General features: G+C 47.6%; 1 protein-coding gene and 2 pseudogenes across 2 annotated transcripts; 2 read left to right on the top strand and 1 right to left on the bottom strand.

Annotated features, from left to right (window-relative positions):
- The first annotated feature begins 41,399 nt into the window (after positions 1–41,399).
- GREB1 (growth regulating estrogen receptor binding 1) lies at positions 41,400–142,280 on the top strand. Of its 2 annotated transcripts, XM_015111724.3 has the most exons (33): positions 41,400–41,885; positions 57,139–57,382; positions 63,064–63,183; positions 67,142–67,318; positions 77,004–77,186; positions 78,920–79,054; positions 81,281–81,409; positions 85,535–85,648; positions 86,138–86,281; positions 89,120–89,305; positions 93,116–93,466; positions 95,572–95,700; positions 96,429–96,557; positions 97,705–97,902; positions 98,620–98,800; positions 100,456–100,651; positions 102,058–102,194; positions 111,139–111,478; positions 113,407–113,522; positions 115,707–115,906; positions 117,255–117,344; positions 118,741–119,372; positions 121,365–121,467; positions 126,477–126,635; positions 128,285–128,427; positions 131,242–131,403; positions 133,197–133,401; positions 134,160–134,334; positions 135,370–135,588; positions 136,515–136,650; positions 138,820–139,020; positions 139,755–139,893; positions 141,377–142,280. In XM_015111724.3, exons 2-33 carry the CDS (start codon positions 57,226–57,228, stop codon positions 141,538–141,540), a joined length of 5,850 nt encoding a protein of 1,949 aa, XP_014967210.3. In that variant the 5' UTR covers positions 41,400–41,885; positions 57,139–57,225; the 3' UTR covers positions 141,541–142,280. The 2 variants fall into 2 exon arrangements, with proteins under 2 accessions (XP_014967210.3, XP_077816256.1); XM_077960130.1 differs by lacking the exons at positions 41,400–41,885; positions 57,139–57,382; positions 63,064–63,183; ... (4 more) ...; positions 85,535–85,648; positions 86,138–86,281 and having other exon boundaries at positions 89,056–89,305; positions 100,459–100,651.
- On the top strand, positions 61,792–61,966 carry LOC114672061 (U2 spliceosomal RNA; annotated as a pseudogene).
- Positions 62,261–62,379, bottom strand: LOC114671967 (5S ribosomal RNA; annotated as a pseudogene).
- Positions 142,281–142,897: the final 617 nt, after the last annotated feature.

The following is a 142,897-nucleotide window of genomic DNA, read 5'->3' as shown; positions in this document are numbered from 1 at the left end:
TTATTGAAAAGGCTATCTGTCCTACGATGGATTGCTTTTGCATTTATTTATTTTAAGATTTTAAGAATTCCTGCTTTTTATTATCAAGTCGAATATATAGGGACACAACAGTGCCTTAAGTTTGCATAATAAATTATGATGTTCACATAGCTAATTCTAGGCTTCAAGAGGACCACAAAGACTGCTCAGCTTCGGGACACTGTGAGTCAGAACTGGGGGGCAGTGAGGTGGGGACGTGGGTCAGGGGACAGCCAAGCTGACCGGGTGATGGGAGTCTGAGTTCCTATGTAGTTTTGCGGCTGGGCAGCTGGGCAGCCTGCCTGCCTGGGGAGAGGGTGGTGACACTTGGCATCCTGGGCTGATCTGGGGCATACTGACCCACGGGTGGAGCTGACCTTGTGGTAGGCATGGGCATGACTGGGCTGGGTGCCCACTTTGTCTCCTTTGTCAGTTGCAGACCTGCCGGAACTGCTGACTGATTTCAGTTGTCAGTCCCTGTGACATCTCTCCCAGCCCCAAATGTGGCGTACAGCCACTGGCTGCTTAAAAACCTGTGCAGAGAGCACGTGGAACTCAAGTGCTATTTTGGAAGCGTGGGCTTTCATTTTAAAAAATGGTTATGATTTTAAAATGTTTCACTACACAAACATGTTCATGGTGGGGGGAACATAAAAAGCACAGATAAGCAAAATGTATCTGCAATCCCCATAAACACAGAATTATTATTAATTGTGAAAGGCAGATTGTCTTTTTTGTATATTTCTTTCCAAAACTCCATTCTCACTCCAGTTGGGTCATGAAGACACAAAGCTGGTTTGGAAAAAAAGAAACGTCTTTTCAATGGCTGAATCTGGAGAGAATGTTTGACACTGCTGACCGTGCTGCAAATGAGGCCTTTGTGTGTGGGTGCAGGGGTCAGCCTGGGAAACAGCAACAGCAAGGGGTGGGCGCACACAGGCTGGCTGCAGCCAGTGCTATGAGAATGATCTTTTGTTTCCGCTGGTCGGCCGTCCAGGATGAAGGCTGAGAACATCAAAGACACGTCTAAACACTGTTATCTGGCCATGTCCTTTGCCCTGACTGTGTAAGGGGTCTCTCCATGGGGAATAGAGCCCTGAGCTTAGCTTCTACTGTGCTGTTAATTTCAGGCAAGAGCAGATCAATAATATTTGCATTAGCTACTTACATTGGTCTCTTTTGTTCTGAGGAAAATTTGTTGATTTATTTATCTGATTAAAGTAATTAAAAAGCACTTTCTTCACATGTCAAAAATTACATGTGTTAATTGCAGAAAACTTATAAAACATGGAAGAATACAAAACAAAAAACAAATTCCTCTACCTGGACATGACTGTTGTTAGCATTTTGGGAGATTCTTCATATCCTTTTAATGTAGATATGCACATTTTACAAAAAAAGGCTATCATATTGTACATGACAACTTTTCTGTGGGTCTGCTAGGAACCTGTATCCATGTCATTACTGTAAGCATTCTACTACTCAAATTTTAATATCTGCAGATATCAGATATCCTTTTACATCATTTCTTTATATTATAGAATTATTGCTTTAAAAAAATTGAAATGGTATTGTTGCCCTTTCTGATTAGTAAAGTATTCTTTTTTTTTTTTTTGAGGCAGAGTCTCGTTTTGTCACCCAGGCTGGAGTGCAGTGGTATCATTTCAGCTCACTGCAACCTCTGCCTCTCGGGTTCAAGCAATTCTCCTGCTTCAGCCTCCTGAGTAGCTGGGATTACAGGCATGCACCACCATGCCTGGCTAATTTTTTAAAAATTTTATTTATTTATTTGTCTGAGATGGAGTCTCACTCTGTTGCCCCGGCTGGAGTGCAGTGGCGTGATCTCGGCTCACTGCAACCTCCGCCTCCCGGGTTCAAGTGATTCTCCTGCCTCAGCCTCCTAAGTAGCTGGGGTTACAGGCATGTGCCACTACACCTGACTAATTTTTATATTTTTAGTAGAGACAGGGTTTCACTATGTTGGCCAGGCTATTGAACTCCTGACCTCAGGTGATCCGCCTGCCTTGGACTCCCAAAGTGCTGGGATTACCAACGTAAGCCACTGTGCCTGGCCATTTTTTTAATTTTAATTTTTAATAGAGACAGGGTTTCCCCATGTTGGCTAGGCTGGTCTCGAACTCCTGACCTCAAGCGATCCACCAGCCTCGGCATCCCAGCTGGGATTACAGGCACGAGCCACTGGACTGGCCTGATTAGTAAAGTATTCTTATTGCAGCAACAAAAATGTTGCGAGTAAAATTACCTACTTGATTTACAGGAAAGACTCAAATGTGTCCTTCAAGTAACGGACTCTTACTTATTAGGGAAGATGGTTTCAGCAGCTGGGAAAGTGGGAACCACAGAGCTTTACTCAGTTTTCATGAGCAAATAATGGGTACTTTACATATTGACAGCAGGGAATATTAAGATTCTCAGCCAACTACGGGACTTCTGTGAGAGCAAGTCAGAGTAAGAGCAATGGCAGAATAAACGAAACAGAAAGTGGAGAGAGTGACGGGCAAACTGCAGTTGGGTTGAAATGCTAGCATGAGATGTAAGAAAGGCTAGCAGTTCAGGAGACACCATTTCACTCCCCAGTTCAAACTATGACGTGACTTGAATGTGGTACAGAGCCAGGGTCCCATCTCAGGGTCTTAGATAAGGTAGTGACAAGCTCTGCCTTTCCTCCACTGCCCAGTCCCTTGAGGGCAGGAATCAGGGATCCATCATCTGGGCACCCATGGGACCTGAACTGAGTACTGCAGCTTCGGCCAGTGGACACATTCAGTTTTTTTCCTGAAGGGACACTATTTAATCAGCTGTGTTCCCTGCTGCCTTTGCATTTATCCCGTCATGTCATGGGTATTTTGAGTAAATCGAAGCAGTGGTGGTGGGGAGCTGAGAGGCAGAAGGGTGGGCCCGAGAGGGTAGGTGGGATTCTTGATCCTGAAATGTTTTAGACACATTTGCTGCTGATCTCCGAGTTACCGTGACCCGGCTCATTTAAGACAGAAGGTGCTGCCTTTTTTTTTTTTTTTTTTTTTTTGAGACAGAGTCTCGCTCTGTTGCCCAGGCTGGCTCACTGCAACCTCTGCCTCCCAGGCTCAAGCGATTGTCCTGCCTCAGCCTTCCAAGTAGCTGGGACTACAGGTGTGTGCCACCACGCCAGGCTAATTTTGGTATTTTTAATAGAGACTGGGTTTCAATTTGTTGGCCAGGCTAGTCTCGAACTCCTGACCTCAGGTGATATGCCTGCCTCGGCCTCCCAAAGTGCTGGTATTACAGACGTGAGCCACTGCGCCTGACCAAGGTGCCGTTTTTATATGCTGTTTTGTATTTTTTAGGAAGATAATTTCAAGATGTGTCCAACCTCAAACACACGTGAAGTGCCTACTTCCTGTGAGGTCCTTGCTGTGTTTTGTTAATTTTCAAGCATCATACTCAGAGTTCCCTTTTTATTTATGTTTGTGCTGAACTGATTTCTTACTTATTAGAGCCTGGATTTCCTCTTTTTTTTTGTGAGATGGAGTTTTGCTCTTGTCACCCAGGCTAGAGTGCAGTGGTATGATCTCAGCTCACTGCAGCCTCCACCTCCTGGGTTCAGGTGATTCTCTTGCCTCAGCTTCCTGAGTAGCTGGGATTACAGGTGTGCACTACCACGCCTGGCTAATTTTTGTATTATTAGTAGAGACGGGGTTTCACCATGTTGGCCAGGCTGGTCTCAAACTCTTGACCTCAGGTGATCTGCCTGCCTTGGCCTCCTAACATTCTGGGATTGCAGGCATGAGCCACCGCATCTGGCCCTCTTTTTTTTTTTTTTTTTTTTTTTTTTTTTTTTTTTTTTGAGACAGGGTCTCAGTCTGTTGCCTAGGCTGGAGTGCAGTGGTATGGTCACAGCTCCTTGCCTTGACTTCCCTGGCTTAAGCAATCCTCCCACCTCTGCCTCCTCAGTGGCTGTTACTACAGGCATGCACCACCACACCTGGCTAATTTTTGTTTTTTTTTGTTTTTTTCTGTTTTTTTTTTTTAGAAATGCGGTCTCGCCATGTTGCCCAGGCTGCTCTTGAACTCCTGGGCTCAAGTGATCTGCCTGCCTTGGCCTCCCAAAGTGCTGGGATTCCAGGCATGAGCCACTGTGTCTGGCCAGATTTCTTCTTCATTTTACAGAACTAGTGCAATTTGGGGCTTTCCTCAGATCACATATTTGCTCCTTTAATAGTTTATCTTTATTTGGATAAACTATTAAAGGAGCAAATAACTATTTACAAGACAGTTTAACTTGCAAGGAGCAAGATAAACTCTTACTTTATTATCTATTTTATATATAAATATGAAAATATTTATTGACCTCAAATATTGTACCAAGTACTTTATTATGTGTCTACATCTATTTTATGTGTTATTTTATCTGGAGCACTTCCTGTAGTGATGTCACAGGTGGAAGGATTACATAATTTAACTGTGTTAACAAGTCCAGGAGGTGAGTTTTGTTACTGTCTCATAGTTGAGGAATGGGGGCTTAGAAAGCCCCAGTGACAAGGCCACACAGAGAGGAAGGGGTGGACCTGAGATTCATATGAAGTCCATCCGACCTCTAGTCTGTGTTGTTGCTATGGGGCTGTCCAGCTTCATGGCTCATGTTGGAAAGGAGAAAGGGACGCTACTGCAGAGGTGCCTGGTAAGAGTGACTTTCAGAGGATGAGGAGACTAATGTTCTAGTCATGTGGAGCGTGCAGAAACCACTCTCGTCTTATTTCCCCATCTGGCTTGGCTGTTGTACATGGCCCCAGACAGTAAAAAGAAAGAAACGTTCCTGATGAGGGGAGGTCCCCTTTTCTCCTCCGTCATCCCAGAGGGACAATTCTCATGAGTGTGGTGTGGCTTGTTTCTGCCCAGATTTTCACACGTTTATTACATAAATCTGTATCTATTGCTTTGAGTGCTTACATTTTTGGGGGGTTTTAAATGGCATTGTTCATATTCACATTATTGATAGATGTAGTTCATTTTAGCTGATCTTTGGTATTTGGTAGTGTGAATATGTATCACTGTTTTCTTTTTATCCCTCTAATGGTAGACATTTTCATTGTTTTCTTTTTTATAATATCATGACAAATGTTGCTCTAATCATCCTTTTGTATCTCTTCACGTCTCAGTAGGGGAGTTTCTAGGAGCGGAATTGCTGGGTTACATGGTATGTGCACTTCCACTTTGAGTAGGCACCGCCAAATTGCTCGCTGGTGTGGCCAGACTAATACATGCCTGGCGGTGGCGGATAAGTGCTTCTTCCCTCACATTTTTGCCATCACTAAATATTGTTGGGCTTCTTAATTTTGGCCACTTTCCAAATGTGGAATGATGATTCGAGCTTTGATTGCTGGTGAGATTGCTCACGTCTGGTTATCTGAGGGTTAGCAGAGCAAGATAACCTTCCTGTTTATTGCCTATTACATATTCTGACTTTAACAAGTTTTCCACAATATTCAGCATTCCAGTAGTTTCCTCTTGTCCATGGGATATATGTTCCAAGATTCCTAGTGGATGCCTGAATCCATGGATAGTACTGCACTATATATATATATATATATATATATATATATATAGTGTTTCTTCCTATACATACACACCTAAGGTAAATTTTAAGTTATAGATTAGGCTCAGTAAAATATTAACAACTAATAATAAAATAGAACAATTATAGCAATATGCTGTAATAAAAGTTAAACGATTGTGGTTTCTCTCCTTCTGTCTCTTACTGTACTGTACTCCCCCTTCTTCTTGTGATCTGTTGACATGAGAACTGAGATGGGTCATAAGTGACTAGTGGTCATGGGTGGGTGGTATCCACAGTGTGGCCACTCTGGACAAAGGAGATTTACATCCTCAATGGGATGGAGCGGGAAGGTGGGAGATTTCATCATGCTACTAAGAATGACATGCAATTTAAAATTTATGACTTATTTTTGGAATTTTTCATTTAATATTTTCAGACCTTGGAAAACTGAAACTATGAAAAGTGAAACTGTGGATGGGGGTCTTTAAAGCAATTTTTTAAAGCAATTTTTAATAGAGATATAATTCACATAACATAAAACTCACTATATTGAAGTGATTTTTAGTAGATTTACAAAGTCATGCCACCACTTCCATGAACTCCAAAATACTTCCATTACCCAAAAATAAACCTTGTGTCTATGAGCAGGTAGTTTCCATTCCTTCCTTGCTTGGAAACCACGAATCTACTTTCTGTCTCTATGGATTTTGCTTATTTTGGACATTTCGTATATTTGTGTGTAGGTTCTTTCACCTGGTGTAATGTTTTCAAGTTTCATCCATGTTGTAGCATGTAATAGCACTTTATTCCTTTTACTGACTGAATAACATTCCATTGTATGGATAGATCACATTTTGTTTTTCCAAATATTGGTTGATAGACGTTTGGGTTATTTCTGCTTTTTGGCCATTATAAATAATGGGACATTACTTTTTGGTTTTCATTCCTACACTATTCATTGAGCCCTTTCTTGTGCCAGACACAACACACTTTGGGCCACCTTATTGGCTTTGAGCAAAAACTGCCTTGCAAGATAGGTGTGATCACATTCTTTTTATTTTATTTTGTTATTTTTTTTGAGACGGAGTCTTGCTCTGTTGCCAGGCTAGAGTGCAGTGATGCCATCTCAGCTCACTGCATCCTCCGTCTTCCAGGTTCAAGTGATTCTTCTGCCTCAGCCTCCTAAGTAGTTGGGACTACAGGAGCGTGCAACCACGCCCAGCTAATTTTTGTATTTTTAGTAGAGACAGGGTTTCACCATGTTGGCCAGGCTGGTCTTGAACTCCTGACCTCAAGTGATCCACCCGCCTCAGCCTCCCAAAGTGCTGGGATTCCAGGTGTGAGCCACCACACCCGGCGGGCGTCATCACATTCTACAGAGATGGGGACGACAGCGAGGGGAGTGTCAGTCAGTCTCCCAGCCTGCACTTGATCATGCTTCTCCCGTGCTTAAAGTCTCTCTTAATGGCTCTGTGTGCTCTTGCGGTGGAGAGCACATTTGATCATGGTGCCTGCCAGCTCCTTCCTGTCTCTCCAGCCACTCGTCCTTACACTGTCCCTGGCCACCCTGGACAGAGCTAGAGTTTTTCACACAAGCAGTTCTCTGAGAGTTTGTCCCACATCCTCAGGGATGTGAGGAATTCAATAATAACAAATCATTAAATTATAAAAACAATGAAAGTGTTCAGGCTGGGTGCAGTGACTCACGCCTGTAATCCCATGCTTTGGGAGGCCAAGGCAGGAGGATCACCTGAGGTCAGGAGTTTGAGACCAGGCTGGCCAACATAGGGATACCTGGTCTTTACAAAAAATAAAAATAAAAAATTAACCGGGCATGGTGATGTGCGCTTGTAGTCCCAGCTACTGGGGAGGCTAAGGTGGGAGGATTGCTTGAGCGCAGGAGAACGAGGGTACAGTGAGCTGTGATCACACCACTGTACTCCAGCCTGGGCAACAGAGTGAGACCCTGTCTTAGAAAAAAATAAAAGTGTTCCAACTAACTTGTAAGCAAACTTCGGAAGTAAAGCAGTAGTAAGGCATGCTGTAAATAAATATTAAATCAGGAAAAAGGATAATGTTTAACATCAGCAAACTCTCAGCGGTGATGCAGGGTGCAGAGAGGCAGAGCAATTTACTAATGGTTCTACAGTGAAGAAGCGACAGGGCTGGGGATCAAAGCCTGTTGTGTTTGTTTATTGCTACAACAAATATTTATTGAGCACCTTCAGTATGTCAGGCACCAGGAACAGACCTGTGAGCCCAGTGCACGTGGTCCCTGTGCTCACGGGGTCTAACATTCTCTGTGGCCTTGGAGTAATGTTTCTAGTCACAGCAAATCATCTCATGGTTGAGTATAGATGCTGGAATTTCCTGTCCTTGAGAAGCGTGGTTTGGTAATGTGTCAACAGGTAGTTGCCATGTAGCTGAGCCAGGGCCGAATGGTTTATCTGGGGACTGGGCTTGTGGTCATCGCCTGAGAGGAACCAGTGACACCTTTTCTTCAGGGAGGCCAATGGTGAGAGCGCCTGAGGCCCAGGAATCAGAGCTTCCCTTCCCGTGATCTCCTTGGCAGGCCTTAGCATATTCAGACCAGTGGGAATTTTGTTCATTAGGTGATGAGAAACCTAGGTGGCCATTCTCTGTGGCCAGGGGAAAAGAGTAGAGATTTAGTTGGTGTGTTTATTATTTTCTCTTAGACCATCTGCCTTTGAGATTGGTTAGGAATTGGAGGTGGATTTCCCCAAAGTATTTAGAAATGGTCATACAGTCCCGTCTTCCCTTCCTTCATGTCTTGAAAGTTCATTATGGTAAAATGTGAGATGTGTGCTGGGGATGAAATCATGGAAGTCTGGGGAGGCTCGGGAACTGGCGGAATGACCAGAGTCAGAGCAGCAGAGTAGCGTGGAACCCTGAGCTCTGCACTCTCCATCCTGGGGAGGAGCCATCCGCCAGCCCCTAATACTCCACACACACTGCAATGTGCAGTGACAGACTGCACTGTACTGTGGGTATCACACTTTGTTTTTCAGAACTTTCAGGATCAAGAATCCACTCAAGTTAAATACAACGTATGTTACATTCCTTTATATTTTGCATGAAGCAATGAAAGAATGTTGCTGATTTTGATACAAAAGTACACAGTAATAATAACTTATTATACAAAGAAATTTAAAAAGAAATAATCCTTCTCTTTATACCAGTTTTCTTGGTAGGTGATATCACAAGCATTGGTATTTTCTCATGATTAATTATAGTAACAACAACAGTAACAGGTGACTCATGCCTGTAATCCCAGCACTTTGGGAGGCTGAGGTGGGCGGATCACCTGATGTCAGGAGTTTGAGACCAGCCTGGCCAACATGGCGAAACCCCATCTCTACTAAAAATACAAAACTGAACTGGGTGTGCTGGCAGGTGCCTATAATCCCAGCTACTCTGGAGGCTGAGGCAGGAGAATTGCTTGAACCCGGGAGGCGGAGGTTATAGTGAGTCGAGATTGCACCACTGCCCTCCAGCCTGGGTGACAGAGCGAGACTCAAAAAAAAAAAAACAAAAAAAAAAACCCCGTAAACTGAAAAACGATAATGGCAACATAATAATAATAGCATCAAAAGTGGCCCTGTAGTGACTGCCTACTCTGGTGCAGGCACTAGATCAGGTAATTTATATTTGGTATCAAGAAACCAAGAGTGAACATGCATGCTGCATTCTGTGTTTTATTAGTTCAGAAACCTTGCCCAGCCCTTGCAGTTCTATCAAATGGGTATTATTTTGACTAATAAGGGAGTCTCCTGGCATGGATTTGCTGCCTGTCCAGGCACGGGCCTCCTGCTTCTCAGAGTCCTTCCTGCCCTTGGAGGCTCTGGGTGGAGCTGGTTGCCTGGTGTCCCCATCAGCTGTGTTCACACTTGAGTCTGTCCCTCTCTGGTCCCTACTCTACCCTGGAGTCCTGAGACCACAGGACTGAGGGGAGCTGTTGCTGCTGCCATCACACAGGCCTTGGAGTGGGTGAGAAGGTGGCTGCCTTTTCCTTTCCTGAATTATTTTTACTGAGGATTCTGGGCCTTTCTTTAATTCTCTCCATTAACTCATCTAAACACAGGCTGCATTGTTTACAGTAATACATTGAGGAAATTATCCCAGGAGGGAATTATAGGCCAAAAAACATAAAGCCATGTACTAGCTATATTGTTTTCAGAGACTTCTAGACAGCTTCTAGTGCATTTCTCCTATGGTAGAGGTCTGCTTTCTTCTTCTTCTTCTTCTTCTTCTTCTTCTTCTTCTTCTTCTTCTTCGTCTTCGTCTTCGTCTTCTTCTTCTTCTTCTTTTTCGCCTTCTTCTTCTTCTTCTTCTTCTTCTTCTTCTTCTTCTTCTTCTTCTTCTTCTTCTTCTTCTTCTTCTTCTTCTTCTTCTTCTTCGCCGTCGTCTTCTTCGCCGTCGTCTTCTTCTTCTTCTTCGTCTCCTTCTTCTTCTTCTTCTTCTTCTTTTTCTTCTTCTTCGTCTTCGTCTTCGTCTTCGTCTTCGTCTTCGTCTCTGTCTCCGTCTCCGTCTCCTCCTTCTCCTGCTTCTCCTTCTTCTTCTTCTTCTTCTTTCTTCTTTCTTCTAGAAACAGACAGACAGATAGACACTGAGCTCTTCCAGGCCCTTCAGCCTCTCCCGAGTGTGGCCCCAGTCCCATACCACAGGCTTGCGCCCCAGTCCAATTCTATCCCTAGATCTTCCTTCTCCAGGGGCTCATGGCAGTTTGAATTTCTATTTCCTCCAGGAAAACCCTCCACTTAATCCAGGGGTTGGCCTCACCAGGAAAAAGCTTCATTCTCATAAAGACTGCTGGGAGGAAGTGAGCCTGACACCCCATGCCTGCCCTCACCACTGGCCCTGCAGAAGCCGATGTGAAGAGTTCACACTGGCCAAAGCTGGGCAATTTGAGCACCAAAACAAAAAATTACTTCTGCAACCACCCTCACCATCCCGTGCATCTGGGACACATGAGGCTGGCGTTGGAATATTTCCCAGATCCTTCATTTTCCAACAAAGAACAGCGCCCTGCGTGAGTCTTCAGCAGAACGGGCTTTGCACATGCCTTGGCAGCCTCAGGCTGGGCTCCTTTCTGGCCTTTCCCCAGTGTGGCGAAGGTTTGTTTTGCGTACTTCCTGACATCTTTGCCTGGCCACTCCCCTTTTATGTGGCTTGCTGCTTGAACAAGAATGTACATAATCCTCCCAAGAACAAACAGTCATTTTCCAGGACAGTGTAGTCTACACTTGTATTTAGAATGAAACAAAATAAAACAAATATCCTTTTAAAGCCAACATAAACTTTAGAGATTTGGCTTGCACTGTGTTGAAGACTTTTCTTTCTAGATCCATAGTGTTTCAAATCAGTGTTTGCCAGAACCTCCACCATTGCCATTGCCTACCCAAAATGTCCACTGAGGCTGTCTTCCAAAACTGAAGACATCTCTGGCCTAAAGGTGAATCCAAATTTTTCTTTCTGTCATAATCCCCCTAAGTCCAAAGGTTGCAGGACCAGATTCACTTTTTTCTCCTTTTTAAGGCTTTTATCATGGAAAAATTTAAACACATACAAAAGAAAAGAGAATATTTTTATGAGCCCCCCATATATGCATTTTCCAGATTTAAAAAATTAGCAACATATGGGCGATTTTGTTTTATTACACTGCACATATTTTTTTTTTGTTAGATTATTTGAAGCAAATCCCAGGTATATCCTTTCATCCAAAAATGCTTTTATGTGTATCTCTAAAGGTATTCTCTTAAAAAAAAAAGTTACCACAATACCGTTATCACACCTAAAAAACATTAGCAGTAATGCCTTATTATATACCAAGTATCCAGTTAATGTGAGCTATGGTTTGAATGTTGGTGTCCTCCTAAAATTTGTATGTTGGAGCCTAATCCCCAGTGTGATAGTATTAAGAGGTGGGCCTTTAGGAGGGGGTTAGATCATGAAGGCTCTGTCCTCATGAATGGGATTGGCATCCTTAGAAAAGAGGTTCTGAGGGAGCTGACTTGCCCCGTCCACCACGTGAGTTCGCAGTGAGAAGGCACCATCTTTGAAGCAGAGACGGAGTCCTCACCAGACGCGAGTCTGCTGGTGCCATACCCTTGGACTTCCCAGCCTCCAGAACGTGAGAAATGAATTTCTGTTGTTCATGTATTAGTTGATCAAAGATATTTTGTGAGAGCAGCTCCAATGGGCTAAGACAATTCAATTTCCCCTTATTTCATTAACATGTTTTTGCAGTTGGTCTGTTTGTTAGAATCAGGATCCAATAACATGTCCATGCATTGCTTTTTATTGATATGCCTGTTAGGTTTCTTTTGGTTTATGACAGTTTTTTTCTTGCCATTTATTTGTTGAAAACACCCAGTCACTGGTCCCTTGGAATTCCCTACTTACTGGACTTTGCTGATTGCATCCCTCGGCTGTTGTTTAATGTGTATCTTTGTCCCTATATATTCAGTAAATCAGTAGTTTGATGTAGGGACTGGATCAGATTCAGATTTAATATCTGGTGAGAAGATGCCAGAGTGATGGTGTGTACCTCGTATTGCACCATGGCAGGATGCAATCCGCTTTTCTCCCCTGTGTAATGTTAGTAGTTTCAGTAACCGTCAGCCTGATCTATCCATCTTAAAATTCCCCCTTCAATCTTTCATCGTCGGATTTAGCCCCAATTGCCAGTCACTGCTAAGATCCGTGATTTCGTTAGGAGTTGTAAAACGATGATACCCTAATTTATAATTCCTTCTTCATATACTCGCTGGAATTCTATTATAAAGAAATTGTTCTCATCAATGGTTTGGTTACTTGAAAATACAGCTCACACAGGAAAGGCAGGAGGAAGGCTTGGTTCTTTTCCTTTATCCACCAGTTTTCAGGATATGAGTTCATTTCCTAGCATCCTCCAAAGCTGACCCAGTGTTAGTTTCTTTTTCTTTTTTCAATATTATTATGGACATACGGATTTTTTTTTTTTTTTTTGAGATGGAGTCTTACTCTTGTCACCCAGGCTGGAGTGCAGTGGTGCTATTGTGGCTCACTGCAACCTCTGCCTCCTGGGTTCAAGCAATTCTGCCTCAGCCTCCCGAGTAGTTGGGATCACAGGCACCTGTCATCATACCCAGCTATTTTTTGTATTTTTGGTAGAGACAGGGTTTTGCCATGTTGGGCAGGCTGGTCTCGAACTCCTGACCTCAGGTGATCTGCCCATCTCTGCCTCTGCCTCCCAGAGTGCTGGGATTACAGGCATGAGCCACCATGCCTGGCCGATTATGAACGTATGGATATTTAAAAACACAGTCAGTGTGCCTAATCTGGCAAAGTATTTATTTGTTTTGGTGCTCAAATTGCCCAGCTTTGGCCAGCGTGAACTCTTCACATTGGCCTCTGCAGGGCCAGTGGTGAGGGCAGGCATGGGGTGTCAGGCTCACTTCCTCCCAGTGGTCTTTACGAGAACAAAGCTTTTTCCTGGTGAATGGCCATGGGTAGCCAGGCTCGGATGAAAAGATCACACTGTCCATCATCCAGTGAAGCATTTTTCTAGGGGTCATAGTTTTTTGGGTGCTACACAATCACCCCCATTTTATGGCTGGAGAGCTGAGGCTCAGAGAAGTTACATTTTTTCCCCAGATTGCATAGCCAGCAAAGCAGAACTAGGAAGACAGTTTTTGGCTCTACATCCCTCAGAGTGAATGGGGAGTAAGAACAGAGCAGGGGATGACATTCTAGCGGGGGTAAACTTTGGGCACGGAGACAAGATGGGAGTGTGAGTTCAGGGAAAGGCTGGCTGGAGCCATAGCATATTAGGGATGGGTGGAGAAGGTAACAGGAACTCCATTTTGGAGAACTTGCATGTCTCCAGATGAGGAAGCAGCACGCCCTCTGAAGGTGACCCGGTGAGAGGAGGGCGTATGCACAGGAGAGCAGCATTCAGGTCTCACTGCTTCTCATCCTCATCCAGGAACCTGCCTACTGCTGAGACCCTGAGCTTAGGAGAATGGGGTTCCTCTATACTGCACAGTGGGCTTTCATATAGCCCAAAGCAAACACTCAGCATGTTTGCCATGTATTTTAGACACCTAGTCTCACTGTGAACTGGGGAGAACAGGGGTCCTGCCTCTAGAGTTGATGTGGGGATTCAGTGAGATGACATACCTCGGATGCCTGGCCCAGCGCTGGTCGGTGGAGGAGACCTTGATGGGTGTGACTGTTATTACTGCCCACCACCCCTTTCTCCCTGACTGTTACTTTGCTGTCTGTGTTCCTGAAAAAATCTTGGTCCAGTCTCCTTGCTTTCTGTTACTCAGCGATTTCTAGCCTGTAGCGAGTGGAATTCCCAGGGCACTGGCAGTGGAGTTATATTCAGGAACAGTGCTGGAAATACATTAAAATAATTCACATGAAATTCACATAACATAAAAGCCATTTTAAAGTGAACAATTTAGTGGTGTTTAGTACGTTCACAATGTTGTGCCACCATCACCTCCAGCAAAGCTGTCTTCAAATTCTTTTCTTTTCATTTAAAAAAGTTGACCACTATCTCATTGGGAGGAATTTGTGTCTTGGGAATCATCATTTAACTTAGTAAAACCCGAAGAGAGAGATTATAATTCTTACGGGGCTGAAGTAGAAAATTAAAATAAAAAAAAAGGAGCTAAGTACTTTCCTATTAAGTAAAAATTCACTTAACAAATATTTATTGAGTGCTTACTATGTGCTATGCCCTGGGTATTTAGTAATGAATGCAATGGGTGTGATTCCTGCAAGGATTTTCCTGGCAACATTGAAGCAAGGGGAAACGTGTGTGTTTCCTAAAGCTTTAGAAAAAATGACTAGTGTGTGTTTAGACCAAGGACTGTTGAAGATTACTCTGTTTTGGTGGAAGGTGCGGTGAGCTTGGCGTGGGTCCCTGGGTTGGGCTGTGTGCCCCACACCCTGCCAGCTAGTACAGGAGCTGGTTGCTCAAATCAAGCCTCACTTTCCCTGTGTGACGAAGGGGATAAGACCTCTTATCTCACACAGCTGTTGAAAGGCTCACTGTGCCCAACACATGGCATGTTTTCAGTGACCCTCGTGGGATCTGAAGAATCCTGAGAAAAGAATGAGACTTAGGAGGCATTTTACGCAGCTTAAGTAATTTCATGTTTTGCTTAGGCGAATATGGCTTAAGACTTATAGACAAAGATAATCAGGTCAAAATGACCTTCCTTCAGTTGCTGGGGCAGTGAGGGTGAAGGAACCTGTGGACTGAAGAGAAAGAGTTATGGATTCTTTCAACACACCGTCCGCCTGGGAATGGAGATTTTGATAAAGATGAAACTACTCTCTTCTGGAGCTGAAGTGCAAAGCTTAAGAAAAATGGACTTAATTGGGTCTGATTGTTTTCCTATTTGTATTCATAATGACGACTGTGTAAGCAGGCTGCCTATGGTTCTAGAATGCCCCGAGGATGAATCAAATCTGTCTGTCCTCTTTATTTTCCCACATAAGGACATTATTCAGCTGTCCCGGAGGTCTGTGAGGCACTCGCAGCTCATATCCCTGACAGAGGTGAGTGGGCGTCTCTCCTTTGTCCTTGTGTGGGAACAGTAAGGACCTGTATGTCACCCTCATGGATTTCAATCCCAGAATCAAAGGATGGGCATCTCAGGGAAGGAAGTTCAAAGCAGCTCAGGGTCATGGTAATTACTTTGTTCAAGAGCAACACTCAAGATCTTTGCCACAAATTAGATTCTCTTAGTCTAGCCCAGTATGGGGTTTATAGGGAACCACTTAGTCATCCTTCAAGGCCTGCTTCTTTCAGGAAGCCTTCCCTGATCTCCTTAGCTGGTAGAATTTTCTCCCTTTTCTGAAATTCTATAGTCCTGGCTTGGAGATTTATTTTGACTTGCCAGAAACTTAAATCAGCAGCAACACCCAATTTCCTGATCACTCTAGTTAATTGATGATTTTCAGTCTTGGTTTAAAAAAAAAAAAGAACAGTGACTTCCTTGTAATAACTCACATTTAGTCCCCAGGGTGTATGAAGTGCTCTTCCAGGCCTGGTCCTTCTTGGTACCGATATTGACATATTGGCTGGACATCCTGGCTTGGTAGGATGCACTCACACGGGCTGTAGTAATACTGGCATCACCAGCATAACTTGTGTTTCTTCAGCCAATAATTTCTGAGTAGTAATCTGTGGCAGGTACTGAGCTAGGCTTCGGGGTTATAGAGCTGCATAGGTCCTGGCCTCTGCCCTTAGGCGCTCACATCCTAATAGGAGAGGATGAAGATTAATCTCCTACTCACTCCAACAGCATAGGAGCTGGATCACTGCGGAGAGGGTGGGGATGGGTGGAGGGAAGAATATTTTTGATTGAGAGACTGGACCAGATGGGATAGAGTTGAATCTACATGACAAAAGGTAATGGAAAAGAAATGGTGTCTCCAAATCCCAGGAAGCAGGAAATAGGCGATTAATATTGAGGGCCAAATGTGTGTGTACCAGATATGGTGCTGGCTTATTTACATAGAGTTCTCATTCAGTCTTTTAAACAACACTACTCTGTATGTATTACCATGTTACCCACATAAATATGGAAAAAGCGAGAGTCAGAGAAAATCAGTTACGTTCCCAAGTTTGCTATTGCATTGATGAACTTGGGATTCACCAGTTGGAGACTCTGACTCTGAATCCTACACCATTCCCACTACACCCCTTTGCCAGCATCCACTACCATGCCACACCACGTTTCCACAATCAGATGTCAGCATTGTGTCCTCAGATGTATGTACTATGTAACTGCTGTCTTGGGGAGGGGCTTGACCCTCAGCAATGTTTGTCAAGCCGAAGGGGAGGGGTGTTGATTACAGAGGGCTCTTTAGAGGGAAAGAACTGGAATGAACTTTGGAGGTTTCAGTTGGGTCAAAGGAATGCCACTGCAGGTTTGGGAAGGCACATTCTGAACCAGGTGCCAAGAGATCCTTTGCTTCTTTTGGGGTTCAGTCTGCACAACCCCTCTGTGCTCAGTCCATTGCTCTCTCCTCCTTGTTATAGCATTTATCATGTATTAGCTTAGGAATATGGCATTCCCCCTACTAGGTTGTGAGTCCCTCTGCCATCTCTGTATGCCCAGTGCTTAGCGCTGTGCTTGGCACAGAGTGGACACTTAAAAACTATTAGTCGAATCCATCCATCCATGTATGTATCCATCTTCCCATCTCTTCCTCTACCATCCATCCATCCATCCATCCATCCATCCATCCATCCATCCATCTGTCCATCTGTCCATCCATCCGTCCATCCATCCATCCATCCATCTGTCCATCCATCCGTCCGTCTGTCCGTCCATCTGTCCATCCGTCCATCCATCCACCCACCCACCCACCCATCCATCCATCCATCCATCCATCCACTCATGTATCCATCTTCCCATCTCTTCCTCCACCATCCATCCATCCATCCATCCATCCAGGTATCCATTCTCCCATCCATCCATCCATCCATCCGTTCATGCACATACCCACTCACTCATTCAGTCTTTCAGTAGGTGTTCTCCAAACAGTACAACATACCAGGTATTATGGCCAGTGCAGAGGGAACAGAGATTGAATTGGATACAGATGATGCACTCAAAGAGCAGAGTCTAGGGGTAGTGAGAGGAAAATGTGCTAAGTAGGAAAGAATGAATGAATGAAGATGTCGTTATCTGCAAGCCTGAGACTCTCCAAGAAGAAATTAGGTTGTTATTGTTGTGTTTTTTAGAAGTCTTAAATAGTGTAGATGTGAGTGAGGCAACCTCCCACTCTGTCTTTTTCCATTGTGTTTCTGCCTCTCCGAGGTTTTCTCTGGCACCATCTGGCTGCTTCCTCTGCTGGAAGCCCTGTGAGATGTGAGGCTCTCCCTGGGAGCCCGAGTGCAGGGGGAGGGCAGGGGCACTGACCTGGTGGCTTCAAGGTGGCCACAACCCCGTCCCCTCCTGTGTCTCCCAGGAGGGATACTGCCTAAAAGGGCAGAGCAGATGTTCTCAGGCCAGAGTGATCCTTCATCAGTCCCTCCTCCGGGAACAGGAGGTGACAGCATATTTCTCTGAGAGCAAAGGCTAAAATCCTCTGGCATTCTTCTTAATTCAGCCTAGTAGGGTTTTGTGAAACACTTCAGACTCCTAGGGGCAGAGTAAATTCTTTCAACCACTCCAGGCTTTGTGCTTGGAGGACCGTGTGGAGCTCCTTAGGGAGGCAGATTTAGCCAGGCAAGGCAGCACTTCGGGCATGCTGCAGAAACACAACCAGAGAAAAGCTCATTAGAGCTCAGTGGTTTATTTTCAAACTGGCTTGGCAAATCGGAATCTGGGCATTGAAAGTGAAAATATGTAGATGGCCTCTGTGGCGGGACATGGTGGATGTCATGTGAACCATAGGAACAAGTGCTGTCTGTTTCACACCCAATCTTTAGACTTGGACATCACCCTGCTTGCTGGGGGTCCTCCTAGAGCACCACGTCCAAAATGAACCCAGCTTTTTCTCCTTAGTCCAGTTTCTCCTCAACTCTTTGATGCCATCTACCGAGACTTGGGAATCTTTCATTGCCCCCACAACCAGGTAATTACCTAGTGCTGTAGATTTTCCTGTGGGGGGTGGGTGTGTGTGTATGTGTGTGTGTGTGTGTGTGTGTGTGTTTGGGGACAATCTATTCTCTTCTATCTTGCCCTGATTGTTCTGGTGCCATCCTCAGCTGGAGTGTCATAACTGGCTTCTCCCAGGTCTCCATGCAGACCAGATTCCCACCAGTGCATCCTTGAATGTCTTCTAGAACATGTCTGGTCACATCACCCAGGGTCTTCAAACCCTGCAGTGTTTCCGTTTGGCCTCAGGAGCTAATAAGTGACTCTCCCCTTCCCTGTCCCAAGTCCCAGCTATAGTTGACGTAGGAGTCAGGCGGATGGAGATCAGAATCTCACCTTTCTTACTAAGGCTGTGGGCCCATGCGGTTGAGGCGTGAGGGCCAAATGCCCAAGCTCCCCGCCCCAACTCCTGACTCCCTCCCTTCAGGATGGACCTTGGGGCCGTCCATCTGAGGGAAAGATCCGCACTGAAGTTACCTAGGAAGCTGCCGCACACCAGCAAGGAAGAGAGACAAAGTCTCTGTGCTAATAGGCTCTCATTGGATTCATTCTACCTAGAGGAGGAAAGAGGAGCGGCTTCCATCTCCTGCTGAGACAGACCTTTCTCCTCCATGGGCAGTGGGGTGGCGAGGGCTGTGAGGCTGGGAGCATTGCTTTGGGGAAGCCCTTCTGGGAACAGAGCAGAGGATTAGGATCCAGTCCAAGCTCCTTAATATGGGACATGGATGATGTGACCACTGCTTGTTATTCCAGTGGCTCTCTCTGCTGCTGTTTCTGGAAGGTTCCCTGGTGTGAGCAGTGGCCCTAGGGTCACTTGGATGAGTGAGATTTTGGGTATAGGCTGGGGTCGTGTCCTGTGGACCCCTCCAGGGCCAGGCTGGCCCTCTTCCTTGCTGCCTCTGGCCTCCCTGCCCTTTGCCTTTTCAGCAGCACCATCCGTGTGCCTTGTCCGAGGCGGTATTGCGCAGTCGCTGCCTGAAGGTGCTGCTCCTGCCTTGTACCATTTGGCTACCTCTGCCCAAACCCAGGCGCCTGATTTTTGGACTGCCTTTTGTGACCACCTCCCTCCCAGCCAGCTCAGGTGCTTTTCCTTACAAAGAGAGAGGGGTCTGTGGCCGGACCACTCTGAATGTGTCTGGTCTCAGAAGCTAAGCAGGGTTGGCTTGATCAGTACTTGGATGGGAGACCGCCTGGGAGACCCGGTGCTGTAGACTTGAAAAAAAAAAAAAAGAGGAAGGGGCTTGGTCTGAAGGTGGATCGATGTTAGCTGTGGGAACAGGGTCTTGGCTATGAGGTGTGGGAGCCAGAGTGATTTTGTGCTAATGTAATTCTTGGTCGTTACATTTAACAACTAGTAGTGAAGCATCTTTAGCAGCAATTGAAAGATACTGGTAGCTTCACAATACCCAGAGAGTTTTCCAAGGAGTGGGTTAGCTTTTTGTTTCCTCTTGACTGTGGGCATTTTGCTAGAGAGGTAACTTAGTGCTATTTCTTAAAGAGCAAAGGAATAAAGGATGCAATAACTAACAAAGTGGAATATGCATGCTCATTTTTAGGCAATAGTTTTCTTTTATGGTCTGCAATGGAGTGGACAACCTGCTGAGAAAACTGAGGCCTCCTTCCAGTTGTCTGATGTCAAGGTCAGGAGGAGCATGGAGATCCATTTGGGTGGAATTTATGACTTTGCAATCATTGAAAGTTGAAGATGAACACATTAAAAAAATTAGTGTATAGGTGAAAGTAGTCATGCTCATTTAAAGGTATTTTGGGCTGTTTGGGTAAGGTGACTGTGTTTTCCTTTCTTTTCAGTAGGAAAAGGTTGCTATTCTTCTCTCTGGAGCTTGTCGTTGTATCTCAGACGCTGAGTTTTGAGCTCCAGAAACCTAGGGTCAGGGCGTCGAACGAGATGCGGCTTTATCTGTGCACAGGACTGCTGCTGCTGCAGTGGGCAGGGGGCGGGCAGGGGGCGGGGTGCGGGTGGGGGTGTGTGGCATGGCCCTAGTTAATGCAGACAGACCCATCCAGTCCTGGCCTCCAGATGCATTTGCAGCATGTCCTTTAATCAAGGCTCAAACCTGCTAAAATAATTTACATTAGATTCTGATGGTATTTTGGTGTCAATTTGAATAGAACTTGGGCAAGTTCTCCAGGTTTATTGAGCAGTAGATAGGGCAGTAAAATGAAATGAAAAAAAAAAAGTGCATATGCATAAAATATAAGCATGTGACGTTTTAAATGAAAAAATCATGCCGGGTGCGATGGCTCATGCCTGTAATCCCAGCACTTTGAGAGGCCGAGGCGGGTGGATCATGAGGTCAGGAGATTGAGACCATCTTGGCTAACACACGGTAAAACCCCATCTCTACTAAAAATACAAAAAATTAGCCGGGCATGGTGGCAGGTGCCTGTAGTCCCAGCTACTCGGGAAGCCGAGGCAGGAGAATGGTGTGAACCCAGGAGGCGGAGCTTGCAATGAGTGGAGATCACGCCACTGCACTCTAGCCTGGGTGACAGAGCGAGACTCCATCTCAAAAGTAAAACAAAACAAAATAAAATAAAATAAAATAAAAAAGAAGATAGAAAAGAAAAAATCCCCTTGAAAGTTTTATCTTTTTCCTTGACAGATATCTTCCAAAAATATCAGTTTGATAGAAAGATACCAATTACTTTCTCTTTTAATCAGACTAGTAGTTTAATACAATTTAGATAGACATAGTTACCTATATTGTTGTTAATAAGGGCTATCTGGATATTACTGCTTGTTGGATTATTAAAGGCTGGCATTTTGAACATAGGAAATTACCATCTTTGAGAGTCTTTATTAGGTCTCTGTAAAGTTAGTAAGTCACCCAGGTATTCTCTGATTGTCCTGTAATTTCCTGGTTTTAGCCTTTTCACATCTTATGATTGTTTTTTGTTGTTGTTGTTTGTTTGTTTGTTTTTGAGATGGAGTTTTGCTTTTGTTGCCCAGGCTGGAGTGCAAAGGCACAATCTCGGCTCACTGCAACCTCTGCCTCCCAGGTCCACGAGATTCTCCTCTCTCAGTCTGCTGAGTAGCTTGGATTACAGGCACCTGCCATTACACTTGGCTAATTTTTGTGTTTTTTAGTAGAGAGGGGGTTTCACCATGTTGCCAGACTGGTCTCGACCTCTTGACCTCAGGTGATCTACCTGCCTTGGCCTCCCAAAGTGCTGTGATTACAGGAGTGAACCTACTATGGCTGGCCTGATTACTTGTTTGATTATTTAGCCTCTCACCCTCAAGACTAAAGTGCTGTGAGAACATGAAGTGTACTTATCTTGTTCACCATTAAAAAATTAGATGAGGCCAGGCGCATTGGCTCACATCTGTAATCCCAGCACTTTGGGAGGCTGAATGGGGGTGGATTGCTTGAGCTCAGAAGTTCAGGAGTAGCTTGGGCAACATGGCAAAACCCCATCTGTATGGAAAATACAAAAATTAGCCAGACATGGTGCCTTGGGTTTGTGGTCCCAGCTACTCAAGAGGCTGAGATGGCAGGATCACTTGAGCCCAGGAGGTCGAGGCTGCAGTGAGCCATGATTATACCATGGCACCCCAACTTGGGAGACAGAGTGAGACCTGTTCCCCTGCCACCAAAAAAGTTAAATGATTAATTAAGTACTTACCATAATACCCAGCCTTGTTTTAAGCTCTTTTTATAGATTAAACTCATTTCATCTTTACAGCAACTCTTTGAGATAGAGTATTAGCTTCCTATTGCTGCTGTAACAAATTATCATAGATCTATTGGCTTAAAACAGCACACATTTATTATCTATCTTCCAGTTCTGGAAGCTAGAAGATGGGTTTTGGTGTCACTGGGCTAGATTCAAGTGTCAGCAAGGCGGCATTCCTTTCCTGTGGCTCCAGGAGGAATCTGTTTCCTTGCTTATTTGGGTTGTTGGCGTAATTCAGATCCCTGTAGGGAAGGACTGTCAGCTGTTGGCCATTCTAGCTTCTAGAGGCCACTCACGTTTCTTGGCTGGAGCTTCCTTTCTTTTTTCTTCAAAGCCAACAGGGTTGGTCAAGTGTCTCTCAGGCTTTGAATTCCTTCTCCGCCCTCCCTTTCCTCTTTCTTTTTCCTCCTCCTTCTTGTATTATCCCCGATTATAGATGGCAAAGTCTCTTTCTTTTTAAAGACTCATGTGATTAGATTGTACCCCCCAGATTGTCCAGCATTATCTCCACATCTCAAAGTCTGGAACCTGAATCACATCTGCAAAGTGCCATTTCCCACTTATATAAGGTCACATATTCACAGGTTCCGGGCCTTAGGGTGTGGCTGTGTTTGGGGAGCCAATATCCTGCTTGCCATAGGTAGGTACTACCATTCTCTTCCTCTTACAGATGAGGCAGCTGAGGTGCAGAGGGATTAAGTAATGTTTTCAAGGTCACACAGTTAGCAGGGGGCATCTGGGATCCCACTGTGGGCAGTGCTGGAATTCTTATGCCCTCTGCTGCATGGGCTCCATGGTCTGTCAGGACCTGAGCTAGGCATGTATAGGTGTCTCAGCACTCACCCAGCGAGGGATGAATTTATGCTGGTCTTTTCTCTTCTGCTTCTTTTTTTTGAGTCAGGGTCTCACTCTGTTGCCCAGGCTGGAGTGCTGTGGCACGACTACAGTTCACTGCAGGCTCGACCTCCCTGGGCTCAGGTGATGCCTCCCGCCTCAGCCTCCTGAGTAGCTGCGACCACGGGCATGTGCCACCACACCAAGCTAATTTTTGTATTTTTAGTAGAGATGGGGTGTCACCATGTTGCCTAGGCTGGTCTTGAACTCCTGGGCTCAAGCAATCGGCCTACCTTGGTCTTCTAAAGTGCCGAGAGTACAGGCATGAACCATTGTTCCCGGCCTAGTCTCTTTTCTTAGATCAGAAGTGATTGATATTCAAGGAGTTCAAAAACAGAACAGAGCAGAAGTGATTGATATTAACGACATTAAAAAATTGGCATATGTGAATTTCTAAAAATTTTAAAGGATAAAAAAATGTGTGTCCCACGTAGATGAATTGTTTTTTAACTTTGCAACTTCTCTTGATTTGGAAAGCTCCCTTGCTGTAAACTCACCTATTTCACTTCCACTCATCTTGTGCTCCTTAATCCCGTGAGAGTTCTCTCTCAAATATGAGGCTCAAAAAATCAGCTATCGAGTCTCTCCTTTGTCATCAAAGAACTCATTCCGATTCAAAATAAATTTTAACATGTAAATAAATCTAGTTGAATATCTTGCAAAATACTAATAACGTGAACCACTTCTTGTTTGCTACTTTACGCCATATTTAGAAATACTCTGAGCTAGTTTTCACCACACTGAAGTTATTGCCACAGAAGACTTTAGTGGGTGGCACTGATGCTCTTTATCTTTGTACGATGCACTCCATTGTACCAGGCCCTATTCCCACACGTGTCCTGCAGTGATCTGTGGTCTACACATTATGTCTCTGCTTTTCTCCCTCTGGTGTAGTTAATCTCGGCTCTTTAAACTCAAAATACAGAGTTGTCTGCAGGAAGTCTCTGCTTTGTGCCTGGGAGAGGAAGAGGAGCGCAGATCATCCCCCAGGGGCGTCTGTCTATCTGTCCGGCTTTGTCAGGCATTCTGCACAACTCCCAAGTTCCAGGGTTCTGCACATTTGCGCGTGTTATCTGCATTATAAGATTTTCAAGTGGTTTTTTTTGGGTCTTAACATTAATTCTAAGTATGAATGAGTCCCAGGAGAACAATTAAACCCATTTATGCCTAGTGTTCCATTATTGGAACACTAAGTATGTAGGAATTATTTACATCCTACTGCTCAAGGTCATCACCAAGGTCTGATTTTTCACACATCTGCAATTCAAAAAATTGTAACCTCCAGCATAAATGGGTTAAAGTAGAATCTTTTTGCAGCTAACGCTTTTTAGGCCTCTATATTTGAAAGAGGCTTGGGAAGTTGAACTCCGCTGGCTCTGTCACAGCTGTCGCCTGAATACTGGTTTTTGTGCTGGACCCTGCACATTGGTGCAGGACTCACTGCACGAACCTACAAATCATGGTCCCTGCCCTCCTGGGGCTTTTGGCTTTGAAGAGGACAGCCATTGAAGGTGTGGTTCTTACACCCGTGACAGGTGGGCTTCGACTCCTGTGTTAGGGAGTTCAAGTCCATAGGCACATCCCCTCTGCCTGATAAAACAGCACTTCTGATGGGGCGAAGAATGAAGCAAGCAGAGGGACCTGGGGAGGCTCCCGCTGGGGAGCTTCTTAGCTGTGCGGGCTCGGGGATAGCTGTGTCATGTGATGTGTGTTATATAGATCCCCTTTGCCTATGCAGGCTTGAAACGAAGGTTTTGTTGATTTCAGCACATCTCACCAGGATTCCCAAAGTGCCTGTCATCCATCCTGTGCACCTTGTTTGACATCTTCCAGTTAGAAAAAGATCTTCTTGCAGCACTATTCGCAATAGCAAAGATACGGAATCAACCTAGATGCTCATCAATGGTAGACTGGATAAAGACAGTGTGGTACAGATACACCATGGAATACTATGCAGCCATAAAAAAGAATGAGATCATGTCTTTTGCAGGAACATGGATAGACCTGGAGGCCATTATCCTTAGCAAACTAACACAGGAACAGAAAACCAAACACTGCAATGTTCTCACTTATAAATGGGAGCTAAATGATGAGAACCAGTGGACACACAGAGGGGAACAACAGACACTGGGGCCTACTTGAGGGTGGAGAGTGGGAGGAGGGGGAAGATCAGAAAAAATAGCTATTGGGTACTAGTCTTTGTACCTGCGTGATGAAACAATCTGCAGAAACCCCCGTGACATGAGTTTGTAACAAGCCTGCGCATGTGCCCTAAACCTAAAATAACAGTTAAAAAAATCGTGTTCAGTGGATTCTATGTTTTAATGTCACTTTTATTTTGGAAGCTAATTGCTGTTGGTCTTGGGACGCCACGGTAGATGGTCCACAAAACTCTGTCGATTGGTATGGCTTTCATAATGTGTGTCTTTCCTTGGATGTAGTAAATGGGCATCCTGGCCTTGGCACAGAGATCTGCAGAGCTCTTAACTGTCCTTGAGTTCTAAGCTATATTTCGGATAGATGTCTGGTGTGCCGAGCAGAAGTCTTAATGTTGTGATTCAAATGAAAACTAAAAAGACAGGAGGACGTGCAAACAACCCGGGTTTTCAGTCTTTCTCATCAGTCCCCTTCCTGTTTCCTTTTCCAGGTGACCACAGACAGGCCCTGGGAGGCTTTAGCTTCTTTGCCCCCGGCTCACTGTGTTCGCAGCCTATGCAGCTTATGATTTGGGGGTCTCCATCAGTTACCACCGTCTCTCCTCTCTAGATTGGCTCAAAGTGTCTGGCACAGTATGGAACTGCTTTCTGAGAGGATGGTACCCATGAATTCATACTGGGACAGATCTTTTCTCAGGCTCATTCAGGCTCAGCCCAAGGTCTCTTTATTCATAGGAAAGGGATCACAGTTTATCATGTCTGAAGAAATGCACACACGCGAGTACACACACACACACACAGAGTACACATTGTATTTAAATTTGCCAGTGCAAATTTGTACTCCTCATAATGAAATTATTAAAGACTTCAGTATAAAATTCATCTTTTTTCTCCCTCCCCTCAGTAGAAGGTGTTCGTTGCAGAAGACAAGTTGGACATTATTGATAAGGCTTGGTGAAGAGGAAAGAGCTTGTTCAACGGTCTGAAGGAGGTGGGCTGGGGCTCCTCATGGCCAGGCCCAGGAGACAGGTTGTAATGCTAAACAGGTTGCAGTGCAATCACTAATTGATGGCCATTAGATGGGGTGGCATGACAGAGGGAGGGGAAGTGTCCATGACTCTTGAGGACAGGGCCAAGAGTCATAGGACTGTTTGAGGGTGAAATGAAGTGGCATGTGAAATCCTGGCAAGAGTACCCTCTAAGGGAAATCTGTGTGCCATACTTAGTGGAAATAGCCACCTCTGCAGGATTGTAAAATAACACTTTGATATTTTTGTGTTTCCCTCGCAGTACCACGTCCTGTCTGAACATCCTCTTCTTCTCAAAAGGTCAGCATGACCTTATTGTCTGGGACATATTTGGCCTTGCTCTGTTTTGTTCTTTCGTTACTTTTCATACTGTGCTTTCCAAAACACATCAGTCATCTTCTCTTCACTGGTTGCATGGATGCTGCAGTGTTTGTGGCCTGTGGCAGACAACCCTGTCCATCCCCCCACTTCCTGGCTAGCAGAACCCTGATTTCGTTAGGGATAGCAGAGTACCTGGCTAAAAACTTGATTTCCTAGGGTCTTTTGGAGCTGAGGTGGTCAAAAAACTAAGTCCTGGCCAATGTTTTGTAAGCAGACATCTATGGGTGGGTCTTCTAGAAACACTGTCGTTTTTCTGGTAAAGCGGCCATGTTCTTTTCATCCCTCATGTTTCTCTCTTCTGGGTTGGAATGCGGACTACACTTGCTGCCTTCCAAAAGGCAGAAGGAGCTTTGATCTTGAAGTCATTGCAGACTTGCTGTTCCATGGGAAGAACAGACCTCTACTGGGTTAAGCCATTGTGGTTGGCTGTGTTAGGTACAGCCAAATATGATTATTGATATGTAAGGTGCTTCCCTGAACTCATACTGACTTGAGCCAATCAATTTAAACATGTTTAATGGAGCCTTTAAAATGGCATCTGGGTTGGGCACAGTGGCTCACGCCTATAATCTCAGCACTTCGGGAGGCCAAGGGAGGTGGATCACTTGAGGTCAGGAGTTCAAGACCAGCCTGGCCGACATGGTGAAACTCCATCTCTACTAAAAATATAAAAATTAGCCGGGTGTGTGCCTGTAGTCCCAGCTACTTGGGAGGCTGAGGCAGGAGGATCGCTTGAACCTAGGAAGTGGAGGTTGCTGTGACCTAAAATGGTACCACTGCACTCCAGCCTGGGTGACAGAGGAAGACTCCGTCTCAAAAAAAAAAAAAAAGAAAGCATTCAGGTCATATTCTCTTTCCTCTTTCCTTTTGCCTGTTTCCTTTTGGAATGACCTACTCTGTGGATTGACTTGGGCCTCAGTTGGCCAAGACATGGGAGGCTATTCTATTCTCACACAGAAACTCTGCCACTCTTGGTGATAGGGAAGCACCAACCCCACTGCAGGGTGTAAGACACCACTCTCTAGGCCAGGACTGCCCTACCAGAGACAGACCGGCCTGGCAGGATGGAGCATGAGGTGGGGGCTCCAGCAGTCAGAACTTCGTATGCCTGGTTCTGAACGACACACCTAGATTCTCCTGGCCCCGGCTCCATCCTGCTGCGAACTCACCTCCAGCCTGGACTCTCAGCATCATTGCTTTCCCCATGCCCTGCGGTGCCCTGATGGATCCTTTGTTGTAAAGCTTCGGGTTGCGCGGAGTCAAGTGCCTTCTGAGTTTAACTTTGCCCAGAGAGTAACTCTGCTGTCATCTGTGGGTGGTGCTTCTAAGGCATATTTCAGCTTGGCATAGAAGCATCAGACATTTGGGAGGGTTTTGTTGAAGGCTTTCTTTTATCACTGCCAACTTAACTTGTTCTAGGGCAAGAAAAATCCATAGAGGGCTTAAGTTCACATGGGTTAATTATGGATAGAGCCCTAGTTTTATGAATGGTCTTAAACATTGTCCTTCACTCTTCTGCACTCATCTTTGCCACATTTCTTTCTTTTTTACATGATACGGCACTTCATGAGACTCTGGCTCTAAGCTTTCTTCCTTTATATCACTAGTTCTCTTAGAGGAGAATAAGAGAGGAGCAGAACGTAGTAGAAAGATTATGAGCTTTGGATTTCAGTAAAGCTGTGTTAAAATCTCAGCTTAACTACTTACTAGCTGTGTGATCTTGGTTACTTAGTATCTATAAGCCTCAGTTTTCTCATTAGTAAAACAAGAATTTTAGTGAAGATTAAATAACATGTATTCGGTATTAATTGAGGTCTTATTCCTTATAGCTACTCATGCCTTTTTCCCTTGTCTTGTCTTGTTCTCTGGGGGCAAAAACTTTAAATCCTTTAATCCTTTTTTTTTTTTTTTTTTTTGGAGACAGAGTCTCACCCTGTTGCGCAGGCTGGAGTGCAGTGGTGCCATCTCGGCTCACTGCAACCTCTGCCTCCCAAGTTCAAGTGAATCTCCTGCCTCAGCCTCTCGAGTAGCTGGGATTATAGGTGCTGGCCACCACAAATGGCCAATTTTTGTATTTTTTTAGTAGAGATGAAGTTTCCCCATGTTGGCCAGGCTGGTTTCAAACTCCTGACTTTAAATGATCCACCCACTTCAGCCTCCCAAAGTGCTGGGATTACAGGCATGAGCCAACGCTCCCGGCTTCAATCCTTTTAACTGATTCTTTTGGTAATTATCTTGGTATTTCTAAATAACATATTTTTCTACTTCTTGATTTTTGAATTTTAGGTAATATTCTTAAACTTCCTAATATGGAAGATAAGGATGTTATTCTTTTTCACATTCTCCCCACGCAGACATCCACATCCTGCCCTCCATCTCTCCACTACAGTTATTTATGATTTTGATAGCCCAATTCAATGTATACATCACTATAGTCATGTAAACACTTTGACAGCGGAGCCATGTAGTGTACTGCTATTAGTTTTTTGTCCTGAATAGTTTTTTGCTTTCCCTGAAATTAGTCATTGCTTATTTTTTGAATGTACCTATTGCTATCATGTGCTCAAAAAAATGGGGAAGTGATAAGTGCTACTAGTCATATTATTAGAAAGAAAGAGGCATGTCACTTCTTCAAGGGAAAGGACATTTTCTCACGGCATTAAATTCTCAAAGTAACTTTGATTGTGGGACCTCATATAAACGATACAGTAGACTTAATTTGTTAGGAAATACCAAAGCCAATTCCATATGGCTGTTTTCTGTAATGGTTTCAAAAAATAACCAAGATAATAACATTTCAGTGTAACTTTGAAAAGATAACTTCATGAGGGACCGAGCTGCTCAGCCTAAAAATGCTTTGTGGGGAAGCCTGGTCCCAGAGTGGGACCTGGGCATCTGGTGGATCAGCTGGACAACCTGTCCCCTGGACAGTCTTTCCTGAAGGCCAGCTTCTCCAAATAGCAAGACTACACTCATTCATTCAGCCAGGAGCTATTCAGTGAGGCAGCCAGGCACTGCCTAGGCTCCAGAGTTTCTATAGTAAAACAGATGTGGTCTTAGCTGTCATGTAGTTCAGGGTCCTATGGGAAGACAGACACTGAAGCATGAAGAGTTGGTGTGATGGGTGCTCCAAAGGAAAAGTGCAGGAGGCCTGGGAGGGTGCCACACTTGACCCTAATCGCAAAAGCATTCTGACAAAGTCAGCCACATTTGTTGTTTTGCTGATACAGATCCTCAAACTGCTTTAAGACCTATCAATATCCCTAAGTCCCTTAATTTCCTTTCCCTTTAAATATTTTGAAGGCTTATCTTCTTTCTGCACTGACAATCAAATAACTGCAGAATAAACACACAGGATCTCAGAATCAGCCTTTCTCAGGTTGTAAAATCAAATTACACCAAACCCAAAACATTCTGAGGAAAACAGTACACCAGGGATTATGTCAGACCTTCCTGGTCCCAGCTGTTCACACCAGGAAAGGGCCCTGAATTCATAGACTTGTGACTGTGTCTGAGGGATAGATCACAAAAATCTCGGGGTCACTGGGGAAACAGAAGGGTGATGACTTTTCTGTCACTTTACTCCAAATCCACATTTATGTGAAAGCTCATCTGTGGCAGAAAGATCTTTCAAATCTCTCCATACAAGGCAAGAATTTATACAGTGCAGATACCCTACTTGAAAGTCGCAGAATTATTTACACCGATCAGATGTTCTTCTATTCCTTGTCTTTAAAATGATGTAACAGTTTCTTATTATAAGTCAGAGGGTTAGATTAGGTGAGAGTTTTGAGTCCCCTTTGAGTTGTAAAATCTATGGTTATAGAATTTTTTTTTTTTTTTGAGATTGATCTTGCTATGTTGCCCAGGCTGGAGTGCAGTAGCTATTCACAATCACAATTATAGTTCTCTGCAGCCTTGAACTCCCAGGCTTAAGCAATCCTCCTGTCTCAGCCTCCCGAGTAGAATATTTTATAAAGTCCTTTATCTAGTTATGCTTTGTCTGTAAGCATTGCCTGGTACCAAGTCTGTATTTCCTGGGCAAACTCCTTAATACCAATACTCTTGTGAAATAATGTATGTTTGTCAAATTTTACCTTTTTTTGCTACCTATAGCTATTTATTCTAAAAGAATAATGAGACAGTATTTTTTAGAAGTCATTCATTAATTAAGTTGAATAAAGAATGAGCCCTTGGTGGCCGGGCGCGGTGGCTCAAGCCTGTAATCCCAGCACTTTGGGAGGCCGAGGCGGGCGGATCACAAGGTCAGGAGATCGAGACCACTGTGAAACCCTGTCTCTACTAAAAATACAAAAAATTAGCCGGGCGCGGTGGCGGGCGCCTGTAGTCCCAGCTACTCAGGAGGCTGAGGCAGGAGAATGGCGGGAACCCGGGAGGCGGAGCTTGCAGTGAGCCGAGATCGCGCCACTGCACTCCAGCCTGGGCGACAGAGGGAGACTCCGCCTCAAAAAAAAAAAAAAAAAAAAAAAAAAAGAATGAGCCCTTGGCAATTTTTTCAACTGGCTTTGGCAGTTCTCTACATTACTAAAATGTGACTTTGCTTACTTGAAGTGCAGATTTGCATTGCAGCAGTTACTATCTTCAAAAAATATAAGACTTTATTTTCTCCTGGTTTATATATATTTTTTGCCCACATTGACTTTGAAAGTTCCTATTCACCAGGATTCAGAGAATCTGCCTCATTTGAAAATAATGGGAAGAATAATCTAAAGAATAGTTAAGGTAGTGAAACTGACAAATCTGTATTAAACCTGTAAAGATGGAAGAGTACTCCCACCCCCATGAGAGAAAAGAACCTGTAAAGCAGTAAAAAAGACACACTGGAACATACTGTAGGGCAGGGACGAAACCTAATTAAGAGCACAGATATGACTATCCACATAAGTTTCTTTTGGTTTGGTAAGATAAACTGAGGTGCTGGCTTAGGAATTGGAAAGAAACGAGAAACAGATAGTTAATACCCATATGACGAGATGCTTAACTTCACTAGTAACAAGGGAAGTGCAAATTAAAACTACAATGAGATACCCTTTTACACCCACCAGACTGCCAAAAATTCCCAAGTCTGACAGTGACAAGCATGGATGAGGTTGTGGAACAGCTGGAACACTTACTTACTTGATAATGGGGGTGTCAGTGGGTACCACCCTCTTACTCTAGGGGAACGATTGATGTAGCCCACAATGTGAGCCCCCTGGAGTTCCCTGGCAGTTTTGTGACTGTGTGTGTAACAGGAGACAAATGGTAATGTTGATTGATACCAGTTATATGTGTACCCTCCTGACACACAAACGCTAGAAATAACTCAAATAGACATAACGTGTAGGTTGGAAAGAGAAAGTGGTATATTTATATCATAAAATACTATACAGCTTTGAATGTGAATGGCTCACAGGTACAGGCAACACTGTAGACGAACTTCAGGAATGTTGTATGAGGCAGAAAAGCAAGTGTGAGAAAATTCATACAGCATGAGCCCATTCATACACAGTTGAGAAATGTAAAAACTAAACAAAACAAAACTAAATGTAAAATGAAACAATGTGTTTCTTAATTTAAAAGTTAAATGAAAATTAAGTTAAATTGGCTTGTCAGAAATGCTAAATTTCTAGGCTATAGCCCAGATGTATTGAAATAGAATCTGCATTTTAATAAGACCCCTAGGTGATTTTTTTTTTTTCTTCTGAGACAGTCTCACTGTGCTGTCTAGGCTGGATGGAGGGCAGGGGCACCATCTTGGCTCACCACAGTCTCGACCTACTGGGCTCAAACTATCCTCCCACCTCAGCCTCCCTAGTAGCTGGGACCACAGGTACGAGCCACCACACCCGGCTAATTTTTGTACTTTTTGTAGAGATGGGGTTTCACCATGTTACCCAGGCTGGTCTCCAACTCCTGGCGTCGAGTGATCCACCTCCTTTGGCCTCCCAAAGTATTGGGATTATAGGCGTGAGCCACTGCCCCTGGCCCTAGGTGATTCTTATGCACACTAAAGTTGATCTTTGCCAAACAGGAAAAAGAAAAAAAAAGTAAAATCTATGTTCAAATTTAGGTTAAAAGTTAAGTTACCAGGAGGCTGAGGCAGGGGAATCGCTGGAACCCGGGAGGCGGAGGTTGCAGTGAGCCGAGATTGTGCCACTGCTCTCCAGCCTGAGGGCAGAGCAAGACTCTGTCTCAAAAAAAAAAAAAAAAAAAAAAAATTAAGTTACAATTAAATCAATGATGTTGTTAAAATCATGACGAGCAAGGGAAATAAACATAAAATTCAGGATGTGAGTTATGGGGGGCAGGGATGGAGGACGAGAAGGGGGCCTCCAAGACGATGATGAGGTGCTTGTTCAGAACCTGCCCGTGGTGCATGGTTTTCATTATATGGTGAGTCTGTGCAACATACATACCAATATTCTTTTGTATCTACTTAAGTTTAATACACACAGTTTTTAAAAAGGGGTTAGAGTGAGGGTTGGGAAGGCTGCCTGGGGGAAATAGGATCTGAGGCTGGCCAGGAAGGGTGGGGAAGTTTGGTGTTTGTGGAGCGGAAGCCACCCCCGGCTCTCTCTGGCCAGAGAAGCCCTTTGTACAAGGCCGCCCATCCCAGTCCATAACTCCATTAGCCTCCCCCAGAACTAGCCTAGCGCCGGGGAGAAAGAGTTCCCTAGGTAGGCGGGCCTGTTCGGAGGGTGTGGGCAGGTGCCCTGGCTGCTTCCTGAGTGGCCTCAGGCCCTGTACTGGAGGTCAGCTCAGTCAGTGTCACCCAGGCCTGGGGATATTTGGTTCTATTTAGCTCCTAGGAGGTTCCCAGTTTACTGTGGGAGTGTAGTTGCCTGAAGCATACAAGCAGATGTTGAGCTAGAGCCTAGGCTGGCAAAGAGCTGGTTTAGTTCAGACCACTAGTGGTATAGAGGTTAAGTGACTTGCCCGCTGGAGATTGGCAGAGCCAGGTTGGTGCGACTCCAGCATTCGGGTCCTTTCATCTGCTCCACGTTGTGCAGCCTACAGAGGGACTCAAGCTTGTAGTCTTGGAATTTCATGATTATAATTTATCCCCAAAAAGCTGTTTATAACACATGCATGTGATCGTTTGTAAAAAATTTGGAAAATACAGACTATTAGAAACAAGAAAAACATTTGCCTATAATTATTGTTTTTATTTTATTTTTAAAGTTTAATTTAATTAACTTTTTTTTGAGATAGAGTTTTGCTCTGTCGTCCAGGCTGGATTGCAGTGGCACCATCTTGGCTCACTGCAACCTTGGCCTCTCGGGTTCAAGTGATTCTCCTGCCTCAGCCTCCCAAGTAGCTGAGATTATAGGCACCTGCCACGATGACCAGCTAATTTTTGTATTTTTAGTAGAGACAGGGTTTCACCCTGTTGGTCAGGCTGGTCTTGATCTCCTGACCTGAAGTGATCCACCCGCCTCGGCCTCCCAAAGTGCTGGGATTACTGTGTGAACCACCACACCTGTCCTAATTCTTGTTTTAAAATACCCACTGTTAACATTTTAGTGTATTTCCTCCCAGTCTTTTTTCTATGCATTTAAGAAAATTACAATTAGATTAGGTGTTAAGGATGTGAATGATTCCACTTTCTCTCTTTATATATACTTTTCTCTGCTTTCTACTATTATTTCATACTTTCTGTCATTTGAATATGCCATGTTGAATATGTTGAAATTATCTTTGCTGAGCAGTCAACATTAGCAAGAATAAAGTGGGAAATGTTCATTTATTCCTGAAGAGTTTAGCAAAGATCATATATTCGGGTGATTAATTCTCTCTTTTTACTGCTTGAAAATCAACCTGCGTATAGGAGCACTTAATCTGTAAACACTCTCATGGTACTTATTTCTGGTGGGTGCCGGGAAACAGATGGGAGAGACAACTTCCTAGGAGCTCTGGTCTTGGAGCGAGGGAGGTTCATGAAAATTATACCTGTGTTCAATTGTGGCCAATAAAATAAAGAAAATCAAGTGTGAATGGTTTCCTTGATCAGGGCTTGCTTCTGAAGGGCAGAGCTGATAACGTCCTCGCTTTGAGCAAAAGCCACAAAGTAGTTATCTTTCCTTACGCCTTTAGTTTTTGTTTAAAGGTTCATTACGAACTTTAGCAGTGAAAAAAAAAGTGTGGCAACTGGGTCATTCTGACCTAGAAGCAACCAAAATACTTCTGATTGCTGCAACAGACAATGATGAATCATACCTAAACAAGCTTGGTGCCTTTTCAGTTGTGAGTCGTAATCAGACTCATTGTTTTGTAGCCAGTGAAACATTTGCAGCAGCATGTTTGGGTCTGTGGGAGGAGGGAGGCTTGCAGATCTTCCCAGCAATGTGTGTGCTTGTCCACACTAGCGCAGTGGAAAGAGTGTTCATGTTATCCAGGTTTAAGCCCCGTTAGGGATATGGCTTGTTCATTGTCATCGTGATGATACCGGTCAAAGGTATCCTTTGTTGAGCACCTGCCATATGGCAGACGGTGTAAAAGGTGCTTTACGGTCCTGGTGTCATGGAAAGCCTTCCAACAACCTTATGATAGGGGTATTATTATCTTCATTTTGCCAAGAAAACTGAGGCTCTGGGAAGTTAAGTCATTCACGTAGCCAGTAGATACCAGGCACCCGTCAATGTTTGTTGAGTGAATGAATAAATGGAAGGAATGAATGGCAGCTCCAAACTAATGGGAGAGAAACGCAAGAAGAGAGACTGATCAACATGAGACAAAAAACTTGGTGCCACAAGTTAAGGGGTTTTACAGATCCCAATGATTCATTTCTGCAGTTTTTCAGCTTCACATTCAAATAGAGACGGGGACTGGGACGGGATTTCAATGTAGGCAAACGACACAAGACAGATGGAGGAATATGTTTATGATCAGCAAAGAGATCACTCATCTTGAAAAACAAAAAGATAAATGGGAAAACACTGAAGTGCCAGCCACTGTACTGAATACTCTACTACATTATCTCATTTAATCTCACAAAGCCAGCTTTGAAGTCAGCACTGTTATCTCTGTTTATGGCTGAGGAAACTGGAGCTCAGGGAGTGAGGGAGACTGTCCAAGGTCACACAGCTCCGGAGGGTGAGGGGGCGGGGACTGGACCCAGGCACACTCAGCTCCACAGCATCCCTGAGACTCTGTCAACAGAAGCCGGGAACAACAGTTTCATTATTTATGCTTGAATTTAATTTTGTATTTGATGGAGGGAAAAAATGGATGACACACAGATGTCTTTTCTACCAACGAAACCCAACAATTGGTCCTATCCCAGGAAGAGATTCTAGCTTAGTGCAGGGAGAAAACCAAGCAGGTGATGAACGTTTTGGGGCAGCCAGAGATAATGAACTAGGGGTGACTGGTGTGAAATTTAGTTGTGTGGACCATATTTTCTAAACCAGAATCTGCACACCATGCTCTCCCGCCATGTTCTCCTCTAGGGGAACTCCTGAAAATTTGTAGCTTGCAGGCAGAAATGTAAACACATAATCAATTCTACTATAACATGATACATGTGTTCCTAAAAATTATTGCACCATGCAAGATTGGGCAATAAAAACCACAGGATTTATGATGAATACAGGCTTAGGGGAACAGCTTTCAAAAACTTCATCAATGCCACATTTTTTAAAAAGATAAAAACCTAATAAAAAGGGCAGCACCGTTTTACACATGCTAAATGGTTAAGAGATCCATAAATACTTCAGTAGAGATGGGATTTTACCTCGAAGTCCAAAGGTAAATGAAATGAAGTTTTTTCAGTGGAAAGGTTGAAGCTCCTGAGGGCCTGCCAAATGGAGGAAGGACAGAGACCTGGAGTCCTATGGAAAGTTCTGACACCGTGTGTGGAAGGACATGGCTTTTAACACGTGTGGTGACTGGAGGTAGCTGGTAGGTGCTTGAGGCTGGTGTGTGTGTGCCTTTTGTATATTCTCAAGCAGCTCGGTTCAGTTGGGCACCATTTTTCTGAACTTATTTTTGTGTTTCTTGCGGAGGAAGTCACCAGGCACACACAAAACTCATAAGGTATTCAAATTGTTCTGTAATATATCAATCTGTCTGTACAAATCTGCAGTTTCAAAGCAAGTGTTGCAGCTGAACTGACTGTGTATGGGAACATCACTGCAACTCTTGCTGACCCTGGGTGCTTAAGTGGGGAGCATGCAGCTTTCATACCCTCAGCCTTTCTGCAAAGGTCTTCAGTTTACCCAGGGGTCCCTCAACAGTAAAGCCAGATCAGGAGGCTCACCCGTGATGGTTCCTCTTGTGTGATTTTTGAGTCGCTCCGTGATTGGGTTGGTTGGGAAATAGAGTGTGGCCTTCAATCTTCTTGAGGATAGTAATTAGAGGGGGGTGTGTGTTTCTTCTTCACATATCCCTGGTTTTTCTCTGATCGCTTTGGTGTCTTCTGTTTCTTCTCCTGGATGTTGTTTTCGTGTTTCCTTCCTTAAGTGCCATGTGACCCTTGGATTTTCCTGTGTGTTTAAGAATAGGGCGGAGAAGGTTGACTGCGAGTGTTGTGTCCACAGGTGGCGCTGGTGCCTGGCAGGTGTTGCTTTTGGGGTGCTCAGGACAGAATCAGCTGGCATTCTGGAGGCCTCTGAATGCCAGACGGTGTGTTAGTGGCTCTAGTTCTTGTTGGCTGATTCAATTTCTATCAGAAGAGCTTTCGGTACTTTTTGCCTGGGCTGAACACCTGGCTCCTGGGAGATCGGCATCTGGCCCTGGGGTGGGAGGTGGAGGGGCTACGTGCTCTGTAGACAGGATTTCACAGAAGACCCCTGGTCCCAGTGCTGCCGCACACTCCTCCCAACAGTTGTCTGGTATATCTGAGTCTCTGGATTTCCTCAGGGCCAGGTGGTTCCCCTGACCCTTCTCCTGTGTCAGCTCCACGTTCCCTCTCTAGTCTGACTTTTGGAAGTTTATGAAACCTGAACCTCTCGTTAGCTAATGGCCTCCTTTCCAATTTTTTTTTTTTGTCACTGTGGCTTAAAATACCTCACCCCACTTATTTATTTATTTATTTATTTTTAATTCAGTATCTTTTGAAGGTCATCTCAGGAAGGGTCAGGTACCATGTTGAATTACAAGTTAGTTCTCATACCATAATCTAAATTTCTGTTTCCATTAAACGGTATTTTTACAAGGAAAGGACTTTTCCTTTAAGAGTTTCCAGTGCCTAGCACACAGGATGACAACTAAACAATAATAATCAATAATAGAGAAATAAGGTATTTGTTGATTGAAATACGTTGAGTTCTTTGGTTACTTCTAGGTCTGATAGTCTAGGATTCGGTGATTCAAGGGGAGAGGCTGAGGAAAATCTCTAACTAGATGGGAAGGCTTGGGGTCCTTGTGTTTTCACGAGTATAGGAAAAGTTGCATTCGCCCCACTTACATGATTTGTTTTCTCTTCCCCACTTCCTGACTGTGCCCACTAAATCTCTGGTCTGTCTACATTTTGCCTGGATACGGATGTCGGAAGTGTTCATCTTCTTTCTTCTTGCTGCCCTGAATTCTTTTTTTTTCCTTTTTTTCCCTGTAAAATGCAAACACTACCTTGTAAATAGACTCTTATCAGATACCTTATGTTTCCTAGGCACTGTGATTGGCCAAGAGCGTACATCTCCATGTTCTCTGCTCTCCTGGGGATCCCAGGCAGCAGGGGAGAGAGGGAAGCACACAGATAATCATGGTCCTGGGAGGCCACCACAAGCCTGGAGCCTACACAGGAGTGGTGGGGACACAAAGAGAATAGCCAGTTCAGTTTCGGGAGGCCAGGACCACCACACAATAGAAGAGATGCTTGAACTGGGTCTTGAGGGATGAGTAGGAGTTCGTGTCATGAATGAGGAGTAAGGACTTTCAAGGCAGGAGGAACACAGCATGTGCAAAGAGTGGAGGCATGACAGGATGTAGCAGGATGAGGAGGTGCTGCTTGTGCCCCAGGCAGTCAGCAGCCAGGCAGCACCAGCAGCGCCAACCCCACATGGTTTGTCCCAGTAAAGCTTTGTGTTCTCTAGTGATCTGGAAACCTCTCAGGGAAACATTTAGTAAAAGCCAAGCCATATTTATTTATTAATGGTGGTTATATGGTTTCTAGAGCATTTTGTTGGATAGGTAGAGATTTTTCTGCTTTTTGAAAGTAATCACTTATAACCTTTGTGGCCAAAAAGAGAAAAATGCCCAAAAAATGCCTAACTGTGGCTATGATTGTCATGTTTAATGTGGAGAGGATTTGGCCAGGGGTAGAAGAGCATTATGTATAGAATAGAACAAAGAGATTTATGGCAAGAAGATGTATTGGCATTAAGCAAAGAATTGCAGATTTAAACTGAGAAGAGAGCCGCACAGCAGATGGAGTTAACACTGGAGGTGAGCTCTGGCCTCTTTAGATACTTCATTGCCGTTTTCACATCAAAAGCCTATTTTTGACAGTAATGGGAAAGCATAGTTGGTTCAAAGTCATTGCAGTTCAGACCTAATGAAAGCAAACTTTGCTAATTTTCTCCTCATAATAGTAAGTTACATCAAGTTTAAAAGTTAGCAGTTTACAGCACAGTTGAAAGAAGCATGTTTTTAAAAACCTTGAATTCTTTCACTTAGAGGCAAGCACCATAGATATTTTCTTTTCTTTGATTTTTCTTTGAGAAGGAGTTTCACTCTTGTCGCCCAGGCTGGAGTGCAATGGTGGGATTGTGGCTCACTGCAATCTCCTCCTCCTGGGTTCAAGAAATTCTCCTGTCTCAGCCTCCAGAGTAACTGAGATTACAGGCACCTGCCACCACTCCTGGCTAAGTTTTGCATTTTTTAGTAGCCATGGGGTTTCACCATGTTGGCCAGGCTGGGATTGAACTCCCGACCACAGGTGATTTGCCTGCCTTGGCTTCCCAAAGTCCTGGGATAACAGTCGTGAGCCACTGCGCCCAGCCGACATTTTCTTTCAGTCCCTTTTACACATTTAATTTATTTATTCACAGGTTGCAAGCTTAGTATTGATAAGAATTGTGACTATTATCTTGGCATGTTTAATATTATATATGTGCCAGGTACCATTCCAAGCACCCTATACATAGTAATTAATAAATCCACACAACTCTAAGAAGCAAGTACTTTTCTCCCATTTTTCTGGTTAGGGAAACTGAGGCACATAAAGGTTAAGTAACTTGCTCAAGGTCTAATGTCCAATAAGTGAAGATTCAAACCCAAACCTGGGTCCAGAGCCCATCATCTTAAACACTCTACTGCTTAAACTCTTTCTCCCCTTCTCTAAAAAGATAATAAATAATATACACGATTTTAACATATTGTATGTATTTTAATATATATGATATCATATATAAGAATTTAAAATTATCCATAGGATCTACCTATCTTTCTATACAGTACATGTATCTTGCTGAATGTTATATCCTAAGTACGTCTGCATCATTGACAAACTCTTCATGCACATAGCTTTTATGCATTTATTGCAGGCTGTGTTAAGCATGCATTTCTTGTTGGGTATTTTGTCAGTTTCCAGTTTCCCACTGTCACACATGGTGCCCCGAGCAGCAGAAGGCATGGGGCACTCTACGTACAGACCATGTACAGTGTGCCTCCCCGACGAGTAAAGCCCCAGCACTGGGGATACTTCAGAGCTGCAGATACTCGCTCGGGCAGAACCTCCAGCAGGTGCTGCCCCTGCCTGGTGATGCAGGTGCGGGGATGGGTGGGGTCTCCACCGCCCTTTTTCGGGAGGCATTGCCCAGCCTGGGAACGAACAAGCCCACCACACAGGTTCTACCCGTTAGTGCCTGGTGCTTTTGGGGAGTGAGCCCAGGAACAGCTGGGAAATCTCCTCGCTGACTGGGGCACCAAGAGGAGTAATCCGCCTCTTTAGCCTTTGTTACAAAAGATAAATGATCTTGAACCCCCTGGGTCACATTCAAGTCACTTCTGCAGGAAGTTAGTGATCCTAGCAAGAAGAGAAAAAGCAAAGTTAAAGGTATTTGCATAATTGGAGTGGGATCTCATGATTTATTTTCTTTCCTTTTTGAATTAGGATTTGATCAGGAGTCCTGGATTTGTAAGAGTCAATTGCAACAGGGATGTTAAAGAGAGCTCTGGAGAGGAGCTGGTGTTGCCTGCCTGCCTGCCTGCCTGCCTGCCTGCCTGCCTGCCTGCCTGCCTGCCTGCCTGCCTGCCTGCCTTCCTTCCTTCCTTCCTTCCTTCCTTCTTTCCTTCCTTCCTCCCTCCCTCCCTCCCCCCTCCTTCCCTTTCTCCCTCCGTCTCTCTCACTTTTCCTTCCTTCCTTCCTTCCTTGTTTCCTTCCTTCCTCCCTCCCTCCTCACCCTTCCTCCCTCCATCCCTCCCTTTTCCCCTTCCTCTCTTTTTTTTCCCCTCCCTTCCTCCCTTCCTCCCTTCCTCCCCTCCCCTCCCCTCCTCTCCTCTTCTCAAAGGGTCTCACTTTGTCATCCTTGCTGGAGTGCAGTGGTGTGATCACAGCTCACTGCAGCCTCTGCCTCCTGGGCTCAAACGATCCTCCCACCTCAACCTCCTAAGTAGCCAGTACTTCAGGTGTGCACCACCACACCCAGTTAATTGTTATTTTTTGTAGAGATGTGGTCTCATTATGTTGCCCAGGCTGGTTTCCCACTCCTGGGCTCAAGCAGTCCTCCCACCTCGGCCTCCCACAGTGCTGGGATTACAGGTATGAACCATTGTGCCCAGCCAATAGCTACTGTTTTCTTGAAGATTTCTATAGTGGTAGAAATGGTTTGAATGAGAGAAGTGTAAGAATGTGCATCCTGGGACTCTCCAGGGAGTTTTTGTTGCTGGGGTATTCCATGGTATTCACAGCAGAGGTATTTGAAGGGACACGTGCTTGCTTATGTGCCTTAGGTCCGTGCTACCTGTAATCCTTCGGAGGCAAGCCAGGCTGCCAGCTGACTGTCTTCCACCGCAAAGCCTGTGTTCTTCTCCTGACCCTTTGTTCTCTGCACAGCGTACTGTGGCTCCACTCCAAGTACACAAACTTCCATGTAGTTTAAAAAGAATCAGTTTAACTGCTGGTGGTGAGACAGATTGGTATGTACCTGTGTGGAGAGCACTGTGACCCAGCAAAACACTTCAGGGCTAAGAAGACACGAAACGGTGGCATTTGCCATCTGACCCGGCAGGCACTGGGCAGATGAAGCTCCAGTTGGAAGGGCTACTGCTGATTTTTTTTTTTTTTGGTGGTTGTTGTAGCTCTGGGAGCAGATACCAGCTCTGAAACCTTTTCCCTGGCTGGCTTGGCTGCCTCTCCCTGCCGAGCAGGGGCCAGGGAGTCGTGGTGTCAGGCAGACCCGAGCCTGGCTCTGCACAGCCGGGCATTACACGCCCCACGCATCCTCCTCCATCCCCAGGCGCAGATCAAAGGCACAGGCCGGGAGGCAGGAGCCCCTGCACACTTCCCACCTCTGCTGGGCTTAGCCTGCTCTTGGCTGGTTGGTCTGTGGAGTGCCTGAAATGACCAGCTTTTTGTAAGGTACGGTTTATTTGACTTCGCAAGCGAGCACCTGCTTTTGGGGGTTGGAGAGGTTTGTGTTGACTTGTTACGAAGACAGCTCTGGCCTGTGTTCAGCAGAATAATGGCAAAGCATTGGCCTCTAATAAGGTGCAGGGGAGCAGTAAACTGAGGCAAGTCCACTGAATGAATGGGTGTCCTTATTTTTACTGTTTGAAATGATATCCAAAGGGGTTGCAGATAATTAGTTTGTGTTCTTATGAATGAGATTCAAAACACTTCTTGGGCCCTGCCTGGTTGGTTCTAGAGAGAAGGTTTTCAGTGGTTTCTGCTTCCCTGGCTTTATTCTGAAGGTCCTTCTCTTCCATTCAGTTCTTACTGCAATTGGAGGGGACATAGCTGATGGCTTTGTAGTTCCATTTGAGAGCACTTAAAGATGTTCTCCAAAGAAACACTCTCTGACATTCTGTGCACAGATGTCAGAGCAGCTCAGGGCCGAGCTGTGGCTGTGGGTCAGGCAGTCTGAGTTGGAGAGACGAACAGGTTAGACACCAGTCGCCTCTCAGCCCAGCTTTTCTCCCTTCAATAACACCTGTGGAGTTTATGAGTTCCTCTAGGGAAAATCGGAGAAATCTACATGAGAATGTAGCCTTGTTTCCTGCTAGGAGGACCGGCAAAGACTTTATAGGAGACCATCCTGCGGTCTCAATGCGTTTATTGCCGTGTCATATATTGGGGGCTGACCATTACCACATTACTGGAGCACCCCATTCACCCCATCCCCATCCTTCCTTGGCTGTTGAAAATGAGACAGGCTGAGGGCGCAGTCCTGAGTGTTGCTTTTTTCTAGTCTTGTTTTCTCAAACTTTGGACACAGCAGAAGTCAGTCACCATGCTTGTGCATTGGCTGGGGAATTCTTCCAGTTGGAATGTGGTTGTAGGGAAGTTGGAAGAGGAGGGAGCCTGGGTCAGTGGTTTCTGGAATTTGGGGTGTTCTGGTAAGATTTGGGTGGGGTCATGTCCCTGTGGCTGGCCAGGGTAGTGGCCCTAAAGGGCCAGGTTGGCAGGGCTTCTAGGAGAAGGCCATCTCCCAGAAGGAGATGGAACCCCAGGTTGGAGGGTACATAGTGTATTTTGGATGTGATTCAGAATGGAGGCAGCGAGGCAGAAAGGGAAGGGAAAGGGAGGCCGGGCAGGAAGCCAGGGTTGGGGTTTCGCTCTTGTAGACTTGACTGCAGACCATGACCCTTCCTTCTCTGCCATGGATCCTTCTGGAGGAGAGGGAATCACACCGCTTGAGGCTTTGTGCACAGGCGGGCTCTGTGGGCATCTGTGAATGAGCGGACGGCAAGCGAGGGCAGGCCATGGGGATCGGAACACTTGGCATCCTGACCTTGCAGCTCTCTCTTCAGACCCCCATGCCTACTCTTCTCCATGACAGTGACACCACCACTGCCTCCGACTCTTTCTAAAGCCCGAAGTCAGCTAGGCTCCTCGTGCTGCTCACCCTGCACAGCTGCAGTCTTTAGTTCTCTTTGAGTCTTGGTCTATTGCAGTATCCTCCTAGACGCCTTCCTTAGGAAGCTGTAGGAATCTCTCAAACACAGCCTCATCAGCCCTGCTTAACTCCTTTGGTGACTTGACATGGTTAATTTCAAACCCTTAGCAGGGCTTAGGCTGAACGGGCCCCTCATTGCCCTCCTACCCCCTGTCCCTGCATACACCTCGTGCTGGAAGGACCTGTGTTGCCCAGGCACACAATAGGTGTCTCACCCTTAGGTCTAGCCGATGCCTTGTGTACCTTCGCCCCTTCTTTTCAGACAGCAAACCTGTACTCAACTTTGACGACTGAGCCTTCCATGAGGCCCACCAAGACTGACCTGATAGAATTTTCCATTCCCTTCTCTGTTTCCCTCCAGGCCTTCTTGCCTGCATCTCTTCTATTTTGCATTACACTGCTGACCTGCACTTCCTGTGTTTCTGTGAGGTTCTTCAGGGCAGGAACTGTATCTAGTTCAGTTTCACCCTTCGCTCTAAGTGGTAATGAAATATTTCTGCCAAGGATCCAATTTAGATTATGTAAGCATTTACCTTTGTTTGAGGCAAAATCATGATTCTGGAAGAGGAAGGTTCTTTGCTTCTCACAGGGCAGGCATAGAACAGGCCAGAAGCTGTCCATGTGTGGCTTGGGACAGACCTGGCTATCTGTACTTGAGCCCTGAGACCCTGAAGGCCCCCAGCTGCATCTGCTCTTGGAGCCTGGGGTGGGCCTGGGTGGTGATCGAGCAGGATCTGCAGCGTGGGATCATCGGCAGAGTCAACGCCATTCCCTTTCAGATCCACTCTCCTGTAAGAAACTGTTCTGGGCTCTGAGGGGAACAAGGGGAAGAGGGGTATTGGGTGAGCTTCCTTGCTGCATTTAGCAACTCAGTCCCTGGGGGAGGTGTAGACACTGATACACTCCCTGTGGCCTCAGGGAGAACAAACCCAGAGCCCAGTGAAGGTGCAGTATGAGCAAAGTGCTGGGGCAGGGGGAGGGCAGAAGAGGGAGCAGTTGATTTTGGCTTAAGTGTAAACTGAAGAGAGAACAGACACAGGGCGCGGCCGAGTAGCAGTGTGTTCGTGAAGAAGGAATCAAAGCGCACATCTTGTACTTTGATGCCCATAGGAAGGGCTCTCCTCTGGCCCCTCTGCCTTTGTTTGGAGCAGAAAACAACAAAGTGAGTTCAGGTAACACCTGGGGCAGTGGGAATTAGTTAATTAGTTTTCTGGAATTCTAACAGCGGTGGCATCCCAGGGGCCTAAGTTAAAGCCTCAGATGTGTTTATTTGGTACACCTGGGGCTTTAAAGGCTAATCCAAATGGTTTCAGAGAGGACCTCAGTCTGTTTCTTTCTCTCTGTAACCTTAAGCATGTGGTCTTCCTTTTCCTCTTCTACTCTCCTTTTTAGGGGTTGTTTTCTAGGGACCTGCAGTGTCCCGGGCACCATGGGAAGTAAAGAGGTGACTGGAATGGTCTCTGCTGTCAAAGCCCTTCAAGTTTAGTTGGGAAGCTAGCAGAAGGGGGGATAAGCGACTAAATGATATAATATCTAGTCAGAGAGGCACGTTTCAATAGGTGTACTCCTAAGGAAGCCAGAAGTTTAATTAATTCCATTGGAGAAACTGCTCTGTGAGAGTGAATAAAATTAAGATTAAGACTTAAAATTAAGTCTCTGGTTAACATCTAGAAATTAGAATTATGGGCAGTTAATTCCAATTTTAGAGAGGAAACTGGAACTTATTAACATCTAGTTTATGCCAACTCCCCTACATGTTAATTTTAGTCCTCACTACAGCTGTGTAAGGTGGTTCTTAGTATCTCCATTTTATAAAAGAGGAAATGGAGGTTCAGAGAGGTTAGGTAACTTGCCCATGGTCACACAGCTTGAAAGCAGCATAACCATGAATCAGGCCCCAGTGGTCTTATTGAAAAGTGCATGCTTTTACCACTATAGCAGACAGATTATGAACAGTTTGCAAAGCCTAAGTTTGAGAATAATTTTTGATGTTGGTGAAGTCCAATGATAATGAGAAGTTTATTATTTCCTAACTTGAAGGGACCTGTAAGGCCCTCTCTGTGATTCCTGCTGGTTTTGATCTAACTGGATGTTGCGACTGGGAACCCAAGAGCACTGTGTTCTCAGCACCTTGTGGGCCTCGGTGGCCATATATGTGTGCAGGGGGTTTGAACCCCTGATGTGTGCTGCTGGGTGGTGTGAAGAAATGGGTACTGATGCCTGTCTGTGAATGGACTGGAGAGTGGGGAGGAGTTGGGTCTGAGGAGTGGGCAGTACAGGGAAGCTGTGGCTTTATTTTTCTCAGCAAAATGACTAGTGTGCAGCACCCAGGAGCACCTAGAGCCAAGTATTATCTAAGGAAGTGAGTCCCAGCCCATTTTGGGACTCAGCGCTGTTGTTGACAGATGGAGGCTTCATTTAGACAGAGGTGCCTCATTGCATGATTGGTAAAAGGTGGAGTGAAGGGACCTCAGAGAGGAGTAGGGAAATCATTCGGACCCCGATTTTAGTTGGATGCTTAACCCTTCTAGTCTGAGAGCTATTTATTTATTTATTTATTTATTTATTTATTTATTTTTATTTATTTTGAGATGGAGTCTTGCTCAAGTTGCCCAGGCTGGAGTGCGGTGGCGTGATCTCCGCTCACTGTAAGCTCTGCCTCCCGGGTTCACGCCATTCTCTTGCCTCAGTCTCCCAAGTAGCTGGGACTACAGGTGCCCACCACCATGCCCGGCTAATTTTTGGTATTTTTAGTAGAGTCGGGGTTTCACTGTGCTAGCCAGGATGGTCTTGATCTCTTGACCTCGTGATCTGCCTGCCTCGGCCTCCCAAAGTGCTGGGATTACAGGCGTGAGCCACCGCGCCCGGCCGAGCCTTTTAAAAGAAATCCATTTTTCACCTGTAGGCAAACCTTTGGATGTTCTATTCTAAGGAGGGAAGAGGAGGGGAGGGGTCACTTAAGGAGGGGCCAGGGCAAGAATGTTTTCCTTGGAATGGGCTGGAATCAGAAGGCTGCTGCTCTCATCCCCAGGGAAGGGCCCATGGGGCTGAGGGTGCAGGTGGAGGAGCGAACACTGGCCGCCCGTCTGTCCCGCGCCTGTCTGCCTGCTCACCTCCACGCAGGGGACGGGTCTGCAGGCCACATTCTTAGAATGCTCTTGGTTTTTTGTTTGTTTGTTTTTTAATTGAGACAAAGTCTCACTCTGTCGCCCAGGCTGGAGTGCAGTGGCGCATTCTTAGCTCACTGCAACCTCCGCCTCCTGGGGTCAAGCGATTCTTGTGCCTCAGCCTCCCGAGTAGTGAGGATTACAGGCGCCTGCTACCACGCCCGGCTAACTTGTAGTTTTAGTAGAGACAGGGTTTCACCATGTTGGCCAGGCTGGTTTCGAACTTCTGACCTCAGGTGATCCACTCGCCTCGGCCTCCCAAAGTGCTGGGATTACAGGTGGGAGCCACCGTGCCCGGCCTGCTCTCGGGTTTCTTTGTCTGGCTAGAAATGTTTCTTTTTAGATGAGGCTACAAAATGTGCCCCAGGCTGGAGGGCAATGGCACGATCTCAGCTCACTGCAACCTTCGCCTCCCAGGTTCAAACGATTCTCCTGCCTCAGCCTCTGAGTAGCTGGGATTACAGGCGCCCGCCACCTCGCCTGGCTAAGTTTTGTACTTTTAGCAGAGATAGGGTTGCATCATGTTGGCCAGGCTGGTCTCGAATCTCCTGACTAAGGTGATCCACCTGCTTCAGCCTCCCAATGTGCTGGGATTACAGGCATGAGCCACCACACCTGGCCAATCAGCAGCTTTCTATGGCAGCTCCCCTTTTGGCAAAGCACCATGATGAGAGAACCCAAGGCAATCCTTTTCCTAACCCAAAGTTTTGAGCATGGCTGGACAAGTGAACACCATTTTTAAAAAGCAACTTAAAAAAATGCATCCTTTTCTGAAAGAAAAGGGATTAATCTTTCCAATGAATCTTTGCTTTCAGTAAAGCATACTAAGGGCCATCATTGGACATTCTAAAATTGTTCCAAATGTGTGACCTTGGACAAGTCACCCGGCCTCAATTTCCTAATGTGTAAAATGAGAACCACGTTACCTGAGTTTTAGGACTGTGATGAAGTAAAGTTACAAATGGAAAGCAAGAAAAATCTCTGCACAAAGTAGTCCTGACAGCAGCTATTGATTGTTTAAAATGTTTGGGGTTTGTGTTGCTAAAGAAAATAACAAAGATGGCCAGGCGCAGTGGCTCACACCTGTAATCCCAGCACTTTTGGAGGCTGAGGCGGGTGGATCACCTGAGGTCGGGAGTTCAAGACCAGCCTGACCAACATGGAGAAACCCCGTCTCTACTGAAAATACAAAATTAGACGGGCATGGTGGCGCATGCCTGTAGTCCCAGCTACTCGGGAGGCTGAGGCAGGAGAATCGCTTGAACCTGGGAGGTGGAGGTTGTGGTGAGCCAAGATCGCGTCACTGCGCTCCGGCCTGGGTGACAGAGCGAGATCCCATGTCAAAAAAAAAAAAAAAAAAAAAAAGAAAGAAAGAAAAAGAAAAAAGAAAAGAACAAAGATGTGAAGACAAAGAATGCTTTTATATCCCATGCCCCCTCCCTTCATCTGCAAAACCAAGACAATAATACTTTTGTCATTGAGCTGTTGGAAGAAAATTTCCTGGCACATAGTATATAGGAAAGAAATACTGGTTTTCTTATTCTTCCATTCATACTCTCTTTCAGTAAATAAATACACACATATATATGTATATAACATATGTCCTTACTGATTTATAAGAACATGGACCACTTGTTTTTATATGCTTATATGTGGTTTATGTATGCATGAAAATATTATTTGCGTTGTAAAATATATACACACATAGTTGAATAGATAAATTAGCTATAAACTGAAGTTTTGATATTTTGTATGTGCTCACTTGGGATACATGTTGTAACATACAAGCTCTGTAATAGGGACCTTGCCAGCTTTCTCACGTGGTTCTGGGAGAATAGGTAGAACCTGCTCTCGAAAGAATTGCAGGACTTTCTTGGCTCCCAGCATGATGAAAACCCTGCCATGCTCAGGAGCGCGTGTCACTTTGTGTGTGAATGCGGGCTTAGTCTCTTTAGGCCGAGGCTCTAGTGCTGTCCTTTAGAACTTCAGAGGAATGCCTTAACTTTCGGTAAAATCAGGAAATGTCTTGTCACTACTAGAAAAGGCACCAGAAAGTAATGATAATACAGATTTATAACTCTGAAAATGAGGATGTCTGAGAATTTTACATTCTGCTAGTTTAAACTTTTTTTTTTTTTTTGAGATGGCATCTCACCCTGTTGCCCAGACTGGAATGCAATTTTGCAATCTCAGCTCACTGCAGTCTCCACCTCCTGGGCTCAAGTGATTCTCCTGCCTCAGCCTCCCGAATAGCTGAGATTACAGGTGTGCCACCACGCCCAGCTATGTTTTGTATTTTTAGTACAGATGGGGTTTCACCATGTTGGCCAGGGCGATGTCGAACTCCTGACCTCAAGTGATCTGCCTGCCTCGGCCTCCCAAAGGGCTGGGATTACAGGTGTGAGCCACCGTGTTCGGCTGTGCCAGTTTAAATTTCTTAACACTACTTTTCCTGGAAGAGATTCTTTGGAGATGGGCTTTTAATTCCAGACCAGGCACTAGCTGTGTGTCTTCAGACAGGTCCAACCTTTCCAAACCTTACTTTCTTAGTTTCTTCATATGGGATAAAAGTAGGGAGAGAAGTATCTAGAAGACAGGGTTGTTGGCAGGATGAAATTAGATAATTCTTTACAGGTGTCCTTCCTTTGCTGTCGGTCTGCAGTCTACCATGAGCTTCAGCTGTTCTTCTACTGAGCTTCCTTATAATGCCTGTCATTCCCTTCTTGCCGGCCTTTCATTTATTTTTAAAATGTAACCATCCTTTTTTCAAAAAATATAAATATGCACACAGTCTAAAAAGTTAAATTATAAGCTTTAAAATGAAAAATGAAAATGAAAAACCTATTTCTACCCCAATTCCTGCTTCCTAGAGACAACCATTTTTAAATCGACAACCCTGAGATTTTGCATTTCAGAAAATGTTTTGTTTTGAGATTTTGAGAAAATGTTTTGTTTTGAGATTTTCAGAAAATGTTTTGAGATTTTGCATTTCAGAAAATGGGTTCACTCTACTCTCGCTTTGATTATTATTTTGGTTGAGTATTCTAGGTAGGAAATAATTCTCCCTCAAAATTTTCCGGGCATTATTTCATTATTTCCTAGTGTCCAGTATTGCTTTTGAGAAACCCAAAGTCTTCCTGATTATTTTAAGCCCTTGAATGTGACCTGTTGTTTCTTCACCTCTTTATCTCCAGGGTTCTGAAATTTCATGGATGTGCCTCCATGTGTATCCTTTTCATTTGTTGTGCCGGGCTCTTGATGGGTCCTTTAAATCTGGAAATCTGTGGTTTTCAGCTCTGAAAAATATTCTTCGGGAATATCATTTTCTCCTTTTTCTTTTTTTATTCTTCTAGAACTCCTGGGCTTCATGGATTGATCTTCCAGTTGCCTTTTTTTCCCCCACGAACCCCCAAAGAGCTTATTTTCTAATAGAATAAAGATATTAAAAGGAAACATTAAAACCTTTTCTCTTTGTGGGTATTTGCTGTCTGATTAGTCCTTTCCTAGGTAATGTCTCAGTTGTCCCACTTTAAGACGAAAAAAAGAGAATGGTTAAATGTGTAAATAGGAGCCACATTAATGAAATGTTTCAGAGTAGCCTTCAGCATGGCCAAGAGTAGCTATTTTTCTCTCATTTTGGAAATAATATGGTAGGAAAATGACATTGAAAACTACTGAAAAAACTTTGGCTTCATACTGTAGTTGTCCTGTTATGCAATAACAAAATCATTTCAATTTTCTTCTCTTTTCCATTCTTTGTATCTTGATCTTCAACTTTGCCTTGTAGCCCTTCTACTAAAGTTTACATTTCTGTTATTGTTTAAACAGTTTTTAAGAATTCTGTCTCGTTTTCTCCACGTTTACGGTTCTTGTTTTGTGGATACATTCTCCCTCTGAAGATATGAACTGTGGCAGATGTGTTTCCTTTGTGGTTTTTGTTTGCTCTCTTTTGTCTCTTTGTTTCTTTTAGTGTCTTACATTTTATGTTTAAGGATTTTCTCAAAAGCCTTGTGATGCTGATGATCTTCGGATGTCTGCTTATTTTTAAGTCAGCATAGAAAGTTGCTGATTGGCTGGGTGTGGTGGCTCACGCCTGTAATCCCAGCACTTTGGGAGGCTGAGGCAGGTGGATCACCTGAGTCAGGAGATTCGAGACCAGCCTGGCCAACATGATGCAACCCCGTCTCTGCTAAAAGTACAAAAATTAGCCAGGCGAGGTGGCGGGCGCCTGTAATCCCAGCTACTCTGAGACTGAGGCAGGAGAATCGCTTGAACCTGGGAGGCGAAGGTTGCAGTGAGCTGAGATCGTGCTATTGCACTCCAGCCTGGGAAACAAGAGAGAAACTGTCTCAAAAATAAATAAATAAATAAATAAATAAATAAATAAATAAATAATAAAATAATAAAAGAAAGCTGCTGGTTGACTGCTGGACCTCACAGAAGGTGATTAGATATGGATCTGTTATACTGAGTACCCCCAATTTTCAATATCTGTCCGTCCTTAAGCATGACTGTACTTTAGGGGAGCCAATGGGAGAAAAGAAATGAGAGAAGGGACATTGCATCATTTGAGTCAATTTCCCTGTTTTCACCCCTGCATCTCATACCTGTGGCCAGCTATGTCCAAGAGTCAGATTCTCTTTGGTTTAATTTGTCCTGAGTAAACTCCCAGACTTCTGCAGAGAAGGGGATGGGGCAGCTCGGGAAGGGAGAGAGAGTCCTCCCATTCTTCAGCCCTACTTTTCACCTTGTTGCCTGGAATTCCTAAGCCTTCTCTGGGTTCTGTACATTTGAATTGGTTTGCTTCTCAGGATGCCTCACCAAATTCAGGACTGGGCTTTAGTTCTGACTCTTTCCAAGTCTAGCCCTACTTCTCCTCTGCTTTGAATATGCCAACTTTTGTTGGCATATCTTGTCTGCTGTGATTTTCTCTCCTGTCTCTTTGTCTTCGGGTGCTTATACCTGCACATTCCTTCATTGTCCTTTTAGTGAGGTTTTGAAGGGACTAGAGACAATGCATGTTCTCCATCTGTCCCATTTCACCAGAAGCCTCCTCTCCTTTCTTTGTCCCTGCCTTTAATAGTTGCTTATCTTCCTTGAAGCTTCTGCCCTGCACTTATTCTAGTTGAACTTCAACTCAACCTAAAAATTCTCATTCTACCCGAGTCCTCTAAAGGACACGGACTTACCAGTACCATGGGAGAAGAATAGCTCAGGTCAATGTCCCAGCCATCTAGAGCATGTTGAGATAGCTCACCGTTGCCACTTCAAACTGACCTGGGTCAGTTGGCTTCATCTGGTCAAGCCCGTGGGTGCTTCTGGGATCAGAAGGGCCAGTGGAAGTTAGGTCCTGGTGCTGGGATTCGAACTGACATAGAGCTGTATTTGAGGTTGATTTGGTGAAACACACCCACATCTGATCACCTCCCATGAAGCCCACCAGGCAACCAGTTGCATCTCCATGTACAGAATTTCCAAGCAACTTTTTGTGCCTCACTCTTATCAAAGGTCCTATTGAAAGAGTATCCGCCCGGCCTCCTGCCTGCATGTCTTCCCTCCAGTTTTATCCCAATCATTTCTGTCTGATTGACAGGCATTTTCTTTACTATCATCAGTCTCTAGCTCTGCGGCTCCAGGGAGTGACTGTCACCTATACAATGTCTGATTTTCACCCTTGGGTTTGTTTTTGTTATTCTATCACTATGTCATCTTGTAAACCATTTACTCTTAGGCAAATGAACTTCTTTCTTTTTCTAGAGTATGTCTGTTCCCTTGGAGTTTTCATGCCTTTGCACTCTCCTGTCCTTTCCGCAAATGCTGTTCTTAGTTTTTTTCCAAAAATATCCTATTCAACCCTCCTGGCCTGCTTCCGGTACCAGCCCCATTGACAACACAAGTTCTCACTGATTTCTCTCCACTTTTAAGTTGTAGTACTTATGGACAATAGTGCTTTTTTTTGGTCACTTGTCATTTATAATCTGAAGTTCTTTTCCTGTGAATGCCCAGATTTAACTAGAAATTAATGATCATGCACTGAATATACTGTGTCTCTCTTACTCTCCATAACGAACAATCAATTTTTCTAAGTGCCCATTTTACAGATGAGAACACCAAGGCCTGGTGATTAAATCACTTTGCGCCGGGTTGCACCTGCTCTTTACAGACCAGTACAGCCAGGCTTTTCTGCATTAAGGTGAAGGCTGTGGTTTGGCCATCATCACTGCCCTGATGGGCACTGCTTCAGATTCTGTAGTTGAAGGGCATCACACACCAGCCTTAAGAGAAACTGGTCCAGGCCTTGGAATGCAGGCGGTGGATGTGATGTGTTAGGGCATGGAAGAAATCCCACAGGCAGTTTGCAGACTTCAATAACTGCAGCAGGGGTCTAGCAAAGAGACCATGGACAGAGAGCCAGTGGTCAGGGCTGGGCCAGGGAAAGAAGGACCATCCCAAGGAAGCCTTTTGTAGGTGTTGTCTCCATGTGGCGTTTGGGAGGATTGAAGCTTTAGTGTTTGACCCTGAACTAGGCTCTTCTCTTTCTGGGTCTTTAGTTCTCCACTGGTCAAATGCAAGATTCCAGTGGGTCAAAGAGCTCCGGATGTGCCTCCATGACAGGCCTGGTCTGGCCCGAACCTTCCCCACCCGGCAGGTGTGGCTTTGCAGTCAGGGCCTGTCTGTAAGATAGGGCCCTGCCATGGTATCTAGAGAGTCCCCACACTGTTTGGTTGTGGCCACAATGGAATAACAAAAAGAACCACAAATTTTAATACTGTTGCAATGCCTCCTCATTCTTCTTTAGTGGTATGTACTTACTGTTCTGATGTCAAATGCATCATTAGATAGGGAGTGGTACTCATTTTTCCTTTCACTATTTATTTACAGACATTAAAACTTTGATGTTTGTTTAGGGCTATAAAATAAAGTTTTAATTTTGTGAGTGTGAAAACTTTACTGGGCGGGCGTGGTGTCTCATGCCTGTGGTCCCAGTACTTTGGGAGCTCTCTTGAGCCCAGGAGTTCGAGACCAGCCTGGGCAACATGGCAAAACCCCGTCTCTACAAAGAATGCGAAGATTAGCTGGGCGTGGTGGCATGTTCCTGTAGTGCCAGCCACTTGGGGAGGCTGAGGTGGGAGGATAAGAGGTTGCAGAACCGAGATCATGCCACTGCACTCACTCCAGCCTGGGCAACAAAGTGAGATCCTGTCTCAAAAAACAAACAAACAAAAACCCTACTTTTCTATGCCATGTTGTTTTTTGCTTCTCTCTTTCTCCATCTTTCTCTTCCCCATTCTATTTCTTTTCTTTCTTTTTTTTTCAGCAAGCGTTTCTGCAGGCTATGTATCTCTAGATTCAAATGTATCATTTATAAAATGGGCTTCATCATACCTCTTCCGTGGGCTACCATGTGTGTGAAGTAGGGAGCGTGCCCAGTGTCTCGCACACAGTGCCTGGACAATGGATATTACTTTGCCTTCTTTGTTTTTATTGCCCCGTCTACATCAGGCCTACATGTCCCTCCGCTGCTGGGGTCTCCTGGGTGCCAGTCAGCTGTGAGGTCAGCTGAACAGGACCTTGGGCAGGGAGGGTCTGGATGCCCCGATGTGTTCGTTCCGTCAGGGGACACGGTTCTGCAGGGGCTGCATATAAAATGAGTCCGACTTAAAACTTCTTCCTGTGTGCCTTAAGCTCTGTAGACAAAGATGCTATGGAAATAGAGGGCATTTGGGATGTTATTAGCTGGCGGCAGCTTTAAACATACCACCCTGAGTTGAGAATAATGCAGGTGTCCCCAAATGTGGCTGGCAACCCCTCAGTCACATATTAAAGTCTGCAACAGATCAAGAAAAAAGGCAGACGAGAGGACCCTGCAGCCTCTTCCGCTCTCTTGTTAGGTTACTCCGGCTGCTTTCAGGAGCACTTTCTTTTTGTTGGGGCTAATTCCTGAAGCAATCCTCCCACAGCTCATTTCCCCAGGCTATAAGCAGAGGCTGACCAAGGGGCCCTGCGGTCAGAACTTATTGCCACAAGCAGGAAGTGGTTAATGCCTTCCATTTACTTTTAGTTGGAAGAGGAAAGGCTGAATCTTCCTTACAATAGGGGCAGGAAATCAACGTGACTATACCAGTTATTATACCTTCCGGAGGGAAAGCAGAGCTCTTTCAGGGCACCAAGGATGACATCTTGAAGCTACTCTGCCACCAACAGAACAAGGACGAGGGGAATTTATTACACATGGCTTGAGTGAGAGTGAATGGGAGATCTCTGCTGGCTGGTGAAGCCAGTCACAACACGGGCGTGTGTGCAGTCATTGTAGATGAAGGCAGGAAACTGCCATTCTGTGGTCATTTCAGTGCAGGCATCTGGTGCCATTTTGTAAGTCAAATGCTACTTTAAAGATGAACAGGATAGTAGACAGGAGACATACAAGAATATAGAACAGTTTGAATAATCTGATCCATTTCCTTTCATCCCTTGTCGAGTTTACGAATGTCTTTTCTCATATCTGGAAAACTCCAGCAGGTATATGGCAACAAGAAACCCTTAATAAGTTTCAAAAGTAGAGTTTCTAAAGACCACAGTCTTTTTTTTTTTTTTTTTTTTTTGAGACGGAGTCTCGCTCTGTCGCCCAGGCTGGAGTGCAGTGGCGCAATCTCGGCTCACTGCAAGCTCCGCCTCCCGGGTTCACGCCATTCTCCTGCCTCAGCCTCCCGAGTAGCTGGGACTACAGGCGCCCGCCCCTGCGCCCGGCTAATTTTTTCTATTTTTAGTAGAGACGAGGTTTCACCATGGTCTCGATCTCCTGACCTTGTGATCCTCCCACCTCGGCCTCCCAAAGTGCTGGGATTACAGGCGTGAGCCACCACGCCCGGCCAAGACCACAGTCTTGATTATAATCTATTAAACACTGGAAGTAAATAATATGAAGCTGAACTCACCCCCCCCGTCGCCATCTTGACTGTTTAAAAATTAAACACACACTCCTGTATAATTAATGGATCAAAGAGGGAATCAGAGGGAAATGATAAACTGTTTAGAAAGAAAAGAAAAGGAGAACACTTCACACTAAACCTTGTACCATAGCAAAGGAGGTGCCCAGAGGATAACATGTAGCCTTAAATGTCTTCGTTGTTAATGAAGATGAAAAACAAAGATGACAATAAAGTAACTATTTTGAAAAGTTTGAAAAAAGTACAAGTTAAACCAAAAGGAAGTAGAACGGAAATATAACAAATAGCTAAATATAATGAAATAGAAAGTAAATGGAAAACGTTAAGGACATATACACATTTAAATGCCTGTTCTTGGGAAGGACTGAAAATAGAAATTTAACCATATGTATAATCAGGGAGAAATGTCGGAACAAATATCAGCATTTTCACTCAAGGGAAGCAACCATTAAAATTATTCTAAAACCATTTGCAAGAGGGTTGAGCAAAATGCTTATATCAAGGAAAAGAAAAAACCAATAAAAATGTGTATTATAGTATGATTATAATTATGTGAATACAATCTCCCGTCCCTTCCCACCTGCAAGTTGTGCAAAGATTTAAGTCTAAAACAATACATCAAAATACATGAGTGGGAATGAAGTATTGATTCATGCTAAACAGATGAATCTTGGAGACGTTGTGCTAACGTTAGATAGAAGCCAGTCACAAAAGACCTCGTACTGAATGATTGCATTTATACAAAGTGTCCAGAATGAGCAAATCTATAGAGACAGAAAATAAATTAATCATTGCCTCCAGCTGGAGAGGTTGGAGGGTTTCAGAATGATGGGTCTGGGGTTTCCTTTTGGGGTGATGAAAGCGTTCTAAAATTGATCTTATGATAGTTGCAAAACACTGTGAATATACGAAAAACCATTGAGTTGTCTACTTCAAGTGGTAAGGTATGTGAATTATATCTCAAGCTGCTGCAGAAAAAAAATCACAGTGATTCTCTGTGATTTTTGGGGGGATAGAAAATAAATCTCTTGGGGGATAGAAATGTCAGTGATTTTCCTCGTTTTCCCACTCCTCTGTGATTTCCAGGTTTTCCAGATTTAATTCTGTATTACTTGAATAATGGAAACATTTAGTAGATTAAAAAACATTTTAAAGGAATGAGAATAATCAGCCTTTTACCAGCAAAGACAATGATGGGAGACCTGCTAGCCTATCTTTCGGGAAGGTGGGGGGAGGCCGGCTCCTCTAATCCTCAAATCTGGGAATGGTTGTGGTGGATTGCTCAGTTGCCGTCACTTACAAGAGTGTCGGAGGGCCCATTCGTCTGCAGGTCATGGAAAATGAAACATCATTCATCTGGGAACTCTCAGGGGCAGGACCACATCTCTGGGAAAAGTGGGAGTCCTGTGAAATCTGGGGATGGCAAAGAGGCACCTCTAGTGAAATATTCTAAGAGGTGTCAGGCTCTGCTGAGTGCTAAATTAGAGAAAGCTGTTACTTATATAACTTCCTGTAATTGCCCGGCAGTAGCTGCAGCTGAGGACAGCCACCCTCTCTCGGTCTCTGCTGAGCGGAGGCTACATGGCCCTTCCTCCTTGCAGTTGTTTCACCTTCTACCTTGCGTGGAGTCAGACTTTTGCACCGAATCTGAGATGCCATTTTAAACAGAAGACTCCATTCTCTTGAAGATGGGAAATTCTTACGCTGGACAGCTGAAGACGACACGCTTTGAAGAGGTCTTGCACAATTCCATCGAGGCATCCCTGCGGTCCAACAACCTGGTGCCCAGGCCCATCTTTTCCCAGCTGTACCTGGAAGCTGAGCAGCAGCTTGCCGCTCTAGAAGGTAGGAGATGCACATTGCTTTTATTTGTGTATTTCTTTTATTGTGCACAGTTAGTGTTAGCACCAGAACTTGAAACTGTTTTCTTTATGTAGAAGACGTTGAATCTAGCAGAAAAGAATTATTAGAAAAAGAAAATTGTGTACAAGTTCTTACTTTGGCTAAAATGTAAATAAGTTTCAGCCATAAAGTTGCAAGAAATAAAATTTTCATTGAATCAGTAGGAGAAAGGAAGAGGACAACTTGTTCTCAATCGGTTGTTACTTACGCTCTTATTAGAAGGTTTGACATTTTCACTTGGAAAAGCAAGAAATTTTGACCTTCAGCAATATATTCCTTCTCTTTGTCCTGTGATTTGTGGCTATTATCTTTGCAAAGTAATAGTAGGTACGAGAACTCTTAGAAACTTTTAAAAACCAAAAGCAAACCCTTATAAATTTAATATATGCCAGGAATAAAGAACTAAATTCTCTTCAGGCATGGGGATGACTTTTTAGAGTTTATTTAATTATGCAGAGAACGAAATGATTGTTTTATAAGCCATGTGTTTTCGTGTCAGAAGTAACCCCTCAGCGATCCATAGTATGAGATCGCTCTGTTATGGAAGTTCTTTTTGTAAGTTGATGTCTTTGAAGTTACCCGCAGACTTCTCTTAGCTATTGAAGTGAAAAGGGGGCTATGCTTTAAAACAAAAATTAATTAACTAGAATTAAAGAAGAAAGCACTCAGTGAGCCAGGTCTTGTGCTGGGGTGGTCTTGCTGTGCGTACGTGTGTATGTGGAAGGGGATGGTTGGGTTGGAGAGAATTGCACCTAGAGAAAAACGAGGTGTGGAGGTCTTGTCTTCAAGGGGCCCCACACTGAGCTTGTGTGAGATCTGATAGTTCCTTATTCTAGCAGGGAGGCATTTTTGTGTCATTGTTTAAAACGTCCGTTACTAAATTCACCTTGCAAATGGCCCCTCTAAACCCCTGGAAGAACTGGATCTGGGTCTGAGAGAAACTAGACTGTGGTCAAAACCATGCATTAGGAAAACCAAGAATTCTCTGGCATTCACATCAAAAGCACCGATGCTTTCTGGCATGGGAGACGTGACTGATTTTATGGGGAGCTGAGGAATGGCTGGAGAGTATTTTATGGACTGTTTTTGGCCAGTTGAAAGACTTTGGTGGAATATGAATTACCTAGTCATCCTCTACCTCTATAGTATTGAAGAGCTTTGTGGCTAATGATGTGTTAGTAATAGTGATACTGATGGTAATGTTTATTTGAATGATACCTTAAAATCCACAAAGTGCTTTCACCTCACAAGCCGAAGTAATTGAATTCTGTGATTTGGGAGGATGGAAAGGTGGCTTGCTGGAAGCTTTGAGTGACTGAGCAGCAGTTGCACACGCAGCTTTGGCCAAGCTCTGAGCTAAAAAGGGGACAGACAAGGGGTTGAGTAGACTCAGGGCTGCCCACAGTGGGAGAGAGGAATAGAAAGCCCTTTGAGGATTCCAAATCAGCTTTCCCTCCTGTTGAAAGATCTTGATAGTTGCTTTCTGCCCACCTTTAACTGGGAGGCTGTGTCTGACATTCCGACAGCTCAGGGTGCCCTTATCTGCTGTTGGACATGTGGCACTGTGCAGGGACAGCACTGAGGCTTAAGCCTTCATTCCTCCGGTGCTGTGGTTGAAGGTTCCCTGCCAGCTGTCAGTCGGCTTGTCCAGCTCCACGTTGCTGTGAAAACTGGACCAAGCCCTGTGATTTTCCCATTTGTCCAACACACAGAAGAGAGAAGTCCTCCGAGAGTTTGGTTTTCTAGTGCGGGAAAACAAGGGGGCTGAGGGGGCTGGTGGGAAGGGACAGATTCCTTTTGCTTTGCTAAATGTCACCCTAAACCCAGCACTCAGCTAGAGCCCCTGCTTCCTGCATAGTCAAACCTGGCGCAGACAGGCTTATCCAGGCCACATCTCCTTGTGTCTGTTTGTCAGGGTTTCTTATCTCATTGCTGGCCTTCCTCAGGCAATGACATTAAAGATGGTTTTTATGACCGGGGTGCTGGTATGCTGAACACCCCTTGATCTGTTAACATTTTATGTATTTGTGAGGGGGATTTAGCAGGAGTCTTATTACTTTGCTCTTTGAATTTGGGCTCTTAACCTACCACCTCCTATAGGGGAAAAACCCTTTATACATTCTTGACTTTTTTTTAAAGGAGAGAGATCAACAAAACAGACACTGTCCAGCATTTTGGGATAGGTATTTATTCATTAAACAGGACATAGGTAAAATCCTGTAGTGCCACCCACTTAGAATGCCATAGCGTTTGTGCTCATGGAAAGAAAACACAATTGCATGTCAACACTGAAAGCAGTAGCCTTGTACGGAATGGAGGGAAGTGGTGCTCCAGGGCCCCTGGGTTCCTGTGTTTTGTTATTAGGATTCTAAGCTCCCAATCCAGTTGGTTTTGTCTAATGCCATTTTAGAGCTCTCGTCCTGCCAGGAGACCTGGGTAAACACGTCTGGTTTCATCTGCTCCCGGGCAGGAATGTCCCCTCGAGCTTGTTGCTAGTGGATCTTCCCATCACAGCCCCTGCAATATCTGACGTAGACCTTTGACCTTTAATCCTGCTTTCTTACTGACTGGATTTTGAGCTCTTTCTTTGACCTTTTGAGGCTTACGACCCTCTTCTTTCATGCCTTCTGAGAGTCTGAATTCCTGTTCTTAGCAGCTTAGCAGAATCACGTGCAGGCATTCCCGGGTGTGCCCTTTGCTGCAACGGTGCGGGCCTTGGGGGCTGCTGGTTTTAGTTTTCCTGGGATTGTGTCTCCCTTATTTCACTGATAGCTGGTGTGTGGCATCCCCTCTGAGCCTCTATGGTGCTGGCTTAGAGACCAGAGTCGATTTTGCAGACAGAGTCTTCTGTGTCCCCAACACGGAGACCTGTTCTGCATTGCTGGAGCCTGGGGTCTGGGCATGACTCTTTACACCTTCTGCTAAAACCACGCCTGCTATTTTTAATGCCAGGAAGAAAGCATCCGAAGCAGGCTCAAGAGTGTATCTCCTTCCCCACCCCACCTCTGGGTAATCTCCACACAGCCTTCCTACCACCTCTGTGTCCTCTAAGCCCAGGAAGACTGAGACATCAGGAATTATCGAGTCACTTCCTGCTGTGACCTTCCCAAAGTCATGGTTCCCACCTGCTGGAAACGTTCAGCTTCTTCTGTCTCTTGTCCCACAAGCCCGTTTGAAATGGTAGCCATTGTGAGGCTGTGTTTCCAGTACGCTCTACTGTTTAAACCACATCTGGAACATCCCGTGCAGCTCTGAGGGCCGTGTTTTTCCACGTAGACCATCACAACTCCAGGTGACCTTAAGGTTTGTCTGGATTAACCACCTCATTTTAAAGAGGCAGGATCAGATGCACAGAGAGGTTAAGTAACTTTCCTGCGTCCACATAGGCAGTGGCCCAGGCTAGTACAGAAACCTGAGTTCCCTGATTTCCAGTCCAGTCTCTTTCTGTTACACATGATTTCATCATTAACCCAGGTTGCTTAGCCCTCTGGATGGATGGATGGTGTTAGAGCCAAGTTAAGTGAGGGTTTGAGACATGACAGCAAATAAACCAATACTGGAGGAGAAGACAAAGAAATAAGAAGCGGGCCAGGTGCCACCACCTATAATCCCAGCATTTTGGGAGGCCGAGGCAGGTGGATCACCTGAGGTCAGGAGTTCGAGCCCAGCCTGACCAACATGGTGAAACCCATCGCTACTAAAAATACAAAAATTCTTTGGGCGTAGTGGTAGGTGCCTGTAATTCCAGCTACTTGGGAGGCTGAGGCAGGAGAATTGCTTGAACCCAGGAGGCGGAGATTACAGTGAGCTGAGATCGCACCATTTCACTCCAGCATGGGCGATAAGAACAAAAGTCCGTCTCAAAAAAAAAAAAGAAAGAAGAAGTGAAGAGTGCCTGTATCCTAGCCCAGTGTGTTAAGGATGTTCATAATGACCCTGTTCCCTGAAGAACTCTGTATGCTATTTATTAAATGATATTTAAAGATAGAGAAGTTGAGAAAGATTTTTACTCCGAATGTCTAACTTACAAGAAGTTGGTAGGACTAAACTTCAACAGCCTGAGATCCTGCCTTCTCCAGTAGTACTTAGTGAATAAGGTACGAATCTGTGTACCCAGAGCCACTGGGCTGCCCAACACAGTCATACTTAGCTTCCTTGTGGGGTGCCTGGAATACAGGGAAGAGCGAGGGCAGAGGCCCTGCCTGCTGGAGCTGAGGGTTCATTTCCCTGTAGTGACAGAGCGCAGGCTCGGGGAGTGGCGGGATTTCCATGGCCACCTCTAGGCTGTCCTGACCTGTTCAACAGTGACCATTCCTTCTGAAATATTATTTCCCTTAAAAAAAGCTTCCTACATCACTTCTCAGCCTTTTGGCTAAGATCAAGTGTAGTATCTGTTCTTATCAGTTTAAAAAAAGCTTCCTACATCCCTACCGTGCCTGACCCTGTTCTAGAATGGCTATTTGTATGTGTGTGTGTGTTTGTGTATCTAGTAATGTTTACATGCATTCTTCCCTTGGGGATATATATATATTTTTTTTTTAAGATGGAGTTTTTGGTCTTGTTGCCCAGTCTGGAGTGTAGTGGCGTCATCTCGGCTCACTGCAACCTCCGCCTCCCAGGTACAAGTGATTCTCCTGCCTCAGCCTCCTGAGTAGCTGGGATTACAGGCACGCACCACCACGCCCAACTAATTTTTTGTATTTTCAGTAGAGACAGGGTTTCATCATGTTGGCCAGGCTAGTTTCGAACTCCCGATCTCAGGTGATGCATCTGCCTCGGCCTCCCAAAGTGCTGGGATTACAGGCTTGAGCCACCGCGCCTGGCCTACAGCACCCGGTATTCCCAGGCAGTCTCTCATCCAAGTACTAACCAGGCCCGACCCTGCTTATCTTCTGAGATCAGACAAGCTCAGGTGCGTTCAGGGTGGTATGGCCATAGACAATGTGCAGTTTGACAGCTCTCTTGTATTGTGTGAAGCTGTTCATACTACCTATATTTTGTCTCCCAAATGAAGCAGTGCGGGTTAGGGGCGAGAGCATCAGCGTTGGCATCACACATGACTGGATATACGCAGGCCAGGCTGCTTAGCACATAGTGGAGTAGCCGTGGGCCAGTTGCTGGATCTCTCTGAGCCTCCGTTTCCTTTTTTGTAAAATGGTCTTCCTATGACACTATGGTACCCTCTACACAAATATCTTTGGAATGCTACTATGTCCAGGCATTGCGCTCAGTCCTTGTCAGCCAGTTCTTCACATATTAAACGTCTAGTGTATGTGCAGCTGTGGCAGATGGAAGAGAAGTGAACTTGAATTTGGAGTCGTGAGGTCCAGGTCTGTGTGCAGTGTGACCTTGGGCGAGTCATCCAACCGGAGCAAGCCTCAGCTTTTTCCTCTAGTAAAGAAGGTTGATAAAACCTGACTGACAGAGTGTTTGTAAGGACAAGTTAATTCCGAACTAGCTAGACTTGCTGAGTGCTTGTTAAGGATGGGTAGAACCCATTCTGGATTAGTCCTGTAGGTCCTGGGCTTGTTAAGCCTGAGAATCCAGGCAGAGGAAAGGCCCCGGGGGAAGCTCTGAGGCCGGACAGCAGCTGCCTTGCTCATCACTCTTCTTCCCCCATCTAGGTGGTAGCCGAGTGGACAATGAGGAAGAGGAAGAAGAGGGAGAAGGAGGGCTGGAAACAAACAGCCCCCCAAACCCTTTCCAGCTGCACCCTCCGCCTGAAGGATGCTGCACCACAGATGGTGAGCCTCTGCCAGCCCCTGGCCAGGCAGTGCCTGCTATGCTGCCTGGAGGCAGTGGCCAGGCCGGTAACTGAGCCTGTGACTGTGTGCTGTAGGGGTCCTCCTTGGTCTTCCTCTTTGCTTTCCCTGAGGTGTGAGCTGTGCCTGTGGGCCCCCAGCAGGTGCTGGCCCGGCCTGCCCTCCTGAAGCGGGAGCTCCAGAGACACCATGCTGGGATGCTAAGGCAGGCCTCTGTGCTGCTCTTTGGACAGCCTCAACTTGACCAGTGGTTTGGGAGCCAGACATTCATTTTTCTGTGTTGGTTGCTTGGAACCTAGAGTACATTCTCCCTACTCAGGCCTGTTTGCCCAGCATATTGAACTCAGAAGTGATTAGGAGGAATAATCAATCTTTCTCTTTCTCTCTCTCTCTCTCTCTCTTTTCTTTTCTTTCATCTTTGACAGAATCTTACTCTGTTGCCCAGGCTGGAATGCAGTGGTGCAATCTCAGATCACTGCAACCTCCACCTGCTGGCTTCAAGCAATTCTCCTGCTTCAGCCTCCCAAGTAGCTGGGATTATAGGCACATGCCACCACGCCTGGCTAATTTTTGTATTTTTAGTAGAGATGGGGTTTCACCATGTTGACCAGGCTAGTCTCAAACTCCTGACCTCAGGTGATCCAACTGCCTCAGCCTCCCAAAGTGCTGGGGTTACAGGCATGAGCCACCGTGCTTGGCTGGAATAATCTTTCATACCCATCAGTATGTCAGTGTTGAACAGGCGGATACACATAATCTCAGGGACCCTGTTCAGTCAGTAATGGTACAGTTTCACTGTTGAGGAACAGAGGCCTGGAGATGCTGGGCGGGTGGCACCTTAGCCCTGTGCTAAGAGCTTGTGCTGTGCACTCAGAGAGGCGTGGGGCAGACCCCTGACTCTGACACCCATGCACCACACAACCTCTTTGCTAATGAGTTCATCTGTCCTGACACCATGCCAGTCAAACGGGGAGGCCAGTTAGCGGTGAGAACATCACTTTGGGCATCAGACACAACTGAAACATGCAGGCCGTGCTGCTTAGCAGATAGTTGAGTAGCTGCGTTCCAATCACTGCATCTCTCTGAGCCTCCGCTTCCTTATTTGTAAAAGGGTTTACATAGGACACTGTGGTACCCCATACAAATATTTTTGGAATGCCTACAATGTCCAGGCATTGTGCTCAGTCCTTAGTTATTTAAGATAACTAACTGGTTATTATTAAATTAAGTAGTAATTGAAGTAATTATTGAACTCTTTGCTCTGGATATATGGAGATAAAGGGGATGAGAGATCCCTGTTTGATGGGAGCTATACAGGGAAGTGGACACTTTGCACGCAGTTGGGAGCAAGCAGGGGTGCATGGAGCAGAGGAGGGGCTCTAACGCAGGTAGAGAGTTTTGGGAAGGCTTTCTGGAGGAGGTGGCCCTTTGGGTTTTGGAGGATTAGTACGAGTCAGCCAGGAGACTGTGGAGGGCTTGGAGGAAGCTGGGAAGTTCCAGACAGAGGGAGCAGCATTTGCAAAGGCTTAGTCAGGTGAAATTACAGCTCATTTGGGGGAACTGCTAACAGATTTTTTACATAGGGGCCTGAGGTGTGGCAGAGCCAGGCTTGGAAGAGTGATGAGACTTGGTGTGAAGGCCCCGTGTGTTCTGCCTTGGGGTCTGGACTTGACCCTGAGCATGATGACTGGGAGGGGAGGGACTCGGCCCTTGCTGGGCTGCTCTTCCAGGCAAGGGGAAGGCAATATAGTGGCTCTTAGTGAGGTAGGTCTTCTAGTGTCTAAGTATTTAAAAGGCCACTGAATTAAATGGTAAGAGGTAAACCCTTCAGCCAGGCATGGTGGCGCAAGTAGTCAAGTCCCAGCTACAGGGAGGCTGAGGCAGGAGGATTGCTTGAGCCCAGACTTCGAGGCCAGCCTGGGCAACATAGCAAGACCCTATCTCTTAAAAAAAAAAAACAAAACATTAAGAGGTTAAACTCTCCAATGGTTATTATATTTTCACATAATTTCCAAATAAATACAGTAAACACTGTGACTACTCATGGCCTACATCCCTCCAGCTCTTCAGAAGTCATGGACCACACCAGGCTGGGAGGGACCTAGGTCAGAGAGTTAGGGGACCTCTGGGAATTGATGTTGACCTCAGAGAATTGACCTCCCTTCCCCAAGCCAATGCAAGGAACTGCCCTGTATTAGTCCATTTTCACACTGCGGATAAAGACATACCCAATATTGGGCAATTTTCAAAAGAAAGTGGTTTCTTAGACCTACCGTTCCACGTGGCTGGGGAGGCCTCACAATCATGGTGGAAGGTGAAAGGCACATCACATGGCAGCAGACAAGACAAGAGAGCTTGTGTGGGGAAACTCTTCACTATCACGAGAAAAGCGTGGGAAAGGCCCACCCCCATGATTCGATTACCTCCCACCGGATCCCTCCCACAATATGTGGGAATTGTGGGAGTTACAGTTTAAGATGAGATGGGGGTGGGGGCACAGCCAGACTATATCATGCTCCAAACCTAGGAGTCAGCTTGGCCTCCCTTCCTGGTCCACCTCTCTGTAGCTTGCAGCAAATCACCCAACCTCTCTGAGCCTCAGTTTCCCTATCTTCAAAATGGGAACAGCCACACTTTGCTGCAGGTGATGAGATGAGAGCTTTGCAGAGCCTGCCTCTCCAGTGCCTGGCATGTGGTGGTCCTGGCCCCACGCCTGCCAGCGTCTCCCCCACAGGTGTTGCTTTCTTCTGCCCCCGCCCAGCAGCACATGGGAAACCACGGAGCAAATGCTCAGTGAGTGGGGAAGCCCTGCACGCAGGAGCAAAGTCTTCATGATGTCCTGTAGCGCCCTGCTGGGAAGGCCTTGGCTCATCGGGGCTCCCAGAGAGGTCTCAGTCGGGAGTTAAAGCTACAGGGAGCACAGGAGATGGAGCTAGGTGTGCCCTTACCTGGGACAAGACCCTGGAAAAGGCTTATCCAAATTAATCTCAGCTGGCTCTCTCTTTTACCTTTTCCCCCAAATATTTGTAGAGATGTATTATTTGAATAGGAAATTTACAAACTCTAAAACGCAAAAGGTTCCGAAGGGCATGGAATGAGAATCTCTGTGCTCTCGGCCTGCTCTGTGTCTGTGTCCTGGCCACGAGTCCTCCCCACCGCCCCCTAGAGGAAACCAGCGCTATCAGATTCTCAGCCTTCGTTTTTCATGATGGCCTCTTTCTCAGCCCCAAAAAATGCAGCATGTAAGAAACATCAGAGGACCCTCAGTTTCTTAAGGATTTATCTTGTATGTGTTTCCATTTGCCATCATGTGTTTAAAATTTCTTCCTGTTGAGCTTCATTTGCACATTAATGTGCATTACATGGTGGCACCAATAGACAAATAATGTGTGACCTGTGTCGTGGATAACTATGATTTTATATATGTGTGTGTATATATATGTGTGTGTGTGTGTGTGTGTGTGTGTGTGTGTGTGTGTGTGTATAGAGAGAGAGAGAGATGGAGTCTCACTTTGTTGCTTAGGCTGGAGTGCAGGGGCACAATCTTGGCTCACTGCAACCTCCGCTTCCCCGGGTTCAAATGATTCTCCTGCCTCAGCCTCACGAGTAGCTGGGATTGCAGGTGTGTGCCACCACGCCTGGCTAATTTTTGTATTTTTAGTAGATGGGGTTTCACCACATTGGCCAGGCTGGTCTTGAACTCCTGACCTCAAGTGATCCTCCTGCCTTGGCTTCCCAAAGTGCTGGGATTACCGGTGTGAGCTACCATGTCCGGCCAACTAAGATTATAGTTTTCTCTCTCAGGATTAATTTTGAGGTCAAGCACACCCAGAGATAAGGGTTTCTCCTGAGCAGACCCAGAACGTTTCCTCCCTTTGCCCCTGTGACCCCGCTTCTGGGAAGCCCTGGGCAGTGTGTGAGCCCTGTCCACCCCTCCTAGGGTTCTGCCAGGCCGGGAAGGACCTGCGCCTCGTCTCCATTTCCAACGAGCCCATTGACGTCCCTGTGGGCTTTCTCCTCGTGGGGGCCAAGTCCCCCAGCCTACCGGACCATCTCCTGGTGTGCGCCGTTGACAAGAGGTTCTTGCCAGATGACAATGGCCACAATGCTCTTCTTGGTAAGTTCTGCTTTGTCCTCCTCTGTGGCTCTTTCTGCACTGGGGTAGAGCAAGGTCAAGGGAGGTCACAGCGGGGGGTGGTGGCAACAGAGGGACCATCTTTGGGACCCCAGGTGCAGCATGCAGCCCTGTTTATGTTTTTTGGTAGAAGAGTTCTTTGTGGAATGGAATGCAAATGAGATGCATTTACAGTATGACTGCATCCCTGCAGAAAGCTCACCATTTAGCATTCATTTTTCATACATTTATTCTTCAGACCTCCCTAAGTGCCCGCTTGTGTCAGGAATGGGTGACAAACCCTGTCCTAGACAGTCTCGGAAATAGCCTACAGAGGCAGAGGAGAATGAGGCTGAGTGTGTTGCTGCCTCCAGAATGTTCTGTCCTGAAGGACTGCCAGGCACCCTGTATCTGTTTTCCCCTTTGGTTTATCACTCATCTCTCAAGACATGGTCTGTTTGCTTGTTTGCTTGTTTGTTTGTTTATTTATTTTGAGATGGAATCTCTCTCTGTTGCCCAGGCTGGATTGCACTGGCACTATCTCAGTTCACTGCAACCCCCACCTCCTGGGTTCAAGCGATTCTCATGCCTCAGCCATCCAAATAGCTGGGATTAGAGGAGCACGCCACCACACCTGGCTAATTTTTGTATTTTTAGTAGAGATGGGGTTTCATCATGTTGTCCAGGCTGGTCTCGAACTCCTGGTCTCAAGTGATCTGCCCACCTTGGCCTCCCAAAGTGCTGGGATTACAAGCATGAGCCACCACGCCCAGCCAAGAGGTGGTCTTTATTATCCCAGTTTTATAGGTGGGCTTGTATCTGTTAACTTGCCCAAGGTCGCATGAGTAAAGGGGACAGAGCCAGGATTCAAACTCAAGTCCTCCTGGCTCCAGATTCTACCTGGTACCATCCCACAGTCAAGGTCAACATGGGGTCAAGATGGGGGAGCCGCCGCTTTCCCTTCCAGCCCTGGACACCACTAGCCTTTGATCTTTCCAACAACCGTTGGCCCACTAAGGCTCTGAGTGCAGAGCTGGGGCCAGGCCTTGCCAAGCCTGGCTGCCTTTGCTCATATGATGTAATTGAGTTCTTACTGTGTGCCAGGCCATCCCTCAGCAGGCTCCCCCATTGTGGAGTAAAATCTAGGGACACCAAGGTGTGGACTGAGAGCCCAGGGATCTGGGTTCCTGTCCTGCATCTGCCCACAGGTCCCTGTGTAGCCCCCTGGGCTTCTGTGTCCTCATCCATGAAGCAGGGAGGTGACTTCCACATGTGCCCTGGCCCTTTGGCTGTTCTCATCCTGTGACTGTGGCTCCAGCCCCCTCCATCTGGCCTGCCTCTTTGGAGGCAATCTGGGCGGGAGGCAGGATTGGTAATGATCCACTTCAGATGTAGCCTCAGGAACAGTCTTCATGCAGAGCAAGTTTGATTGTGAGAATTTATGGGAAAAACTTCTAGATTGAAAACCCCCACAATTTCTTACATATTTTCCATGGGTATAGACATTGAAGCCTACAGTTTTGCACTTGATACGGCCCCAAAAGCTGGGAGGATAAACTCACTCCATGGGTAGTTATTGAGCACACTTTACGTCTGAGGAGCTGTGCAAAGGATGAAAATGGAGAAGGGAGAAGAAATGAGATGGCTCCTACCACAAAGGCGCTGGGGACACACACGTGTGTGAACTCCGACACAAGGCAGGTGAATGTTCGCTGGAGGGACAACACCACTAGACAGTGACGAAGGGGAGAAAACATTTTGGCCAACTCTCTTGAGGCAGGCTCATGGACTCACTGTAACCAGTTCTCTAAAACAGAATCATCCCAGGAAACCCACTCTAGCAAAGAAGCTGATGGAATCATTCAATGACAGACTGAACGCTTACGACAGTCGCCCAGGATGAAAGTGAGTCCGGGAGGCCGTGCCTGGTGGCCGCCTCAGCGTTTGATCTGGCAGTGGCCGGGGATTCGTCTGGATTCCACCACTTTGTGACTGTAAAGGAATTGCCAGGGCAGTAAATCAAGGAGGCTCTGCCTCTTGGCCTGCAGAGGCGAGGATCTTTCAGTTCCTTCACCACCAGCCCAGTAACAGAGCCAGCTCATCGAGGAGAGGAAGTAGGAGCTTTGTTAATTGCTTGCCAAAAGCCATCTGAAATGGGTGACAAGGCCTGGTTGGTAATAACCATCACTTTCTTCTTTTAATAAAATAACTTTATGCTCTCAGCTTGCATACTTAACACTGTTTAGGTTTCCTGCAATTAAGTCTGATGGCTACACAGGACAAGGTGGCGCCCTCCAGCCCTGCAGCGGCAGAGCTCAGTGCTTTTTAGTGATCTATAAAATACAGGCTGGGGAATACCTTGGAGGAAGCAGCAGTATTAGGAGACTTGTTTTAGTGACTTTTAATCAACTCAGGTATTTTATCTGAAAAAGCTGAAAGATTAAAATCTAGGTGTTTGTTTCAGTTTATTGCCCGGTAATTTATCTAAATGAGTTGACAGCTCAGACATAACGAGGGAAAACATATCCCACTAGATTGTTTTTTTCTTAGATGGGAGTAAACGAGTCCTTTGTTCATTCAGCAGGCAAAGAATTCAGCATGCATTTACTGAGTATATAACCTGAAACGAAAGCCTGGACCTTCAGTTACGTCTGGAGGCAGGGTGGGGGGACGCAGGCACACCAAGAATCAGCCTAGAAATCCACAACAAACAACTCTGTCAATAAATCTTACAATACATCCTCGTGCGACATGGTCTACAGAGAGGGTAAGGTGCTCCGGGAATCGGAGGGGCCCAGTGAGGATGGGAATGGGAGGATGTGGTATCTGAGTTGGGCCCTGAAAAATGAGTAGAATTTTGCCAATTGGAGAATAAAAGCAACAGAAACCAAACACTAATAGCAGGTGGCACTTTTTGAGCATTTATCATGTGCCAGAAACTGCACGAAATAAGTTAAAATAGCCAATGTGGTGGGTCTGTTATTATCTAGAGTTATATACAGACATGAAAGCACAGAGAGGCTAACTGACTTGCTCAGGGCCACCCCGCTGTTTGAACCCCGACGGTCTGGCCCTGATGCCCAGGTCCTGGAGGATGAAGGGCGTCTCAGCAGAGGGAAGTCCCTGTGCATGACAGCATGGCACGCTGGAGAAGTGGCTGGCGTGCTCTGTGGCTGAGCAGAGGCTGGTAGAGAGCGTGGCAGGGTGGCGTGCTCTGTGGCTGGAGCGGAGGCTGGTAGAGAGCGTGGCAGGGCGGGGTGCCCAGCTGGGTTCTGCTCGGAAAAGGAGCTGTTTTCAAACTACAGAAGCACAGAGTCTCGTGGTATGAGGTGATCTAGCCTTCTTTCACGGTTACCAACACATGGCCAATCTTGTTTCATTGATAATATCCCCCTCTTCTCCCTTTCTGGGATGATTTTGAAACAAATCCCAGACATTGTATCATTTCATCTGTAAATTTCCACACGGCATTATCTCTAAAAGATATTGGGGCCAGGTGCGGTGGCTCACGCCTGTCGTCCCAGCACTTTGGGAGGCCGAGGGGGTGGATCACCTGAGGCCAGGAGTTTGAGACCAGCCTGGCCAACATGGTGAAACCCCGTCTCTACTAAAAATACAAAAATTAGTCGGGCGTGATGGCAGGCACCTGTAATCACAGCTACTCAGGAGGCTGAGACAGGAAAATCATTTGAACCTGGGAGGCGGAGGTTGCAGAGATCAAGCCATTGCACTCCAGTCTAGGCAACAAGAGTGAAACTCCATTTAAAAACAAAACAAAACAAAACAAAAAAACAGCTTTTCATTAGAAACCCAATACCATTATCATATCTAATAGATTTAACAGTTATTTAATATTATCAAATATTCAGTGTGTTCAAATTGTATCTTACAGGTTTTTTTTAAAGCAATTGGTGCATTTATATCAAGATCCAGACAGGGATCTTCTAAAGCATTTGGTTGCTGTGTCTCAAATTTTTCTTAATGTGTAGGTCCTTCCTCCCTCGTTTTACCCTTATAATTGATATTTTAAAGGATATTTAGAGTGTTAGATGTTAAATTTAGATGACTGTGTTTTAATTTGTGTTTTAAGAAGATCGCTTAGAAGACACACAACTGATTTTTATGCAAAGGGAGAAACTGAAGCAGAAGAACTAGTTATGAACTTACTGCAGGATTCTAGAGGAGTATGATGGCCTGAGAGTTTTATGTTTCAAACCTCACAACATCATACTATTTACCACCCCTGAGTGCTTCATCTTCCCTGGGAACACCTGGGACCCCTGCCCCACTTCCTGTCTCACCTGGAATCCTGGTACGGCTCCTTAGGCTTCCCCAACACAAGGGGGCCATTTTTACACTTGAGCTGGGATTTGGCCAAAATACCAAGGCAGGGCCTCTGGGCATATATATATAAAAAATACCTTGTTTTACTTTGCTCATGGGCTTTTCCTTTCTCTATCCAGGTGGGGATTTAAAATAATGTTTCCCAGATTCTGTGTTTTCTTTTTTCAATTAATGTGGCACAATGAGCCAAAGATGATCTTATTTTTGTCCCAAGTAACTGTTTATGTTCAGGCACGGGGAGGGTGGTCATTAGTTGCTAGGTGTAGTGTGTGCTCATCTGAGCTCGTGGGCTTTCAAGGCTCATTATTTGGAAGGAACAGAGAGTTGCTGTTCAGGCCCAATTTATTTATTTTTATTTATTTATTTATTTTTTTTTGAGACGGAGTCTCACGCTGTTGCCCAGGCTGGACTGCAGTGGCGCGATCTCGGCTCACTGCAAGCTCTGCCTCCTGGGTTCACGCCATTCTCCTGCCTCAGCCTCCTGAGTAGCTAGGACTACAGGCGCCCGCCACCGCGCCCGGCTAATTTTTTTGTATTTTTAGTAGAGACGGGGTTTCACTGTGGTCTCGATCTCCTGACCTTGTGATCCGCCCGCCTCGGCCTCCCAAAGTGCTGGGATTACAGGCTTGAGCCACCGCGCCCGGCTCAGGCCCAATTTAAATCCCACTTGCCAGGATGTCTTCCTGGAATTGCCTTCCTAAATTACTCCTGCTGTTTCCCCATTCTTCCCCATAGCACACTGTGCTGGAACAGCCAGTCCCATCTTGGCAGAGAAGTACTTCCTGCCTTGGGGCTACAGGTTTGCCATCTATAAAGGGGATAAAGATGTATGCGGTACCTGACTGCGGTTTTGAGGATAACTCAGCTCTTTATATGATGATCTTTATAAACTTGAAAATGCTGCCCGAATTTGAGGAACTGCTGTCATTGCTACCGGTCCTTCTGCCTCAATCGTGGGATTATTTAACTGTGTCTGTTCATTCTTCCTAACAGGGACCATTTCTTTTTTTAACCAAAAACATTACCCAATTATGAACCATGCATTTTTAATGTATGTCTTGCCCAGATCACCTGGTTCGTTTCCTATCAGATTTTCTTTCTAAACATATTTGTGCACAAAAGTATCCGTCAGATTTGCATTTTTTCATGGAGGGTTGATGACTAGGGCTAAGTGGCCCTCTGCACAGGGACAGTGGTCTAGAGTAAGGCCTTTCTGAGCATCCACTCTCCTGGGAAGGCGCTGGATGGAGGCATCAGGCGTGGGGGACATGTTTGTGGCTCCCAGCTCTGGTGCAGTGGCTATCAGCGAGATCTCCTTGGACTGTGGTTCTAGAAGAAAGGTCAGGTACAGGTGAACTTCTAGAGGCATCCCTGAGGTTTTGTGGGAGGACCCCTCTGCAGAGGGAGTGGCCCCAGCAGTAAATCTGGGCCATCTCCAGCCTGCTATGAGCCAAGTGCTCAGAGACCACTGGGTCTGAAGGAAGCCACCTACGGATGCTTCCAAGAAGAATCATGTCACTTGAGTCCTAGAAGGAGGCATAGGGCCCATTTAGTCATAGCCTTCCCTTTGATGGTTGGAACATGGAAATGCAGAGAAATGGAACTGCTTCCTCCACATCTCACACTGTTGGAGGGGTGGGGGCTATCTATTTGCTCCCCTAGGGCCGCATGTGAGTGTCATGACCCCTACTGTGCTCGCCTTCCTAGTCCGGGGTAGAGAAAGGAGGGCTGCTTGCAGAGTGCCCCTGACATGTTAGACATCTTGTAGGTACTTCACCCCCATAGTGCTCCTACAAGGTGGGTTTTTGGGAGGAGATGCGTTCCAATCCTAACTCCAGCACTTTCTACCCTGTAGCCGTGGCTGGGTCACCCTGTACCATGGCTGGGTCACCCTGTACCATGGCTGGGTCACCCTGTACCATGGATGGGTTTCTGTCTCTCCCTCTGCCTTGATGCTTTCATCTATGAACTGGGACACTGCTGCTGATTGCTTTGTCAGACTTCATGAGGTTTAAATGAGAACATTTATAACATGCTTGACACCGTGCCTGGCCCATGACAGGTGCACTATGAAGTCGCTATTGTCACCTTGTTGACAGATGAGGAAAGCAAAGCTCGGAGGTGTTAGTTACCTGTCTCACATCACCTAACTGTAGTTAGGATTTGAACCTAGGCCCCTCAGACATCCAGGCTTATACACACTCCCTTGCAAGGGTTGGGGGAATGGATGTAGCTGTCCTCTCAGCAGAAGGGGAGAGGCTTGCTCAGCGGCCAGCACACGTATCTGCCCAGGATGTGCTTGTTAAACAAATGCTACCTGTAGCTGCTAAACTAGACACACGGGAAAATCACAGGGTGTGGCTGTGCGTGGTGACAAGAATCGTGTTTATGATGGACTGTTTCCCATGGTGAGGACACTGAAGGAAGAATTTCGATTCTGGATATCCATACCCGGCAGGAATTTGAGATTTCAGGCAGGATCCCATGCTTTCTAAGCCTATCATATAAAAAAACTTTCTAGATTTCCAAGTCCTAAGGTAGATTTCTGAAGAGAACAGTTCATTATTTCCCTCTTTCTCCTGTGGTTTTGTTGGTTGGCCTCTGTGGCTCTCTCTCCAAGACACCTCACAGAAGAGCAGCTGGGTCTCCTGACCAGAAAGTTTTTGCCAAAGCAGAAAAGCAGTTTGCTCGCTGAGTCCCTAAATGTTTCCTGTACTAGCAAGACCCAGGGTGTCCACCCTCATTTCTGAATCACAAAGGGCTCCCTGTTGTCTATGCTTCCCATCCCATCGGAGGAGATGGAGACGGCCTCTGCAGCACAGCCATGGTCCCCAGCCCGTGTTTCTTACGGGACAGAGGCCTGTAACCTGCTTAGCTGTCTCTGGAGAGGGATGACAGCCTGGCCTTGGCAAGTTGCTCTTAGCGTCTTGCAGTTCTGTTTCCTGTTCATCCATCTTTTAAACAACAGGCTTAGAAGCCCTTCCAGGGAGCTCTGAAGGTTTCTTCGGGCCTTGTTCTTAGGCAGCAGTTGAGCTGGGTTTATCTCAAGCGTCCCTAAGTTGGAGGCCAATGAATAAAGACATGAGGTTATTCCTTCAGAGTGCTTACAGAAACCCTGACAGGCTGCTGTTCACAGTTACCCTGTTTCCTCTCTCTTTTCTTCCCTCTTGATATTAACTGGCTGCCTGCCATGTGTGGGGCATTAGTCAGTACCTGTACACTTGCACACACACAGCTCACACGTGCAGTCATGCTGCGAGCTTAGAGGAATAATGATGGGAGAAAGACACAAATTTCAATCACTGGGATGTTCAGAGGCCCCTGAGCTACAGGAAGAGCCTGGAGTCCGGAGGAAAGTGCCAGCCAGCCTTTGGGTCACAGAAGGCTCTTGGGAGTAGGCACTGGAGCAGGGTGTTGAGTGAGGGCTGGATGTATACAGGTGGGGCCCCGGAGGAGAGGATGAGCCTGTCGATGGAGGGCAGTGGGAGCGGGCTGGGTTGAGAGGCAGGGGAGTCCAGCTGGGAATTAGCATATCAGAGGAAGGACAGGAATAAAACTGGAGATGAAGGCCAGGGGGCATCAGGGCAGCCTTGGATGCCAGGCCTGTGGGCAAGAACGTCATCCTCAGGCTGGAGTTGGATGCCACACTTTCTGTACCTATGGATTTGAACAACGGGCCTCTCTGGTTCTCTGATTTCACAAAGAAGGACTTGCCCTCCAGGTTGACTGGCTCCTGTGGCACTTGTGGATTGAGATGAATGGCAAGAATGGCCCTGGTTCCCTGTGCGTGTTAGTTCCCTGCCTGTCCCATGGAAAGTGAGCACTTGGAGAGGACAGTGTTTCATGTCAGGACCTTACTGTTTGTGCTGGCACAGAGGGAATAGGACTGTGGAAGGTAAATTATCCTGTAACTGTCCTATGGTGAGGCCAAGAGATCTGTCCTTATTTCTAATGCCTTTTGAGGAAGACTAAATACACTCAAAATAGATCAGGGAGTCCAGTCAGCCTCTGTAATGTAGACGTCTTATTTATCTGTGGAGATGTTTTTAACCTTCACTAACTGGAGTTATTTTGAACACTAGCCAGAGACCTTAGGGAGACTTTTAGAGCAGAGTTACACACAGAGCCGGGTGGCCCTCACAGCCTCAGGCACAATGACCTTTGTAGACTTATCAAATGGAGAATATGACACATGAGTCTTAGCTTCAGGATCTCCTCAGCCGAAGGCCTTTGGACCTGTAGAAACCAGACATACCGGTGGGTGAAGCAAGGCCATCTTATGATCGTTTAAATAAGAGCAGTCATCCTGGGCAGAAGCCAAGTCTTCACATTTCTCATCTTAACCAGCACTCCCGCTGCCTATGGTTTGAATAGACTCTACAGTGTGTGAAGGTCTTTTCAGGCACATGTCTCTGGATTTTAATAGCTCCCAGGAGGTGTTTTTGTCATTGCCACCATGTAGGAGGCTTGGTTAGAGCCTCACAGCTGATGGGAGCCTCCGTCGCCTCCCAGAAAGTCAGTTGTAGGCCTGGTGCAGAGGCCAGCAGCAGCAAGATAGTCACATTCTAGCAGAGCGTCTCCGTCCACTGGCTGCTAAGCCACGGAATTCACTCGCCAGTGTGCCGGCCAGGCATTGCGGAGGTCTCCTGATTTCTTTTCAGAAACTCACGGGATCAAGTTGAGAGCAGGATGGAATTTTGGACTCTTAAGAGGTGTCCCAGTGTAGCCCATCTCATTAGTCACACTGCTTTGAGAGTGGAACTAACCCACCCCTCTGGAAATAAGAGCTCTCGTATCATTTCAGGTGCCCCGATCCGTGTACACGGTGGAATGGGATGGCTCTTGTCTTGCAAAGTTTGCTCTCTACATAGATGTTTAAGTAGCCCCCAAGCACGTTAAATCTTTCACATTTGCCTGGGCCCATCTCTATCGCTAAGTCTTCTTGGTCCTCTTTTACTTGAGTCGAGGCCGTCTTAACCTCTGGGCTAGTCTAAGAGGGTGGGGTGCTTGCCTTGTGGAGTTCTCTGGCTGGTGGTACAGGAAGTGGATCTTCAGAGTTTGGATGAACTCTGTCTTATTTGAAAAGGACCGGCCTGGCCAACGTGGTGAAAGCCCATCTCTACTAAAAACTGCAAAAACATTTAGCTAGGGATGGTGGCAGGCACCTATAATCCCAGCTATTTGGGAGGCTGAGGCAGGAGAATCACTTGAATCTTGGAGGTGGAGGGTGCAGTGAACCGAGATTGTGCCATTGCACTCCAGCCTAGATGACAAGAACGAGACTTCATCTAAAAAAAATAAAAATAAAAGAATAAAGATGTTTATGGTTTACTTTCTTCTCCAGGTTTCTCTGGGAATTGTGTTGGCTGTGGAAAGAAAGGCTTCTGTTACTTCACAGAATTCTCCAATCATATAAATCTGAAACTGACCACTCAACCCAAGAAGCAGAAACACTTGAAGTATTACCTGGTCCGTAACGCACAAGGGACTCTCACCAAAGGACCTTTAATCTGTTGGAAAGGCTCAGGTGGGCAGGTTGGCTGTGGAGGAGGTGGGAGTGCTGGACCCCCAAGTGGCCCGCAGTGGCTGTCGCTGTGATGCTGGGGAGAGGCCCCTGCATAGCAGCACACATCACAGGCAAAAGGTCAGGCCTATGAAATGGAAAATGCTCCGTTTCGTTACGGGCGTTAAGCTGGTTGACAGTGACAGTCTAATTGGATGGGATGTTTAAAAGTTGACAGAGGGCCAGTCGTGGTGGCTTATGCCTGTGATCCCAGCACTTTGGAAGGCTTAGGTGAGCAGATCACTTGAGGTCAGGAGTTCAAGACCAACCTGGCCAACATGGTGAGACCCCGTCTCTACTGAAAATACAAAAGTTAGCCGGGCATGGTGGCGCCCACCTGTAATCCCAGCTACTCGGGAGGCTGAGGAAGGAGAATCACCTGAACCCGGGAGGTGGAGGTCAAAGTGAGCTGAGATGGTGCCACTGCACTCCAGGGTGGGCAGCAGAGCACAACACCATCTCAAAAAAAAAAAGAAAGTTGACAGAGGGCCAGACTGTGCATTACCTCCTATGGCAAGTATTTGGGGTGCTGGTTCTCATCTTCCCAAATTGAGTAGTTCACCCAAGTGGTCCTCAACCATGGGTGACTTTCATCCCCTAGGGAACGTTTGGCCATAACTCGAGACAAGTTTGATTGTCATGACTGGATGGTGCCACCAGCATCTGGGGTAGGGACCAGGGTATGGCTGAACATTCTGCAGCGCACAGGGCGGCCCCCAGCACAAAGAAGCCCACTGCAAATGTCACCGGCACCAAGGCTGAGAACCTGACTTAAGACAGCTCGGCTTGAAAAATGCCCCACACAAGTCCCTGAACCCTGAACTATGGCCAGAAAGATCAGCTTCACGTTGCTGGTCTCGGAAGAAGTGATTGGGCTGCAGCTTTCAGAAACATTGGGAGCAGGCTGCCCTGCCACCCTCTTTGTCTCAGCTGTACCTTTCATGGCCACAGTCAGCTCTGTGGGGCGAGGGGGAGGCTGGATCCTCAGTGGCCTGCCGCCGGTGGAGGGCAAGAGTGGGGTGTGAGGTGTTCCTCCCTTGTCTGGGCTTGTTCCCATCTTGTCTTCTGGACTCTCCCAGTCAGGTGCTGGGAGTAGAGGGAAGAGGCCTTAGGCTGGCTGGCTCTGGGAACGCCTCCCTCACACCCCATTCTTCCTTCCGCTCTGCTTTTCTTGCTTTGTTCAGTAAATGCCTCCTGAGCCCCTATTACTTGCCAGTCATTTCTCAGGCCCTGAGGATGCAGTGGTTGTGCCCTGTATGGGGCCAGTTCACCATCTTTGATCACCTGCTGGGTCCAAGCACCTCAGAGGTTCTCCACCTCACTGGCCGCTGGGGATGGCCTTTCCCAGAGGAGGAAATAAGGGCGGAAGATGGTATCGTTTATCTTCAAGTAACACTCTCATCTATGGCTACGGGTAGCTGTAGGGTGACTTACTTGTATAATTCGTCCCTTTCTTCTAAATATTCACCATAGCTCCCACTCTTGACAACCAGAGCTGCCCCTTGGCATGGAGCCACAAGTAGGAGTCACACCCTCGCCCTGGCTTCGTGCTGAAACAAAGACCAGGATGTGGTGGCAGCTTGTGGGACTGTCTCCATAGCTCACTGTCCTGTAGGATACGTTCCACTGCAGGAACTCATTTCGTAACTGTTGGAGAAGAGCGAGTTGGTTTTCACACGTGCACCTTGCCCCCTTAGAGTTTAGAAGCCGGCAGATCCCCACCAGTACTTGTTCTGGTTCCTTCTTCCCGGCCCTGGAGAGCACGGCTGCCTTCCCCAGCGAGCCCATTCCCGGGACGAACCCCAGCATCCTGACGGGAGCTCAGCAGGCAGGTGAGGCGGCAGAGACACGCCAGGGCTGCTGAATCCACACCGCTGGCATGTCTCCGATGTGTCCGGTTGACTATGTAGCCAAGCATTCTTCAAAATAAATCAAGGGGCTGTTATCTTTAACACCTTTACTTTCATCTTGAATTTGTAATACTCTTCAACAAAGAATGCTAGCTGTTTCATTGGGAGGGCTTTTCTTTCTTCCTGTTTGATATGAAGTGGGATCCCCTGGTGGGGACATATGCAGGGTCCCTCTGTAGCACCGCCCCCCATACAACCCCCGCACGGCATAGAGCTCTCTATGTAAAGGTGCTGAGTCAGGGTTTGAATGAATTGCTAGAAGGGGCGGAAAAGACCAGATTGCTGCCATTCACTCCGTGCGCAGCACTCCCCAGCTCTGTGAGTGCCTTGAAGCCCAACAACCATGCTGTGAGCAGGCCTCGGTTCCTGCATGTTACTGATTGGGAAGGTGAGGCTCATGGAGGCTGGGTGCTTGCCTAGGACCTCGTGGGCAGGAGGAGGTGGAGGCAAGAGGTGACATTAGATGTGAACCCTGATTCACATGCTTGGCATTTCACCATGTTGCACAGACTTCCAAAGCATGGTGATTGTTATCACAGTAGACGCCAGCCTTCCCAAGGATGCAGGAAGGTCGCTACTTGTTTTCATGCCTCCTGCCCAGTGGGTCTGTAGAGGCACATTGGCCCTGGGAGGAAGCCAGTGCCCTTGTACCCACCTGGCCCATCCATCGCCTGGGCAGGGGACTGGAACATACTCTCCTCCAGAGCTCCTCGCTGCTTCCCCACGCCCAGGCCCCCAGTGCCTCTACCATCATGGCCTGGAGAGCCTACTGTTTCTGCTGTCGGGGTGCCTGGGTGTAAGCTCCAGTGCTGCCACCATTTAGTTGAGTGATTTGGGGCAACTCAAATCCTCTGAACCTCCATTTCCTCATCTGTAAAGTTGAGCAAATCTCTTCTGTCTAATTTGTAGGGCAATTGTAAGAATTAAATAAGATGATAGTATCAGCAAGTACTCAAAGCATGTTACATGCCAGGCACCGTTCCAGGCACTTTCTTCTGCTAACTCATGTCGTTCTCACTGTGGCTCTGAGTTGCTATAGTGACCACCCCTGTTTTCTGGATGAGAACACTGAGGCATAGGGAGGTTAAGTAAGTGTCCAGGGTTACACAGCTGGGAGGTGGTGGAACTGGGCTCAAACACATGTCATCTGGCTTCAGAGCCACCCCCTTAAACCCACAGGAAACATTCAGTGCTACTCCTGACCCAAGCTCTTTCCAGACCGTTCTGACTGACATGGACAACTTAAGCAGTTCTGTCAGCCCCAGGAGACCAGAAGCCATGATTGTCCCCAGAATTACCCTTAGACCTGGGGAGCCCTGGGCCCTGTGAACAGCCTGCACACAGGTAGCTGCAAACCCAACTGCTTTCCTGGACTTCAGATGTGTTAGTCCATTTTCATACTGCTGTGAAGACATACCCAATACTGGGTAATTTATATAGAAAGTGGTTTAATGGACTCACAGTTCCGCATGGCGAAAGTCAAAGGAGAAGCAAAGGCACATCTTACATGGCGGCAGTCAAGACAGCGTGTGCAGGGGAACTGCCCTTTATAAAACCATCAGATCTCGTGAGACTTCTTCACTATCATGAGAACAATATGGGGGAACCACCCCCATGATTCAGTTACCTCCCCCCAGGTCACTCCCACGACACATGGGGATTATGGGAGCTATAATTCAAAGTGGGATTTGGGTGAGGACACAGTCAAACCATATCAACCAGAGGTCTTGAGAGAGAAGGTAGAAGGAAGTGGAACAGTTTCAGGTGTGGTCCTGGAATTCAGGAAGTCCCCTGGTCCTTTCACTCAGGCTGTGTGTCCATTGGGGTGTGAGCAGGAGGGTGCATGTTCCTGGGTGTGCATGTATATAGGCATGTGTTTGTGCGTGTGTGTGTGTACATGTTTGTGCATGTGTATGTTGTGTGTAGGCAGAAGTGTGTGTGTGTGTGTGTGTGTGTGTGTGTGTATGCATGTGTCTGCATGTATCTTCTCAGTGTAGCAGAATCACTGTTGGGAATTCTGATTTTCTGATGAGACTTGCTGGGGAAAAGCTAGTTTGTGAAACTGCAAGGAAAGTGATTTCCTCCTTGCCTGGCTCCCAGGGCATTCTCGTGAACTGACCCTCCTCTTTGCCTTCTATCTGCTTTCAGGACCAGCTTCTGATCACTCCTCACTAAGCGCAACAGTGGGTCCGGCTGTTTTCAACGGCAAAGATTCCCCAAAGTGCCAACAGCTGGCAAAGAATAACCTGTTGGCCTTGCCGCGACCATCGGCTTTAGGTAGCGCTGCCTGTCCTGGCTGTCCTGGGGATCCTGCTCTTCTCTGGGCCAAGGCCAGAGGGGGCATGGGAGCTGCTGGGCTGGGGCCGCTGAGCCTCCTGGAGTCTGGTGTGGCTTCCATGAGTGTCAGGCCAGGACCACGGGTGCCTCCTGAGTCCATGGGTCTGGGTCCAGGCACTGGTGCTGTGTGAGTGACACTTGGGAGTTGTCGTGTGTGCCAAGGAGCAGTGAGACAGCTGTGGTGATGGCGAGTGACCTGTCCTGTGGGCTGCACAGCTGCAGGATGGTAGAATTTTGGAGCAACAGTGGGCAATGTGTTGTTGGGGAAGAACATGGGCTTCCAAATCAGATAAATATGAATTCAAAACCTACTGCTGTCTCTTGTTAGTCAGGGGACCTTGGCCAAGTCTCAATAAATGTTTCTTCACCTGGAGATAAGAATTCTGCTCCAAGGGTTGTTCAGAGGGATGAGGTGCTGTATGAAAGGTCAGAGCACATCTGGCAGCTCATTAATTGGTACCGGCTGTTCTCATCCAAATCAGCGTCATTGCTGAGGCTAGTCTTTTCAGGGAAGGCTTCCTTGAGGAGGTGGTAACTGAACTGCAACTTAGAAGTTGGGGAAGCATCATGTAGAGAGAGAAAGGGAGAAAGGAAGCAAAGAGGGATGAGGAGGTGAGGATATGGATGAGAGAGGTGAGTGAAGGGGCCGAGCAGACCTCCTGCCGGAGGAGGCTTTGAGGAAGCTGTCAACAGGTGGAGCAACCTGGGGACCTGCTTGAGGACTCCCAGTCCAGTGCTCTCCCCACCATGCTCATCTGGAGCCACTTCTCGTCTTTCTTTCTTTCCTCCATCATGCACTCGGCTAAACTGGATTTGAAGATCTAAGACATCAAACTGGAGGAACCCTTAGAAACCATCTAGGCCAACACTGTTTTACAGAGGAGGAGACAGAGGTCCAGAGAGGCAGGGGCAGGCCTCTAAGCTCCCACTCCACTGTGCTGGTAGAGGACCTCCCTGGTGAAAATATTGTGAATTGTCTAACTCTTGACTGAAGGGGCGAATGTAGTTTCTGAACAGAATCCGAGGCCTCCCGTTCCCAACCAGCGCCTCCATCCTGGAGTCTGAAACCCACAGCAGCCAAGTCCCAGGCAGTAGCGAGTCCCATCCTCCACAGCAGCCGAGCCCCAGGCAGCCTCCTGCTTTCATCCAGGGACTGCTGCTTCTCTGCCGAGTGCTGCATTTGGGGGCAGCCCTGTGGCTGCAGAGCTGGACACCTGGGGATGAGGATACTGGGGATGCCACGCTGCTACAGCCTCCCTTCTGGGCTGTCTGTGGACCCCCCAACCTCCACCCTGAACAGCAGGGAGATGAGGGCCTCCCTCAGCCCGGGACCCTGTGAAGGTGGCCCTGGGAAGCCTTCTGTGTGGGACTGACTGCATTTTCCTTGCCATGCTCCATGGAGGGGTGTGGGAGATGGAGCTCCTCCAAATTGCCTAGGGGAGCACTCAAGCCTTTCCAGAATCTGGCCCCAGCCCACCTGCTGAACCTCATTCCCTGCTATTTTGGCTGCCCTGGGCAGTTGAGCTCCCCCACCCCCGTGACCCCATCCTCCTGTCTGCATGCTCTGTGCCTGCATCCCGGCTCCGGGCTGCTCTCTCCACTCACCTATTACATCACCTTTGTGAGCTTAGTTCAGGGGGCACCTGCTCCATGCAGGAGGGCTCCCTGTGAGTGCACGGGGCTCCCAGCCGTCCCAGGCTTAGTCCCACAGCCACATGTGGCCATCGGGGCCTCGGCACTGTGCAGTTCCCAAGGGCAGCACCATGGTAACGTGCATCTTGGAGCCCCTGGTACCAGCTGCTGGGGAGCCCAGCCAGAGGGCATGACGCTGGCTGGGTTGAGTTGTGTTGAGCACAGCTGAAGTGTTGGAGTTCCTGGGCCTTCTCCTCTGCTCTGGGGAGAGAGCTCAAAATCAATTTTTAAGAAACTGCGTCTAATACCACAAGGAGTTGACTGAAGCCTTGAGTCCTGGCACTCACTGGTTCCCAACGGAGAAGTGCTGCCCCCTGGGGGGCGGGGGTAGGAAATGTTCTGGTAAAGGATGGATTTGTTGTCCCAGGCACAGGGTCTTACTGGCATTTGATGCTGGGACAGAGCGGGCAGCATGCAGAATGTCCTGCACCAAGCAGTCTACATAATGAATCATCTCCCAAAAATGCCAAATAATACCTCCCCAAGAGACATTTTGAGAAATAATTGATCCACATTGGTACCATGGGAGCAGCTCCTGGTGACATCATTTGGAAAGAGCTCATGGGCTTAGGGTCTACTTAGAGCTATTTATAGGGTTATCTTCCAAAAGTGAGAACACATCTGTGTCTCTTCCATCCTTACTGAGATCCACTTCCAAGCCAGTCCCCTTTGGTCGTTCAGTAGAGCTTTTAGAGCAGCTGGCTGCTTAGCCTCTGTGGGGGGTCTCCCATTGCAACTGGGGACAGATGTTTGCAGAGTCAAAGGCCTCATTCCTGCAAACAGGGAGGAGAAAACAGCAGCTGCGTCAGTGGTTGTTGGGAGGGCCAAAGGAGCCACGGGTTTGAAAGTTCTTTGTAAACAAAGTACTTTATGCTTTTAACTTTTTATTTACTTTTAGTCAGTCTAATGAGGTGATAATATTTTTTTGATTACCCTTGAGAGACTCTAAAGCAATGATTCTCACTTAAGTGTGCTTAAGAATTACCAGGCTGGCCGGGTGTGGTGGCTCACAGCTATAATCCCAGCACTTTGGGAGGCTGAGCGGGCAGATCACCTGAGGTCAGGAGTTTGAGACCAGCCTGACCAACATGGTGAACCACTGTCTCTACTAAAAATACAAAAATTGGCCGGGTATGGTGGTGCGCGCCTGTAATCCCAGCTACTTGGGAGGCTGAGGCAGGAGAATCGCTTGAACTCAGGAAGCAGAGGTTGCAGTGAGCTAAGATTGCACTACTGTACTCCAGCCTGGGCAACAAGAGTAAGACTCCGTCTCAAAAAAAAAAAAAAAAAAAAAAAAAAAGTCACCAGGCTGGCTTACAAAGGATGGTGTTTTCTTACCGTCATTTCCAGAGATGTGATTCCGGAGGTCAAGGCGGGGCCCAGGGACACAGGTTTAGTAGGCCCAGGTTTAAAAGGCCCATGTGGGTTCTGTGCAGTGCCTCGGGTGACACCTGGAGAACCATTGCTCTGATTGGTGGTTCTCCACCGGGCTGTGCATTATAATCAAGAAGAAGCGCTGAGATATTGGGATGCCTGAGTCCTGCTCCCATGCTGGGCTTCTGGTTTAACTGGGATAGGATTGCATCCAGACAGAGTTTTAAAAGTTTTCCTTTTGAGTTTAATGTACAGTTGAGGTTGAGACGTGAATCTCTACATGTAGGGGAAATTTTGTGTCTGGTTAGTCAAGAAACTATGGAAACCAGTTCTTGATATTTTGAAACATTCACGAAGTTAGCTTGAGTCATGAGCATGCTGTTGTCTAGAGTGGGCAGGGATGACTCATTGCAGTGGGTGTCAGCCTCTGTACTTGATTTTGTTGAGTCTGAAATTAGCTTTCCCGGCTGGGGCAGGGAGGGGAGCACAGGCGGATCAGTACTGCCCCCAAGCGGTGGAGCTGTGGTGGTGGATCAGATGCTGCTGCCCCCATCTGCAGAAACATATTTCTCTCTTCCAGCCCTTCAGATTGGAATATGTCCATAACAATAATGATGGTGGTGAAGATGATGATGACGTGGGTAATTCTGGCTACCTTATTGGGCCCAGGCTCCCTCACAAAGCACTCTACATACATTCTCTTTAGTCCTGATCAAACCACCTTTCAGAGTAGGGTTTAGTGTCCTATTTTAAAGATGAAGGAGCTCGGGCTCAGAGAGAGATCAGTTAGACACACACACAACTTTGGAATGAAACATTTACAAAAACTGACATTTCCTTATGCCTAGATATTTCACTAGCTCCTTAAAACCCGTGTGAAACTGTGATTAGAAAAACAAAAAACAAAACAAAACAGATCATTGTGCTCCACACCAAGGGAAAGTTTTATTGGAACCCTCTCCTGATGATAGCCTAATCCACACTCTGAATATTGTCTAGGTATCTTGTCAAACTCCGGGCCCCCCAAAAAACGCCACAAAGGATGGTCTCCAGAATCTCCATCAGCTCCAGACGGTGGCTACCCCCAAGGTGGTGGGAACAGAGCTAAGTATGGTAAGGGATGGCAGCCTTGCCCAGAATTCCAGACTTGGGTACTGGTGGTAGTGCTGCTGCCAGTTGTGTGTGTATGTGTGCGTGTGTGCGCGTGCATGTGTGTGAATGTGCGTGTGTACTGCTGAGGGAGTTCTAAGGAGGCAGAGTTTGGTGTAACAAAAGATTTCTTTCTCACATGTTAGAATTGCTTTGCAAGGTCTAGGATCCCTGTATGATAGTGAGTTCTCTGATCCTTGGGAAATTTTAAAAGGGGCTGTTTATGACTTGGCAGGGATATCAAAGAGGAGACCGAACCATTGGGGCAAGGATGGACGGAAGGAATTTAAAGGTGCCCTTGACCTTAGGAATCTGTGACTCTAAGACTTTGGTGCTCCTGTAATCAGGGACATTGATCAGGAGGTAGCAGCATTGCTGCTTGGCCTGATGTCAGGTGTGTGAGAAGTGGATGCCTTGTCTGATGTTTTTACTAATGTTCTTCCGTGTTCCTAGAGAGCGCAGGCGCGTCCTGCGTGCCCCAGGTTGGCTTGGTGGGACCAGCTTCAGTCACCTTCCCAGTGGTGGCCTCTGGAGAACCAGTGTCTGTTCCTGACAACTTGCTGAAAATATGCAAGGCCAAGCCAGTGATATTTAAAGGCAAGTACAGCAGTGCACCAAGTCGTGGGAATGGAAGAACCTGAAGGAAGGCACGAGAAACAGGCAAAAGCGAGACCTCATCGCGGTCTGACTCCAAGGGTATCCTCCCGAGACAAACCTAAAGTGCTTTCCAGAGCAAGGAAAGAACAAGGCAGAGCCAGTCACTAGTTCAGCCCCTGATCAGATGCCGAGAATGATGGAGCTTGTCACAGCTCTCCACAGTGGGTCTGGGTGAAGTGATTCCCTGCCATGAAGGGAATTGCCTGTTCCTCGTTCTTTCCTTCATCTGCTCAGCTTCATTGAGCGCCCGCCATGATCCCAGGCCCGGTGCTGAGTGCTGTGGATTAGGAAAAACAAATGACTCCCTGGCTGCAGGAGCCCTGCTCTGGTGGGTTGTTGCCTGTTGTCACCCACGCCACTAGTATTTTCTGACTATGGAATCTACTTTTGTTGGGCAAAGATAGCCATGGTCACCACTGTAGAAGCATCAAACAAAATTAGATCTGATCCGTTCTGTGCAGTGGGCTAACGTATGCTGCGTGGGGGTAGACTTTTGGCTCAACTGAAGAAATCCCTTTGACGAAGCTGGAGATGTTGCAATGGGAAACCATGGGGGGATTCAGCAGAGCTTGGCTGGTGATCGCAGGCACCAGAATGGCTGGCACATGGCAACACACACACACACACACACGTAGGCACGGCACACACACACCACACACACGCACTGTGCACGCAGGCCCCTCTTAAATACATTATTATTGCATTTGGTATCATGCTTGTAGATAGAGGAGGGAGGATTGTAGGAAAGTGGGAGAAGCACGCTGATAATTAAGAAATAAGAAAGAGCATATCTTTTTCCTAAAAAACAAAAACTGGACAGGGCATTCAGGAAGTAGCATGCAACTCTGAGTTTCGACCTTAGCATGACACAGGACCAATGACCGAGGCAGTTCCACTGGGCCCCACTGTCTACCTCAAATGAAGGCCAACATTCTTTCAGTCATGTTGCATGCATTTTTTTATGTGGCCATGATGTGTCTGTGGTAGGTCTCAAGAACACAGTGCTCAGGAAACAGAGCTAGGACAGGGTGCAAGGCTTGGAGGTGTAGGCAGGGCTTCACCTGCCTCTGCTTTGAGCCAGGAGCCTCAGAAAAGAAAGCCCAGCCAGTCTACGTCTCACACGAACAATCTCAGAATAGAGACTGTCCTCTTGGTTCTCAGGTGTGCTCTGTTCCCTCCACTGCCTCTGTTTCCACTGCAGCCCTCACTGTGAAGCCCTTGTCTCTGACTCCTGTCCCCACAGCCACATGTCCAAGCCCTCCTGAGGCCTTGGACTCAGCCCTGTGCCTTCTCTATGGAGTTGTCTTAGATTCCCTTTCCTCTGCCCCCCTTGTCACTTCTCTGTCCCTCTTTTATGACAAATGTCACATGCTTGCTTTTATAGTGACTCTTTACCTTGCCTCTTGCCAACTGCAATATTTGTAAGTGGTGCTACCCAAATGGTAGCCCCCGGTCCAGCAGAACCTGCATCGCCCCGGAGCTTATGAGAGGCGTGAATTCACGGACCCATCCTGGAATCAGAATCAGGCCCCAGTTCTGCATCAGAAGCTCTGGGTGGGCCAGCAGGTGTTTGGCAAGCCCTTGAGAAGCAATGTCTTTGAGAACACAACCTGTGCCCCAGGCACCAGCTTTAATCTCCAAGCCTGGCAGGACGTCTGCATATAGCACACAGCCAAAGTCAGAAAATACATTTTTGGTGACTAAATGGAGTACCCGGAGTGCAAGATACCCCCCACACACACAACCATATACACACACACACACACTCACGTGCAACCTCTGGGAGCTCAGCAGCCCCGAGAGGATTTGATAGCTTCACCTGATTTTACAAATGCAGAGACTGAGGCTTAGGGCAGTTCAGCTTCTTGCTTGACGTCATGTAGCTAAATAATAGTGGAAAGAGATTTGAACCTGGCCTGGGCGATTCCACCTCTGAGGGCTCTCTTCAGAATGAATCTTCTAATGGGCTGGGCATGGTGGCTCACGCCTGTAATCCCAGAACTTTGAGAGGCCAAGGCGGGTGGATCACTTTAGGTCAGAAGTTCAAGACCAGCCTGGGCAGCATGGTGAAACCTTGTCTCCACTGAAAATACAAAAATCGGCCAGGTGTGGTGATGCACACCTATAATCCCAGCTACTCGGCAGGTTGAGGTGGGAGGATCGCTTGAACTCAGGAGGAGGTGGAGGTTGCAGTGAGCTGAGATCGTGCCACTGCACTTCAGCCAGGGGACAGAGCAAGAAACTGTCTCAAAAAAAAAAAAAAACAAAAGACTGACTCAGTCTTCTGGTCTGTGTGGTGATGTATTATCCCAACTCACCTTGCCGGACAGCCCTGGGAGGGAGGATGCAGGGCACAATCCTCCCTGCTTGGAGTCAGGGAGGCAAGGCCTGGCAGGCAGCACCCAGTGAAGCTCTGGAAGGTGCTTTGCCCACAAGGTGTCCCGTCGGTGGTGCTGGAGGAGCGACAGGTGGTGGCTGCTTGGCTCTGGGCAAGTCCCTCCCTTCAGCTCCCTCACTTGTAAAAAATAAGAGGATTGGACGAAATGAACCAGTAAGTGGCACAGCCCCATTGGTTAGAAAAGGTGACTCCTCTCATCGTAGGCTCCAGAAGGGTGAGCAGGTGCACCCAATGAGCAAGGCTTCCCAGGACAGGGCACTCGAGGGACCTGGCGCAGTACACTTGTCTCCTTCAACTCCCTCACCCCCAGAGAACCCACATGTGTGGGGCCATAAGCTGTGCACAAGACCGGGTGCCAAGTCGCTGCTGTTCCTCTGCAGGCCACGGGAACTTCCCTTACCTGTGTGGGAACTTGAATGACGTCGTGGTCAGCCCCCTCCTGTACACGTGCTACCAGAATTCCCAGTCTGTCTCGCGGGCATACGAGCAGTATGGCGCCTCTGCCATCCAGCCCATCTCTGAGGAGATGCAGCTCCTGCTGACTGTGTACTACCTGGTCCAGCTGGGTGAGTCACCTCCACCTATTGGCCAGGTGGCAGGGAGGGGCCACAGCCCAAGCACAGACCTGGCCTCGGCCCTTGTGGGGGCTGACTTGGGGCTGCTGGAATTGAAATATGTGGGGAGAGCTTATGGCTCCACTGGGAGGACGTCATGAGGTCACTGTGGGCGTACCCACACTGAGGGGCCGAAAGTAGGTTGAAGTTAATGGAGACATTTCCAAAAGTATTTATCTGCCATTCTAGGCACAGGGATACAGCAGGGAATTGAGTAAAGACCCTGCCCTTGAGGCGATTCTAGTCTAGTGGGAGACAGAAGCAGTAAACCCGTGGAAAACAGGCAGGTAAAGGTGGGCGCATGCATTAGTGTGTGTCTGTGTGGGGCCAGTTTAGGGGCATGAAGAAAGGCCTCTGTGAGTAGAGACCTCGACCCTGAGAAGGAGTCAGCCTTGTGTTGATCTGAGGAATGAGGACAGGTGGGGCCCTGAGGAGAGAGGGAGGCCAGGTGAGACTGTGAGGTGGGGAGCAGTGAGTGTCCCAGGTTGCTGGAGAGGCCAGTGTAGCTGCAGCAGAGAGAGGGTGTGAGGGAGAGGTGTGGTCGCAGGGGGCAGGCTCCGGTCAAGAGTGTGATGCTATGGTAGACACATGGAGAAGCCACCGGAGTATTTTTAGGCAGGGGATGGAGGTGATCTGATTTTCACTTTAAAAACGCCACCTTGGTTGCTGTGTGGAGTCAGATGGTGCAGATGCAGTGGCGGAAATGGAGAAAGAGTCAGTTGTTGCCTATTAAAGGCACAGAGTGGCTTGGGCCACTGAGGGCAGCAGCAGTGAGCTGGAGGGGCTATTCTGAAGGTAAGTCCGGCTGGAAATCCCTTTGAAGGGGGTGGGAGCAGGTGGGGCCTGGGTTTCAGCCTGAGCAGCCAGGTGAATGGTAGCAATGAACTTGAGTTCTGTCTTGGCATGAGTTTGTACAAGATGCCCACGAGACAGCCAATCACCTGTGTTCATTTGCATGGGCAGGCCTTGAGCCCCAGGAGAGGTTGAAGCTCTAGGTATACATTTAAGACACATTGGCTTACAGATGATGTATATTAAAGCCGTGAGACCAGCTGCGAGTGGCTACGGGGAGAGGAAAGTGCCAAGGTTTGAGCCTGGGGACCTCCAATCTTCAGAGATCCAGAAGAGGTGACTGAGATAGAACGGGTGGGAAGGAAGGAAAGGACAGTGGAGAATCTGGGAAACCCAGCATTGCCCTCTTTCTCATAGTCCCCACCAGTCCGTCAGTAAGCACGGCTTCATCCTGAATCCAGCCTCGCTCACCCTCCCTGTGGCTGTGCCCTCACTGGGGCACTATTCTTGCCCTGTTCCCCACATCCCTGAGAACTGGGAATCCAATTGCATCTCTTCCCTGCTCAGAGCCCTGCCGCGGCTTCCCATCAGTCACTCACTCCACCCCTTCCCCGGGGCCCGGCCCGCTTCCTGGTCCCACCTGCTTGCTCTGTCCCAGCCCGCTGTACCCCACAGCAATCTTGGTCCCACCAAGGCATCCCACACTTGCTGTTCCTTCCCTGTGACATGCTCTTGCCAAAGACATTTGTGTGGCTTGCTCCCTCATGTCCTTCAGGTTTCAGGTCACCCATCATGTCCTCAGGAAGGCCTTCTTGTTACTGTGTGTAAGACAGATCCCGCCCTCCAGGCCCCTATCCTATGCCCTTTATCTTTAGGGTACCAGGAATTAGGGTCTGTGATTGTTCCCTTTAAGTGTGTCTCCCCCAGTTAGGGTGTAAGCTCCATGAGGCCAGGCATGGTCAGTGAGTCCTTTTCCCGATGCCCCACAGCATCCGCGGCTCAAGTCGACAGTCTGCCAACCTATATGGAGGGAATAGGCGAATGTTGGTAAGAAGCAGTGAAAAAAAGCATTCCCAAGGAGAGGGGCTGATCAACTGTGCCAGCATGGCTGGGAGTTGAGCAGAGGGAAGACTGGACTCTGACCATTGGGTTTGGCCATGGGAAGTGATTGGCAACCTTGATGATGATGTACGCAAAGATTGGGGATAAGTCACATTGGAGTGGATTAGAGAGATTGGAGGTGAGGAGACAGTATGGCATGTGTAGACAGCTCTGGGTAGGGTTTAGTTCTGGAAGAAGATGTGGACTCAAAGGAAAGTTTTTAAAGAGAGAGAGATAACAGCTAATCTAATTAAATTCTAATTTAATGAGCTAATTGAAGTAGTGAATTCTGATTAAATGTATCCAATCAAAGATGGAGATATAAGCCAATTTAATCATTCTGGCACGGCCCACAGAGCAGGTGGCATGAACCGCGTGTGATGCATCAGAAAACCATATGAGATAGCTCAGGGCCGCACAGCTGGTGCTGGGTAGAGCTGGACTGGAACCACCTTCTAAATGGAAGCCTGGTGCGCTTTCCTCCAGCTCATCAAGTGTGAAATCTGGACATATAAACCAGACAATTCATAAAAGAAAAAATACCAGAAAGAAACAAATATTGAAAAGTATTCAATCTCACTCATCATCAAAGACATGCGAATCACAAATCAAGTCATCTTTTTCTGAATTCATAACCCAAATGATGGCACCCAGTGGTGCTTAGGTGCAGTAAAACCAGTACTTGTCAAATGCACCGTTTGCGCGGTAAACGCATGCATTCAGGCCGTTTGGAAGCCAGCTGATGATATGTATTAGCTGGTTCTGTAAATCCACCTTTGAGACGTTAGGCAAAGGAAGTAATGTTCTATACGTCAAGATGTGCATTGCAGAGGTATTTATAAAGGTGAATATTTGGAATAAGAGAATCCATAATAGAGACCTTGCTGAGTAAACTTACGGTGGTGCTTACATATGATGGGACATTATGGACGCACTAACAGTGCTCTTTACGATGGCTGAAAATGGCACTGAAACTGATGATAGGGTCACGGTTATGGAAAGAATGCAAGACCCAAAGTTTATACGGACAATCATTACAGCTATTTGTAGGGACAATTTTAATATTAATTCCAGCAACACATGTTTTTATTCCCTGTCCTGGAGTAGGAGAAAGCCTATATTCCCAGGCTAAATGTTCTACACATTTACTACTGTATATGCACATAGGGACAGTGTAACCTGTCTATACCACTGTAGTTCCAGTCCTAACTTTCTGAATTCTTTTTAAAGACCTTCTCTAACAAGCTATGGGAATTTGGCTTCCTCCTGTTTTTTTTTTTTTTTTTTTTTTTTTTTTTTTTTTTTTGCAATGGCAGTGTTTTGGGTGATAATTTTGGGTTGATACTTATTCTTTTTACTGGGTTTTGTTGGCTTTTTGAAAAATTGTCTTTCCTTATAGTTGGTGAGTGGCTTGGTAGCAAAGTAAGATTTTTGCTTTTGAAAAGAGGACAGAAAAATTGAACTGCAGCTTGAGAACATATTCCTTTATCCTACTTTGTCATTGAAAATTAAGGAATCACTTTTAACTGTTTTACGTGTGTGTGGCCGAAGAGTGAGCAAGGACTATGTTTCTGGATTGTCAAAGAGAATGCTTAATCTTAAAAATAAAAATAAATGTACAAATAATCTTATAATTAAAAAAAAACTTTCATATGGAAAAAAAAAGATTAAAAATACACATAAATACCGTGGCTCTGTTAGGGCAGTGGTGAGATTGTGGCGGATTTTATGCCCTCCCCTCGTGCTCCAGCCGTCTGTGATACGATTTCACAGCAATATCTTAAATGGGTACTTCCACATCACTGCACCTGCGCGTCCCCGGATGTCGCTGGCATTTGTGGCAGGCCCTCCGCCCGCGTTGTGTTGCAGCCGCGGACCAGGTGCCCTTGATGGAGGACCTGGAGCAGATCTTCCTGCGCTCTTGGCGCGAGTCGCACCTGACCGAGATCCGGCAGTACCAGCAGGCGCCGCCGCAGCCCTTCCCACCCGCGCCCAGCGCCGCGGCACCCGTGACCTCCGCGCAGCTGCCCTGGCTGGCCAGCCTGGCCGCCAGCTCCTGCAACGACAGCGTGCACGTCATCGAGTGTGCCTACTCCCTGGCCGAGGGCCTCTCTGAGATGTTCCGGCTGCTGGTCGAGGGCAAGCTCGCCAAGACCAACTACGTGGTCATCATCTGCGCCTGCCGCAGCGCGGCCATCGACTCCTGCATCGCTGTCACTGGTGAGCGCTGGGCCCCCTGAACTGCGTTCCTGGTCCCCTCCTTTGGTGGTTCTCTCCCTTTCTGTCTAGGGTGGCCCGGGTTTGCAGAAGCAGTTAGCACCTGTGGTTCGTGCTCAGTAGCTGGCTTCAGAAGGCAGCCTTGACTAATGACTTAGTTACAATCTCATCCCTGCTCTGAGTGGCTGGTGAGGTTAGCCCTGGGGTCAGCTTGGGAGTGTGGAAGGACCCTGTTGAAAACCTGGCTCCACCACGTGGGTGGTCACTCACACCAGGAGCTCTGTGTTTCTTCACCCTTCTATTGGAGACAAAAAACAATGACCTTGTTGTGTTGTCTGTGTTCAGGAGCCAATTAATTTAATTTTTTGAGACAAGGTCTCACTCTGCTGCCCAGGCTGCAGTGCAGTGGCCTGATCTTGGCTCATTGCAATCTCTGTCTCTTGGGTTCAAGAGATTCTCTCACCTCAGCCTTCCAAGTAGCTGGGACCACGCCCAGCTAATTTGTATTTTTTGGTAGAGATAGGGTTTCACCATATTGCCCAGGCTGGACTCGAACTCCTGAGCTCGAGTGATCCACCTGCCTAGGCCTCCCAAAGTGCTGGGATTACAGGTGTGAGCCACTGTGCCTGGCCAATTGATGTAATTTTAAAAACACACATTGAGGCCCCACATGTACAGTCACTGTTCTAGGGGCTGGGGGCCCGCAGGGAGCAGAGCAGTATCTGCCTGCCCAGAGTGTTCTTTTGGGTGGGGGAGGCAGACACCAAACACGTGAGCTTTCTTGGCCTGCTTAAATCTTCACAAGTGTGCATTTTCGGCCGGAATTTTTTGTACTTTGTAAAGTTTACTTTAAGAGTGCAGAATGTAATGCACTTTTTTTTTTTGAGACAGGGTCTTGCTCTGTCACCTGGGCTGAAGTGCAGTGGCGAGATCTTGGCTTATTGCAGTATCAAGCTCCTGGGCTCAAGTGATTCTGTCACGTCCGCCTCCATCTGGGGTAGCTGGGACCACTGCAGGTGTGCACCACCACACCCGGCTCAGTTTTGTACTTTTGTAAACACGGGGTTTTGCCATGTTGCCCAGGCTGGTCTCAAACTCTTGGGCTCAAGCAATCCATCCACCTCAGCCTCCCAAAGTGCTGGGATTACAGGCGTGAGCCACTGTGCCTGGCGTTTAATGTACTTTTTAAGTATAGTGTCTGAGTTGTCTTTTAACATTTTTTTCTTTCTTTTTTTTCTTTTTTTGAGACGGAGTCTTGCTCTGTTGCCCAGGCTGGAGTGCAGTGACACGATCTCAGCTCACTGCAACCTCTGTCTCCCTAGTTCAAGTAATTCTTTTGCCTCAGCCTCCTGAGTAGCTGGGACTACAGACGTGCACCACCATGCCCAGCTAATTTTTGTATTTTTGGTAGAGATGGGCCGGCTAATTTTTGTATTGTTGGTAGAGATGGGTTTTCGCCATGTTGGCCAGGCTGGTCTCAAACTCCTGACCTCAGGTGATCCACCCACCTCGGCCTCCCGCACTGCTGAGATTACAGGCGTGAGCTACTGCACCCGACCAACGTTCTTTAATCTTTTTTTTTTGAGACGGAGTCTCGCTCTGCTGCCCGGGCTGGAGTACAGTGGCCGGATCTCAGCTCACTGCAAGTTCCGCCTCCCAGGTTTACGCCATTCTCCTGCCTCAGCCTCCCGAGTAGCTGGGACTACAGGCGCCCGCCACCTCACCCAGCTATTTTTTTGTATTTTTTAGTAGAGACGGGGTTTCACTGTGTTAGCCAGGATGGTCTCAATCTCCTGACCTCGTGATCCGCCCGTCTTGGCTGCGTTCTTTAATCTTAAACCCATTCTGTGTGTGTGTGTGTTTTTAAAAATAAATTATTTACCTTGCTGTGAGTAGGACATTCAGTAGTAGACCCTGAGCCTCTGCCATGTGCCAGGCACCGTTATCTTGCGTCGCCTGACAGCAGGCTTGGGAGATAGATCCTGCTGTTAGCCACAGGTTCCTGATGGGAAATGTCAGTCTAGAAGGGTTAAGGGACTAGTCCAGGGCCACACAGCCAGTAAGCAGGGAAGATACGATTGGTACAGTGAAAGTTGTTTGCTTTCCAGGAAAATACCAAGCCCGGATTCTTTCCGAGAGCCTTCTCACCCCAGCAGAGTACCAGAAGGAAGTCAATTACGAGCTGGTTACGGGAAAGGTGGACTCGCTGGGGGCCTTCTTTAGCACCCTCTGTCCAGGTAGGCTTGTCATGAGACAGGTGCATATGCGTACGTTCATAGGACAGAAATCAGTGCTGGGGGAGGTCATCTCTGCCCCACCCTGCCGGTGACTGGCAGGGCTGACCTCCACTGCAGAGTGCCCCTCATTCTGTGCACTTGCATTTCTGTCCCTTTCTTTTCTTGAGTGACAGCTGCGGGTTCTGGCTGGCCATCTCTTCCTGCTTGGGCTGTAGAGTTCTCCTGAGGGGTGGAGGGCACCTTGTGGGTTCTGTCTTTGTGCGGTACACAAGGCCCTTGCACCTGTTTCTCTCCACCTTTCCAGCGTTGGTGGCCTCTCTTCCCCGTCTTCCTTCTTGCTGGAGAGTTCTGTGTCCCGGTGTGCTCTGGGCTGTGAGCGTCCTTCTCCCTTGTTTGCCTAGCTACCCACCCCTCAAGACTCATCTCATGTACCCCTAGAAAGCTTCCCAGGCCCTTCGTTTTCCAGATGGGCTTGGGACCTTCCCCTTTGTCCTTTACCATGTTGTTCTTCCTTCTGCCCTAGCACTGGCTGTGTCTGTGTGGGGGGAGCTCACTCTGGCAGTGTGTCTTCATCCTGACTAGGCTAAGACCCCTTGACAGGATGGGCCACGTCCTCTTTACCTTCACGACTCCAGGCCTCAGGACAGTACCTGACACTAACTGCCCTGTAGATGTTTGCTGAATTTCACTGACATGGAAAACCCATTTGTTTATTCTGTCTTGGGCAGAGGGTGACATTGACATTTTGCTGGACAAATTTCACCAGGAAAATCAAGGCCATATTTCTTCCTCACTCACTGCCTCTTCTGTCACTAAAGCAGCATCCCTGGATGTCAGTGGGACACCGGTGTGCACAAGTGAGTGGTGAAAAGGAATCTCCCAGGGTGGAGGAGGTACAAAGTAGTGATGAGGGACAGGGGCAGTGCGCGCAGGTGTGTACAGTGAGAGGGGGTGGGGGTGCAGGTGTGTACAGTGAGAGGAGGTGGGAGCGCAGTTGTGCACAGTGAGGGAGTGGGCACACAGGTGTGTATGGTGGGGACGGGGGCACAGGTGTGTACAGTGAGAGGGGGTGGGGGCACAGGTGTGCACAGTGAGGGGGCAGGGGCACAGGTGTGTACAGTGAGAGGGGGTGGGGGCACAGGTATACACTGTGAGAGTGGGCAAGGGCACAGGTGTGCACAGTGAGGGGGCGAGGGCACAGGTGTGCACAGTGACACAGAGCAGTGGGCATAGCTGTGTGCAGTGAGAGGCGCCAGTGGGCACAGGTGTGCACCGTTAGAGAGGACAGTGGGCACAAGTGTGCTAAGTGGGTGCTGAGGGGATAGAGGGCTCATGTGTGCCCGGTGGACGATGAGAGGGCACTGGCGAGGGCCTGGATCTGGCCTGGGGGGGCAGAATTCAAGGGCTCAGATTGGAGGTAGCAATGTCAGGGGCACATCCACAAGACAGGACATCTTTTTAGAGTCACAGTAGACCTGCTGCCTCATTTAAAATTCAGTCTTTAATTATGACAATCTCATTTAATCTTGAATTGCACATCCATCACTGTTTCTGAGATGGCAGATTTCTCGATGCTCATTTCCTGCCTCCGAGTCTGTTGCTGATGTTTTCTATTCATACGGAGTTCCTAAATGACCATCGTTAGTTTTCTTTTCTGGAGAGCTTGCAGTCCTCTTCCAAAGTCCAGTCTCAGTGTCACCTCCCCTGGGATGGGCTCCTTGTCCCCTCTAAGCAGAAGAGGCCACTGCCTCCGCTGTGCTCCCCAAGTGCTTGGTTCTTGCTTTCATTATTAAGTGAAGGATGGTGCATAAAATGATCGCTACCCCCACACCCGCCACTGCTTAGCTGAGAGCAGGGACTTGATAAACGAGAGTTATTCCCCTTTCCCTCATCGCTTTGTGCATGGGGCTGTCTCCCCTGGACCAGTCACTGATTCTCTGGCCAAGGGCCTGGCAGTAGCCATGTGCCCTGGGGCTCACCTGGCATCCTGGGCTCTGGTTCCAGGTTACCATCTGGAGCCACACAGCATCCGGCCCTTCCAGCTGGCAGTGGCGCAGAAGCTCCTCTCCCATGTGTGTTCCATTGCGGATTCCAGCACCCAAAATCTGGACCTGGGATCCTTTGAGAAGGTGGACTTTCTCATTTGCATTCCGCCCTCAGAAGTGACCTACCAGCAGACTCTGTTCCATGTGTGGCATTCAGGTATGGGATGTTTCAGGGAGAAGTCACGTGGCCTGTGTGGAGAAGCTTTGATCTGCCGAAATCCGTGTTTGGGTGTTGACACTGTTCTTTGCTATAGAGTGGATAGGGCAAGGATCGTTGCCCTTGTTTTATAGGTTGTGAAACCTACGTTCAGAGACAGTGACTTGCCCAAGATTTTAGGATCTGCTGAAGGTAGAGCCGAAACTTGAACTTTTACCATGTCGCACTCAGGCTAGTGACCTAACCATGTGTTGCTATCTGATATCAGTTGCATCACTGATATCCTTGTACTTTCAAGGATATCGTATTTAACCACAGAGTACACAGATGTTCAGTGTCTTCACTGAAAAGACTTACTCTTTAGTGGTGTAATGTGTAGCCCTGTGGCGTTCAGACTGAGAGAGGGATTTTGCTGCCAGCAGGACCTTTCGGTTCCCTCTGTCTTACCACGCTTGGGATCAGCTGCTTCGTGAAGCCGGTGCCCCTAGGGAGGGCTGCTATACACATAGCCAAGGCTTGCCTGTGCCCCAGCTCCTGGGCAGGACAGTTACGCAGCTGTAACCTGTGTGGGAGCTTTTTCCCTCCCTTTCCCTACTCTCGCATCTCTGGGTCTAGCTCAGGACCTGCTGTATAGGAGTAGCTCATCAGGTGTCTGTTGAGTGAATGGAAACCAGGGGGCATGTTTGGAGTTATTGATGTATTTCCATTGTGTTGCAGGAGTTTTACTGGAGCTTGGTCTGGAGAAAGAGCACATGACGAAGCAGAGGGTGGAACAGTATGTCCTGAAGCTAGACGCGGAGGCACAGACAAAATTTAAGGCTTTTCTGCAAAACTCCTTCCAGAACCCGCACACACTTTTTGTCCTCATCCATGACCATGCGCACTGGGATCTTGTGAGGTTAGATTGACTTGATATATGACAGGTTGACATTTTCCTTCCTTGAAACGACATATGTGGATGTTCCTGGGGGCTGAGGGTACAAATCCTGAAAAGATGGATGATGTTTGGGCTTGGTGTTTGTAAGCAGGTGCCATGGATGCTTTCCACAATCTTGAGCTGGAAGTTATCTCAGGGATTCTCTAGTGCCACCTCTGAAATTTACCATAGTGGAATCTAATGGCTGGAGAAGGGAAGCGTGTGTCCCAGAGTCATAGGGCGGGGTGGAGTGGGAGGGTGTTAGTGGCAGAGCCGAGGCCCTCGAATCACAGCCTGATGCCTGATGTGTTTCTTTCATAGTCCACTCAGCCCCAAGGAGCCATGCTGGTGTGGGGTGCAGAGGGTCCTAGCAGGAGTTGCTTAGCCTCGCCCTTCCCTGAAAGAGGCTCTGTGGGCTCCAGTACCATGGGTCACCACTGATGCTTGCCCTTTTTTTTTTTTTTTTTTTTTTGAGATGGAGTCTCGCTCTGTAGCTGGGACTACAGGTGCATGTCACCACGCCTGGCTAATTTTGTTTTCATATTTTTAATAGAGACGGAGTTTTACCGTGTTAGCCAGGATGGTCTCGATCTCCTGACCTCGTGATCCACCTGACTCGGCCTCCCAAAGTGCTGGGATTACAGGTGTGAGCCACCGCACCCAGCTGATGCCTGCCATTCTTAAGGGGTGATTTTACTTACTATGTTAAAATGAACATAAACATGAATTTCAGATGGGCCAAGCCAAGCATCTGGCAGGATTTCTGGTGGTTTAGCAGGATTGGTCATCTCCGTGAGACTGGCCTAGGAGTTGTACGCTCAGACATTTCCTCTGATGTAGATGAGAAAGGAGGGGGCTCCTGGACCCGGTCATGGAGAAAACTTTTGATTGTCACAGATCCACAGATAGCTAGTTAGGGCTGGTGAGGACCTGAAGGATCACCTTGTAGTGGGTTTACAATCCAGAATTCATGTATGGGCTTGGGGGAGATTGGAACATTCCGAAATTATAGAAAGAGCTATATTGTGAATATTCATTTTGGGAGTAGGTTTCTCAAAGTGGCCTCCTGCCATCCAAAGGGTTAAGCACTGATTTTTTTTAATCCCCTAGACTTACAGGAGAGAATGCAAAGGCCTTTGTCCCACAGAGAAGTGCAGAGCTGGGCCTGTCTCCCAGACCCCTTGTCCAAAATGCTTCCCAATCCTCTCCTGCTGCCTTTTAAACTGACTCTAGAATCTACTCTTTTATATCTTTTCCGGATCGTTTCAAGGTCAGAAGGACTTTGTAAGGAGATAAGTACACAATCAGATGGGTCCAAAGAGGAACAAATGATTCATGGAACATTCTCGGGGACACATCACTGATCGGGATAGAAGGAGTGTGTGTCTTATAAGAAATCCTCCCTGACTACCGTCCCCCGCCAGACACGTTTTTCCTAAGTAATGAGTCTCGGGAGAGTCCCTGACAGCTACCTGCACTCCAGCCATTTTTTTCTCTATTCCTAGTCATGGGCAGAGCCATAATCTTCAATTGTTGGCAAAGTCGGGGGTTAGTTATACATTTATTCAGCTGCTTCACCCTTGCAAAATTAGAAAACAATATAGTAATTCAACTGATTGTGTCTTTTCCTCCCTCAGTAGCGCTGTTCATAACCTCTATTCTCAAAGTGACCCGTCGGTGGGATTGGTGGACCGATTGCTCAACTGCAGGGAGGTGAAGGAGGCCCCTAACATTGTGACACTTCACGTGACTTCCTTCCCGTATGCACTGCAGACACAGCACACCCTCATCAGCCCCTACAATGAGATCCACTGGCCCGCCTCCTGCAGTAATGTGAGTGCCACAGGGCTGCTGGGCCCTTGTGTAGCAATGACACTTGGGTTTGCAGAAATTACATTTAGTAAAAGCCTTGACCAATGTGGTCGAGGATAATGGGTTCCAGCTCCTTGGATCTTTGGTTTAACCCAGAGTTAGGTGTAAATCCTTCTTCGTCTTTTTGGAAACCTTCCTACATTATGCCAGTTGGCCTCCTCATCTCAGAAGATGTAATGCAGTTTGTGTGACATTTCCTCTGGTGACTGCAGCTTGCTGAGCAGCATTTGGAATGTTTGTTCTATGGCATTGAATGGAGATATCGAAGGTAGAGCCCTTGGGGATTGGGGACTTCGGGCTCCATACAGAGCGATGCTCATTGTCTCTAGAAGCCCTAGGAAGGTTCCTGTTGTCCTATCCCTGCATCCTTGAATAGTGAGATGCAGAATCTCCTTCCTCAAACTAAACACATATCCTCAAAACGTGGTGAGTTTTTAGCTTATCACCTGGCATTTTCTCATCAAAATAGAAGACTAAAGCAATTCTGGTAATTTGAGAATTCTGGGTGGTTTGTAGTTAGTTACACAGGAATAAATAAAGGTAAAAGATGAGACTTATTTGGAGTGCCTTGCAATCCTCTGAGGAACTTTAAAAAAAATACCTGGCTTTTGTCCTGTGCACCGAGAATCCGTGGTGGCAATAGCCATTGTTCGTAAGGCACTTCCCATGAGCCAGGGAGGCCCTGCCCAAAGTGCTTCCTGCTGTGAGCTCATGCAAGAGGCAGGTGCTAGGATGAGTTCTCATCTACAAATGGGGAACATGAGACAGAGTTGGGCCACTTGCCTCAGGCCAGGCAGCTAGAAAGTCATGGAGCTGGGATATGACCCAGGCCACTGGCTCCTTGGCTCAGCCCTTAACCACTGTGCTGTTTAGGGTGTTTAGGGGTAGAATTTTCATGCCTTTGTGCTTTCAACAGATTCCCCCAGCTTTGGAATTTTATGTCTGTGTGAGTGAAATTGGCTAGATAAATGTTTTCTTCATCTTCTGATTTTTAGTAGCAACTGAATGCAAGATAATTGATTTGCTTATTCCTAAAACTAGCTTAAGATTGTAGAAAGAAGCAAATTTAACAAAGACATTTATATGTTTAAATAAGATAAGGCTGGTTTTCTTCTTGGTGAAGACATTGGGACCGAATGAATGGAAAACTCCTGAGCGATGGGGACACACCATTTTTAAAGTATGGCAGGTTCTTTGCTCTGCTTCTGCAGGTGGGAGAAGTTTATAAAATGCCATTCAAGCCGCTGCACAGTAGGCACGATTTAGATGAAGTTGCCAACCCAGGTCGTCCGCAGGCCTGGCACGTGAACCTCTGGCCGTCCCCGCGAATACAATGTTGGAGTGACTGATGCTCTTCTTTGTTTTAGGGAGTGGACTTATATCATGAGAATAAGAAGTACTTCGGGCTTTCGGAGTTTATTGAATCCACCCTTTCAGGGCACAGCCTCCCCTTGCTCAGATACGACAGCTCCTTTGAAGCCATGGTCACTGCATTAGGAAAAAGGTACTTGTTTCTCTTCTCAGTTACTAGAAGTGCTCAGTAGCTTAAAGGGGAAGTCGAGGTGCGTTTAGCCAGCCAGGGAATTCCAGGGAGACCTTTCCTTCCTGGGTGACTCAGTTTCTCCATGAAATGTACCCTGGTTTTTTGCTTCTCCTGTGTTTGAATCCCTTTGGGTCAGTGATATCTTTGTCATGCTGTTGCTCTAGAAAATTTTAGAGAGGACAGTGAGCAGAAATATGCTGGAATGTGGAATGATGTTTTCGAACCAGTGGAGGGTAGGAAAATGGGAGGAAGATAACAAAGCTTTAAAAGAAACTGCATTGATGATCACAGTCTGCTTTGTTTTTATTTCCGATGCGTATCATTTATTGAATGTTTATTTTGTGTCGTTAACTCTTCCAGGGACTTTACTGTCATTATCTGATTTGATTCTCACTGCCTCTCTGAGCCAGTTGCTACTGTTATCCATACTTTGCAAATGAAGATGCTGAGGCTTGGAGAGGCCCCATAGCTTTCTCAGGCCACGTGTCTAGCAAGTGACAGAACTGGGTGAGAACCCAGAGTCACTCTGACTGCACAGCCAGCCCTGTTAACCCTGTTGCAACAGACCTCATTTTATAGATGAAACTGAGGCTCAGACAGGCTAAGTAATTGCCAGGTACTACATGGTTTATTCGTGGTAAAGCCAGGCCAAGTTTTATAGACGATCTAATGCAAAGGAAAATGCCACTGAACAAAATACCACTGATTGTCAGCATGAGCTGGTCTCTACCTGCTTTTCTTATTGAACCTCAATCTTCTCATTTGCAGACAAGGGATGAAATTAGACATATCCTTCTCAAGCTATGTTCCAAGGTATACTGCTTTGGCTGGATACTAATAGTTGCTAAGCGTAAAGGGGTTCCATGGTCAAACGTGTCTGAGAAACACTTAAGGAAAGGACTTCTTTTCCACGAGAGTTCTTGGAGCCTTCAGCACATCCATGCATGCTATAATTCTCCAGAAGGCTAGAGATGTGTCCAGTAGCTCATGGGACTAGAATTTCCCAGAACACTCTTGGAGAAACTAAATATCTTAGATACTATTCAGTTCTATGATACTGACAGAAATTAATCAGGTCAGTTCTCCAGCGCGTGGGTCGACAGCTGAGCTCTCATCAACTTGCTGCATGAAGTAGCCCTCCAAGATTTCAGAGGCAAGAAAACCGGCCTTTGCCCTTCCTCTGCTTCTCCTCAGGCGGTAAGCACACGTGATGTGCTTAGTATGTTGTAGACACTGGGCTCAGTGCTCTGTATTTATTACCTAAAATAATCCTTACAGTGACACAGTGAGATAGGAAATACTGTTATCCCCCTTTTTCAGATGAAGAAACTGAGACTTAGAGAAGTTAGGCCACTTGTCCAAAGTCACATGGGGGGTTTATAGTGAAACTGGACCCCGGCCCTGCTTCCTTGGCTCCAAACCCACGCAACCACCAAGCCATACTGACCAAAAGCTCACAGCTAGTAAAGGATAGGCTGTGACCACCATGCCAGTACATCTTGGTTTGCCCCTCTGTTAGTTTTAACCTTGGCAAATCATCTGACTTGTCTAAACTTCTGTACCCTCACCTGTAGAACAAACCCACCTTCCTAGCGGCTTCTTAGAATTTCCTGAGATAATGTACGTACGCACATTCAGTAACAGTTGCATGCTGTGCGTGCTGAGAGCTCAGGCTCCAAAATCATCCTTCCTGGGGTTGAATCCTGAATCTGCCATTAACCAGCTGTGAGACTTTGAGAGTTTCTCCATTTTCTTTGGAGATGATAACACCTACATCATAGAGATACTGTAAGGATTAAATGGATTCATACACGTAAAGCATTGGAAACAGGGCCTGACACACATTACATGCTCCTGTTGGCTGCGAGCACCACCACCTCCACCACTATCACCATCATCCTCCTGTCTTCTCCCTCCCCCTCTGCTAAACTAGAAGCATTGCAGAGATTCAATCTTATGTCTCACTGGGTGAGAAGAGACTATCAAACCCTGGAATGTTGAAGTATGGAGAATCATAGGAACTTCTAGGAATTATTTGGCCCAATCACCTCATTTTATCACTGTGGGAACTGAAGCCCGGAGTGGGACTGTGATTTGCCCGAGCTCATGCAGCCTGTTGGTGGCAACATGGACTGCAGACAGGTTCGACACCTTTCCACCATACCGTACTGCCTTTACTAGGAATCATTTGTCTGGAGAATGCCCTTGAAACTGGTAATTTGAACAGAAGGAGATAAAGGTTAGAACATGGGGTTACTGCCTCTTGCCACCGTATGTGTGGCCAGACTGTTAGTCCTCCATGTGTCATAAACGCCAGCATACGGCTGGGAAAACTGCTTATAGGACTGTCAGTTGGACACAAACCGACTATAACTTAAAACCAAAAGATCTAGACCTTTGACAACTCCTATTTTTGTTCTAATGTATTGTCTATGGAACCTCTTTCCTTCAGTGCCCACCATAGAGGCTTAAGGGTGGGCGTAGTTCTCTGCTGAGCCACAGCTAAGGTACATTTCTGTGCCTTAGCTGGGGTGCTGTCTGGAGCTGGGCACCAGAGCCTCCTAATGCTTATCTTTTTTTTTTTTTTTTTTTACACGGCAGCTTTAATGGGGAACAACTGACAGCCAGTAGACCGTACATCTTTTCTTTTCTTTTTCTTTTTCTTTTCTTTTTTGTTTTTCTTTGTTTTCGGGGGTACACAGTCTCACTCTGTCACCCAGGCTGGAGTGCAATGGTGTAATCTCAGCTCACTGCAACCTCTGCCTCCTGGGTTCAAGCAATTCTCCTGCCTCAGCCTCCCAAGTAGCTGGGATTACAGGCACCTGCCACCACACCTGGCTAATTTTTGTATTTTTAGTAGAGATGGATTTTCACCATGTTGGTCAGGCTGGTCTCAAACTCCTGACTTCATGATCCACCCACCTCAGCCTCACAAAGTGCTGGGATTACAGGCGTGAGCCACCACTCCCAGCCATGTATATTTAAAGTATTCAGTTTACATTTTGATCCATGTATAGACTGGTAAAATGGTCACCACAAGGTAATGAAAAAAAGTTTTCTCCTGCCCCTTTGTAATTCCTTCCTCCTGTCCTTTTCCCACTGTAGAAATGTAGTTTGCATTTTCTAGAGTTTTATATAAATGGAATTGTACAATATGTACTCTGTTTTTGGCCTGGCGTCTTTCACTCTGTATAATTATATTGAAATTCATCCATGTTCTTTTACGTATCAATAGGTTGTTCCTTTTCACTGCTGGTGTTCTAGAATAGAATACTATTGTATGGCCATACTAGTTTGTTTTTTTACTGGTTAAGAGGCATCTAGGTTGTTTTTCAGTTTTGGCTGTTACAGATAAAGGTGCTATGAATATTCATGTACGAAGCTTTGTATAGACATATTCTTTCACTTTCCCTGGGTAAACACCTAGTTGTGAAATGGCTGGGTTACTTGATAGGTGTATGTTTAACTTTTTAACAAGCTGCCAAATTGTTTTCCAAAGCATAGCTGTCCCTTGGTATACATCGAGGGTTAATTCCAGAACTGTCCCCACATACCAAAATCCATGCATACTCAAGTCCCATGGTCAGCCCTCTGGAACCCACACGTAAGCAAAAGTCAGCTTTCCATGTCCATGGTTTTCACATCTAGAAAATACTGTATTTTTGATTTGCATTTGGTTTAAAATCCATGTACAAGTGGACCCTTGCAGTTGTCAAACCCATGTTTTTCAAGGGTCAACTGTGGTTCATTTTACATTCCCATCAGAATTTCAGTTGCTTTACATCTTTGTCAGCACTTGGTATGGTCTGTATTTTAAATTTTATTCTTTCTAATAGGTATGAAGCTGTAGCTCGTAATTTTAATTTTAATTTCTCCAGTGACTAATGATGTTGAACATCTTTTCCTATGTTTATCTGCCATTTGTGTATCATCTTTGGTGAAGTGTCTGTTGATAAGTTGACTCCTTTATTATTTTCAGATGACCCAAAGAATATTATTTATAGCTCTATAATCTCTTCTGATATTAATATAATTATTCTAGTTTTCTTTTGACTGGTGTTACTATAGATTATAATTTTTTATCCTTTTACTTTGAGCATGTTTCTCTTTTTGTGCTTAAACTTGGTTTCTTGTAGGCAGCTTATAGTTCAGTCTTACTTTTTTATCACATGTGACAATCTCTGCCTTTTAATTGATTGCTATTTGATTTTAGTTTCATTATTATAATTATTATTATTTGAGACGGAGTCTCACTCTGTTGCCAGGCTGGAGTGCAGTGGCACGATCTTGGCTCACTGCAACCTCCACCTCTTAGATTCAAGCGATTCTCCTGCCTCAGCCTCCTGAGTAGCTGGGATTACAGGCACACACCATCGTGCCCATCTAATTTTTGTATTTTTAGTAGAGACAGGGTTTTAACATGTTGGCCAGGATGGTCTCGATCTCCTGATCTTGTGATCTGCCCGCCTTGGCCTCCCAAAGTGCTGGAATTACAGATGTGAGCCACCATGCCTGGCCTATTATTATTTTGTAAAGAAAGAATCTTTTAGGGCTGTTGCCCAGGCTGAAGTGTGGTGGCATGATCATAGCTCATTGTAACCTCAAACTCCTGGGCTCAAGCCATCCCCACATCTCAGCCTCCCAAATAGCTGGGACTACAGGTGCATGCCACCATGCCTGGCCAATTTTTGAAAATTTTTCTTGCTCCTCTTGCCAAGATCTTGAACTCCTTGCCTCAAGTGATTCTTCTGCCTTGGCCTCCCAAAGTGCTGGAATATTTTAGTTTCTATTGCTGTGTTTTCAAGTTTATGAGTCTTATTTTCTATGTTATCTAATCTGCTGCCAATTTCATCCAGTATGTGTGTGTGTGTGTATTTATCTTACAAAAGCACAGTTTTATAACAAGATTTCTAAGAGAAAAAAGACAATTTCAGGTGTCACATGCATTGATGTACATACACATTGATGATACATCGTTATTGTGTTTATTAATCAGAACTCTTTGTTGCACGTAACAGAAACTCAACTTGAACTCTTTTAAGAAAAAGAGAGGGATGTACTGACTCACAAAATAATAGGAAAGGTTGAACAAGTAAACCATAGAACAGCAGAGATACCTAACAACTTAAGTATTCAAACACTGCCAAGACTGTTGTTTTGTCTTTGGTATCTGTATGATGGTCATATTGTATCTCACTGCACAATGCCTTCCTCCGTGCACCGAAAACCATTACCACTGCTTGGTGCTGAGCCTCACGGTCTCCAGATTCCAGTGGGGAACTTATTCTTTGTTAGAGTTTGAAAAATTCCAAGAGAAGACTGGCTCAGCCTGAGTTGGGTTTCCATACCTGAACAAGTCTGTTGTGGCTGGCAGGGCAAGGTCACGTACAAAGATCATAGCTCCCATGAGAATTCAGGGTCTAGTTTATTTTCTATCTACAACATTGAAGATTTTATCTCTAGAATTTAATTTGTGATTTTTATATCTCTAGTAAACAAGTTCAGTCTTTCCTCTAGATTTTTAACCATACAGAATATAGTTACAATAATTGTTTTAATTTTGCTGTCTGTAAATTCTGTCATCTGTGTCATTCCTGGGTCAGTTTCTATTAATCAATTTGTTCCCCCCCCTTTATTATTGAAGGGGGCCAGCCCCTCCACACCTGTGAGTATTTCTCATCAGGTGGGATGAGAGACTGAGAAAAGAAATAAGACACAGAGACAAAGTATAGAGAAAGAACAGTGGGCCCAGGGAACCGGCACTCAGCATACGGAGGACCTGCACCAGCACCGGTCTCTGAGTTCCCTAAGTCTTTATTGATTACTATTTTCACTATCTCAGCAAGAGGAATGTGGTAGGAGAGCAGGTAGATAGTGGGGAGAAGGTCAGCAAGAAAACGTGAGCAAAGGAATCTGTGTCACAAATAAGTTCAAGGGAAGGTACTATACCTGGATGTGCACGCAGGCCAGATTTATGCTTCTCTCCACCCAAATATCTCCATGGAGTAAAGAGTAACCAAGCAGCATTGCTGCCAACACGCATCACCTCCCGCCACAGGGCGGTTTTTCTCCTATCTCAGAAATGAACAGATGTACAATCGGGTTTTATACCAAGACATTCAGTTCCAGGGGCAGGCAGGAGACAGAGGCCTTCCTCTTATCTCAACTGCAAGAGGCCTTCCTCTTTTACCAATCCTCCTCAGCACAGACCCTTCATGGGTGTGGGCCTGGGGGACGGTCAGGTCCTTCCCATCCCATGAGGCCATATTTCAGACTATCACACGGGGAGAAACCCTGGATAATACCCGGCTTTCCAGGGCAGAGGTCCCTGCGGCTTTCCACAGTGCATTGTGCCCCTGGTTTATTGAGACTGGAGAGGGGCAATGACTTTTACCAAGCATACTGCTTGTAAATATTTTGTTAGCAAGGCACATCCTGCACAGCCCTAGATCCCTTAAACCTTGATTCCATGCAACACATGTTTTTGTGAGCTCAAGGTTGGGGCAGAGTTACAGATTAACAGCATCTCAGGGCAAAGCAATTGTTCAGGATACAGGTCAAAATGGAGTTTCTTACGTCTTCCTTTTCTACATAGACACAATAATAGTCTGATCTCTCTTTCTTTTCCCTACAATTATGGATCATATTTGCCTTCTTATTTACATGTCTGGTAACTTTTGAGAGAATGCCAGATATTGTCAATTTTACCTTGTTGGGTGCTAGATATATTTGTATGTCTGTAAATACTGAGTTTTTTGAGGCGGGGAGATACAACTAAGTTACTTGGATACAGTTTAATCTTCCAGGTCCTGGTTTTAAACTTTGTCAGGCAGGACCAGAACAGTATTTAATGTAAGGCTAACTTTGCCAAAAGTTACTCTATAATGTTTCATGACTCAGAGGTGTTCCCTATTGGCTGTGGAAACAGGAACTATTCCCAGCCCTACATGAACTTGAGACATTGTTCCCTTTAATTCTTTTGCAACCAAAGGATTCTTGTTTTGGCCTTGGGTCGTTTCCTTACATATGTGCACTGCTCATGTCAGCTGAAGACTTTAGGGAGACCCTCTGCAGATCTCTCCTCTTTGGTACTTTGCCCTGTGATCTCTAGCTGCCTTGGTTTTCCTGGAATTCAATACCCTCCTCAACTCAGGGAGACCACCGAGCTTCGCTGGCTTCCCTTTCCCTGAATACATCCCAGAAACTGTAGGCAGAAGCTGGGGGGCTCACCTGATTTGTCTCACATCGTTAGGATCACTGTCTTTCACTGCCTGATGTTCCATGTATTGAAATGCAGTTGTTTCACTTATGTGTTCAGTTTTTCAGCTGTTTCAGATGGGAGGAGAAATCTGATCCCGTTGTTCCATCTTGTCAGAAGCGGAAGTCTCTGTCCTTTGAGCAGAGCCCATTTTTCCTACTGCACTTTCTTTCTTCCTGGGCAGCATTATTATTTATTTATTTTTATTTATTTATGTATATTTATTTATTTATTTATTTTGAGATGGAGTCTCGCTCTGTGGCCCAGGCCGGAGTGCAGTGGTGATCATGATCTTGGCTTGCTGCAACCTCCACCTCCCGAGTTCAAGCAATTCTCCTGCCTCAGCCTCCCAAGTAGCTGAGATTATAGGCGTGTGCCACCATGCCCGACTAATTTTTGTATTTTTAGTAGAGGCAGGGTTTTATCATGTTGGCCAGGGTGGCCTCAAACTCCTGACCTCAGGCAGTCTGTTTCCTGGGCATTATTTGACCGGTGCACCAGGGGTAGGTAGAGCAGTCTGTGGGCTGCTGAGTCCCCTTCATGCCAGAGTCTGTGGACCAGTTATGCCTTCCTGAGATGGCACTTGTAATGAGAAGCTTGCCAGGCCGGCTTCCAGCTTATGTGACCTGCATAGTGGATGAAGTGCTGAAGGAAGGATGAAGAAAAGGAGGAGGATGGTCAGGAAGCAGGAGCAGGGATGTCATCGCAATGTCAGAAATGCTATCAGGTGCTGTAGGAAGGCGAGCTGGCTGCCCTGATAGAACTCACAGGGTGGCATGGCCACGGTGTGGAACTCTTTTCTGTAGGTTGAGAAACTACCTTACCTTTGCTACAAAAACCCAGAGTTAGGGGGATCCATTCCAGCTCAATCAACCCAGAAGAACATTGTGCATAAAGTGGATACCACTTTATTTATTCCCGTTGAGAAACACCATCATCTACAGGGGCCTGGCCTTTTCCATTGGTGCCCTGGGGTCTGTTTGACTAATGGGTCAGAGCCACTCTAGGAGAGCAGGTGGTTGTGGGAGCAGCCACCACCTTTGTGTGGGGACACATATAGTAACCACAGTTTTAAAGCCAAAACTGGGATTCTTGATTTGGCTGGATAAGTTCTGATTTGTAATTCATCTGTCACATTAAAATATGTTTAGTTATATTTCTAATAATTCACTGTGATCGAAGTGAACACAGAGATGTGCCTTTAGAACTAGGGCCTCTGGTAGCTGCATTTCCATATTGATTGCTGGTGGTTCTCCTGTTTCTAGTAGGAACTTGGGGCAACTTAGCCACCTCCTCAGAGAACTGCACATTATGCTGATAGAGACAAAATAGGCATTTATACCATTTCTTCATCAGCTAATTCATCGGACAGATATTTATTGAGCAGCTACTAAGTGCCAAATGCTGAAAAACATAATAACAACAAACCTATGTTTTTGTTTCCCAGCTGGAAAAAAAAGGACTGTATAATTTGGTTTCTAAAGAAGGTTTCTCATTCAGGTTCCCACAACCACCTTCTAAAGGCAGCACAACTGTGTGTAATGCAGGAATTGCCTGTGCCGGAGTGACGGATGTCTTGGGTGACTTGGCAGCAGCAGGCCGGCGGGCGCAGCCGTCACAGGCATGGTCTCTCTGTGTTCCTTGCAGGTTCCCCCGCCTGCACAGCGCGGTGATCAGGACCTTTGTTCTCGTGCAGCACTACGCGGCCGCCCTGATGGCTGTGAGCGGCCTCCCGCAGATGAAGAACTACACGTCGGTGGAGACGCTGGAGATCACGCAGAACCTCCTCAACTCCCCGAAGCAGTGCCCCTGTGGCCACGGGCTCATGGTCCTGCTGCGGGTGCCCTGTTCGCCCCTGGCGGCCGTGGCCTATGAGCGGCTGGCCCACGTGCGGGCCCGGCTGGCGCTGGAGGAGCACTTCGAGATCATCCTGGGCAGTCCCAGCTCGGGCGTCACTGTGGGGAAGCACTTCGTAAAGCAGCTCAGGGTAGGTGCTGTGCGCGGGGAGGGGCGGAGGGAGGTGCTGTGCGCGGGGAGGGGCGGAGGGAGGTGCTGTGCGCGGGGAGGGGCGGAGGGAGGTGCTGTGCGCGGGGAGGGGCGGAGGGAGGTGCTGTGCGCGGGGAGGGGCGGAGGGAGGTGCTGTGCGCGGGGAGGGGCGGAGGGAGGTGCTGTGCGCGGGGAGGGGCGGAGGGAGGTGCTGTGCGCGGGGAGGGGCGGAGGGAGGTGCTGTGCGCGGGGAGGGGCGGAGGGAGGTGCTGTGCGCGGGGAGGGGCGGAGGGAGGTGCTGTGCGCGGGGAGGGGCGGAGGGAGGTGCTGTGCGCGGGGAGGGGCGGAGGGAGGTGCTGTGCGCGGGGAGGGGCGGAGGGAGGTGCTGTGCGCGGGGAGGGGCGGAGGGAGGTGCTGTGCGCGGGGAGGGGCGGAGGGAGGTGCTGTGCGCGGGGAGGGGCGGAGGGAGGTGCTGTGCGCGGGGGGTACCTGGGAGAGCTGAGGGGCCCACCAGAGGCAGGAAGTGGCACAAACCCCACAGCGTGGCCAGCGTGGCTTGCTTAGACCCAGCCACCCCCCAGCCTCCTCTCTGTGATTCCCCACCCCTGCCCTCCGCCCCAGCAGCACCCCCACACCCCTGCAGCATTGCCTTATGACTTTCGGCCTCTGCGCAGCAGCAGCCTGCTTTCTTTTTTCCTGGGGATCCATTTCCTCTCTTCTTTGTTTAGCTGATGCTTCTTTATTTTCTCCTTTGAGACAGGGTCTTACTCTGTGACCCAGGCTGGAGTGTGGTGGCGCGATCACAGCTCACTGCCGCCTTGAGCTCCTGGGCTCCAGGGATCCTCCTGCCTCAGGCTCCTGAGTAGCTGGAACCACTGGCGTGTGCCACCACACTTGGCTAATTTTTAAAATTTTTAGGAGAAACAAGGTCTCATTATGTTGCCCTGGCTGATCTCAAACTCCTGAGTTCAAGCGATCATCCTGCCTCAGCCTCCCAAAGTGCTGGGTTCCAGCTGTGAGCTGCCCTGCTTATTTTCTGCAGCACTTAGCTTGGCGTCTTTCCTCTTTCAGGAAGCCACCCTCTCCCTCCACCATGCCCAGGGCAGTGCCATGTTCCCTGCCTGTCATCCAGCCCCCCTCCCGGATGGTGGGGGGTGAGGGCCATCCCCACAGAACTCAGCCCCCCAAAGCCCAGCACAGCGCCTGACCCATAGTAGGTTCTCCCTTAACCCGCAGGTGACAGAAAGTGCAAAAGGGTTAGGGAAAGAACAAATGAGTGGAAAACAGGAATGAAAGGGAGGACACTGTCAGGAGAGAACACAGGCAAGACATGAACAGCTGGCTGGGCGCGGTGGCTCACGCCTGTAATCCCAACACTTGAGGAGGCCGAGGCGGGCGGATCGCCTGAGGTCAGGAGCTTGAGATAAGCGTGACCAACGTGGAGTAACCCTGTCTGTACTAAAAATACAACAATTAGCCAGATGGGGTGGCATGCACCTGTAGTCCCAGCTACTTGGGAGGCTGAGGCAGGAGAATAACGTGATCCCTGGAGGTGGAGGTTGCAGTGAGCTGAGATTGCACCACTGTACTCCAACCTGGGTGACTGAGCGAGACTCTGCCTCAAAAAACAAAAAACAAACAAACAAAAAAACGTAAGGAGCAGCTGACAACACAGACGTTCTTTCACACAGCTGGTCAGCTGACAGATGTCTTGGACACCCTCTGGCTGACTAGTCTACATGTTCTAGACGACTGAAAATTCCCATCTTTCATGGTGTGCTAATTTGCAGTCTAAAGAAATTTCCTTTTGGTTAGAAGATGTAGTTCAAGGAGTTTAAATTGGCGTGGCAGGCCATCAGGGGTTCCTCTGAGCTGGGCTGGTCGGGAAGGGAGGTGTCTGTGGCTTTATTTCTTTTTCGTTATCTGCAGATGTGGCAGAAAATCGAGGATGTGGAGTGGAGACCCCAGACTTACTTGGAGCTGGAGGGTCTGCCGTGCATCCTGATCTTCAGTGGGATGGACCCGCACGGGGAGTCCTTGCCGAGGTGAGTGGAGGGGTTATGCCCCTGGGGGTCTCTGAGGAGCTGGCTGCCTGGGCCCCCTCAGGGAGCATGTCAGGGGGCTGCCATGCCCTGACGGCAGGCAGCACCACTCGCATTCACAGGCACCGTGGGTAGGACCTTCATCGTGGCTTTCCCAGCAGGGGCCTGAGTGCGTCTAAGGCTGGTGCCCCTTTTCCTGATTGTCAGAAAGGCACTGTTTGGGCTCATGGTGATGGCTGTGGCCGGGCTCTGCGAGTGGAGGCCCTACAGCTGGAGTCAGGATTTAAAGCCTCCTGAGTTCAGTTTCTCCCCATGGGGCGCTCTGTGTGCGCTGGGGATGGCAGTTCTGCCTTGGACAGTAAGGCATCCGCTCCAGGACTTGCGGCCACAGTTCCTGTTGGTACCTAGGCCGCCGCAATGCCTGGGCCCTCCTGGCTTAGGAGGTGTTCTGGGAGTGGGGGCAACTGACGCTGCTTGGGAAGAGCTGATTCTTCCGGCACAGAGTGGACTGTCTCAGAAGGTGTGTCCCTCCGAAGCCATCACAGCCTGGAAAGTCTCAGCCACACATCCACTCGATGTCCCCTGGGGGAAGGTCTCTAGGCCACCACACAGACATGCAGACACTCGAGACTCAGGTCACTGGGCCTCCTGTAAGGCGGTTTCTTGGATTGGTAGTGACAGATTGGGTTTTAGAGACTTCATACCCATGGAGAAGAGCAGACGGCCGGCCACAGATAGTAAAAGCCGACATCAGTGGAGTTCCTGTATGTTCTGGGCACTGTCCTAGATTCTTCTTTTATGTTTTATTTCATTTTACTCTCACCTTAACCCTGGGGGAGAGGTGCTATTTCAGTAGTCCCATTTTACAGATGAAGAAACTGAGGCCTACTGAGATTAAGCCAGTCTGGCTGGCAGTGGGCCTGGCTTCTTCCCCCAGGACCACCCCACACTTTAGCAAACAGCCCTCTGCATGCTGCGTACTCATGGGCCAGGGGAAGGGGGGGGCTCCAGAACATTTGACCTTGGTTGTTGCTATTTCACATGGGTTAATTCTTTTCTTCTTCAACTCCTTAAGGACTGAGACAATGTCTTAATCTGTTTTAAATTTTAGCAAGCGTTTGCTGAGTACCAGACACCTTCTGTAACCTTCTTTATACCAGGCACCTTCTGGTACCTTCTTTGTACCAGGTGTCATGATAGACTTTTCATATAAAACTTACTCCTTGCTGCAGTAGTGTCACCATCCTGTTTTATGGTTGAGTCAATGAACGATCATTTGCCTGAGGTCACCTGAGCAGTAAGTTTCAGAGCCCCATTGGAACCCTCACGCACCCCTCTCTAAACCCTTTGCCTTGGTTGTGTTTCTGCTGCGCGAGTCTGAGCATGGGGTTGGCCTTTCCTCTCCTGCTCACAGCATTGCTTGTTGGTGTCCGACTTGATCGCCATCGTATTTCTAGCATCTAGTACCCTGGCATGTGTTCACTTGGATTGAATAATTGAATGCCCACTGATTACATTTAATCTTTGTCACAGTGGACTTAGATGCTTTTTATTTTTATTTTTATTTTTATTTTTTTGAGATGGAGTCTCACTCTGTTGCCCAGGCTGGAGTACAGTGGCGCAATCTCAACTCCGCTGCAGCCTCCACCTCCCGGGTTCAAGTGATTCTCCTGCCTCAGCCTCCCGAGTAGCTGGGATTACAGGCACCCGCCTCTACAACTGGCTAATTTTTCTATTTTTAGTAGAGATGGGGTTTTGCCATGTTGGTTAGGTGGTCTCGAACTTCTGACCTCCAGTGATCGGCCCGCCTTGGCCTCCCAAAGTGCTGGGATTACAGGCGTGAGCCACCGCGCCCAGCCAGATGGTTATTAATATTTATTCCCATCTTTCAGATGAAAAAATCAGAGCCTTATAGCAGAGCTCAGGTTCAAGCCCCTTTTTTATCTGGTCCAAAAGTTAATGCAGCACAGGGCTAAGTGCACAGTGGGTGTCCCCAAAGATTTACTATTATACTGAATTTGTTGCTGCAAGCTGCCAGTAACACTGTTGGCTTTTCCACTTGTACGAGTCCCTGGGTCCTCACCAGGAAGGTGGGGCATGGTCCTGATCAGTGCTGCCTATAGCAGTGGGAACAGCACCCCACTTGTGGAAGGCGCTAAACAGACACTCTCTTCTGTGTCTTGCTAGGTCTTTGAGGTACTGCGACCTGCGATTGATAAACTCGTCCTGCTTGGTGAGAACAGCCTTGGAGCAGGAGCTGGGCCTGGCTGCCTACTTTGTGAGCAACGAGGTTCCCTTGGAGAAGGGGGCTAGGAACGAGGCCTTGGAAAGTGATGCAGAGAAGCTGAGCAGCACAGACAACGAGGATGAGGAGCTGGGGACAGAAGGTGAGGGGTGGCTGCCCTCAGCCTAGGTGTCCATGTCTGCACGTCTTTCTTGGCTTCTGAGCTTTGAGGCTGCCTGTGCTTATGGAGACAGCCGTCTCCAGTTCAGCAGGTCCTGGGGCCTCTCTGCTGGACAGCAGCTCTGGATTTCCAGTGTTGTTTCCAACATTTCCAGTGTTGGAGGAAATGGCAGAGCTCTCCTTGAATTCAGATTTTGCTTGTTTTCTCCCCGTCTCTTTTGGTGGTGTGAGAAAATGGAAATCCCTATAGAGGTTCTTCCTAGTTCTAGAATTCTTAAAGAGTAGGAAGAAAAATTAAGATTATTTAGAGTTCAAGTTCAAAATTTCTTAGAGTTCCTCGTTCCACTCACTGGTGGGATTCTGACCCAGTGTGATTTGCTTGCTTATTTCCTCTGTGCATCAACCCAACAGCATGCTGTCCATTCTTAAGATTTATGAAAACAGGCTCATTTGCAGACTTTTCAAATCTGATGCCATCTTTTTCATAGGACACATAAATGATAACATCACAAGGCATTGACTGTAGTCAACAATGTGATGAGAAATATGTAGACAATCGTACAAAAACTAGAAAGCATTTATGGAGTGTGTAGAGGGGAAGGAGGTGGGTGTGGGCACTAGACTGGGTCTGTGGTCTCCCTCCTCTGTCTTGACTATGGGACCTCTGCTAGCCTCAGCTTGCTCGTCTGTAAAATGCAGATGGAAGGACCTGCCCGCCTATAGCCGTCTTTTCGAAGCACAGCAGAGACTCTGATTTAATTCTTTCACTTGTGGGTATCTGCTGCACATCTCCATGCTCCCTGGCGTCTCAGGACCCCCTTCTTTAGTTTCACCATCTGCTCCTCTCTACCCACAGCCCCCACTGCACTGCGCACTGGCCCGCATTAAACTTGCAGTGGCCGGGCTGTGCTCTGCCCTCCTGGCCTCTGCGCTGCACGGCTTCCCTTCCTGCTGCTTGGAGTTTTCCTTTCTCTGCTTTACCTGGAAATCCGTGTGGCCCTTCAGGACGAAGGCCAGCTGCCCCCTCTTCCAGGAGATGCCCTGCTTTTCCCGCAGGCTCCCCGACCCGTCTTTTTTATATCTCCTCCACCAGCTTGCAGCTGTGCCTCATGGGCAGGGGCCTTTGCTGCACCCAGAGTGCCTCCCTGCACCGCAGCCCACTCCTGTCTCCTCAGGGCCCTGTCCATGGTGGGGGCCTGGAAGATGGCAGTGAATGAGTGAATGGCTGAGGAGAGGTGATCATGGGAACACACTTTACACACTGCAAAGTGCTGGGCAAATGTCAGGGATGGTTATTTCGGTGCATTCTCAGCCTGTGTGTTTTGAAACAGGCTCCACCTTGGAGAAGAGAAGCCCCATGAAAAGGGAGAGGTCCCACTCCCACGACTCAGCATCCTCGTCCCTCTCCTCCAAGGCGTCCGGTGAGTCTTCCCACGCGGGAAGGACCAGATCAGCGAACTGGTTTTTGAGGTTTCAGAGAATGAAAAGGAACATATATAGGGCTATTTGCTGATCCTTTATTTTCCATCAGAACTGGAAAGATAAGGAAATCTTTGAAGCACTGGACTCTAGAGAGTAAATGTTCTGGTGAACTTGGGATTGGAGAACTTGAAGACTGAGCAAGACTGTAGGGTTCCGCTGCCCCTGTCCTCAGGTGAAGACCATGGATGCTGCCCCTCACTGTGGCTGGGGCCTCAGGCTGAGTCTGGCCATGTTAGGGGCGGGTCCCCGGATGTTCTCCCTGCTGCTGTTAGCTTGGGAAAACCCCGTGCCCTGTGGAGAGAGCAGCTGAGCACAAGGAGAGAAATAGACACGGAGACTTCACTGGGGGAAGAGCAACAAAAGGCAATACAAGCTCATGAGCCCTCCATGTAGCCAGAGCCACAGGAAGTGGGCAGTGCCAATCACAGGCTTTACACGGTCTCTGCCCTAAGGGGTCCGTCTGTCTCCGAGAGCAGTCAGGACCACGAACATGAAAGAGTGTCCCGTCTTCCCGCCACAAGCATTATGAGGGCCTCCTTGCTATCTGGATCAGCCCTGAGGATAAATGAGATGTAGACCTGACCTCAAGGAACGAACTCATCGTTCTCATAAAAGACGTGCTATTTTGCAGTCGTTTTTCGCACACATTTTCACTTCGCATATGAGGAAGTCTGTACTTTTGTCCCAAGGCAGAGGGCAGATTTCAGGGTAGGGGAGGTTACCACAGGTTTGAGAGAGCAGCTGACCCCCAACCAGGCCTTGCAGAAGGTGTTATAAATGGAGGAAGCCTTAAGGGCTGAGAGGCTCAGGGGCGAGACGCACAGGGCCTGGGTGCAGGGACAGGTGCGCTGGCCGCAGGCCCCCATTGCGGGAGGCAGGGAGGCACCTAGCTGTGGCTGGGGGAACGGCTGAGAGTCGCTGCTGTTTGATCTGGGATGGGGAAAGGTCAGAGGTCAGAGCCCACCAGGAGACTGGCTGGGGGCATCTCCTTTTTCCCTCATCTCCTGTGCCTGTGCTCCCAGACACCCCTGATGGAGTCAGCACTGAGCCTCTTCACCCTCAGCCCAGAGCTCAGAGACCGAAAGAAGCCCTGCCTCATAGGCCGGAGCTCAGTCAGAAAAGCCAGCGCCGCAACCACTGGGTCTGTTTGCCTGAAACACAAGTACAGGAGGCTTGGGGCAGAAACAGGAGCCACCGGCAAGCTCTGGGACAGCTCACTCCTGGGACGAGTCGCCCCTGAGATGGGCCACTCCTGGGACAGGTCACTCCTGGGATGGGTCACTCCTGGGACAGGTACCTTCTAGGACATCCCTGACCAGGTTCATCTCTCCGCAGGTTCAGCGCTCGGTGGTGAGTCCTCGGCTCAGCCCACAGGGCTCCCCCAGGGAGAGCATGCCAGGTCGCCCCAGCCCTGTGGCCCCACAGAGGAGGGCAGAGCCCCTGGTGAGAAACAGAGGCCCCGGGCAAGTCAGGGGCCACCGTCGGCCATCAGCAGGCACAGTCCCGGGCTGACACCCCAGCCTGACTGCAGCCTCAAGACCAGCCAGAGGAGCGTCCAGGTGTCGGTCACCTCGTCATGCTCCCAGCTGTCCTCCTCCTCGGGCTCGTCCTCCTCATCCGTGGCGCCTGCTGCCGGCACGTGGGTCCTGCAGGCCTCCCAGTGCTCCCTGACCAAGGCCTGTCGCCAGCCACCCGTCGTCTTCTTGCCCAAGCTCGTATATGACATGGTTGTGTCCACTGACAGCAGCGGCCTGCCCAAGGCTGCCTCCCTGCTGCCCTCCCCCTCAGTCATGTGGGCCAGCTCTTTCCGCCCCCTGCTCAGCAAGACCATGACGTCCACCGAGCAGTCCCTCTACTACCGGCAGTGGACGGTGCCCCGGCCCAGCCACATGGACTACGGCAACCGGGCCGAGGGCCGCGTGGACGGCTTCCACCCCCGCAGGCTGCTGCTCAGCGGCCCCCCTCAGGTGGGTGTTGCTCGCTCCCCCAGCATAGCCCCAGACTGGGGGGTCCTCACACTCCCATCTGGAAGGCAGGCATGGGGGTGACCGCACCGCGTCTTCACTTTTCACGCTTCCCATGATGGAATCTTCTCCAATGGCCTGGAGTGGACCAGAGGGAGGAGGGCGGGACTCATCTGCCACTCAGGGCTGGTGGCTTCCATTCCTTCCTGTGTGATGTTGGGGGTGGACGGGAGACCTCTCTGGGTGTATCAGACTACGGTTCCTCACCCCACGTCATCTCACTCGGCCACTGCGCATGTTCTCTAACAAATAGAAACAAAACTCTGGGTTCTCCACTGGAAGGTTTCGGTGAACCATGAACGGGGAACTGGGGGTTCTGTTTCCCCGTCGCAGCCCTCCCCCAGTGCATGGTGTTTCCTTAATAGCGAAAGTCCATTTCACCTCTCAATGGCAGAATCTCCTGGGCGTGAGCATGTGGGGAGGAGGAGGGCTGGGGACTGAGGTCTGCTCTTCAGAACGGAGCTGGGCTTTGGGGTTGGAATGCGGTTCAGTATCCATTTGTGTCTTAAACTTGTACAATGAACAATATTACTTTTTCTGATTTAAAAAGGACAAAAGAAAATGTTTCTTACCGAGGAGTCTCCCTTCTTCCACACCCTCACACTATTGGATATTATCAATTTAAAATTGTTGTCTCTTTGATAGGTGAAAAATAATACATTACAGTTTTACTAGTAAGATTGACATTTTCTTTTATTTTTACTGGTCATTGGGACTTCTTTTTCAGTGATTTTCTGGTTTTTCTTATTTGTTTTTCCTTTAGGCCATTTGACATTTCTTGTTGATTCGTAGAAGTGCTTTAGATATTACAGATTTTTGTCCTTTGTCTATCATCTGTATTGCAGATTTTTTCTCTGAAGCTTCCCTGTGCTTGGGTGTCATGTTTTCCTCTGTAAACTTAGTTATTTCCATTCATTGGCATTTGCTGAGTTGTAGCATGAACCAGGCGTTGGGCTCGGTGCTTGGAAAGCACGTCCCTGGAGTGGCTCTCTTATTTATTATTGTTATTATTTATTATTATTGTTATTTTTCAGACAGAGTCTCGCTCTGTCGCCAGGCTTGAGTGCAGTGGCACGATCTCGGCTCACTGCAGCCTCTGCCTCCCGGGTTCAAGCGATTCTCCTGCCTCAGCCTCCTGAGTAGCTGGGACTACCGGTGGATGCCATCACGCCCGGTATTTTTTTTGTATTTTTAGTAGACACGAGGTTTCACCATGTTGGCCAGGATGGTCTCGATCTCTTGACCTCGTGATCCACCCGCCTCGGCCTCCCAAAGTGCTGGGATTACAGGCGTGAGCCACCCCGCTTGTAGTGGCTCTTTATACAGGGGTGCAAGGAGGGTACTGGGCCAGACCATGAGTACTTCTCAACAGTAATAACCAAAATGAACTAAGATTAATAGGAGGTATGCTACCCTGAAGCTTGGCTGGGGAAGAAGGGAACTCTGTGTTACAGGAAGCAGGAGAAGGAAGAAGAAAGTCGTTCTTTTCCTGGGTTTAGAAGGAGAAATACAAGAAGCACTTTTTAAAAATGTCTTATGCAATGAATTTTGCTATCTTGTACAGACATATGGATTAAGACAAGCAATTTGCAAGATTCATAAGACATTATGTTTTATAGTATCCTATTTTTTGGAAGCAGCTTTCTTCAGCTTATGATAAAATTCTATTTCTAACAGCTGAAAAATGCGGCTGGTTAAAATCTAGAGATGCATTTGCGAAGATATTTAAGCAGGAAGGCCTTGTGCTCGTGGGAGTCCATTTGTCCACCTGCCATGCTTGTTCCCTTCAAATATCTATGCATCCACGGGGCTCTCATTTTAAAGACAGGATCTTCAAGTGAGGCAGATGGCAGGAGCCATGCCAGGTGTTCAGCCGGTGCCTGGCACATGGATAGGGCTTCTTCACTGGGGGTTTTAACTCCCATACCTTTACAGATCGGGAAGACAGGCGCCTACCTGCAGTTCCTCAGTGTCCTGTCCAGGATGCTTGTTCGGCTCACGGAAGTGGATGTCTATGACGAGGAGGAGATCAATATCAGTGAGTTATCTGTTTGGGGATACGTGGGCTTGGAACCACCTGCATCACTTTCTCAAGTGACTTTAATTTTATATTTCACTTTCTAGATGGAATTCTCAGATTCATGATCAGACTCATCCCAAGGACCTTATAGGGGGTGCTATTTATCTTGTAGTCATTTTTCTCAGTATCAGGCCTTTGCTGTAGGGATACAATTACGATTAGTAGATGACTGTTTACTGAGTACCCTCTGCATGTGGAGTGCTGAACTCCATACTTTGCGTAAGTTACCATGTTAATTTCCTAGGCCCAGTGTGAGGTAGATGTTCCATTCTCCTCATAAATCACATGCCTGGGAGCCCAGCTGAGTAGTGGCAGGGCTGGATGGAATTAGATTTGACTGCTGCCTCTGCAAAGCAGACTTACCTCTCAGGGGAGGTTTCCTGCTCAGGCTGCTGGGCAGGGAGGTCAGTGTCTTGGGGCACAATAGAAATACGTGAAATGTGGGGAAAATCCTGTTCTCATTTCCAGAACAGAGTTTACCCTGATTAAGATCAGCTTCTTGGCCTGGTGCGGTGGCTCACGCCTGTAATCCCAGCACTTTGGGAGGCCGAGGCGGGCAGATCATGAGGTCAGGAGATCGAGACCATCCTGGCTAACACGGTGAAACCCCGTCTCTACTAAAAATACAAAAAAATTAGTCGGGTGTGGTGGCGGGCGGCTGTAGTCCCAGCTACTCGGGAGGCTGAGGCAGGAGAATGGCGGGAACCCGGGAGGCGGAGCTTGCACTGAGCTGAGATCGTGCCACTGCACTCCAGCCTGGGCGACAGAGCGAGACTCCATCTCAAAAAAAAAAAAAAGATCAGCTTCTTTTTGAGCTCATATAAAATAACCTCCCCTGTTTCCTCATCATCACTCCTCCCAGGGGCTCATAAACTTGGTCTGGTCAATGAGTCTGCTGTGCTGGGAGAGCGAGCTTGTCAGACAGTCCTGTCTGTGTTGTGGAGAGCTTGCCAGCCAGCTGCACCGGTGCTGAAGGGCACTTGGTGCGGTGCTGTCAACTGTGCTTCAGTTTTGATTTGGAGAAAATCTGGAGCCAAGGAAACCCGTCCAGCCCTCGGCCTTCCCTCCCAGGAAAGGAGAGGCTCTTCAGCCTGGCTCTGAGTTTTCTAAGGTTTCCCCACGGTTTGGAACCACATTTCAGGTGAAGTCTGCAGCCCTGCTGAATTTGTCTCCTTTCTTTCTTGGACATACCAGTGATGAAGACAGAATCTGAACCCAGTTTGTTCAATGATAAAGCCCATTCTTTAAATCTTATCTCTTTCGTTGAATAGGGATAATTTCTGTTTTATAGGGTTTTATAGGGATTAAATGTGACACACACAGAGCACCAAGACCTTTTTTTTTTTTTTTTTAAGACAGAGTCTAGCTCTGTTGCCCAGGCTGAAGTGCAGTGGTACCATCTCGCCTCACTGCAACCTCCACCTCCCAGGTTCAAGTGATTCTCTTGTCTCAGCCTCTGGAGTAGCTGGAATTATAGGCATGTGCCACCATGCCCAGCTAATTTTTGTATTTTCAGTATAGACAGGGTTTCACCATGTTGGCCAGGCTCATCTCGAACTCCTGACCTCAACTGATCCACCCACCTCAGCCTCCCAAAGTTCTGGGATTACAGGTGTGAGCCACCATGCTTGACCAAAACCTATTAAATATTCATAGGCATTTCTCCCCTGCCTTCCTATGGACATGCACTCTGCCCATGTGTGCACTATAGTAGGACATGTATTTAATATAATCAACATGTTTTATAATTTGAGTTGGGCCAACTAGATTTTTCTACCTTTTAGCTGACAGACATTTAGTAAGCACCATAGACTACAATGATCACCATGTGAGATGAGACATGGTAAATGGAAAACTGGTTTGGACTACGAATGTTGTTGGCACCAGAAGGGAGAAGGCCCTGGGCTGGAGCACTCCAAGAGCCTTTCTACAGGTGGAGTGACAGGAGCTGAGCCATATTGGCTGGGGAGCATTTAGATAGAGGCAAGAAAGGAAGCTATGCAGGTTTTGCTGGCTTTGGCCACCAGTGTGGTCACCTGGGGAGACGGGCTGGAGTGAAGCACAGGGCTGAGGTCCTCTGGGTCAGGACTCTGGCCGGAGTGGAAGTCAGACTTAGGACAGGAGAGCAAAGCCATTCTCACAGCAAACAGCACAAGGCTGTTCCTCTGGATGGAGATAGCTCTGAATCCACGTTCTTGCCTCATTAGAACAATCCTGAAAATGGAATATGTGTCAGGAGCCTTGCAGATACAATGGGGTGTCCCAGCAGCCCACGGACTCAATAACAATTGCACTCCAAGCATCATCCTTTGTGCACATTTAAAATGTAGTCGTGCACCACATAATGATGTTTTGGTCAACAGACTGCATCTGTGACACTGGTCCCATGAGATTCTAGGGGAACTGAAAAATTCCTATCACCTAGTGATATCGTAGTCATCGGAATGCTGTGGCAAGAGGCATTACTCAAGTGTTTGTAGCGATTCTGGTGTAAATAAACCTGCACTGCCAGTACTGTCAAAAGTCTAGCACATACAATTATGTACAGTACATAGCACTTGATAATTATAAACAGCTGTTACTGGTTTATGTATTTACCATACTTTTATGGTACTATACTCCTACTTATTAAAAAGCAGTTAACTGTAGAACAGCCTTGGGCAGGTCCTTCAGGAGAGACTTCAGAAGAAGGCATTGTTCTCATAGGAGATGACAGCTCCATGACTATTACTGCCCCTAAAGACCTTCTAGTGGGGCAAGGCTGGGAGTTTGAGACCAACCTGGCGAACATGGTGAAACCCCGTCTCTACTAAAGGTACAAAAATTAGCCGGATGTGTTGGCATGCACCTGTAATTTCAGCTACTCCGAAGCCTGAGGCAGGAGAGTCGCTTGAACCCGGGAGGTGGAGGTTGCAGTGAGCTGAGATGGTGCCACTGTACTCCAGCCTGGGTGACATAGCGAGACTCTGTCTCAAGAAAAATGACAACAACAATAAAAAACAAATAAAAGTAGAAAAATTAAAATATTAAGCTCATGGAATGAGGATATCAAGAAAGAAGACATTTTTGATCAGTTGTACAATGTATTTGTTTTAAGCTAAGTGTTATTACAAAAGAGTCAAAGAGTTAAAAAGGTTATAAAGTTAAAAAGTTATCAAAACCACAATAAAATACCATCTCACACCAGTTAGAATGGCGATCATTAAAAAATCAGGAAACAACAGGTGCTGGAGAGGATGTGGAAAAATAGGAACACTTTTACACTGTTGGTGGGACTGTAAACTAGTTCAATCATTGTGGAAAATAGTGTGGCGATTCCTCAAGGATCTAGAACTAGAAATACCTTTTGACCCAGCCATCTCATTGCTGGGTATATACCCAAAGGATTATAAAGCATGCTGCTATAAAGACACATGCACACGTATGTTTATTGTGGCACTATTCACAATAGCAAAGACTTGGAATCAACCCAAATGTCCATCAGTGACAGACTGGATTAAGAAAATGTGGCACATATACACCATGGAATACTATGCAGCCATAAAAAAAGGATGAGTTCGTGTCCTTTGTGGGGACATGAATGCAGCTGGAAACCATCATTCTCAGCAAACTATCGCAAGAACAGAAAACCAAACACCGTGTGTTCTCACTCATAGGTGGGAATTGAACAATGAGATCACTTGGACACAGGAAGGGGAACATCACACACCGGGTCCTATTGTGGGGAGTGGGTGGGGGGAGGGATAGCATTAGGAGATATACCTAATGTAAATGACGAGTTAATGGGTGCAGCACACCAACATGGCACATGTATACATATGTAAGAAACCTGCACGTGTGCACATGTACCCTAGAACTTAAAGTATAATCATAAAAAAAAAGTTATAGTAAGCTACGGTTAACTTATTATTGAAGAAAGAAAAATATTGTTTATAAATCGAGTGTATCCTAAGAGGAGAGTGTAAAGTCTCCAGTAATACACGGCCATGTCCAGGCCTTCACATTTGCTCACTGCTTACTCACTGACTCACCCGGAGCAACTGCCAGTCCTGCAAGCCCCGGGCATGATGGGTGCCCGGTATAGTGCACCCTTCTACATTTTTTATACCATATTTCCCCCATGCCTTTTCTGTGTTTAGATACACAAATTCTCTTTTTTCTTTTTTTTTTTTTTTGAGATGGAGTTTTGCTCTTGTCACCCAGGCTGGAGTGCAATGGCGAGATCTAGGCTCACTGCAACCTCTGCCTCCTGAGTTCGAGTGATTCTCCTGCCTTAGCCTCCTGAGTAGCTGGAATTACAGACACCCACCACCATGTCTGGCTGATCTTTGTATTTTTAGTAAATACGGGGTTTCACCATGTTGGCCAGACTGGTCTCAAACTCCTGACCCTAGGTGACCCACCTACCTCAGCCTCCCAAAGTGCTGGGATTACAGGCATGAGCCACCGCGCCTGGCCAAGATACACAAATGCTTCACATTGTGTTACAATTACCTGCAGTATTTAGTGCCATAACGTGCTATATAGCAAGCTTGTCCATCCCACGGGCTGCATGTGGCCCAGGACAGCTTTGAATGTGGTTCAACATACATTTGTAAACTTTCTGAAAACATTATGAGATTTCTTTTTGCAATTTTTTTTTTTTTAAGCTCAACAGCTATCATTGGTGTTAGTGTATTTTATGTGTGGCCCAAGACAATTCTTCCAATGTGGCCCAGGGAATCTAAAAGATTGGACATCCATGCTCAGAGGTTTGTAGCCCAAGACCGGTAGGCTACACCACATATCCTAGTGTGTAGCAGGCTGTGCCGTGTAGGTGTGTAAGTGCACTCTAGGATGTTAGCACAGTGACAGAATCGCCTGATGTCACATTTCTCAGAACGTATTCTGTGTTGTTCAGCGACGCATGACTGTAAATCGTTTTCACTTCCTATTTTGTCACATCTATGTTTCTACCAATCTTGTAGACCTCAGAGAAGAATCTGACTGGCATTATCTCCAGCTTAGCGACCCCTGGCCAGACCTGGAGCTGTTCAAGAAGTTGCCCTTTGACTACATCATTCATGACCCGAAGTATGAAGATGCCAGCCTGATTTGTTCACACTATCAGAGTATAAAGAGTGAAGGTCAGACTTTGAATCTCTCATTTCACCTTCCAAAGTGCATGGGCACAGCCTCTTGAAGGGACGAGCTGGATTTTGTTAGGCATAAAATCAGGTGGTGACGAATTAACCTGCCATACGTAGTACAGAACTGAGATCACCACCTCCCTGTATGAGGAAGGGAGGAATGGAAACCTGTGAATTGAAGAGTGTTGCTCAGGAAGTGCTAAGTGATGATGATGACACCCTTGCTGATTTGTCACTATTGGAATATTCTGAAGACTCTGGTTAATATAAGATAAAAGATGTGTATGTTTACTTACTAATTTGGAATTGTCAAAACGGGTACACGTGTTCACCTCTCCTCCCCCGATGTCTTGATTTTTCCCTCCCCCTTAGGCATCCCCAACATCTGTGGTGTGCTGACACTGCAGTGTACCGGGGCCAGTGCGATTATAAACTTAGATTAGAAAGATTTGGTAAATGCCATGAGAAAGGAAATGACTGTATTAGTCCGTTTCACACTGCTGCTGACAGACATACCTGAGACTGGGTAATTTATAAAGAAAAAGAGGGTTAATGGACTCACAGTTCCACGTGGCTGAGGGGGCCTCACAATCATGGTGGAAAGCGCAAGGCACGTCTTACATAGCAGCAGGCAAGAGAGAATGAGAGCCCAGCAAAAGGGGAAACCCCTTATAAAACCATCGCATCTTGTGAGACTTACTCTGTACCATGAGGGCAGTATTAGGGAAACTGCCCCCATGATTCAGTTATCTCCAATCAGGTCCCTCCCACAACATGTAAGAATTATGGGAGCTACAATTCAAGATAGATTTGGGTGGGGACACAGACAAACCATATCAGTGACCCACGAGACTCCATTTTAAACCAACAACTTTATCATCTTTGCTATCAGAATAGATCCCTTGCACCAAGGATCCTTCTTGTAGGCCAGTCTCTAATGAAGGCAGAGTGTTAACATCTTAATCGGCCAGGTCATTTGAAAAACAAGCCGGGGCCAGATGTGGTGGCTCACGCCTGTAATCTCAGCACTTTGGGAGGCTGAGGTGGACGGATCACCTGAGGTCAGGAGTTCGAGACCAGCCTGGCCAACATGGCAAAACCCCATCTCTACAAAAAATGCAAAACTTAGCCAGGTGTGGTGGCATGCACCTGTAATCCCAGCTACTCAGGAGGCTGAGGCAGGAGAATCACTTGAACCTGCGAGGCGGAGGTTGCAGTGAGCTGAGATCATGCCACTGTACTCCAGCCTGAGTGACAGAGCAAGACCTTGTCTCCAAAAACCAAACAAAAAAAGAAAAACAAGGGGCAGTTCGTCTGCATTCAGTGCTGGCATGTTAAGTTGGCAATCGATTTAAATTGTATAGTGGATCTTTACATAGGTGCTGATGAAATGTTTTTAGTCTACAGTAAGACATGACATGGACAGTGCCTTAATTAGTTTATTCCACTGACACTTTTGTGGTCCTTCATTGTCTCCTTTGACCAGCTGTCACATCAGGGCCCAGGGAGGTGAGAGGGAGTCCTCCCCAACAGAACAGAATCCTGTCGTCTGGGCATTTTGAGCATTTTGGTTTCTGTTTGAGCAGGCAGGGGATAATATTTGCTTTGCTCCCTGCTGCTTTGTAATCCTGGGGAATTTGGTGCAGACAGAGGGATGTCCCGGAAGCCGGAGGACCTTTATGTGCGGCGTCAGACGGCACGGATGAGACTGTCCAAGTACGCAGCATACAACACTTACCACCACTGCGAGCAGTGCCACCAGTACATGGGCTTCCACCCCCGCTACCAGGTAGGCCCTAGCAGCTCCCCACCAGGCGTTTCACCTTGGCCCACATCGTCCATTCCCCTGCTCTCTCACGCTTTCATTCCAGAGTAGGAGATAGAGAGTTCTGGAAGCCCTGGATTCCTGGTCTATTTGCATCCTCTGTTCCCTTCAATTGTCTGTGGAATTATTGCTGGAACTAGAGCACCATGGTTCTCCTGGGGTTGTGTGTTTATCAGTGGCCAAGTTACCCAGCCGTGGAAGTGGTCATCATCTTTAGCAGAAGTTAGTCCAATGCAGCAGATGCTCACCAGGTGCTTATTCTGTACCAGGTACTGGGGGTGCAGAGCTGAATCAACTCTGTCCCCATCCTCCACACTCAGACTAGGAGGGAGATGTGCACATAAGCAAAACATAATGATGTGAAGCAGGCAAAAAGAGTACTATGGTTGAGGCACAGAAATCCATTGATAAGAGGAGGAATTTGCATTTATTGAGCACCTACTGCATGCTAGGTAATGTGCCTAGGCACTTTTTATATATCAATCTCTCCCAACCTTTTATGCAATAGAAAATATTTATCCTGGACACATAGAAATGGATGAGGCTCCTGACCCAGGGCTCTGGCTGCCTCAGGCTCTGGTGGGTCACCTGAAGCCACACCTGCAGGCCACTCACGGTGCACTGGATGGGAACTGTCCTGTCTAGTGTCCTATTTACTTCACACTAAAATTTCATTGTCCCTGTTTTATAAATGAGGATCCTGTTTGGGTGGGGAGCGGAAGAGAGAAGATTTGGAAGAATTAATAAGAATTTGCCAAGGGGCCAAGAATTAATAAGATGAAGGGAGAGGGACAGCATGTGTGGGAGAGGGGAGGTGGGGTTTCCGGGGTATGGGAAGTGATGTGGGTTGGGTGTTTCTGGAACCCAGACTTTGGGGTGGGTACACTCAGCCACGAAACTCGGAGGGTAGGCAGAGGCCAGACCACAAAACGCCTGGTGGGCACTGTGGAGAGGAACGAGGACTCTTTCAGCAGGAACTCCAAGTGGAGCCCAGTGTGGGCAGAGCTGTGTTTAGACTGGTCTCTTAGTCCCATAGAGGTGTATGGAGTGCCTGGGAGGCTGGTTATTTATAAACAGGGGAGAGGATTTATTTTAAATGGAGTATTTCTTTTCATTTCAGACCCAAGCAAGGGAGAGAGGGGCGGAGGGAGAGGACCAGAGTTGGCGGGAGCTAGTCAGATGCCTGGCTGGGGAGCAGAGGCGTGTAGGGCAGCTGATGTCTTGGGCTGCTTTCAGAAAGGCCTGAGGCAAGAGCACTGGCCTCTCTTTCCATCCCTTTTGCAGAGGGAAACAGCCCCTGTCTGCCTGGCTTTGAGCTTGGCTGCCGGGGACGCAGCACTCATTGTTTGAGTATGCAATTGTACTGTAGATGAAAGAAAGAACATATAAGCAGTTTTTTAAGGGTCAAAATAATCAGTAATCCCATTTGTTCCAGATAAACTCTCCTAACATTTTGTTTCTTGGAGATGTAGTTTTTCTTTCAAGGCAAACAAAAGCATATGTGAAAACACGTCCTTGATTTTGAAATGTAGGGAACTGAAAGGGACTGAAGGGTGTCAGTCCCCAGTCATCCCTGTCAGTGTCGGGAGTGGGTGGTGCCATCAGGACCTCGGGCTGCATCAACAGACACCGGAGCACAGAGGAGGAGGAGAGGCAGCCGGCTGGGCTGCGCCTGGCCTGTGTTCTCAGGGGTGTGCAGGTCTGGGGGCCACAGTGGAAGACGAGGAGGCCTGGGACGCTGAGGGGGCTTGAAACCAGCTGGCGCTGGTGCAGAGGCCGTGTGACCCACTGGCTGCCGTCTCCATGTGGCCCGCACCTGCTCATTCTGTTTTCTTTTCCAAGGCTCCCTTGACCTTTTTTATGAAACTGCCTCAGTGTGTCCTCCTTAACTGCCTCCCCCAGTCAAAATCCCTTTGTCCCTCATCTCTGCTCCCAAAGAAAGGGCTCTGTGGGTCTAGCAGAGCCATGGCAGAGATTAAAGCAGTGTGTGCTCGTCCGCCTCCTCCCCTGGGGACCCTGGGATGCATACAGAGCACATGCTAGGAGGGGATGTCAGTAGGGAGGGCTGTGAGTCGGTGGGGTCCTAAGAGGATGTTCAAGCTGAGGGCAAAGCTGGGCTGGAAGTCACACCCAGAGGGGCACGTGCGCAGATGTGGGGTGTGAGGCTCCTGGGAAATGGGAGGCTGGAGGAGGTGACTAAGGGCACAGCCAGACTTGGTGACAGGAGTGAGCCCAAGGTCTCTGAATGGCAGTTTCCACATCTGTAAAATGGGGATGATGACAGTACTGCTTTGTAGGATTGTTAATGGCAGCACACAGGACAGAACGGTGCCAGGCGAGAAGTGTTATGGGAGTGTCCAAGCATATGCAGCTAGTGTTAATATGCGATTGCATGTAACTGTGATGGAAAAATACACGTATTAGAATTACAAATGAGCTCTGTAGCATGAATGCTTTAGTTGGTGACCCAGAACAGGGCTCTGGTTCAAAGCCACGGGGACCAAAAAGCTTGCTGCCTGCGCGGCACAGCGGGGTGAGGCCCCATGCAGACTGAGGATGGGAGCAGGCTCTCGCCGTGGCTGTGTGGTCTCGGGCGTGCTTGACCTGTCAACAGACCTGGGTGTCTACACTTTTCACTGGAGTCACCCTGTGGGTTTCTTGTGCTGTAGGGAAGAGGTGACCGTGAAGTGCACATTGTCACAGCAGGGTGGGCCTGGGGCCTTCTGGAAAGCAGGCCGGACTCTGACGGCAAGCTCTGTCCTTTCCCCCACACCCCAGCTGTATGAGTCCACCCTGCACGCCTTTGCCTTCTCTTACTCCATGCTAGGAGAGGAGATCCAGCTGCACTTCATCATCCCCAAGTCCAAGGAGCACCACTTTGTCTTCAGCCAACCTGGAGGCCAGCTGGAGAGCATGCGACTGCCCCTCGTGACAGACAAGGTACTGGCTCAGAGACCTAGTGGGGCAGATCCAAGTGGCTTCAAGTGGGGACTGAGCGGGGGACTAGAGACAGAGCTGCCTGATGAGGGAGTGCAGGCACCGATACAGGGACTGAACTTGGAGGAGGCTGGTGTCGCACACAGGCTCTGGAGTCACTCCAATTCAAGCCTCAGCCTTGATCTACCATTTACTAGTTGTGTATTTGAACATGTCACTCAGTATCTGCAAGCCTTGATTTCCTCATTGTAGTGTTGAACAGTAGTAACTTGCAAAAGCTTGTGGTGAAAACTATTTGGAATAACTGATGAAAGGCCCTAGCTCTGTGCTTGGAAGATAACAGGAGCTGGGTAGTTGTTCATCCGCTCCATCTTTTCTTGAATGCTCTGCCAGGTAACATTTCGCGTAGGCTTAGGTAGAATAGTACAGTGAATCCTCTAGAACCCATTACCAACTCCGGCAATTGCTAACTCATGGCCAGCCCTGTTTCATCTGTCCCTCTCTCCTCTTCTTCCTTCCTGTTTTGTTTGGAAGTAAATCCCAGACCTCAAATCATGGCATCTATCTGTAGATATTTATACCTGTAGATACAGATATCTCAGTGTGTCTCTCTAAAAGACACATTTCCTTTTATCTTTTGAAGAGATTGTTCTGAATGTTCCATTGTCTCTGACCATTCTTACAAAGATGCTCCTTGTAGAGCTTTTGGTTTGACAGTGCTCACCTGCTCACCTCAGAGTCAGCTGGCTGCTCCTTACCCAGCCCCACTCAAGGCGGGCCATGTGGAGAAGCTGCTTTTCCTTCTCCAGAGTGCCAGGCACCTGTGGAGTTGCACCTGGCCTTTCAGACCCAGCAGCCTGTTATTAAGCAATGAAAATATTTGTAATGTACCCAACAGGCCTTCGTTGTAAGGTACCTCCTAACCCACGGGCTGGGGTTGGGTGTTGCGGTGAAATTCCATGGATGAAATATGAGAGCTGGGGTTTCTCCACCACTCCACTCACCTTCCAGCCTTCCTGGCGGAGCTGGCCGTGAGCACCAGTGCTTCACAGTGTTTGGCAGGTGCTTTGAGGAATTCAGAGGGAGCAGAGGGCCTACCTCTGCCAGATGAACTTATTGTTAAGGAAGGAGTTGAAGAAAAGAGTTATTTACATAAAAGATACAACAACCCGAGTGGATAGCTAAGCTCTATGGGGCAGCGATTAGGGGTGTTGTGTGTTCCTAGTGTATGGAAAATGCAAGGCATGCATGAATAATGAGTACTCTGGGCATAACATTAGATTCTAATATGAGAGGGTAATGAATTTGGTTAATTGCTATATGCCAGTTAGTTTCTGTTGCCTAACACACCATTCCCAAATAAGCATTAGCTTTGGGATCTGTGGGCTAGCAGGTTGGGCTTGCTTCAGCCAGGTGGTTTTCTGGGCTTGGTTGTACTCACTCACTCGTGTTGACAGTGAGCCAGCAGGTTGTCTGCGGGCTGGCTGGTGGCCTCAGCTAGGCTGTTCAGCTCTCCTCCAAGTGGTCTCTCATCGTCCAGCAGGCTAGCCCGGGCTTGTGCATGGGAGAGTTCTGAGAGGGAGTGGAACATGTAAGTCATCTTGAGGCTATGCCCAGGACTGGCACAAGGCCATTTTTCCTGCCTTTTACTGGGAAAAGCAAGTCACAAGGCTGAAAATTCCAGCAGTATGGAAATGGTCATCATTCTGAGATGGAAAATGCTGCGAAGTCATGTCAAGGGACTAATTGTGGCCACATTTACAAACACTCTACCTCATGATACCTGTACTTTGCAGAGCCATGAATATATAAAAAGCCCAACATTCACTCCAACCACTGGCCGTCACGAACATGGGCTCTTTAATCTGTACCATGCAATGGATGGTGCCAGCCATTTGCATGTGCTGGTCGTCAAGGAATACGAGATGGCGATTTATAAGAAATACTGGCCCAACCACATCATGCTGGTGCTCCCCAGTATCTTCAACAGCGCTGGAGTTGGTGAGTGTCCTTTAACATCATCTACTCAGTCAAACTCCTGTGAACGAACACTTGAGAGAGTATTCTAGAGACGAAAGTTAAACATGTGACATCAAGTCTTTTACTTTTGGACTTTTAAAGCTATTTTCATTTTGTTTGACTTTTCTATGCAGTCTCCGCCCGGCCCCAGTGTTTGGTTATCCATTTAATGGATATTTTCCTTCTTTTGTTCTTTTTTTTTTTTTTTGAGATGGAATCTCGCTCTGTCGCCCAGGCTGGAGTGCAATGGCATAATCTCGGCTCACTGCAACCTCCGTCTTACGGGTTCAAGCTATTCTCCCACCTCAGCTGCCTGAGTAGCTGGCATTACAGACACCAACCATGACTCCCAGCTAACTTTTGTATTTTTGTAGAGACGGGGTTTCACCATGTTGGCTAAGCTGGTCTCAAACTCGTGACCTCAGGTGATCTGCCTGCCTTGGCCTCCCAAAGTGCTGGGATTATAGACATGAGCCACTGTGCCTGGCCAAATTGATATTTTCAATGGTTGGAGAAGAAAGCATAAGAAAGCAAATGTGTGTTCCACCTGGAGAGGAGTGTTTTTCTCCCTGTAGTTTTCTCTCCCTAGCCCGTGGGCCGTGTTCTGTGACAGGTGATGCATGTCAGGAAGGTCGGAGCTGGCTTGTCTGGGCGGCCTTGGCGGCAGGTCTGCCTGGGGTCTGCCTGCTGTGGGTGTGGGTGTGAGACAGCCCTGAGTCCAGTTGCTTCGCCCACTGTAGGTGCCGCCCATTTCCTCATCAAGGAGCTGTCGTACCATAACCTGGAGCTTGAGCGGAACCGGCAGGAGGAGCTGGGGATCAAGCCGCAGGACATCTGGCCTTTCATCGTGATCTCTGATGACTCCTGCGTGATGTGGAATGTGGTGGATGTCGACTCTGCTGGGGAGAGAAGCAGGTGAGGTGGCCTGACAGCACTGCCACCCTACGAAGGATGACCAACGAGTGTGCACTCTCTGTGTGGGGAGTGCGCCCACCCCGGAAGACCAGAGGGCCTCATAGTAGAAGGGGTGGGTGTGGTTCCCAGAGCCCTGGGTGTGGTAAAAGTGAGCTCACATGCCAAGCCTGGCTTGCTTTTAATTTTAAAAAGTTGTCTTTGGGCCAGGTGTGGTGGCTCATGCCTGTAATCCCAGCACTTTTGGAGGCAGAGTGGGGTGGATCACAAGGTCAGGAGATTGAGACCATCCTGGCTAACACAGTGAAACCCTGTCTCTACTGAAAGTACAAAAAAATTAGCCAGGCGTGGTGGCGGGCACCTGTAGTCCCAGCTACTCGGGAGGCTGAGGCAGGAGAATGGTGTGAACCCGGGAGGCGGAGCTTGCAGTGAGTGGAGATGGTGCCTCCGCACTCCAGCCTGGGTAACACAGCGAGACTCTGTCTCAAAAAAAAAAAAAAAATTGTTATTGAAGTATAATACAGAAAATCACACTATCCATTTAATATATAGACAAAAAGGAAAGTATAATACATATACAGAACTTTTCCCAAGCTGAGCACATTCATTTAACCAACTCCAATATTAAGAAAGGGACATTGCTGCCCCCCAGAAACTCCCTTCCTGCTGCCCCCAGCCCCACCCCTCCTCGCTAGCCTGACTGCTGACTCCTAGCTTTATTTGTATTTGCTGTGTGACTTTAAGCAAATGGCTAAATCATTTTGGGTTCTAGTTTCCTCATCTGCGATTAATACCTATGCCATGGGGTTGTTGTGAGAATTGACTAAATTATGGTCTGCAAATGTGTTCAGCACATAGAAGAAATGAGTGCCCGTGGGAAGCGCCCAGCAGGGTGCCTGGCCCCTGGGGGCCTGTGCAGGGTACCGGCCTGTGCAGGTGTTCACGGCAGTCTCAGAGCCGGTGCCACACTGCCTGGTCCCAAGGGCCTTGCTGCTGCTTGGTGTCAGCCTAGGGGCTCACTCTCCCTCCTTTGAGCAGGGAGTTCTCCTGGTCGGAAAGGAACGTGTCTTTGAAGCACATCATGCAGCACATTGAGGCTGCCCCCAACATCACGCACTACGCCCTGCTGGGCCTGCGGAAGTGGTCCAGCAAGACCCGGGCCAGCGAGGTGCGAGAGCCCTTCTCCCGCTGCCACGTGCACAACTTCATCATCCTGAACGTGGACCTGACCCAGAACGTGCAGTACAACCAGAACCGGTGAGCGCCTGCACCCGGGGTGGAGGAGGCGGCGGCCCTGGGGGCGCAGAGTCCTGAGTGAGGGCAGCCTGGGGCTGCAGAGGCGTCCTGGCGGTGAGCACTGGCCTGGCCTTGCTCTCCGTTGTCCCAGTTTTTTTAGTGCTGAATAATTTTGAGTATTCACAGATCATTCAGCTTCATTCACCAATTCTCATGATGCTTTGAGTGAGTTACATTGGACTGTGTGGGTTTTTTTTTTCTTGCCTTTTCGGTTCATTCTCCCAATACATTGCTTTCTAGGAGCTTTAGCACGGAAGAAAATGATAATTTCCGTAGGTTTCTGTACATATCTAGTCACAGATGTGCTCCCATCTCCAGAGGATTCAATTGCTCAGTGTCCATGGAGGGCCTGTCTGCACCGGGCACTGGGCCACAGCCTGCGTCAGCTGCTGGAAGAGGGTGGGTTTTGGAGCCAGGCTGACTGGGCCTCTGGGAACCCGGGTTCTGCTGTGTATCATCTTTGAGCACAGGCAGGCCACTCACCTCCGAGCCCTATTCTTCTCAGCTGTAAAACGCGGCTCATGTTTTTACCCGCGGAGGTTTTTTGTTGCTTTCTTTTTCACCGATGCGCGAGGTCGTGTTGGTAACGTTTCTCACGTGCACTTGGCCCTTGGCCTCTGCTCACCACCGGGCAGTCCTCGTGTGGTTGAAGCGTGAGGTACACACTGCCTTTCCCGTGCAGAGATGGCCCTGTTTGTCCTGTGGATTTTCCTTGTCTGTTTTGCCTTACGTTTCCCCTAGAGTAAGGAAGGTCTTGAGGCAAGAATGAAGCCCACTCCACCTTCATAGCCCCCTACGACAGGGACCCACACGCTAGGTGCTGGGGGCAGTGACGGAGGGTGTGAGCCGTGCCCCATCAGACCCACCCCTCCTCTGGCCCTGAGTAGGTTCCTGTGTGACGATGTAGACTTCAACCTGCGAGTGCACAGCGCCGGCCTCCTGCTCTGCCGGTTCAACCGCTTCAGCGTGATGAAGAAGCAGATCGTGGTGGGCGGCCACAGGTCCTTCCACATCACGTCCAAGGTGAGCTCCTCGCTGCTGGGCAGGCCTCTGTGTCCACCGCCTGGGCCGCCCTGGCACGCACACTGAGGGTAGGAGCAATCGGGGGAGGCCGTGTCTCTTTCAAGCGCATGGGGCGGGGCCCTACTGGGTGGGGTCAGTAAAGGTTTTTAATTGGCATTGAGCCCTGGGAAATGACAGGCTCGGTGGGGTCTCTCTTCTACCTCTGATATTAACCAGTATCCCACAAGCTTCTGCTGGGGGCAAGGCTCCAACCAAGCCTTCCTGTGTGTTCTCACCCGCCCCAGCTGGGTGAGGTCTCAGGCCACGCTCTTCCTTGGGCCCCTGGGATGGTGCCTGGTTGCATAACTATTTGAATGGCTCTGCAGGCTGGCCCCATAGTCACACTATGTGTCCACTGGGCAGCCTCGGGGTGGGGAGGGACCTGGTGCGATTACGTGTGTTCCAGCTAAGCAGGCCTGGGGAATTAAGATGTACAATCACAGCAAGTCTTGATAGCTCTGTGTCTTCCGGGAAGCAATGCAGCAGGTGTGTCTCTGCCCGAAGCTCTCCCCGGTCCTATGGGCCAGAGCCCCTTTCTCTGTCACTTCTGTCTGTCTTGATCCTGCCCTAATGCCACCAGCTGCCTTTCCCAGCCTCTTTCCCTCCTCATCTCTGTCAACTGCTGAGTTGACAGAGTTAGCTACGCTGAGGTGGGCTGGGTCTGAGTTGGGACACCAGCTCCATCTTCATTGACCCCCAGAGGCAGGTACTGCGCCTTTTCCAGCAGTGCGGGGCCTCTCCTCATTTCTCTTGCAAAGTAACAAGACCTTTAAATAAAAGGCCCCCACTTACAACATCACTGAGATCTTAAAATTGTGTGAGGTTTGTTGTTTAATCAGAGAAAACAGACTTACCATGTCTCCATCAAAGGGCCAGACGTGCCTTTAAAACAAACTCTCCTTTTATGTCCTTCAGTGTCATTTTTAAACTCTTAGGTATTTTATCTTTATTATTTGAACATAATCTTAATTTTCTACTACTTTTGATTGCATATTGGTTATACATAAGGAAGCTAGTCATGTCTTACAATCTTTCACGTGAGTGAAATCACTGCATTGTTTTCATTTATTCATTAAATACTTACTGAGCAGCCAATCCCCATGCTCAGGAGTACACAGCCCAGCAGCCGGGGCAGATGTCAGACACGTGGCTAGTTAAGGACCATCAGGAGAAGCACCACAAAAGTGAACTGTGTGTCGCGGGGAGACCTGAGTCTGTGGGAGTTCCCAGGGAAGTGACATTAAAGCAGAGACCTGGAGGAAAAGAGTGAGCCACATGCCCAGGCAAGGGCAGGGGCAGGGACATGAGCAGGGACAGAGGCAGGGGCACGGGCAGGGGCAGGGACAGAGGCAGGGGCAGGGGCACGGGCAGGGGCAGGGACAGAGGCAGGGGCAGGGACATGAACAGGGACAGAAGCAGGGGCAGGGACATGGGCAGGGACAGAGGCAGGGACAGGGGCATGGGCAGGGACAGAGGCAGGGGCAAGGGCACGGGCAGGGGCAGGGACAGAGGCAGGGACAGGGACAGGATGCCTTCAGTGGGTGAAGGTGCAGAAGGGTAGGAGTGAGGAGGTCAGTATGGAGGAAGGGGAGGAGGGTGGCGGGGAGGAGCTGGGGAAGTAGGCAGGCCTTCCCAGCTATGGGAAAGTTCCAGACTTTTCTCTAGGACTCACAGGAGGGAAGCCAGTGAGAGTCTGATGTAAACGTGTTGGTGATGGAGCAAGATCTGTAGCTCAGATGCCGGCTGTGGGTGGGAAGAGCCCCGGGGCTGGGCGGGACCAGGACAGGATCTCTGGTGGGGAGCTGGCCACTCCCAGAGGCCTGCATCCCCCAGGCCCGTGGGTTCTCCTGTTTTCTCTAGACCGGAAAGCCGGTTTCCTGCATGGAATGATCAGTGTCTTTAATTCTTACTGATTGGGTTGGTTCATTTGAACATGTCTCTTGCATGTTTCCCTTGAGTAAAACCTAATCTTTCTCAACAGAGAAGTTTATTCTTGAAGTATGTGTTCTCAGTTTATTCCCCTGAGCGACACAAGCTTCCATTCTGGGCCACCCCATGCTGCCCAGAAGCCGTGGGAAGGTCCTCGCTCCTCAGGGCGGTAGTGGCCTGACCCCCCCGCTTCCCGTGCAGGTGTCCGATAACTCCGCGGCGGTCGTGCCGGCCCAGTACATCTGTGCCCCGGACAGCAAGCACACCTTCCTCGCGGCACCCGCCCAGCTCCTGCTGGAGAAGTTCCTGCAGCACCACAGCCACCACTTCTTCCCGCTCTCCCTGAAGAACCATGACCACCCAGTGCTGTCTGTCGACTGTTACCTTAACCTGGGATCTCAGGTGACTTTCAGAGGAGGTGCTGTCGAATCCCTAATTCAGAGAAATCTCTAGAACCGATGGACTGGAATCTGGGACTCTGAATCCTAAGTCCTCAGCTCCTTCGTCTCGGGGTTGACCCCACTTTATAGCTTTTGCCATTCAGCTGAGAGAGCTGAGATGCTTTGCCCGGAAGTAAGAAGATAGGAAGCCAGCCCAATTCTGATGCCCAAACATTTTTTTTTTTTTTTTTTTTTGAGATGGAGTTTCACTCTTCTCGCCCAGGCTGGAGTGCAATGGCACAATCTCGGCTCACTGCAGTCTCGGCCTCCCAAGTTCAAGTGATTCTCCTGCCTCAGCCTCCCAAGTAGCTGAGACTACAGGCATGTGCCACCATGCCTGGCTAATTTTTGTATTTTTAGTAGAGATGGGGTTTCACCATGTTGGCCAGGCTGGTCTCCAACTCCTGACCTCAGGTGATCCACCCACCTCGGCCTCCCAAAATGCTGGGGTTACAGGTGTGAGCCACTGCGTCCCGCCTAAATATTCTGATTCTCAGATGAACTCATGACTAGATAAATCTGGATAAAACTTCCAGGATTGATTTTTCAGATACAGATTTGGAAATAACATGAAAATATTGGCTCTGGCCCCCCAAAAATCTTGAGCTGGACCAAGCAGTTGGTATTTACTAGATGCAAACACTACTGAGCATTTCATAGAAAACGGTGCTCTCTCTTAGATTTCTTCTTTTTCAGATTTCTGTTTGCTATGTGAGCTCCAGGCCCCACTCTTTAAACATCAGCTGCTCGGACTTGCTGTTCAGCGGACTGCTGCTGTACCTCTGTGACTCTTTTGTGGGAGCTAGCTTTTTGAAAAAGTTTCATTTTCTGAAAGGTAACTTTTGTACTCTTAACCCTGCACCTTGTCTTCAATGGCTGTGGTCACTGGGTACCCTGAGGAGGGGACCTTTGGTCCCAGTCCTTATTTGCCCATGGGTAAACCGAGGATCAGAGAGGGAAGTGACTGCCTCAGCCACCCAGGAACGTGCAAGAGAGCTGGGATTTGATCTCCGGGGGCTCTCTTTTCCCTATACCTGTTTGGATAGAGGCAAAACACATCCCCCTTTCTTTTAGATGAATTGCAGACATTTTTTTAGCCTTTGTGTTTCTTGTCTTTTTTTTTTTTTTTTTTTTTGAGATGGAGTCTCACTCTGTTGCCTTGGCTGGAGTGCAGTGGTGCAATCTTGGCTCACTGCAACTTCTGCCTCCCGGGTTCAAGTGATTCTCGTGCCTCAGCCTCCCGAGTATCTGGGATTACGGGCATCTGTCACCATGCCCGGCTAATTTTTTGTTTTTAGTAGAGACAGGGTTTTGCCATCTTGGCCAGGCTGGTCTTGACCTCCCGACCTCAGGTGATCTGTCCACCTTGGCCTCCCAAAGTGTTGGGATTACTGGCATGAGCCACCGCACCAGCCATCTGTGCTCTTTTCCAGCCCAAATCCTTCACATCAGTGTCCCAGTCGTGGCTGACACTCTTCCCCCTGGTAGACGAGTCTTCCTCCTCGTCCTGGGAGGTCCCACACCACCTTGGCTTTTACGCCAGCCTTCCTCCTGTCTGCGCCAGCTTGGTTGAGAATGACAAGCACTTGTTCTGCATGACTTGAAAACACGATTTCCAGTCTGCATTTCCCGTCCTGCTCAGATCCCTAGCTGACCTTCGCTCTCCTTGGTGGCCCTTGGCTCTGACCTTCCTCTCTAGCAGGCACTGAGTGAACACCAGCAGCATCTAAGGCCTTGGGAAAGATCAGGAGGTTTCTACAGCAGTCTCTGCCTTGGGAAACATTTCATCTAAAGGGAGGACTGGACACGAAGGTGGGGAGGGAGCAGACAGGGAAAGCGTGGAGGAGACTGGGTTGACGTTTCGCCATGTGCTGGGAGTTGAGAGGAAGGAGAATTCCTGTGGTCGGCACATGGGACAGTGGGGGCTGTCCCAGGCCTGGATGGGTGGCAGAAGAGGGGGATGAAGCTGTAAGGTGGAGTAGGTAGGGTGGGGTATGTGAGCTACTGGCTGGGGCTGAGGATGCTTGGTTTGCAATTCGACCAGCCTGTCTCCTTCCTCTCAGCACCTCAGTTCAGTCCCTGCTCAGCTTTCCTTCTGCCTCCGTGTTTTCTCCCCCGCACACCTGCCCATCCCAGCCACACTCCTGTCTCGCTAAGATTGCACATCATCCTGAAAGAAGCAAGAGGCTGACTTGGACGCCGCCTCTGCCCTTCCCAGCAGTGCCCTGTCTTGCCGTTGCAAGTAGAATCCAGGCAGCCGCTTTCATCTGGAGAAACTCACCTTTTTCCTTCTCGCACCTCTGCCGTTGTCCACACAGGTGCGACCTTGTGTGTCATCTGTCAGGACCGGAGCTCACTGCGTCAGACGGTTGTCCGCCTGGAGCTCGAGGATGAGTGGCAGTTCCGGCTGCGCGATGAGTTCCAGACCGCCAATGCCAGGGAAGACCGGCCGCTCTTCTTTCTGACCGGACGACACATCTGAGGAAGACAGCGGCGAGTTTTCTGGAAGAGATGAGTGCTCAGAGCCCTCATGCTGTTGAGGCTAAAGGGAGGCCTGGAACTGTGGGGTGTTTGACTGGAATGGACCCCAGGGACTGTCTGCAGCGCAGCCCCTCATAGTACACGTGGGCCCCTAAGGCTGTGGTCCTGGGAGCCAGGGAAAGACTCCGCAGTGGGTGGGAATGAAAACTTGAGACTCCCAAGTTCTGGGCCAGCCCATTGCCCACGGCTGTTTTAAAGTCTGTTTCACGAGGAACAAATATTTGCTTCCTGTCCTGACATTCGTGTGCTTCCATGGACAAACCTGGTTTTTTTCTCTTAGTTCTAAAGAATCTTGGGTTATTTTGTAGCAGTGCCAGTATTTCAGTAGATGGGATTTCAGCCAAGTAGGTTCTCCTGTAACCTCCTACAAAGCAATATTCCAAAGGAACATTTTAACTGTAAAGGCTGGAGACAAGAAAAAATAAGTAGATCGTTTTAATAAGAATTATTTAATTGCCTATAAGTTTGCTGTTTCAGAGGCTAGCCCAAAGGCATCAAATTTAATAAAGTTAAACAAATTGATTTACTTCAGAGCAAATATGACCCTATTAAAATAATGTAGGGTAAATACCCTACCTCTTAGAAAGGGCAAAAATGCAAAGAAGCTTTCTTTAAAACTAAAAGGGTTTTCTGGGGGGGGTTGGGGAGGAGGAAATGAGGCTAACAGAGGTTGACCAAAAATTTGCCTTACAAAGGAGAAAGGACCACATTGCTTACTTGAAACAAACAATGAAAACAACCAAAAAACAATGAAAACAACCAAAGTGATATATAAAATACTTGATGAGAACTAGACTTATGACTGTAATTTACTAGAGTTTAGTTTTCAGTTCCTGAAGTAGCTCATTTTCTCTTACTGATGTTTGGTTCCTCAGGGAAGAATCTCACTTGACTAGAGAGGAGGTGGGAACAGAAGAGAGGAGGCAGGGAGATGGATTTCTTAGGGCTCACCCCTTCACAGGCTGACAGAATGGTTTTTTGTTTTTTTTTTTTTGAGACAGAGTCTCGCTCTGTTGCCCAGGCTGGAGTGCAGTGGTGATCTCGACTCACTGCAAGCTCCGCCTCCTGGATTCACACCAGTCTCCTGCCTCAGCCTCCCAAGTAGCTGGGACTACAGGCGCCCGCCACCATGCCTAGCTAATTTTTTGTATTTTTTAGTAGAGATGGGGTTTCACCGTGTTAGCCAGGATGGTCTCGATCTCCTTATCTTGTGATCCGCCTGCCTCGGCCTCCCAAAGTGCTGGGATTACAGGCGTGAACCACTGTGCCCGGCCCAGAATGGTTTTTAAAGCCGCAGT

Source organism: Macaca mulatta, chromosome 13 (genome assembly GCF_049350105.2).
Source record: "Macaca mulatta isolate MMU2019108-1 chromosome 13, T2T-MMU8v2.0, whole genome shotgun sequence".
Lineage (NCBI taxonomy): Eukaryota > Metazoa > Chordata > Mammalia > Primates > Cercopithecidae > Macaca > Macaca mulatta.
This window is presented reverse-complemented; position numbering and strand designations above follow the sequence as displayed.

What these genes read in the sequence shown, in the direction of transcription:
- GREB1 (XM_015111724.3), top strand. Translation starts at nt 57,226, where the DNA reads ATGGGAAATTCTTACGCTGGACAGCTGAAGACGACACGCTTTGAAGAG. An exon ending in TGCTCAGCGGCCCCCCTCAG is followed by an intron (nt 119,373 to 121,364) that starts GTGGGTGTTGCT and finishes ATACCTTTACAG; the next exon opens with ATCGGGAAGACAGGCGCCTA. An exon ending in GTGCAGTACAACCAGAACCG is followed by an intron (nt 135,589 to 136,514) that starts GTGAGCGCCTGC and finishes GGCCCTGAGTAG; the next exon opens with GTTCCTGTGTGACGATGTAG.